Below are 144,179 nucleotides of genomic sequence, written 5' to 3'. Positions count from 1 at the left end.
GCAGACAGACAGACAGACAGGCAGACAGGCAGGCAGACAGGCAGACAGGCAGACAGACAGGCAGGCAGGCAGGCAGACAGACAGACAGACAGGCAGACAGGCAGGCAGGCAGACAGGCAGACAGACAGACAGGCAGACAGGCAGGCAGGCAGACAGGCAGACAGACAGACAGGCAGGCAGACAGGCAGGCAGGCAGACAGGCAGACAGACAGACAGGCAGGCAGGCAGGCAGGCAGGCAGACAGGCAGACAGACAGGCAGGCAGGCAGAATTTAATTTAACAAAATTTGAAATTAATTTACATTTATTAGTAATTTAAATAAAAATGCATTTAAATATTTAAATAATATATTTTTTAATTTATATTTCAAATAAATATATTTTTAAATTATAAATGCAATTTAATCATCTTTATGAATGAAGTGACTGACATAAGCATGACAAACAGGCAAAGAATGGTTAATGGTTATGGACACTTGACAAAACCTTGACATGCAAGTTTCTTATTTTCCCCTTTGTTTCTATTCAGTCAAGGCAGATCTGACTTGAAGCAAACAGGAACATTTTGGCAGACTGGGAAATGACAATCATCTGGCTTCACAATTCTTATTTCTGAAGGGAATTGTGCAGTGTTTATTATAAATGATTTATCTATGAAAATTGTTATTATTGTTTTTTAATTCAAGGGCCTAAAAGCTAACAACAATAATAACTAAATATATATTTTAAGTATATTTATGTATTTTAAATGTACAGTTAATTGAATTACATTTATTAATGTTAACAAAATAAAATAATTTAAATGTAATATAAATATAAATTAGTGATGGCCGAAATGTGATTCATTTAAGTTTTAAAGAAAAATCTTAAATGTTTATTTTTTTTTTTTAAATGATAAAAAATTATATTGATAAAAATGTTAACAAAACCTAGATATATAGATTAAAAAAATATTAAAATGTAGAATTGGATCGTATCAAAAAAGTAGATTCTTGTCACTCTAAAATCATTTGTCTTTTTTGAGAAGCCATTTTACTCAGATATAAGTCATAATAGAGAAGAAATAATTGCATTTCCTACAGACTTTAAATTCGTCTCACTAAAACATCACAATAAGCATGCATGAGAGCATCTGAGACATGCACATCCATGCCACCCTAAAATAACACTCAGTATTCCTGTTTTGTGTCCACGTTCCTGTCATTCAGAACCAAACGGTAATGAAGGTGGCAGCTCGTCATGCACCAGTGAAAGAAAAGGAGAAACTGGATCCAAATTCACAAGAACATGTTGCAATCTCCTGATCTCTTGTCTTTACAAGCCCGGTCCACTTAGCAGCATGTTTTGGAAATGCAGCAGGTGGTGAAGGTTCTCCGAGGGGCTTCACCTGCACACAGAGACATCTAAACATCAGGCTGAATGGAAGAAAGGAAGCCGAGGATGTGTTTCCTGATCGGCACAAAGACCACGAGAGGCCACCGGAGAAAGACAAGACAATGGGACATGTCAAACAGACCACCAAAGTCTAAACATATTGGGGGGAATTCACTGACAACAATTAAATTTATCCTGAAATGAATGGCAACAGAATCATTTAAATAAATGCATCTAGAACTTGATTTCACCCAAAATGAACATTTGCTTAACATGAACTCAGGCCGAGTTTGGTTCGTCATCAGATTTGGAGAAATGTAGCATTGCATCAGTGTCTCAGCAATGGATGCTCTGCAGTGAATGGGTGCCGTCAGAATGAGAGTCAGCTGATAAAAACATCACAATAATCCACACCACTCCAGTCCATCAGTTAACATCTGGAGAAGATAAAAGCTGAAACAAATCCTTCAAGACTTCAAACTGTTACTAACTAAAATAGCCCTCTGTTCATAATAATGCTTTCTCCAGTGAAAGAGTCAACTCGTCCAAATCAGGAAAGAAATCTCCACAGATCAAACGTTTTACTCTCTAAGTCAAAACAGCTCTAGACAAACATGTGGCTGGTTTTTGATGTGAGAGACAACAGAAGATGGACTTTTTTCACTGGAGAAAGCGTTATTATGGATTATGGACTCACATTTTAGCCAAAAGCAGCAAATTGAAGTTAAAAACACCTCAATGGTGGATTTGTTTCTTACAAACATGCACCTTTTGTCTTCTCCAGATGTTAACTGATGGACTGGAGTGATGTGGATTATTGTGATGTTTTAATCAGCTGTTTGGACTCTCATTCTGACGGCACCCATTCACTGCAGAGCAAATAATGTAATGCAAATCTGAAGAAGAAACAAACTCATCTACATCTTGGATGATCTGAGGGTGAGGACATGTCCACATCATTTTCATTTTTAGGTGATCTATTCCTTTAAACTCTAATTGTTTTGCACTGGAATACCGCATGCTAAAATATTAGATCTGCTGCTGCAATGACATTAACAATTGCATGGGTAAAAGAGTTCCCTTCATGGACATTATTAAGACAAATTTAGTCAAAGCACCATGAAAACACATTTATGGATATCAATGCACACAGTGGAGTCTAACTTTAGTTACAGTATCTAGATACAGAAAGATAAAAAGCCGTTTGCTCGTCGTCCAGAGGAAACTTTTTGAGACTGTGCTCCTGTGGAAGCAATATATTAAGCTTGCTTTTCTCATAAAAATGGAGGAAGAAAACTAAATCTGTGATAAAGACACTTTTGATGTCTGTCTGATGTCTTGCCAAGCCTGCTCGCTTTGCCAAAGTCTACATGTAAGCTGTAAAGTTTGATAAAGACTTTTGGCAACGATGCAGCAACTCTTTTAGAAAACACTCATAAGGAGAACAGAGAACAGCAATAATAAATCAGCATTAAAAAGTGTGGTTTTAATGAAACATATACTGTATATACTACACGTTTTCAGTCAGTAAAACTGGTGGGAGTGCTCAAAAATGGAGTTTAAAAATAAACCTACACCGAGAAACATTTAATGAAGAAAAAGTGTGACAAAGAGCCTATAAAGATGTTTACAATGTTTCCAATAAATACTGTTCTTTCGAACTTTCTATTCATCAACGAATCCTGAAAAATAAAATATACCACAAAAATATGAAGCAGCACAACTGTTTTCAACATTGATAATCAGAGATGTTCATATTAGAATGATTTCTGAAGGATCACGTAACACTGAAGACTGGAGTAATGATGCTGAAAATGCAGCTTTGATCACAGAAATAAATTACATTTTTACAATATATTCACATAGAAAACAGCTATTTGAAACTGGAATAATATTTCAAAATATTAACTGTTTTTACTGTATTTTTTATCAAATGAAGGCAGCCTAAATGAGAATCTTACTGATGCCAAACTGGCATATAAAAGTCCTCTCTATCACTCAAATCAGCATCAATCAAATCCCCAGAAGTCCAGACCAAACAACAAAGACCGTTGAAGTCAACAATTCAGCACACAGACATGAAGAAGGATCGTCTTCTGTGGTTGTGTGTCTCAACTGAGAGATTACGAGCCCTAAACAAAACAGCATAAAGGGCACGGAGCTCCAGACCAGATGTAGACTCTAAACAAAAGAGCCATGATGGGGTTGGTAGGGAGTGTGGGGGTCGAAGGTCGGGGCAAAGGGAAAGGTAAGAGTGTCCAGGGCTTCAGGATCTACAGAAAACCACATTTTACACAAACTGAGATCCTCCAGTTCAAAATGAGACCACATTGAAAATATTGGATTTTGTAACATTTAAATCTGTAAGCACATTTTAGGGCTTCAATTTTTTTAGAAAAGTTATTATGTTATAATAACCTTTTTTTGTTATTTTTAGCCTTTTCCTTTATTTTGGATTGTAATGTTACCTGCTTTCAAGAGAATATTGTAAAATATTGTAAAAAGTTTTCAATTTAGCACATTTCTGACTATTAAATGATGTATATTATTTATATTATGTATGGTGCAGTTTGAAGACCATGTTGAAAATATGTTGAGTTTTTTGTTAAACATTTAAACCTGTAAATAAGCAAGTTTTAGGATATTAAAAAATGTAAAACAAATGAAGATATATTAGAAAATAATAAGAAAAGAAAAATATATTTAAAATACTTTTTTTATTATTATTTCTTCATTTTTTTGTGTTATATTTAGTTTCTTATGTAGCTTTTGTGAACATTTTAATCACTTTTATGTAAAGCACTTTGGATTCTTCTTTTTTTTTTGGACTGAAATGTGACCTGCTTTTGTGGGATTTCAACATGTAAGACATGCTGAATCTGAGAAAGAAAGCATTTTTCCCCTTTCTGTTGGAGAACTTTGCTGTTAGAACGCAAGAACTCATAAATTTTTCAAGCAAGCTGCCACATTTCCAGACCAAACGTGTGAAGTCCCAGATGTTGTACACACGGATCCGGAGCAGCGGGCACATGCTCAGGTAAGAAAGTCTGTTTCACTGATTAAAAGGCTGTTTAGCAAAAGTAAATGAACCCCATCCGGACCCCATCCATCGGTCTGTGTGATTACGTGCTTGATCCTCTAATAGTCACCGTATGCTTCAAACACACAGGGCCTCAAGTGCAAAGACACAAGCGGGACAGGAAGCTGGGTTTACTGTGACTTCCTGCCCTGAAGGTGTGTCATTAATCTTGACCTGAATTGAGCGTGTACATATGTGCACGTTCACAGCAATAATACAGAGACGTGTACATTGTTCATATAATTTTCTTTCCTTATTGAGGGACATACTTGGTCTGGCAGTTTAATCAGACAATATTTGACCATTTTAAAATTATTGTCAATGGCTGTGGTTATCGACCAACAACCTTGTAAAAGATTATATAAATTTAAAAATCAGGAAAATTCTCCTAATTACTTTGTGTTGACCTCACTGAAAATATGGGATTTTATAACATTTACACCTGCAAACTAGATTTAAAAAATGTTTGTCAAGACTAACTTTGATGTTGGCTTGAGAAAGCCTCACCAGAAAGTCTGAAGTAGTTTTAAAACTTGAAGTTTGAACGTTTTTAAGGCCATACAGCCTATCAGATAAATGGACAGACAGGTTGCTAGGGTGTTGCTATGCAGTTATTATGTTTTCTGGGAGGTTGTTAAGGTGTTGCTATGCAGTTGCTAGGGTGTTCTGGGTGGTTGCTAGGGTGTTGCTATGGCATTCAACGTGGTTGCTACTAGAAGGCTGCTAAGGTGTTGCTATGCAGTTGCTAGGATGTTCTGGGTGGTTGCTAAGGTGTTTTGGATCAGTTATTAAGTATTCTGGGTGGTTGCTAGGAGGTTGCTAAGGTGTTGGTATGGTATTCTACATGGTTGCTATGCATTTGCTAGGATGTTGCCTTGCATTTGGTAGGGTATTTATATGTTATTCTGCATAGTTGCTTGGATGTTACATGGTTGTTAGGGTATTCTGGATGGTTACTAGGGTGTTGCTATGCATTTTCCAAGGAGTTCTGGATGGTTGCTGGTTGCTATGCTGTTCTTGGTGGTTTCTAGGGTGTTGCAATGTGGTTGCTGGGTTGTTGTTGGATGGTTTCTCGAGTGTTGCTATGCAGTTCCTAGGATATTCTGGGTAGTTGCTAGGAAGTTGGTAAGGTGTTACTATGCAGTTGCTAGGGTGTTCTGGGGGTTGCTAGGATGTTGTTATGTGGTATTCTGGGTGGTTTCTAGAGTATTGCTATGCAGTTGCTATTCTATTCTGGGAGGTTGCTAGGATGTTGCTATGTAGTTGCTAGGTTGTTCTTGAATGGTTGCTCGAGTGTTGCTATGCAGTTACTAGGGTATTCTGAGTGGTTGATAGGAGGTTGGTAAGGTGTTACTATGTAGTCGCTAAGGCATTCTTGATGGCTGCTATGCTATTCTGGATGGTTACTATGGTGTTGCTATGTGGTTGCTAAGTTCTTCTTTGATGGTTGCTCGAGTGTTACTATGCAGTCGCTAAGGCATTCTGGATGGTTGTTATGCTATTCTGGGTGGTTACTATGGTGTTGCTATGTGGTTGCTAAGCTCTTCTTTGATGGTTTCTCGAGTGTTTCTATGCATTTACCAGGGTATTCTGAGTGGTTGCTGGGAGGTTGGTAAGGTGTTACTATGCCGTTCCTAAGGCATTCCGGATGGTTGCTATGCTGTTCTAGGTGGTTAATATGGTGTTAATATGAGGTTGCTAGGTTGTTCTTGGATGGTTTCTAGAGTGTTGCTATGTAGCTGTTGGAACATATTATCACATAGCTACCACGTTTCTTCCATTTCAGCTCAAGATACTCTTTGGATCATCAGGTTTTGTTTATGTGGTTTTGTTCCATTAAATCAAAACATACACAAACAATGAAGATAGGGATGTAACGATTCACTAAACTCACGATTCGATTCAATTCACAATTTTGAGTTCACGATTCGATATTTTATTATTATTTTTTTACAAAATGAGATTTAAGACAAATTATAAGTTAAATGTGTCCTTTTATTATTGCTTGGACAAAATGCAGCACGTTTCTTTGTGAAATTGAAACATAATACTATAATAATATACTAATATAGCACTTGCATATTATTGCTCTTTTGTTGGTTTTAATTGCTTCTATTCTCCTCATTTGTAAGTCGCTTTGGATAAAAGCCTCTGCTAAATAACAAAATGTAAATATAATGTAAATGTAAAAAAAAAAAAAAAAATGAATTTAAATTTTATAACAAGCTCCAAATCAAATAAATAAGTAACACAAATAAAAGAAATCTCTTCACATAAACAAAATAAGGCTTTGTCTGTGCTCTTTCCATTTAAAATTAGAGGCAACCACTGCATTTTAATCACAATCCGAACAAAGATGCTGCATTCATGCAACATGAGCAGTTTTTAATCTAAATTAGATTTGTATAATTTCGAAATTTGAAGCAAAAACAGAATGGTCTGGCTTCAATTTTGTGAAACTACTGTATACATAAAAAAAATATCTGAATGAAACAGCAGACGAGCTGAATGAGAGATGGTCCTCACTGCAGAACACAAGATCCAGGGGGTGTGGTTTTGATTTGAATCGTCACATATATGAATCGATTTTCATCCGGCTCGTGGTTAATCATTACATCCCTAGATGAAGACATTCTCAAATTCATGTTCATTTGAGAAAAAAAAAAAGCCAAGTGCTCTAAATGACAGGAAAAAAATAACATTTCACTCACAGTCTCAGACATTTGGACCTGACTCTATAAACTGCATTATAATTGCCTAATTGGCACCTTGTTCCCTTCCAGGAACTTCGAGCTACGTCCGAAGACGCTATGGGAACGCCATCAGCGTAACCGGCGCTCTGAATATTTTATACAACAGTCTAATGGATGGGCGAGGCGTCACGGGCGGGGTGACGTCACGACCAGGAAGTTATATAAGCACGTGCGGCGGAGCCGGCATCAGCTTTCTGTCATTCAGCAAGCGCTCTGTGTGTTGTCAGTCTGATTTTGTGTCTTGTGAGTCTTATTTAGTGTTGTCTGTCCTAAAAAGATGCCTAAAGCAAAGGCCAAGACAATGGGCGATCCCAGATCGCGTTTCAGGTTGTGTGTCAGTCCCTGCCCTCGCTACATCACGAGTGGGGACACACACAACCTGTGCGTGGTCTGCCTGGGTGCGGAGCATGCGGCGTCGGCTCTCGAGGGAGCCGATTGCCCGCACTGTGAGCGGCTCTCGCTGCGCACACTCCGCACCCGGAGGGCTCTCTTCGAGGAGGGAGCCTTCGTGAGCGTCCCGCGCGGTGCTGGTCCCGCTGCTGCCGAGGCAGAGCGGCGGCTGCACTCGTGGGGCTCACAGGCTGATCTGGCTGGCGAGAGTGAGACGGGCATGTCCCTATCTCCTCCCGTATCCGCCAGATCTGGCGTCCCGTCTCTCGGGGAAGCAGTTCCTTCCCCCCGAGATGAGGACTCAGCGCTTCGTCTCTCTTCCTCCGAGGAGGTTGACGCGACGAGCGTTGACGATGTTTCGCCGCCTCTCTGGTCCTGGAACAGGAAGTCAACACTTTGCTGAAAAAGGAAGCCATAGAGTTGGTTCCACCTCACGAAGTGTACACCGGCTTCTACAGCCGATACTTCATTGTTCCGAAGAGGGACGGAGGGCTGAGGCCCATACTGGACTTGCGTCTCTTGAACCTCTCAGTCAGACCGCTGAAGTTCAAGATGCTCACGGTCAAGCAGATTGTATCTCAAATCAGGTCCGAGGACTGGTTTGTTACGATAGACCTCAAAGACGCCTATTTCCATGTGTCCATCCTTCCCTCTCACAGGAAGTTCCTGAGGTTCGCTTTCGGGGGCAAAGCGTACCAATATCGGGTTCTTCCCTTCGGCCTAGCACTCTCACCCCGCACTTTCACCAAGTGTGTAGATGCGGTCCTGGTCCCGTTGCGACTGCAAGGCATCCGCATACTAAACTACATCGACGATTGGTTGATCCTTGCTCAATCAGAGCAGTTGGCAGCTCGGCATCGAGATGTCGTTCTTGCCCACATGAAAGATTTGGGGTTAAGACTAAACGCCAAAAAGAGTGTGCTTTCTCCAGCTCAGAGAACCACTTATCTAGGCGTGGTGTGGGATTCGACCACGATGCAGGCTCGTTTGACCCCTGCTCGGATCGAGTCGATCCTCACGGCAGTCAGGAGAGTGCGAGAAGGCCAGCCATTCACTGTCAAGCAGTTTCAGAGGCTGCTTGGGCTCATGGCAGCTGCGTCCAGCGTGATTCCTTCTGGCCTGCTGTACATGAGGCCCCTACAGTGGTGGCTCAAGACCAGGGGGGTCTCTCTGAGGGGAAACTCGCTCCGCGCTGTCAAGGTATCACGGCGCTGCGTCCGTGCCTTAGACATGTGGAGGAATCCTTGGTTCTTGTCCCAGGGCCCGGTGTTGGGAGCTCCTTGTCGCCGCGTCTCGCTAGCGACGGACGCTTCCCTCACCGGTTGGGGTGCGGTCATGAGTGGCCACCCTGCCCGCGGTCTGTGGAGTGGTCACCACCTGACGTGGCATATCAACTGGCTAGAGATCCTAGCTGTGTTCCGTGCTCTCAAGCACTTCCTCCCAGACCTGAGAGATCGCCACGTGCTGGTCCGCACCGACAGCACGGCAGTGGTCTCTTACATCAACCACCAAGGAGGTCTGCGATCGCGCCCCTTGTACAAGCTGGCACACCAGATCCTTGTGTGGTCCCAGGGCAAGCTCCTATCATTGAGAGCTGTGCACATTCCTGGGTATCTCAACATCGGAGCAGACGTCCTGTCGAGACAGGGGCCGAGGCCCGGGGAATGGATGCTTCACCCCCAGGTGGTGAAGCAGATTTGGAAGGTTTTTGGCCAAGCACAGGTGGACCTCTTTGCGACTCGAGAGTCGGCGCAATGTCCCCTTTGGTTCTCTCTAGCTCCTCCAGCGCCTCTGGGACTGGACGCTATGGTACAGACCTGGCCGAGGCTTCGTCTGTACGCCTTCCCCCCGATCGCTCTGCTCCCGGGAGTTTTGGCGAGAGTGCGCCGGGACGCGGTAAGCCTACTGTTAGTAGCGCCGTTCTGGCCGGGCCGAGTATGGTTCTCGGATCTGATTTCCCTCCTCGACGGCACCCCGTGGCCAGTACCGATCAGGAGCGATCTCCTCTCACAGGCCGGGGGCACCCTTGTGCACCCCCGCCCGGAGTGCTGGAGGCTGTGGGTGTGGCCCCTGAGGGGGCACAACTCATAGCTTCCGGTCTGGCAACCGAGGTTGTCGAGACTATCCTCCAATCCAGAGCTCCCTCTACGAGGAAACTGTACGCCTTGAAGTGGAAACTCTTCACTTCATGGTGCGGAGACCGCCAGCTCGACCCAGTCAACTGCCCGATCCGCGCAGTTCTGGAGTTCCTGCAGGCCCGCTTTTCCGCAGGGTTAACCCACTCCACTATTAAGGTCTACGTGGCAGCTATCTCGTCGTACCACGCCCTTATCAGTGGCCAGTCAGTGGGCAGACACCCCCTGGTTACACGTTTCCTCCGCGGTGCGCTGAGGCTGAGGCCGCCTGTACGACCCCGTGTCCCCACGTGGGACCTGGCCGTGGTACTAGAGGCTCTGGGCAGAGCACCCTTCGAGCCTCTCGGGGAGATAACTGATAGACTCCTCACGATTAAGACCGTCTTTCTGCTGGCTATCACCTCTCTGAGGAGGGTGAGTGACCTTCAGGCCCTATCTGTGGCCCCTTCGCATATCGACTTTGCGCCCGGTTCGGCGAAAGTCTTCCTCTACCCCCGTGCGGGGTACATACCGAAGGTTCTGACGGTCGTACCACAGCCGGTCGTACTCCAGGCCTTCTGTCCTCCTCCCTTCAGGGAGCCCGACCAGGAAAGGCACAACTGTGTGTGTCCAGTGCGAGCACTGGACGCATACATCCACAGAGCTGCCCTGTGGAGAAAAACGGACCAATTGCTCGTGTGCTTTGGTCCGCCTAAGAGGGGTCTTCCAGCTTCGAAGCCCACTCTTAGCAGGTGGATAGTGGATGCCATCAATCTGGCGTACGAGACCTCTGACCTTCCCCCGCCGTTGGGAGTCAGAGCACACTCGACCCGAGGTGTGGCGGCCTCCAAGGCCTTCTGGGCAGGTGTCCCCATGCAAGACATCTGCAACGCTGCTGGGTGGTCCACGCCCCTGACATTCGTCAGGTTTTACAACCTCGACATCAGAGCCACTCCAGGCTCCTCCGTCCTTTCAGCCTGACACCAGGCAGGGACTTGTCAGTCTGGCGGCGTTGGTATTGCGTTCCCATAGCGTCTTCGGACGTAGCTCGAAGTTCCTGGAAGGGAACGTACCAGGTTACGTATGTAACCCAGGTTCCCTGAAGGGAACGAGAGCTACGTCCCGAGCCACACTTCCGGCATCCCTGCCAGCGCTTGCTTCATGACTTGAAGCTGATGCCGGCTCCGCCGCACGTGCTTATATAACTTCCTGGTCGTGACGTCACCCCGCCCGTGACGCCTCGCCCATCCATTAGACTGTTGTATAAAATATTCAGAGCGCCGGTTACGCTGATGGCGTTCCCATAGCGTCTTCGGACGTAGCTCTCGTTCCCTTCAGGGAACCTGGGTTACATACGTAACCTGGTACGTTCTCTAGATATCAGTTTTTCTATCAGCCATTGAAAATCTCATATTGGTTGACCGCTAATCTCATCACAAATTACCTTTTGAGAAATAACAAGAAAACAGAGTCCAGTACCATTTTATCAGCTGATCATGAACACACAGACACTGGGCCCCTCAGTCCAAAACAAACATAATTCTGAAAGGACTACGTGATCACGACAGAGTCTAAGAGATTAGCACTACTCGATAATAAGAGACCAAACAGCTGTCTGGCACCGCAAATTACACGAGGATTTCGTCACCTGCTGTGTACGACTGACGTTAAATAGATTATTCAATCCGTTGGGGAGGCGAAGCCAGCGATGGCGTCAAACAGGTCAGGGCCCTTGGCACCCCACACACACGGTGGCCAGCAGGATGTCTGGTTTCCAGGGTCCCCCGGGTTTAGGCCAAGGGTCAGTGGTATCAGCACCAGGGTTAAATGGTGTTGGGTTTCTTCTTACAGATGTACTGCAGAGAAACCGGACCTCGGAACAACGATAGGTGCTGTACAATGGCATATGCACTTTGACCATCAGCAGTCTACGGTACTGTTATCATTGAGATACTATTAGAGCTTTTCCTTTTAATATTTTGAATTTTTTATTTTTTATTTTATTTTAAGTTTCAGTTAGCAATTTAGTAATTTTGTTTTGTATTCTGTCATTTAAAAAAAAAATTATATAGTTTTTATTCATTTTTATTTCAGTTTCACTTTTAGTTATTTTTGTACATCAAGTTAAAGGTTCACCCCATAAATGAACCCTCAGACCACTCAAGATGTAGTTGAGTTGGTTTCTTACATTTACATTTAGTCATTTAGCAGATGCTTTTATCCAAAGCAGCTTACAAATGAGGACAATAGAAGCAATCGAAACCAACAAAAGAGCAATAATATGAAAATGCTGTGATAAGTCTCAGATAGCCTAATGCAGTACAAATAGCAAGTTTGTTTTATAATAAATAAAAAGAAGCAAGTCGAAAGAATAGAAAAATAATTGAGAATGTTAGTGTAAGAGGATATTTTTTCATGAAAAGAAAAGATGATAGAATAAAAAATAGTAGTGTTAGAGGCTATATAATCCACAAACGATTCACATGACTCCAGTTCATCTATTAACATCTTGTGAAGCCAGATCTGTAGTCCTCTATCCATAATATTGCTTCCTCCAGTGAAAAATTCATCAGGTCTGAATCAGGAGAAAAATCTGCACAGATCAAGCACAGTCCAAAACAATTCTAAACAAATATGTGGGTGGATTTTGACGTGAGAGACAACAGGAGATGGACGTTTTCACTGGATTATGGACTCGTATTTTGTCCAAGGTTTAAAGTTAAAACATTTTAATAATGGATTTGTTTCTTACAAACACGCAGCTTTTGGGTGAAGTTAAGGTGTTAGTCCATCAGTTAAGATGTTAACTGATGGACTGGAGTGGTGTGGATTACTTGTGGATTATTGTGATGTTTTTATCAGCTGTTTGGACTCTCATTCTGACGGCACCCATTCACTGCAGAGCATCCATTGGTGAGCAAGTGATGTAATGATACATTTCCCCAAATCTGATGAAGAAACAAACTCAGCTACATCTTTGATGGCCTGAGGGTGATTACATTTTAATTTCTGGGTCACCAATTCCTGTGAACTAGAATCATGTTAAAAATCAAATCAAAAAAATTATGTTTTTATATTTTATTTGAAGTAACAAGACATTTTCATGGTTTCAGTTTTAGTTAACTTTAATGACCATGGAATGCAGTTAATGCTTCATTAAAAATAAATAATGAAACTAAATGCATCCATGCACTGAGTCTCTCTGACGTGTCTCCAGACCAAACCCCTGATTTCCTGACGATCCCCCGCAGGGCCCTCATTGTACCGTCATCACAACAACATTATGGAGCCAAGGTTCACCAAACATTGAATACTAATCTAATCTTAATGCTCTCTTCATTACTGCGTGAATAACAGACTCAGACGTAGACGGTAAATCAGCGCTGAGCTCATGAGGCTTTCTGAGTAATGTTTTCTGGTAGAGGAGCCGTTGCTGATAGCTTATCATGGTTATCCATTTATTCAGTTATCTATTCACCATACAGACTTGCAGCTTGAAGGAGTGAAATTTGTGCGAAACCAAAAAAGATCAGTCTATATTTAGATGATTAGATGCACATTGCTGAGTGTAATTTCATTGATTCTCCTATTAAATTTCCCCATGACTGCATGCTGACAAAATCACAGAAGCCAAAAAACAAACCCCTCCACCACACAATCTTAAGATTTAAGATATTTTGCATTAATATACAGTATGCACATACAGACATGGACAGTGATTCTGAAAATCACAGTTCAAATGTCTGAATGTCATTTTTTTAGACCTACATTCACTTTTATTTATCAGTTTTACTCAATTAGTTTAATCAAAATGTTTTTGGTGATTTTTAGTTGATACATAAAGTCTGTTCTTATCAAGTTCTAGCATATCTGTGTGAGTTTGAGAGAAAATGACTATATTCACTAAAAAGCAACAAAACACCACAAACACAAAGCAACGCAGTTTTGTGGTTATTTAACTCTAGATCTTTTGTTTTGGTGTTTCAAATCTAACAAACGTCTTTTGTGAAATGTACTGCATGAAATGTGATATATTTCCTTCAAAAAGATGCCAAAATATGTTCTTAAAATGTTTTTTAACGTTCCCATTAAGAAAACTGATTGTTCAAAAGTCCCTGGTTTATTTTTAAAGAACATTAAGGGAACATTCCGTTTGATCATTTTGCAAACATTATGGGAACGTTACTTTTGAACGTTCTCTGAACATTGTGAAAAAGGTCCATGAACAACCAAAGAAACGTTTTTGCGATTTTGAGAACGTTATTAATAAGTAGATAACTTTGAACGAACGTTCTATTAATGTAACCGGAAGAACGTTAGCCAAAGTTCTGAGAACGTTCCCTGCTGGCTAGATTCTCCTCAAACTAGGTTCATAATTGAATTTAGTGTTTGCATATTTCTAAAAAGCTTTAGAGGCTATTTAAAGACAGGATCCATATTGAACTGAATCTTTTTTCAGGGCAATAATGCTGGAAATGCTCAGAAACATTTCACTACTTAAACGTTCATGTCTCTATTGAACGCGACTTTTAAAAACAAACCCACCCTGAGAAATGTCTCAAATGAAAACTGGTCTCTGGCTTGATATTTTGTAACCTAATGCAATGCCCATGCATGTCGCAGATAAACAGATATAGGCTAAATCTACCTGTTTAAACATTGATGTCTCGAGCATTTTGGTCTGTAGTGCAGGTCCTCCCCCTGCAGTCGTGTTTGTGGAGGGCTCAGTTTACACTCATGCCTGCCCGCCCACAGTAGAGGGATGTTCCCGGTGCTCCTCCGGCACTCAGATCACAAACCACTGGACCAGTGACATTACCGGAGCTTCCACTCGACACACGGTAAGAGCAAACCGAGCACTAGTGATTCATATCCGATCACATAATGTTCATTCAGCGACTTTATTTATTTATTTGCGTCTCTGTAAACCGAAGTCGCGTCATTTATTTAGTAGAATTCGTCTTGTCATGTGTGAACAAAAACTGTTCATTCAATATAAACTGTCACTGATCTTAGTAAAATATTTTATCATCGTATTAAAAAAATTTTAATCGAATTTTAAGTTCAGTTTAAGGACTTGCGTATGCATCGGAGATTTATCATTTAGTTTTCTTTAAGCTAAATAATTTATATCACTGCAGCTTTTAGTTAGGTTTATGTGGATATGCTACTATTTTGGGGCAAAGTACAAATTGTAAGTTTTATGTGTTTTTTATATATATATATAAGAGCGGTAGCCTAAATGGATAAGGTGAGTTTTTTTTTTTTTTTTTTTCTAAATGAGAAATAGCCATACAGAAACTGTTTTGAAACTGCATGAATGGAGTAATGTTTTGGTGCTTTAATAAATGTGCATAGAACATGGGTACATTTTACATTAGGCTACATTATAATAATTTATTTTATTTATTTATTTTTCTGTGTGAATATAGTGTCTGTACAACCCTCTTTAGTCTGGATGATCATTTTATTTATTTAAAACTGAGTTTTTGAAGATTTAAATCATATTGTTAAAGGTACAGTGCGCGATTCTTGCGCCTCTAGCGGAACCAAACCGAATTGCAATAATAATGACTGGTTGATTCTGAATTCCCATAAATTGCTCAATTAAACGAAGAACTTACTAGGATGCACCAAATCCCTCCTACAGTTCAGTTAGGATGCTGACTTAAAAGTCAGCAGCCTATGCAAGCAGTATTGACCAAAACACTACATTTTCAGAGCAGAAATGGTTGATGCACTATGTATGACCTCTATTCTCGTTTACACTAGACTAGTTTATTACCTGATGTTTACACAGTGCTATGGTGGTAAATGGTTGGGTTGGCGTTGCAGGAAAAGATTTAAACAAAAGGGCAGACTCCAAGTAAAGGAAAGTGAGGTGACCACATGTGTTTTTGTAAATGCCAGATACAGTTGCCTAATAAAAATTCCACTAAGACAAACAGGCACAGTTTTACTACTAATTAAGTCTTTTCTAAATTTGTATGGATTTACAGTATTAAGTTTCTGGAGTTATGTGTAAATGGAAGGGTAATGCTCACAACCCTCCCCCACTAAAGACCTCACTTAGGTTAGGTGGCAAAGCATGCACTAACTTTCCACAAAGTCAGCAGTATTAACCACTGAGAACCAGTCTAAACACTCAAAAACTAGACCAAACGCAGAGATTTCACCTGTCCTTGAACCATAAGTGAGGTCTCTTCATACTGGTGTATTGTCTACCAAACCCCAAAATAGGATAAACACGTGTCTGTGGCGGTGTCATCTCTCTGAAGCGCCGATGCATGTGAAATGTAAACATCAGTATGATGCTCCTCTGCAGCCTTTCCTGTCATTGTGCATGTACATTGAGGTCTAATATCTACTGGCAAACTATAATAAAATCTTTGAAGTATTGCTGAATGCATTAGATCCAGATTATGAACCCATATATGGCCAGACGTTCCCTCCAAAAGTTACTAGAATGCTGCATCTCTCATCTGAGCTGCTTTGAGATGAATAAATGTGAAAGGACTTATATCAGCACTGGGGCGGACACTAAAAACACACGAGAAAAGCCCACGGGCTGCATGCAGTGACCTTTGTCAGTTTGTATGCGAGCGGCTGAAGGGATGCCCATGCCGCTCTGAAAGTGAACCCTATGTAGGGAACACGCTTCTCACTATCATCTCGGTGTGACCACATCAGTCTCAAGTGTTTTTATGCATCCGGGGCGGAAAACCAACAGCTGTTTTCTTTTATTAAAGCCCAAATGTTGCTCTTCTTTCAGCCGTGTATTTTCTCCTTGAGTGCAATCACGTAAACAATCATTTCCCCCAAAGAAATCATCACAGTGCTAATGTGTGGCTGCGTGTTAACAGCTCGGGTTACTAATTAGAGGCCGAAGGTTCCTCAAAGTAGTGACATGCATGTCGCTCCCTATGTAGTCCTCTTGTCTTTTTCCCTTCATGATTTATTTACTCACTGCACTATTAATATTTAATGGACAAATCCTGATGCTGTGATGCTCACGGGACGCCTGACAGCTGTGGGAGCAGGTCGCTGATAGTCACACGTCCCGTTAATTGTCCTAGGCTTGTCTAGGTAGTGCTGCTGTCCTGCCAGCTCGGATCAGACCTCGCATTGCTGCCCGGATCTCTCGTGGCACATGAGGGGCCTGTAGACATTGTTCTGACAGGGCCGGTAAGCAGTGATCTTTCCCTTTGCTGGGGTGGTGGGGGCGTCGAGGGGAGATTACGGGCTATTTCTGTGGCACTTTGGGCCTGTTTGCGACCAACGAGCCAGACTAGCAGCTAATGAGAGAGGACAGCTGACAGGTTCAGTGGAGGCTGTGAAGCAAGAGGAAATGGCAGGGAATCACGTGGCATATTTTAGGCAGAAAGTGAGTGATCGAGAGTCTGGCTTTCACTTTATTTTTGAGTTCAGCAATAGATAGGAATAATTCTTTCCAAAATGTAACTTTTGTCAATGTTTACTCACCAATCTGAGATATGAAAGAGCAATATGTGAGCAACAAATGCTTCCTTTAAATAGAGAAAATCCTGATAGAATAGATCATTATTGCTTCTATTTGAATATTTACATTTATTAGTTTAGCAGGCACTTTTATCCCGAGCAAATATAAATGCAAGCAATTTATCTTAATTAAAATGAAAAATGTAAATTCATCTTAATTAAAATTAGTAATATATATATTTGTATTAATAATATTTTTTTTTCATAGATATTTATTTATTTATTTAATTTTATTGTTTTTAACCAGGAAGTAAATAGAACAAAAATATGCTATAAAATAAAAACAAAACAAAAATAAATTTTTATATATATATATATATATATATATATACGCAAAACAAAAATACAGTTATATAAAACTACAATACAAAAAACTAAAATAAATTTGATATATTATATACAAAACATAAAAAGACAGTTAACCTGTATGTATATATATATATATATATATATATATAGGTTATAATAGTTTTTTTTTTTACATTTTCATATTGACATACAGAAAGAAACTATTTATTACATATATTTAACTCATTTAAATATTTGATATTAATAATTATTTAACCTAAGGTACGTATAATATAAATATAATACAAATAATATTAATAAATTATTAGAATTTATATATTACTACTACTACTAGTAATGATAATAATTTATTATAAATTAATAAATAAAAAAAGGTTAAATGACAATAAAAAAACTTTCTCCCTTTCTATATATTTATATTGATTTGTTAAGTGTTTTTGTGTGGCAGTTAGATTCAGCACACTGGATAATCAATGCAATATTGCTGATAGTGTTTTTGTGTTTGCTGTCGTAGAGTGAAAACTTGTGCCACATGATATTTGATGGTTTGATGTTAGACAGGATGACTGGAGGGGTCAGGCATTCCTCCCCCATCATCCCATCACCCCCGACCCCTTCCACAAGTCACGTTTGTTTGTACCCTTGCCGTTAACACTTGAGTCTGCGGTGACCTTACATGAGCCTGGCACATCATACTAACAGCCGGACCACAGCAGCTTTATCAGAGGGAACTAGAGGTTGGTTACTGTGTTGACTGGTCAGGCTCCAGAGGAATAAACTGAGCTACTTTATCACTTGTGTTCCCTGAGAGCAGATTATGGCAATCAAGTTAAGATTTAACCTTCCAAATGATCCGTAATGTAATCTGATCAGCGTTTGAGCAGCTCTTTCTACACACTTGCTCTTTGCTTTAGGCAGTTCATAAAACTCAGTTTTGTGGATTCTTAAAAGGCTGCATGTAGATCAGACTACTTCTCCTTCACATGCCCAGAATATATTAAATTAGTATTTCACGTCAGAGGCCTTTTATTAGGCAACGTTTTCATATACCAAACATTTGTTATGGGCACAGTAAATAGGCCGAACTCCCTGTGCAAACTTTATATGCATAATAAAATCAGGCAGATTTAAAGTTCTGCAATGTGAACATCTTGGATTCAGAAATTAATAATTTAGACAATATCCAGCAGCAGTTCAACCTGGATCGTTTCTAGTAAGACAAAGTTCCATACTGCGTAATGTCAAGGCTTATTCTAGCCACAAACTGCTCACTTAGACAAAGATGAGCATGCATAGGCTAGATATATGTATATCAAATACATATTCACAAGCACATATGCATTAGTCCTCAGGAACAGATTTTCTAAAGCTCATTCTGGCACCTTGCCTTTCCTGTCATTGCACGCACAAATCTTGTGCATTTGCTCAGGAAAAGCAAGACGTTTCCATGCCCCTTTGTGTTTTTCCCGTACTATAATAGACGTGCACAACTTCTCAAGGCAACTCCTTCACTTCCTGCCTGAACTTTCCGGCTCTCGTGCGTGGATTAGGTGGCGATGCCAGGTCCACATTCATAGGAGGATATTTTGTTTTACTCTGGTGAAATTTATAGCTCTTTATCAGGCCTTTGCAGCATGAAAAAAAAAAAGAAAAAAAGAACCAAAGCAGTTTATGACGTAACTAATGGAAAAGTAGGGTAAAGTCCACTGATGTGATGTGTGAACGCCTTAACACTACATCTTAACCCTGTACAGCCTGAAATAAATGGAACAACAGGCAGAGCATTTTTGAATCAGAGCAGATTCTTGAAACTTTAGATAAAATATAAATAAAATCTTTACAAAACATGCATGTGTTTTTATATCATATTTGATTTATCAAGCTGTTATGGCTCATATAGTAATGATATAGTGAGAATATGGATTTAAAGCTTAATGGTTAATTGATAGGTCATTACGCCATCTTTTGTTGTTGTTGTTGCTGTTTTGGACACATTTGCATTTTAACCACAAATTTACATTTATTCGTTTAGCAGATGCTTATATACTTCAACAATATTCATAGTATACAATGCTAGATTTATTAGATATGTGATGTGATCTGGTGAATGCCACATAGAAATCTTCTTCAAAAATAAAATAAAACAAATAATTTAAGTTTAGTAATAATTATCTTATATAAATTATAAATAATTATGTAAAATAATATATATATTTTGTTAAAATCAACATAAAAACAAATACACATTCTTACAATTGAACTACAAATGTACTTTCATTTAAATTTTTGGACAATATTTGCACTATATAATTATAATATACGACTTTTTGTCCTCATTTTCTTTTTGCACAATGTAATTTCTTGTTTTATTTCTTTGGCTTTCGAGATGAAATATGTTCCTGATCGCTTTCTGAGACTCACCTGACCACATGCATTTCTCATAACCTGCAAATTTGGTTTAAATAATCAAATCACAAATGTCCCAGACCCCATTTACACCTGCATTCATCACTGGCTGACTGTGATCAGATCAGCGATGTTGTTAATAGCAGGTGTAAATGGTGCCCATTTGTCTGCAGTGGACGCCCATCAAGTCACCAAAGTCTCCGGCTCACATTTGTCACGTTTGAATGACAATAGACGCCCACCGGGTCAGTTAAGTGTCCACCTCATAATTTGGAGAGGGTTTAGGGGGGTCTGTCATGTTTTAAAGAGGTCCCATGTGACCCGTAGGCCTATCATACATCAACTGCATAATGGCACTCAGGAGCTGTCTATGCTCAGGAGATCTATGCTACCTCTGCCTTTGTGTCAGTAGAGTGTGTGTGTGTGTGTGTCTGTTGAGTTTTATTGTCATGTGTTTTCTTTCTCTCTGTTTTTTTTACTAATGAGCCGCAGCATTCAGTCCAGCCTCTTATCTCCACATCCAGAGGCCTCTATTGTCTGCGCCGATAAATAATGCAGGAGCTGGTCTGTGATGGACGTCCTGAGCCTTTTGTAGTTTTATATCGGAGTCCAACACGGGACCTTTTAATGTAATTAGGCTGCTCAGACTGGGTGGGACAGACACGTTCTGCACTGTTTGCGGGTGCTTTTAATTAGAAGCGTTAAAGTTTTATCAACTGGATGCAATAACTTTCAGTTTAAATTTATGGCACAGACTATAAATAATGTTTTATTGTCTGGAACTATTACATTATTCCAAAACATTCTAATGGAATGGAATATTTGGAATATTTAACCATTTTAAATTCCTAAATTAAATTTTCTTTTAGACAAAAAAAGTTGTATTAAAAAGTTCTACATAGTATTATTATTGTCTAAAACAAGGAGTGAATAATTTATATGAATGTAAATAAATAATTGTATACTATATATAAAATAATAACATAATTATATATAAAATAAGTTATTTGTATTAATTTTATTTATTATTATTAATTAATGAATTCATATTAATTAAATTATATACAACTAAATCATTTATATTATTATTAAAGTCTAATTTAATTAATTATTAAAAAAAAAAAATGTTTTTCAGTTGAGTAAAAGATCAAGGAAACCCACTTTTAAAAAGAAGATTTATTTAAAGTTTAATAAATGCGCGATGTTTCAAAATCGCTGAGTAATCATATTAAATAATTGTGATCTCAATAAAATAAAATAAAAAAATTATTATCGAGCAGCCCTATCATGAACGTCATTTAAGGTTTAGTGTCCCAGTAAATGTTGCCCGAAAAAAAAAATAATTAAATAACATGCTGTGCCTGTAACTTTTAAACCTTATAGGCAGTTTATTTCCGTATTATAACATATTTCAGGATATTCAACCATAAATGAGGCCTTTATAATTAGTAAAATGGGTTAAGACTGTCTTGTTTTGGTCGTGTTGCTACTTTGCGTGAAGTCTTCAGTAGATCATGGCTTTAGATGCAGCTTGACAGAAAACATCTGTTTTTTCTCTGACCTTGTTGGACGGCTGTTTTGGCCTCCCCTGCAGGCAGACGGTCTGCCCACCAACTTCACTGAGATGCAAAGACATACCAGCATGAAAGCCAGCGAGATGAGAGGAGGCTGGATTAGCAGGGGTTAATTACAAGCCATCGAGAGCCGCTGTTATTACGGGGCAGTTCAGCCCTCACAAGAGAGAGGAGCACAGGCGACGTTTCATGTCAGTAATTTGCCTCTTTAGAGCCAATGAGAGTAATACAGCCCATAGCAAAAGAGCAAATGCTCTGGGTGATGCTGTGAACGTGTGAAACAACTGTACGGTGATGTGGGACTGTAATGTTTTGAGATGTTTCTGTGGATCAGAAAGGTTCCCTTTTAAAAAATCTTTAAATCAACTTAGTTTATTTCCATATTTTTAGTGTAGTCTTATGAGCTTGCATGGGTTAAATATCCAATTCACGAACATAAGTTGATTGATGTGGTTCTTTTGAATGAATCAGTTGAACCGATTCAGACTGAATCAATCACATGAGTCATCTGTGTGAATCAGTCAGACTACTCATTTCTTTAATGAATCATCTGTGATGACTCACTGAATCGCATACAGTTTATAGTACATATCCGCAAGAGAATTTTGTCATAATAAATGGCTTATTTCATTTTATTTTAATGTTTAGAAAGTAAGCCCCTGTTTTGGGGAAATTGGTTCCCTCTCGCTTCAAAAACAAACTCCTGAAGGAAACTTTGTGAATGTGAAGAAGTAAATTTACCAGTGTCTTATACTATCAGTCGGTAAAAGAGATGCGAGCATGTTTTAATTCAAGCCTCTGCTTGGCTATTATTAGCCCTGTTTCTGTCCTAAACACGGGGATCCAGCATTCAAATAGCTTTCACGCCGGTTAGGAAAGATATATATTAGTGAGGTAATGCATTTACAAGCCAATAATAGCCTTAAGTGCATAGTGATGTAGACAAGGCTAATAATAGTGTGCTAATTATGAAACATACTACCGTGTCGTAGTTTGTGCAACATATTTTGATTGCATTAACCTGACGGGTTATCCTGATGACTGCGGTAGATATTGGCCTATGGTGCTGGAAATGTAACTAATATTCACAAAGTATCTCTAATTCTCTTGTAACTTGTATGAGTGGGTTTTAATAGTGTTTTAATAATTTCTCTGATTTAAACTTAAATGGCAAGAACAGAGTTAGTTTCATTTATTGCCTGTAAAAAATATCTGTTTTAATGAATCAATTCAAAGCTTTGTCACTCAAACATGTTTACGGTTGACCCTACATGGCTTTATTAATGTATTATAATGTTTTAGTAAAAATGTAGAATGGTAAATATTTGTATTATTATGCATTGCAAATAATAAGATTGTTCTGTCTTTAGAAGTTTTTTTTTCTTTTACAAAATTTCGAGTCTATCTGGCTGGTTCATCTAATAAAAACAGTTAATATATATCTGCAATATCATCAAACCAAAAGGCTGAAAAATAAAAGGCTGTTTTAGCAGTACTGCTTAGCCCAACTGGCTAAACAAGTGGTGTTTTCAGAGATCTGACCCCCTGTTGCTCACTTCTTTTCTGAAAGTCCCTAAATTCAGATCCATCTCATGCTGAACACCTGTTCAGAATTCTTTCCCGGAACTTTCCCAAACAATGGCTGCTTTTCCCGGACTGTCTGACATCTGGAAAATGTTGCAGTTCTCCTTTTGACTGGATTTATAGCAAAGGGCTTCAGAGGGGGTCGAGGTACTTGAGAGGTGCTGTAGTTGCACGGTAGAAAGTCATCTTAAATAAGTGCATGAGGTTTATTTTATGTTAAGGATTTTTTTCTCCTTCAGATTTGTCTTTGCAGTTGATTTTTTTTTTCCACTTTAAGTCTGACTATTGACAAAAGTAGAGCTTGCAATTTAGCAACACACACCTGTTTTTAGTTGCAGCAAACAACTGCTCGTCATAGTGAAACTGGCAAACAAATAACAGTTCTGCGGTTATTCCCATTTACTAGGTCACAGGAACATATTCACTTGAAAATGCTGTGTATTGTCTTTTTGTCCTGCAAGAGAGTACAAAAATAGCACATTGATGCGTCATGTTTCGAATGTCTTCCTTTTCAGAATCAACCATGCAGTCAAAATTGTTTTAAGCTAGAATTCTGGCTTTGCAATCGTATTCTTTGAGTTGTTAGTGCTATTCTAAATGCACTAAAACCACAGAGAATCTTAAAAACCACTGCAGTGTGTTCAAAATTAAATGCAGCAAATGGTCCTACGTCTTAAAGGAAATGTTTTTTATAAGCTGATTTTGGGGTCTCTAAAATATGGACGCAGTCATGCATTATTTAGCAAAGCCCTCAAGGAATGCAAATGTGGCATGCGGGTTAAGCTAATGCTGATGGTGAAGGCCATTACCTCTGCAGTCTGAATGCACATGGTCACAGTTTCCCTTAATAGACTTTCTAAATGCATCTGAGGGTAAATGGGAAAAATTCCATGTGTAACATTCAGCGTCAATCCAGACTATGTCATGTATTATGCATATTCATTCAAAGCTAAAATGCACAAAATTTGTGCAGGACAGCACATTTGCACGAGTGAACTGTTATTTAGGACTAGTTCAATAGGCGAGCGCTGTGAAGTCGACTCAGTCCATGAATAAGCTAATGGCATTGCCTGTGGTCCCAGACATGAATTTCTGCCAACTCCATCGGCTCACAAAATGCTACAGGGACTTCTGTTCACACTGCCATATGGCTTACGCCTTGGGAGAACGGCTCTCTCTTGAGAAATGCTAAAAAGGTCTTAACTTTGTCTCTGCCGTTTTTGTTTTCACAGGGCTCCAGGTATAGAAGGAGAAGGACAGGACCTCTGTCTATCAAACTCTGAAGTGCCCCGGTGAAAGCTGTATAGGTCAACCCAACCGTAACGCCACAGGACAATAGGAGCCCAACCCAGAGACGGCTATCAAAAAGCAAATAATCAAGCTCATTAGCTCTCTTCCCCCAATACGACCTTCTCTGAAAAGATCAACAGAAGAAAGCAACTAAACGAGGAGGAAAAAAGGCACTGGCAGCTATTTCTGATGCTCTGTGGTGAAGAGAACATCTCATTTGGGATTTAAGGATTGCGGAAAAAGGATTTCCTCATGCCCTGCCCGTTTATCCCAATGCCTGTATAAATATTGCATGGAGATATCGAATCGTGCCGTTTCCAAAAGCGCCCAGGTAAAGAGACTAATTATAGCAAATCCCAACAGCCAGTCTGTTGCTTAAACCTGTCAGATTCTCAGAATGCCTAAAAATCTATATTCATAGGGGTCCTATAATTGGATCCCTAAATTTCAGAGAAACGTCAGATCTTGAAGAAGCATCAAACCAGTGGTTTCATCTCCAGAGAGTTTCCTTGTCTTTTTTTGGGCAAGGCAGCTGCTTTGCCCTTTTTATTTGGATGCATTTTTCCAGAACTCCAAAATGAAGCCCTTAACTCCCATTGGTTCACCTTCTCCGCTGCGGCTCCTAAACAAGGGGCCCGATTACCTGCGCAGACAGATGGATGCCGGAAGCAGGGGTCATTCCATCAGTGCCGTAGAGCGACTGGAAGCCGACAAGGCAAAGTACGTCAAGAGTCAACAGGTCATCAACACAAAGCAGGAGCCTGTGTTAGTTCCCTGTGCGACCCCTCCACCGGTACCCCGTCACAACTTCACAGTGTCCACTCCTTCAACGCCCGTTCTCCCACCTCGAAATCAAACGGTGCCTTTCTCTGCACCGCTGTTCTTGCGGGATGAAAATGAAGACGACTCCAGGAAAGAGAACTGTCGGAACGAAACCGATGTGGAAACCAAGAATCGCAACAATTCAAACAAGCCTCCCGTACCTTCTCCAAGAACTCCGACCATTGCTCCATTAGTTGCTCCGCATAGTGCGCCAATAATGCGCAGGAGCAACGGCAAGCGCATGCTGCGTCCAGACTCCCTGGTTATTTACAGACAAAAGAAAGAGTGCAAGAGTCCTAGCAGAGGGGGAGAAAATGCCAATGGCAACTTAGAGGTCAAGGGATACAGCTTCGTACGACGGCTCTTCCAGGGATCTATGCGCGAAAAGAGCGGTGGGAATGAGGCTCACAAAATGGTGATAAATGAGGAGAAGGCTTCTTCCTCTCGAGACGGGGATTCGCGAATGTCTTGGTCCAATGATAAAGACACTGTCGACGGCGGGAATGAGACTAGACGATCGAGCAAATCCGAGCGAGAGCACTCAATGCAAAACGACAACACTGGATTTCAGGAGAAGCAATCAAAGAACTGCAGGATCAACAGTTTACCAAACTGTACAGGGAACACCAACAATAATGACATGGACCCATGGAAGCCAGTCGTTCCTCACATGCGATCTGATTTGAAACGCTCCAAGTCAGAATTGCAGCTATGTTGTTCGCTAGCCATGTCTGAGCAGGAACGCTTCTTCGACTACTGTGGATTGGACCTGGATATGGTAGAAAGGCTCGGACCGGAGAACTTTCTAAACGGGGCAAGTTCAATCGACACGCTCTCGCTGCTACTGAGGAGCGTCGGAGGCGGCGGCTCGGAGCCCAGTGAGTTTTCCCGACACTCCGGTGAAGGGCTTTTCCAGGAGGAGATTGCCGAGCAGATCCCTACAGGTGTGTCCATTATCGAGAGAAATGCTCGGGTCATAAAGTGGCTCTACGGTTGCAGGAACGCAGCCCAGGAGGGTCCTAAAGAGTCTACTGTTTGATTATCACGGTAACTAAACCCGAGCCTTTCTGGAGCCGTGTTCCAATCTGGAAAACTATGCTGTATTTATTTCACATGAGAAATTGTATTTAAGAGATTTGTTTGGCTTTTCACAGCCAGTACGAGGACATTCATGTTATTTTGTGTAAGTCACATACGAAGCAGCAAACCGACACTTCCTTTCATGACCACAGTGGCTTTGTCGAAATCGCCCCTATACCCTCATTCACTATTCCCAACAATAGTTTACTAACATAGTCCACTCGAACTATGAGCGAATTTGGATACTGAATGTGGCTGTGGACTCTTCTGACGAGACTCGGAAATTAATTTGCCGCATTTCTCACATTGCATGGATACTCTGTATTATTACGGTGCGTTATGGGATTGAATGAGTGCACTCAATAATGTCCATTACGGTTTCAGACTAGTGCACTATATAGTGTAGAGGGCGATTATGATGTATGTTTAGCGATGTCATCTCCTGTTCTCTGTACATGTAAAGAGTCATGAGTCCGTCCTGTTACTTCTGTTCAGAAACGAGTGTTATTTGTTGAGCATAACTTAAAGAACGTGTCATCCGATAAATAATTTAACATTGAAAACCACTAAGCTTTTTCTCTGGGGCTGGGAAACCGATGCATGAGTGTTAAATGAACCATGTGTACCTCATTTCCCAACTGTCCCAGTTTAGTTTGTGTGTTGCCTTTTTTCCTTAAACGCAGGCGTTGGAACAAACACACAGAGGACCCCTGTGGGGATATTAATGCACTGAATTGGAGAAAGAGACGGAGTGAGAGCTATATGTACTGCTATGAAACGTATTTTTAACATTGAGACTGAGTGTATGCAAAGAAAAATGCAGGGCCTTAAAAACAACCTTATTTTAAGTTTAATTAACTTATGCCAAAGAAATGTGCTGTGTACTGATGTACAATATGTTCCAAACCCTATCGAGCCTCGTTGAGAGAATGACATTAACGGAGTTTGATATTAGCATGTTGCTAAGCTAATAACTTGGGAAATACTGAGTTAAACTGCATGTTTTTATTAATATTTTTACAGTACAGAACTAAATATATTCAGTGTTGGGAAGGTTACTTTGTAAATGTACTTTGGTTACAGATTACAATTTACCCTATGTAAAATGTATTAAGTAGCGTAACTATTTCAATTACTTTATCAGTGTAACTGATTACATTTGATTACTTTGAGTATTTTTCTAAATGTCTAATGAACGTTTTCAACTGTTAATCATTTTGAAACATTTAAAGGCAGGGTTAACCTTACAGTAGTAGGCCTACTCAACACTGTTTACTGTCAGACTGTCAAAATCCTTCTTCACTAGAATTAAGATGATAATAATTTAATTTTAAAGCACAGCCACCACAAAATCTGACTTGAGATTGCTCTGAGGTTAAATACAGATTTAAAATTGTAACAAGAAACCATTTAATAGCTATGAAACTGTTTTTGAAATCAAATCTTTGCATATAGCTATGACAGGAAACACTAGAATTCATATATATTCACATATATATAAACCTAAATAGGAAATAAAACAGATTTCAAATAAGCATGTGTCCTAAACTCCAGAAGCATTGGTGTCTCATTTTAGAGCAGTCAATGCATTTTGGGAAATAAATCAATCAAATCTGTATGTGTGTGAAAATATTCCTATGTAACCTGCTTTGTAATGGTTACCAAGTAACTGTAATTGAATTACACTTTTTTTTTCTCAGTAACTGTAACAGGTTACATTTCTTTTCTAATTAAATTATGTAATTTCTTTACATGTAACTAGTAACTCCCCAACACAGAATATATTTATATTTTTATCCATCTTTTATATTTTTTCCCTGTGCATTTTAGAACTGCCTTTTCTGTAAGGGATGCATGCTGTGCAAATTAGATTTTGGCCAAAACTCTATTGTACAAGGCTAAACAGCAAATATTAATTTCTGAAGGGGACCAAAGGTAAAAGTTTAAGAATTGATAAACCAATACTCTTGGTAGCTGCTCATTAGGGTTTGGAACAGCTATTAATTTGTCCAAACTGTCTTTTACCAATACCTACAACATGAAAATTGCTCAATTTCATTACCACATTTGTGAAACTGCATCTATGGGTGTTACTTTGATTACTGTGAGGTTAAATTGCGGTTTTTGGAAAATTTGTCCTCAACACAAATTACAGTTCCTGTGGTGAAGCATTCTTCCGAATGCACTTGATCATGCTGTTTCTGTGTTTAACTCACAAAAGCGTTTAGCAAAGTAGAGGAAGACGTAACAGCGAGAGACCTGCTGGGCGGATACACACTCCCAGTGTGGGAGACGCTGATGTGTTTTCATATTGAAGGAGACCTTTGAAAGCTCCTCCCATCTGAACGCATCAATCAGACACTGATTCTCCTTTGTCGTAATGAATCGCCCCGGTCAGAGGCATTAATCAGGCTCTATAATACCACTGATAAATGAAGCAAAGGTCCGCTGCGGCATGCACAGGTCAGACTGCGGCCTGCAGAGAAACAACTGTGATCATTCCTTTCATACTTTTTCACCCCCAATGTCCAAGATGCATTCAGTTTTCAAGAGCACCTGAAATCTCTCTCTTGCATGTTTACAGTCTATCTGTATATGTTTCTACAAAGAAGAATTTAGTTTTCAACCCAAAGAGATATTACAGAGAAAGTCCTAATAAAATCCTATTTCTAAACAACTGTATGCATTTGTGTTTTGTGTCAATATAATCATATAGCTGTATGTTTTTGAGTGCATGCAAAGAAAACTGTGTTTGCTGCTTAATATTTTTGTGGAAACCATGATACATTCAAAAGTTTGAAATGGGTTTAAAAAATAATACTTTTATTCAGCAAGGACACATAATATGAATAAAAAGTGACAGTAAAGACATTTCTAATAATACAAAAGATTTCTAATTCAAATAATTACTGTCCTTTTGAACTTTCTATTCCTCAAAGAATCCTGAAAAATAAAATGTATCACAGTTTCCACAAAAATATGAAGCAGCAAAACTGTTTCAACAAGATAGTAATCAGAAATGTTTCTTGAGCAGGAAATCAGTATATTAGAATGATTTCTGAAGGATCATGTGACACTGAAGACTGGAGTAATGATGCTGAAAATTCAGCTTTGATCACAGAAATAAATTACATTTTATGACATAATGACATAGAAAACAGTTATTTTAACTTGTAATATTATTTCACAATATTACTGTTTTTACTGTATTTTTATTCAAATAAATGCAGCCTTGGTGAGCATATGAATGAAAAAAAATCACTGGAAATTTCTCTTTCTCTATAAATGTATTATTATTATTATTTAAATTCTTACCAGTAATCATTGCCATCTGCTCAGGTGTGTCATATTTCCCAAACCAGATAAGTGTTGAAGGTGTGGAAACACTATAGATGATGTCACTGGAAATAAAAATGATTGCATGGCCCAACTGTGTAACGCTATAAATCAAAATACTGCTGCATGCCGGCACAGAGCTGATGATTACACACTAGTCAGTCTCAGATTTCTTTCTTAAGTTGTTAGAAAACGCACACAACTCAGTTGCTAAATAAATTTGGTGCAAAATGGGAAACAACATACTTTTGAACAGCTCCTCATCTGATTGCTGGCTGAGTCTCAGTGAAGTGAAATCCTGCCATTTTCTTGTCTCATTTCAACACACAGCTCATTTCTCACTGAAGCTCAAGTGCCTGTTACACTGAAAGCATGCACACAACATGGAAAGCACTTCAGTCAAACGCACCAATGCACCTCATCCACATGAAAAATCATCCACTTTTAAACCCATTTTACATAATGTGACATATTTCCAAGTGAAACAGTATATTCAGTGTGGGACTTGATTTTATCGAATGGGATTTGATTGGTCAAAAGCAGACATTACATACCAGAATGGATTCAGGTGTTTGGAAGGGATGGGTTCAGAACGTAATATTTATGAGATGGTTCATTTTTTAAATGGAGATAATTATTCTGAAGTTTTGTTAATATTATTATTTACTTATTTATTATTATCATTACTAGGAAAAATTACGCAAGTAGACTGTGTACATTAAGTCCAGAAAATAAAAATGAATACCTCTAATATTATTTTGCATGGACGCATTAAATTGATTAAAAGTGTCAGTAAAGACATTAGTATTTTAAATGCATGTGGTTCTTTTAAACTTTTTAATCATGAAAGAGTGATGAAAAGGTATGTAGAACTCTATAATCTAATGATTTTTAGCAATAACATTTATTTTTTCCAATTTAAAGCTAATGATACATACGTACAAGTTATGCTAAATTGATGAGTATAAAATAACTTTATTATTATTATTATCATTTTACAAAAGATTTCTATTTCAAGTAAATGCTTTTCTTGAACTTTCTTCATCTGTGAATCCTGAAAAATAAATAATAATAATGAGAAATGTTTCTTGAGCAGTAAATCAGCATATAAGAATGATTTCTGAAGGATCATGTGACACTGAAGACTGGAGCAATGATGCTGAAAATACAGCTTTGATCACAGGAATAAATTACATTTTACTATATATTCACATATAAAACAGTTATTTTAAACTGTAATAATATTTGGCTTTATTACAGTGTGAAAAGAAAACTGTGTAAAGAACTGATGATCCTATTTTGTCGGGCTGCTCAGGTTACCCTCTTCCTCTCCAGCTCTCTCTCTCTCTTTAGACACATAAACAGCAGTTCTCTTCCTAACGCTGTGGCCGGGTGTGACATCCTGTTTTCGGTCCTGTCTTCACACGTTTGCTTATCAAACAGCTCCTCTCCTCCCACAGCTGCTCCGGGGTGGACGGGCCCACAGATCATGTTTGCAAACCTTGTCTTGGTCTGACCCTACTTTATCTCCAAGTGTGATGTCAGTGATGTCAGGATTCGCAAATTTAGCAACAACAGACTGACTCAACCCTGCTTTCTAGATACTGGAATGTGCATATATAAAAGTAGATAATATAACAAAACAATCTTTCCACAGCAGTGATCATCCACTATTTCAATGTTAGTTCATAAGCATTTTCTAATCTATTTTAATTTTAAATTACAACATGCTGTGAGATGAATCACATTACATTTACAGCGTGATTGTATATATTTATATATATATATAATATTAAATAAATATAGCAAACAAAAAAACATAACACTAAAAACTGGAGTATTGCCTGAAATAAATTAATAATAGTTTTATATATTGCATCTATTAATATATTTTATTAGTTTATATTTTTATATTTTCTTTTTTCATTAAAATTTTAGTTTGTCATTTTATGTTTTATATGGTTTTAGTCATTTTTATTTCAGTTTTAATTTTTATTACATTAAGTTACTAAATAAAAACTAGTTTACTATATTAAAAATGAGAAATGTTCCCATGGCAACTAGCTGAAATTAAACAGGTGTAAGTTTTTGTGTGTGTGTGTATTTTTGTTTATTTCAAGAAACAAAAGTGCTAATTAACTATTAACTATAATAACCCAAATATATATTTATATTTTTTACAATTAACTACATATCCTATAAAGCATTGCAAATAATGGAATAAAATCACAAATTGTAGTGCGATACAAAACTATTAAATATCATTGCTTAGAAGTAGCAATATATTTGATGTTTATTGAAAAACTATTCAAATATAAACAAATCAGTGACTTGTGGCTTCTACAGAATTCGATTTGAAGCGTTTCTTTGCCAAAAATCTATTTTTACTTTAATATTAATCAAGAAAATGAAATATATGAACATATGGTTTATCTTGCAACTTCACACAGTTTGTTTTGCTCAAATATGCTCATAATCAACTTCCTGATGAAGAACTAATGAAGAGTAAAGAGGTATACAATTATTTATAAGCAGGAGAAAGCAAAGGCAGAAGAAAACATCTAAAAGAACTACAGTATGGGAAAATATAGCATTTCCTGAAGGAAACAGCAAAAGAGCAGTGCTGACGTTCTGGGTAAGTTTAGGTTTGTGTCTGATGCAGGGTTTTGTGGGTGGTCTTGTAAGCACCGTAAAAGCACAATTATACAGTCTTAGCAGAAAAAGAGCACTACACACATCTGAACTCTGTCTGAAAAGCCTTCTAGGTTCGCAAAGACAAAGCGTGCCAACATTTCCAGTCTCATTGTGCCACGGTTGTATAATGAGACTCTGTTCACAATCGCCCTCGTGCACCGTGAGGGATTGTGCATCGGGGTTGTGAAGTGTGGCAAATCTGGCCTAATTCTTCTGGCCCAGCAGCTCCCATACGCCAGAGCCGTGCATGAGTCAGAATGATCTGTCCCTCCATCGGCATAAACAGGCGGGATGGAGGAGAACGTGTCCTGGAAGAGACCTAAAACAATTCAAATGAAAATAATGCATGATAATGGTGTTGCAGGAAGGCTGGGGAAGAAAAAAACCCTACCCTAAACAGAATTGCAACAGGAAGAAATATAGACATGCACCTGCAAAAGAAGCAGTCTAAGCCTAAAAATAGACGTTTTATAGAAAAAAACATCCTCAGACGGGAACCAAGAGTGACATTTGTTTTTTTATATTACAATATAATAACGACTTTCCCAACATAATATTGACTTTCCTCAGATTTGAGACCTTAATAAATGATAATGCTTTCTACTATTTAAACAAAAATCTTTTGAAAATCTCTCCTGCTCACTAAGGCTGCATTTATTTGATTAAAAAACAGTAAAAATAGAAATATTCAAAATAATTGTTTTCTATGTAAATATATTGTAAAATGTAATTTATTTCTGTGATCTGCAGCTGTATTTTCAGCATCATTACTCCAGTCTTCAGTGTCACATGATCCTTCAGAAATCATTCTAATATACTGATTTGCTGCTCAAGAGACTTTTATTATTTTCGATGTTGAAAACAGTTATGCTGCTTTATATTTCTGTGGAAACTGTGATACATTTTGAGTAGAAAATTCAAAAGAACAGCATTTATTTTAAATTAAACATCATTTACTGTAACAAAAGTATTGACATTAAAAATGCCAGTATAAAATATTAGTATAAAAATAAGTTCCTAATATCATAGCAATCTTTGCACGTGTGCGAAAGCTTCGTGACTTACTTCGATGGGCTTTGGAAACCTAAAACTCTTGGGGGTTTCTGGGAGGGTCTGTTTCGGTGCTTCACAAAAAGCGTCCGGGTGCAGGAGAAGATCCGATGGCAGCAGAAGGTCATAAATCAGAGGACAGGCCTTTTCACTCCAGTCTCTGAGGCGTAACCTCACTTCTGTGGGGTCAGAGAGAGAGAGAAGCTCCTGACGCTGCTCTGTGGGAACATGGCATGTGAATTACGGCTCTTTTTAATGACCTCCTGACATCAGCACAGACCTGAGAATGAAGGTCAGAAAGTGGTTGGTGGAAAATCACAGGATAACCTGACCAAAGTTGTATACTTTATGTTTTATGGTTCCCTATATCATGTTTTTGGACAATATGTAAAAAAAAAAAAAAAAAAGATGATTATTTATAATTAATTTTATATATATATATATATATATATATATATATATATATATATATATATATATATATATATATAATTTTTTTCTATTTTAAGTTTTGCAACTCACAATGTAAAATATTTGGACAATATGCCAAATGAAATATGTGAATAAAAAGTTTATTTTATTTATTTGTTGATTTTGCATGACATATTTAGCCCTTTGATTTACTGTAGCAAATTTGTTTTTGTTTTTTTATATAAAATATATACAAACTAGTGCCGTCAAAGAATTAATCGCATCCAAAATAAGTTTTTGTGTATTTATACAGTATATACATAATAATACATACAGTACACACATATATTATGTAAACAAAAACTTTTATTTTGGATTCGATTAATCGCGATTAATCCTTTGACAGCACTAATACGAACAATATGTTTATTTAAATATATAACCAATGGCTTCTTAAAAACATATTTTATTTCACATTTTTTAATTACATATATTATTAATTATTGACTATTTACATACTGCTTGCGAAAAACCACAGGAAAACCTGAAAAAAGCTATTTTTTCCTATTACAATTTACAGCTCCAAATATAACTGCAAGCACTAAAAATATAATAATAATAATAATTCTAAATATTATCATAAAATAGTATTATAATAATAATTATTATTATTAAGTCACCTTTAGTCAAAGGACACTTCTACAGTTGTAACATATCAGTAAGACACATTTATAACATGCTGCAGAGGCACAAACACCAGAAGGACCAACAAAAGCAGTAATGGCATCGGCATAAGTTTAAAGAGTTTCGCGAGGAAAGCCAGACTTTGATGTTATGGGGGGGTAAAAGGCCTCAGGAGTAACGTGATGCTTAACGTCTCTGTACAAACGGCCCATTGCAATCTAGTTAAAGTTTGTGTATAAGTCCTGCATGCAAATCAACAAGTTGATTCTGTTACAAATAAATCCATCATATTACTGTGTTCCATGTTTTGTGTAAATCAATATCCTTGATTATAAAAAAGATTGGTTTCTGCAACCATGCATATGAATGCGCAGGTCTGCAATGGAGCGTTTGCCGTCTGTGGAGATTTACAGATTCCAGTGAAGTGGTCGAATTACACTGTAGCAAACCAGCAGGAACATCAGGCCAACAGCTGTGCCATGTTCAATGCACTATACCTTTACTGAACCATGAACACATTATTTCAAAAGTCATGCCTTCATCTTTTCCAGACTACTTCATGTCAGATTAGATTTTTTTCCCCTTAAAGCATATGTGCAAATGTTTCATCTATAATGATGGTGATACACTTCCATTCAAATGTTTGGGGTCAGCAAGACATTTTTATGTTTTTGAAATTTGAAAGTCTCTTCTGCTCACCAAGGCTGCAATTATTTGATCAAAAATACAGTAATATTGTGAAAAATTGTTACATTCCATATTGTTAATTCTATGTGTATATATGTTCAAATGTAATTTATTTCTGTGATCAATGCTGTATTTTCAGCATTATTCCTCCAGTCTTCAGTGTCACATGATCCTTCAGAAATCATTCTTATATGCTGATTTGCTGCTCAAGAAACATTTCTGATTATTATCAACATTGAAAACAGTTGTGCTGCTGAATATTTCTGTGGAAACTGTGATGCATTTTACTTTTCACAATTCATTGATGAATAGAAAGTTCAAAAGAACAGCATATATTTAATGCAACCTTCTATGAATAAAAGTTTTAATATAAATAAAAGTATTATTTTATTATTATTATTTTAGTTTTTTTTTTTTTACTGTATTGGATATTTTTCATGCAAAAACATTTATTTCATCAGAATAAATTTAGGATGCAACATTTATTATTATTATCAATGTTGAAACCAGTTGTGCTGCTTCATATTTTTGTGGAAACTGTCATGCATTTTTCTTCATCTATCTATCTATCTATCTATCTATCTATCTATCTATCTATCTATCTATCTATCTATCTATCTATCTATCTATCTATCTATCTATCTATCTATCTATCTATCTATCTATCTATCTATCTATCTATCTATCTACACACAGCCATATTGGATCAAAAAGTGGTATCATAAGTGGTATTACCCACCCAGAGTCTGATGAGCTTGATTATAAAGCACTACACAGTGATGGGCAGCTGGATTTCCATCTAATTTATGTCTGCTTGTCCTTCTCCCTGTAATTGTGAACCGTTTTTATGGAGGAAGAGTCAACAGTGCCGTTCCCACAGTCTAGAGCCGGTCACGCTGGGCTTTAAGGGTATTTCTCCCGGATCAGGTACTTCTGGAAAGGTTAAATCAGATGGACAGGAGATTGGGGAAATTAGCCCGTTTAGCTCCAAGACCTGGAAAAAGTCCATATGTTTTCCATGGGAAAGACCATCTGTGTTTGTTTGTGTGCACATGTGTAGCCCTGCTTGCACTCACGGCGTCTGTAGCGCTCCAATGAGAGAAGACACAGCAAAGACTCGCTGGGGTGTGACCTCACCTCGCCCACAGTTTTTGGGGTGAGCTGTTCTGTATTTAACCCTGGCCAGCGTGACACAGTCGTACTGTACGTCCCTCCAACAGCGCAGAGCTTCAAACAAACTCCTGCAACATGCTTTATCACCATCAGAACACGTTTATGACTGTATTATGGAGTGGCCATGATGAATAGATAGATTTACAATAGATAGAATAGATTTGGGCCACGATGAATGAGATTTTACCTTCCATCTGTGGCAGCTATAGGTGACTGACTCCTGCAGGTGCTCTTCAAAAGGTCCATTTGCCCTGTATAAAGAGACACACATCAGCTGTATTATTGAGACTAGTGAGCTGCCGAGGTAGGCAGTATTTTAAGACATCACAAATAAAAGCACATACATAAAGGTAGGCAGCATAATTTTGTCAACTTTTAAGAAACATCATTTTGAAAAATCACACCCAGGACAATGCATATTTTCATTGAATTATGATTTGCAGATTCATTTCTTAGGATTCTTAAATGAATAAAAACAGAATTTATTTGAAATAGAAATATTTTATAACAATATAAAAGTGTATACTGTCACTTTTGATCAATTTCTTACATCTTTGATGAATAAAATATAATAATTTATTCTAATAATTTTTTTTATTTTTTTTTAATCATACTGACTACAAGCTAGTGTTCTTATTACAAGAGGGGTTTTATTTATTTAGCATGACAATTTGTGCATATAGTATAAGCTTAAAAGTGGAATAAAGTATACAAATTAAATGACTGATTAAAAAAATAATAACATAGATTATTTGAGTGCAGCCTATTTGTAAGCTTTAGGTTTTGTAAATTTTTCAGCAGTCTGAGTAAGATTTCATTACTTGCAACCAATTTCCTGTACAGAAATGAGGCTTTGGGTTTTTCATCATTTGGAAATTAATTTTACGAAGATTCATAGTTTGCAAAACACACCTTAGTCTATATGGAAATATACTGTATGCTCATGACTGTGTATGTCTGAGAACCAGCTGTCTTAACACTCACAAGCCCAATTTAAACAACTTGCAAAATAATACTTTAAATGTATTACTACTACTACTAACAACAACAACAACAATAAAAGGATAGTTTGGCAAGAAAATACTTTTGAAATGAAACTTGAAGCAGCATGCTAGTGGTACAAAGCCAGAAAAACAAAACTTAAAGATCTTCTTCATGGAAGGTTTGGTTTAAATTAAATTTTAAGCAAAAGTGTGAGAAAACAGATCAATGCATGATTAAACTATATCCAAATCATTCAGAACTGAATTACAAATGGATTCAGACTCAATAATGAACCAGTTTGAACTTGTAAGCCACATTTCCACTTCAAATTAAACACTTAAGTTCAATTGCTGCCTTAAATTTTTTACCAAAATCTGAGAAATCATCAATGCATTTGGTATCTAAGGGTTAATCATTTAAAATGAGCCGCATTTGAACAGATAAACCTGAGCTGTGTGTATTACTTCAGGGTCAGTTACCCTGAGGAAAAAAACACCACAAACACTTAAGAGCTCAATGACAATCATATCAGCCACATTGAAAAAAGACCTGTTATCTCAATCTAATCTGTCTACAAGCCAAACAACAGACTGCTGTCACCTGAAGCCTTTCAGAGAGCCTCTAAACACACAGGGTGTGTGAACACCTGGACATAAATAGCTAATTATGCTAATTTCTGATGAGCATATCAGCCAAAAGAGTGACCTGTGTGAACTGCCTTCTAACTTTCTGAATAAACATCCTGAGGTGATTTTCATATCAAAGCATCACAAGTATTCAAATACATGCAGGCTGGTACCTCACACCAGAAATAGAGATATGGGAGCTCAAGTCCAGAGGAATTTCACGATGAACTCTGTTTATAATGACTTGTTGCTGACAGGCCAGACGGGAGGGAATGTTTGACCCTGAGCAGATCACGCTAGGTGAAAATAGAGGCAGATAGTAGAGATCGTCCCTCTGTTTAATGGCTTCTAGTACCAGACACTGCCAAGTATAGTGTATATAAACATGACAAAGTTTTCTTTTAATCCTGTCTAGAACGGCTATCCGTCTACCGATGCAGGATTTAACCGGACGATCACTTGCCCTCCTTTTAAGATCAATTTTAAAATTTATAAAATGGTAAATGAATACAAATGTTAATGTTATGTTCAAGTTAATATTATGTGATGTAGCCTGGTGTAGTTGTTGTCAATATAGAGTGTTTTGCTCTGATTTGCCAAACATTGTGTTTCGTTCCTGAATGATTCATTCGAACAAACCGGATGAGTCAATGAAGACACTTCGATCAGCTGTTTTGAATGAATGTATGAATGAATCAATGAATGAATCAATCAATGGCTTACTCATTATGAGTGAGAAAATGGTTGAAAATTCAGTTCCTGAGTGAACTATACAAATATTTCAGACTGAATCCCAAAATGATTCCGACACGATTTGAACTGAAAAACAAACAGTTTCGGATCAAATCGTGAACATTTAAAGGGATAGTTCACCCCCAAATGAAAATTTTGTCATTAATTACTCACCCTCATGTTGTTCAAAACCCATAAGACCTTCGTTCGTCTTCGGAACACAAATTAAGATATTTTTGATGAAATCCGAGAGCTTTCTTACCCTCCATAGACAGCAACGCTACAAAAATAACTTTATTCAACAATTCTTCTCCTTCAGTCGTGTGGTGTTGCTGACGGAGAATAATAGTGGAATACGTGATTTGGAGGAGAATTGCTTTATTTTTGTTTTCTTTGCACACAAAACGTATTCTCATAGCTTCGTAAAATTCCGTTTGTCACATGGACTACTTTACCGATGTCCTTACTACGTTTAAGGACCTGGGAACATTGGGTGAGTTTTCCAAAAGCATCGTTAGCTAACTATGGTCGTGAGTTCCATTGAACTCTATTGCTATCGACGGAACTTGTGACCACAGCAGCTTTTAAGAAAAGCCCCAGGTTTGACCAAATCGTTGGAAAATAATGGATTCATTAGAATAATTTATTCATTCATTTTTTTTTTCAAATTCTGAAGAAAAAAAAACAGACACATGACTTAGCCTTGGATATTATCGTGAAATATTATAAAATAGCGATAGGTTTTTGGCATCGACAGGTACCTGACAGGTTTGGTATCTTATTTAAAGTATCTTTTCATGGTACTTTAATCAATCTATTTTATATTTATTAAAACAAACTTTATAGCATTATTTATGCAACTGTTGGGGCATCTCTTAGCAGCCTTAAACAGGCCAAATACATCTAAATGCCACTTCCGATGCAGATTCTGTGCCACTTCTGGAGTGCAAAGATGCATTTTGTTGATATTGACTTCATTTGACTGGTATTATCCCTATAGTAATAGCCATATCACCCTGCAGCCCAAGACCGGTTGCCCACTGAAGCTAAGCAGGGCTGAGCCTGGTCAGTACCTGGATGGGAGACCTCCGGTGAAAACTAGGTTGCTGTTGGAAGAGGTGTTAGTGAGGCCAGCAGGGGGTACTCATCCTGTGGTCTGTGTGGGTCCTAACACCCCGGTATAGTGACGGGGACACTATACTGTAAAAAGCCCCGTCTTTCGGATGAGACGTTAAACCGAGGTCCTGACTCTCTGTGGTCACTAAAAATCCCATGGCACTTCTCGTAAAGAGTAGGGGTGTAACCCCGGTGTCCTGGCCAAATTCCCTCCACTGGCCCTTATCAATCATGGCCTCCTAGTAATCCCCATCCACTTGATTGGCTCTATGACTCTCTCCTCTCCACCTGTAGCTGGTGTGTGGTGAGCGCACTGGCGCCGTTGTACTGTGGCTGCCGTCGCATCATCCAAGTGGACGCTGCACACTGGTGGTGGTTGAGGAGAGACCCCCACATGATTGTAAAGCGCTTTGGGTGTACGGCAATACACAATAAATGCACTATATAAATGCATCATTCATTCATTCATAGTATATTATTCTTCAAATTGCATTTAATGATTAAATGTAAGAATTAACTTTACAGATCGGAAATACATATACTAAGGTTAGAAAATTGGCCCTTTTAAAGGTTAAAACATATGTCCATTAAAATCAATTTATTGTCCCATAATGGAAAAGTTTGTTTCTGTCAGTGGTTTAGGATTCTGTTAAATGTCCTGTCACTATCGTGCTACTAGGTCTCATTTGGACTCTGGATGGGCCTTAGAGGATTGTAGAGAACCGGGGGAAGGGGATTTTAAGCTATATTGGCAGCACGGGTGCAAAGTAAAGACAACATCCCAAACAGCTGTAGAAACAGTAAACGGACACCAGCGTGGATTTGCAGCAGTGGGGAGAGGGTCAAAGACATACTCGCATCCTGAAATACAATAAACAAACACACAACAAGCTTTATCACAGCCAATATGTCAGAAAACTGACTAACAGTTCCAATAACTGCTTCCTACAACAAAACTATGGTCATGTTAAGGCAAGTTGACATATCAGCAGTTAAATTGCATGTGCAAAAAAACAGGTCATAGAAGACAGGTTACACTAAAGTTCATTATAGCACCCCTTCAGACAATGCTGAGAACGCAACACAATTCAGAACAAAATATTGATGATGCATAAATGTTATAGCTCAATGCATATGTTCCAGTGCTATTTATTTATATGCTATTATAGTGTTTATTAATATTTTGAATTAGGTTTTATTTTTTATATTTTCAGTTTTTAATTTTCATTTTTAATGTGCTTTTTATTCATTTTTTAAAGTGTCATTTTAATCAGGTTTTTTATGTCTTATTAGATTTATTTTTTATTTCAGTTTTAATTTTAGTACTTCAACTTAAATTAGTTTAGTTAGTTGCCAAGGCAACATTTCTCTCTTTAAAAAAAAAAAAAAAGAATTTCATAAAATATAATTGTATCATATTAATTACTGTTTAATTAATTATTTTTCTTATTTAATTTTAAATGTGTTTTGTATTAATGAATTAATTTCATACACGTTTCAGGCCTCTGTACATGCAGTATGTAAGAGCACATACATCAATATTCATGTTCATGAGCAATGCATCAATAACAAAATCAATATTGATTTGCGAATGAGTGTCAAAGGAAAAATTCTCATCTCCCGTGATTCCCATTTGCTTCCTCCCTTTATGTAGTTTATGTCCTCATAGTATTAAAATTTGCATAAAATTCATTACATTCATTACAATGCATTACATTTCCAGTATTGTAATATAAATAAAATAATTTTATTTATTTGCATAAACTCATCACAACAAATAACATATGAATAACATAATATATATTTTTTTCTGCATTACAAATTTGAAGAACTGTTAATATAATGCCAAATGCAAAACTATGGTCTTAAAAATGTTAAAAAGAAACATGATACTGCAAAAAAAAAAAAATGTTTTATTTATATAAATAAATATAGTACAACAAATAAAATTTGAATATTATAGAAATGTGTTTGCATTACAGATGTGCATAATTGTCATTAAAATATTTTCAACATACAAAAATACTGTCCTAAAATATGTTAAATAAAATTATCCATACACACAATTCTAAAAATTACTCTAATACAATATACTACAGTATTGATCCCACTGATGTCTTTTTTGAACATCTCAATTTATTTTTGATTCATGGGAAAGTGCTATCCATAAGCCCTTCCAGGCCTTTTCACTTTCCCAACACTTTGGTTCTGTTCTAAAATTTCTTTAAGCATTATACGCTTGTATATTACGCGGGGGGATGAAAGAACTGGTAATCTCTAGAAATCTGTGAACAAGCAGAAAAGTAACAGCGAGTTTCTCAGGAAGCGGCTCCTGTGGCCTGCAGGCTAGGCTGCATAAATAATCAGCACATTTTCTTCCCACGTTCAACTATTCTCCAAAATCACAGGTTTTTCTCTACACCTCATGTGAAAGGACAGCCACTAAAGTGTAACCTGCATGTTTAGTCCAGTTGCTAGACTGCAAAGCTTTTACTGAGACATCAAACGGTAACAAATGGGCAATTGTGCCACATCAGAGAAGAAACGCAGGTGAGGAGGTCAACACTTCCCTGACATTTGTTCACTGTAGTCTTCTGGAGTAATTGCATTTGTGTCTGTATCATGGGAAATTACACCTGGCCTCAGGCGGCTCTGTGTTTGTAAGGTGAAATGGCACATGCATGTGTTCGTGTGGCTGTGTTCAGACACAGATCTTCCAGATGGACCTGTTGCCTCCACAGACCCTCGCAGACGAGCCCATGTCACCCACAGGTGCTGGCAGCCATGTCTGTCTGCAGCGCAGGACGGCTTTACGTGAGGATGACTAAAGTCTGGGCTGAGCTGGTATGTGTTTTATTATGCTTGTCTTATAATTTAACTCGAGGTGATGTTCCTCACAAAAGGCCGAGACATCAACAAACTCTAGGCTGGAAGAAAAGGAAATGCAGAAAGATCTCAGATCTCATTTTTAAAAAGAAAAGCATTTAATATAAAATCAAAAAATAAGAAATTAATATTTTGCATAAATATAAAAAATAAATAGATTTACCTGTTATTATTATTATTATTATTAGTAATAATAATAATAACAATAATAATGTTTAATTTGTGCCTTTCCAGAACTCAAGGACAAGACATTTTATTTATTTATTTATTTATTTATTTATTTATTTATTTTACATTGTGAGATTTTTTTTGCATGACATTTTTTTGTAATTTGCATTGTTCTTAATACTAAATAAAAAATAAATCTGCATTACATTCCCATTAGTGTGATACATCATTACAGAAAAAGTACTGTAATACAAACAAAATTATTTTTGTTACTACAACATAGTACAACAAATAAAATTGAAATAATATTATAGGATTTTCTGCATTACAGGTATGTATTATTGTTATACAAATAATGTTGAAATATGGCACTAAATATTGTTCAAAAATGTTCTTTTCAAAAGGTTTATCCTGAAAAAAAAGATACTAAAATGTACTATATTTTTATTTATCTGCATAAATATAGTACAACAAATTACATTTTTATAATATATTATAGGATTTGTTTTGCACTACAGATACAAATGATTGTCATAAAAATTATGTAAAAAATATGGCCCTAAATTATGTTCAAAATTTAATTTTCAGATACTACATAAAAATTACTATGATACATATTATATATATATCTGCATAAATGTGCAACACAAAATAGCAATATGTTATAGGATTTATTTATTTATTATTATTATTTATTTATTTTGCATTACAGATGTGTGTAATTGTCAAAATGCAAAAAATATGGTCCTAAAATATGTTCAGAATTTCTTCTTTTTTTTACGAGATCTATCTATAAACATGATACTCGCTTGATTACAGTTCAAAAATGCAGTGCAGTCTATATAGAATAATAGATTATTTAAATTTTCCGTTCTATTTTATGCAATAAAAAAACTGAATTCATGAAATAATTGAAAAAAAAATCTGTTGTCTGAAGCATTTATTAAAGACACAAAATGCTAAATTTTAAGTGATACCATAAGCACGGGCAGCATTTGGACAATTGCAGTAAAACAGAGTCAATACATCCAAACTCATATCACTTCTGTTCCCATTAGCATTATCTGTCTGCTGTAATGAGTTATTGTTGCAGGGCTGTAACCACTTCTCACAACACCTGTATGAGAAAAACATACCTGCAGGACATAAACTATGTAAGCGAAGCGACCAAATCCTGCACGGAGCCATATGTTATGACAGGCTTAGAGAGGGTTATATTACTGTGAGCCAATAAAAACAGCAGCTCCAGTCTGTCTCAAGGATCTGAGCAGTCTAGCAAAGACAATAGTTGACCTCTAATGGAGTTATGAACCACGGTTTCCACCAAAATAATAGCTGTTTATTGTTTGGACAATAAAACTGCGGTAACAAACGTGAAATTAGCTAAAGCTGTCATGAATAAAACCAATTGATAAAACTATTCTGTTTACTTACCTTATTGTTTGAAGGAAATCTGGATTTAAGTAGGAAGGAAGGTGGTCAAAATGCAAAATGGCTATCAATTTGCAAGCTTGTGCAGATTATAAACATTTTGCTTTGGTACAATATGCTGCTGCTTCTAACTTCATGAGGTTCTTTTGAACCTGTTCTATTGAATCGTCTGGTTCGTGGTAAACCTTGTGAGAAGAATATGAACAAAATACAGGTGCATCTCAAAAAATTAGAATATCGTGAAAAAGTTCCATTTTTCTTGTAACTTATTTCAAAAAGTGAAACTTTCATACATTTTAGATTCATTGCATGTAAAGTAAAACATTTCAAAAGTTTTTTTGTTTTAATTTTGATGATTAGAGCTTACAGCTCATGAAAGTCAAAAATCAGTATCTCAAAATATTAGAATATTTACATTTGAGTTTCAATTAATGACCATCCCTACAGTATAAATTCCAGGTATCTCTTGTTCTTTGAAAACACAATAATGGAGAAGACTGCTGACTTGGCAATGATCCAGAAGACAATCAGTGACACCCTCCACAAAGAGGGTAAGTCACAGAGGGTCATTACTGAAAGCTGTGGCTGTTTACAGAGTGCTGTATCAAAGCATATTAAATGCAAAGTTGACTGGAAGGAAGAATTTGGGTAGGAAAAGGTGCACAAGCAACAGGGATGCTGATTTCATTTTCCAGCAGGACTTGGCACCTGCCCACACTGCCAAAGGTACCAAAAGTTGGTTCAATGACCATGGTGTTACTCTGCTTGATTGGCCAGCAAACTCGCCTGACCTGAACCCCATAGAGAATCTATGGGATATTGTCAAGAGGAAGATGAGAGACACCAGACCCAACAATGCAGATGACCTGAAGGCCGCTATCAAAGCAACCTGGGCTTCCATACCACCTCAGCAGTGTCTCAGGCTGATTGCCTCCATGCCACGCCGCATTGATGCAGTAATTCATGCAAAAGGAGCCCCTACCAAGTATTGAGTGCATGGAAATGAACATACTTTTCAGAAGCCTGACAATTTTGTTTAAAATATCCTTTTTTTTATTTATCCTATGTAATATTCTAATTTTCTGAGACACTGAATTTTGGGTTTTCATTATCTGTAAGCCATAATCATCAAAATTTCAAGAAATAAAGGCTTGAAATATTTCACTCTATGTGTAATGAATCTATATAATATATGGGTTTCACTTTCTGAAATGAGTGACAAAAATATTCACCTTTTTCACGATATTCTAAGTTTTTTAGATCTACCTGTATGCCTTCTTGTACAATAAAGCAACTAGCTTTAGTGATGCTCGGTTCGTGAACAAATTGTTCTTTTGAAGCGGTTCTTTAAAGTAAACAGTGGATGAGCCAATTCACCAAATCGGACTGAATTGAATCAGTTCGCGACTCGAGTCAGCATTGATCCACAAGTTACTCAATTAAAAAAATGGCAGACAGTAACTCTGACAATTAGCCAATAAGTTCATATCACAAAAGCATCACATATATTTATGATAATTTAGTAGTAAAATCCACAATGATAGGTCAAGGTCAAAACAGCTGTAAAATGCAAAATGGCTATAAATTTAAGATCCTGTATTATTTATGGACCATCTCAGCAACAAGCTTCATGATGTTCGGTTCCTGAATGAACCGATTCTTTTTAGTGCTGAAATAGGCCTAAAGTCGTTTTCTAAGTTTCAATCTACTAAACTTTGGACGTTCCTGACAGTAACGTCAACACAGAAAAAGCCAATATCCCAGAGTCCATATTACATATTACTTCCCATCACCTAGTTTGCTGATAAGTCATGTTGAAATGGCATTTTGGTGTTGTTTGTTATAGCCTGCACTGACACCTGCTGACACCTTCACTATTGGCAATAGCAGGGAAACTCATTATAACCCCTCAAACTTTATTAACATCAAAGCAGGAAAACTCATCATTCGATGTGACTTTTGACAACAGAGCAAACTGTGAACAAAGACAGAGAGACTCAATGACAGCAGACACAAAGCACCTTCGAGACATTGCATAAACACTTACATTAGACTTCAAGACTTGAGAGAACATAATGAAGCAGACAGCACACTGCATAAACTACACCAGACACATATTCTGTAAACTTCCACCCTTTAAAATAAATCAAATAAAATAGTAAATTAAACATACCCCAACTTTATCAATTGCATTTCTAAATATACAATACATAAAAAGTATTGTACATGATATACACTATATAAAACAGCAAAATCATACTACTTTTTTCTTGGTGAGATTGTTTCTCTGGGGTTTTCAGAACGCATTTAATCTTAATGTTTACTGGGCTAATTATTATTGCACTTAATCGTCAATTATTTATACCTGATGAAATAAATCAATGAAAATAATAAATCATCATGACATCATTCACTTCTAGATTACTTGGCTAGGCTGATTGCCAGGTCATTGCTAGGGTGTTTAGGATAGTTGCTAAGGTATTTTGCTGGTTGTTAGGGTGTTGCTAAATATTTATTTAAATATTTATGGACTAGAACTTTTTTTTCTTGAGTTGTATGAAACTTTTCATCTAATTCCCTGTCTTTTTTAAAGTGTGTAATTTATGCAGAACCATATGGAACTACAAAAATAATGATGATTCAGTATTTGAGCACTAAGAATGGTTGCTAGGGTGTTGCTATGCTGTTCTGGCTGGTTGCGTGGGTATTTCTAGGCAGTGTTACTAAAACTAACCTTCTTTCTAAGAAACTATTTTCACTTGACAAAAAGAAAATAGTCATTATTTTATTTTAATGATAATTTTTGACAAATATTCTCGGGTTAGAACTTTTTCCATTGAGCTATATAAACTTTTTATCTATATATTAATACTTGATTCTCATACTTCCCTGATTTTTTAGGTGAAGTGTGTAATTTCTTCTGCACCAAATGGAATTGCAAAAATAATGATCTTTTTTAAATCACCTTTACTGAACAGATGTTTCCCATAAACAGCATTTCCCACATGAATGGTAACCAGTTCAAGCCCAGAGAGGCCACAGTGTGGGTCACGGTCGATGCTTTTAAACGGGTTTGGTGAAATGCGATCGCCGTACATCTGTGTGATAAGGCTCATATGAAGCACTGTGGCCCCTGTGGTCTGAACTGTGATAACCTGCTCTCTCTGTTGGCTAGTTACTCTTGGCCATGCTTTTGGTCTTCAGCTCAGCCAGTTTGCTGGTGACAAAGTTCCACTTGAAGGCCGGTGTGTCTTCACTCTCTTCTCCGAGCGTGGCGTATTTGGAGAAGCTGTTTCCTGAGCCGCCGTCGCCCGCCTCGGCCTCCTGCCCGACCTGGTTTTCTCCATCTTCTGCTCTCGCCCCGCTCTCGCTGTACACCTCCTCACTGCCCTCGCCTCCTGCCTCCGTGACTTCCGCTTGCCTCATCGCAGCCGCTTGGTGCCACTTAGTCGCAAAGTTATCCCAGAATCCAGTGCTGCGCTTGTTGGGTCGAGGAGGCTCTTCGGGCTTCACTGCCAGTGGACTGGAAAGACGATAAAGGCAACTTGGAATTAAATTGATTTTGATCTACTAAATGTTTTTGCAAGAAACATGTTCAATACTGTTAAAAAATTTGGGGTAAGTAATATATATGTATATACACACACACACACACACACACACACACTGTAGATACTGTATATATTATTTATCCGGCAAGAATGCATTAAATTGATCAAAAGTGACAGTATACTACATTTATACTACAAAAGTCTTCGATTTCAAATAAATGCTGTTCTTCAGATTGTTTTATTCATCAAAGAATTTGTTTTTGCAAGAAATATATTCAGTAATGTTCAAAAATGTGGGGTTAGTAATATATTTTTAAGTTTTATTCAGCAAGGATGCATTAAATTTATCAAAGTGAGGGTAAAGACATTTATAATGTTACACAAAATTTATATTTCAAATAAAGGTTGTTCTTTTAAACTTTTTATTCATCAAAGAATCCTGAAAAATAAAATATATCACAGATTCCACAAAAAAAATTCAGCTGCACAACTGTGTTCAACATTGATAATAACCAGAAATGTTTCTTGAGCAGTAAATCAGCATATTAGAATGATTTCTGAAGATCATGTGACACTGAAGACTGGAGTAATGATGCTGAAAATACAGCTGCAGATCACAGAAATCAAATTACAGTTTATAATTTATTCAAAGCAAAAACAGATATTTGACTTTGTAATGATATTTAATTATATTTTAACATCACACAAATGACATAAAATACAACAAGTAACACAATCACCCTTCCTCACACTCAAATCCCAGTATTTAAAATTCTAACGGCAGCTGGCACAGATGACATTTGATACATATTTTTTCCTTGCTTGAGGTTGCCTAAAAAAGGCTTATATACACTTACAAATGTAAATATATTAAGGTAATGACTGATCATTTTCCGCTCCTAACAGTGTGAAATGGTACTTATATATTTCCTGTCTGCTGCAAGGAGTTGTAATATAGAACAATCAGTGATAAAACATTTAGTCAACATGCTTTCCCAATAGAAAAATGAACTAAATGCATCACAACACTCACTGATCTGCTGCCGGCTGATTGTCTGCCTCCAGAAGTTGGTGTTCATCATCCTTGGTGAATAGAGACGAAACACTTTTCCAACCTTTAGCTCCGGCTCCCTGCATCTGAGCAATGAACACAAGACCAACAAACATCAGTATGTCTAAATGTTAAACTGACATGAAATTTCAAGCAGTTTCAGCAGTGGCCTGTATGACATTTTATAATTGATCCAAAAAACTGTATAAGTTTTTTGTTAAACATTTGTGGATATATTTACTAGCCCTACAGTTTGCAGTGTTTTTTTTTCTTTTCTTTCCAAAGCTAACATTTAATAAAATAATTATTAATAATATTTATTTTCCAGGTTTACTCTCTTGGCCAGCTGTGTCATTGCACTGGGTCCTTCATCAGACTGGATAGGCGTAATATCTTCAGCAGCATCAGTGACCTTCACAGACAAACATTCAAAGAGAAAGTTATAATGATAAGTGAGCTACAGAAGGAGAAATTGTATTACAATATTTGTACACTGAAAAATTTGAAAGTAAAAAAATAAGTTGTATCTCCACTAAATCTAAAAAACATTGATTTGTAAAAAAAAAAAAAAAAAAAAAAAATTTTAAGCTTACATATGATGTGATGAAACTGAGCATTTTGTCTCCCTCATGTGGTTTGTAGTGAAACTACATCAAGGTAATTTAAACGTGAGTGTGAATGGAGTGAAACAGTTTTCAGACAAATAAGTTTATACAAATACTATTATCAGAGCAGCACCATAGGCCTATTTAATTTCTGATGGGAATGAAAATGAGGCTGTGAGGGACTGAAGTACAGTGTATTCAATGAATTGTAGGCCTACTGTTGTTTAATAACATGCAGACTATTCAGCTGCAATGGCATTTAAAAAAAATCGCTTTGTAGAGTTCATGTCTAGTTAAAGTTAGGCTATATTCAGAAAGACGTTTCATACTAGGGGTGTTTACCCGTCACTGTTTTCAACTAAAAACGGAAAACGTATGCATTTTAGACTTTCATTTATACAACAACTGCGTTTTGGGCAAACTTCTGAGAACGGGTTTCAAAGTTCAAGTTTTCTTTTTTTGGGGAGGGGGGTAGTTGGACACACGCATGCAGTGTTTATCTAGAATATGCTGCAGTAATCTGTTGGCATTGCTGTGTTGTAGCAGGCTGTGGAAACTATGCAAGTTCACTGGTAAGCGAGAGGTCACACAGACAGCCCAGAACTGTGGGGAATCCCCCAACAAGACCAACACACCCTAGTGTATGCTATCCGTCTCAAATCAATCGCTGGAATGCCATCCTATTCCTATCACTCCTGTAGATCCAGTTACAGGCCTTTGAAAAGTGGGTCAAGATTTCCCTTGATCAGATACATGAAAGAATATTTAAAAAAAAATGTAATGCATCCTGACACTCAGAATTGCATTCATTAGGTTTTTAAAAACACATGCTCAAGGAAAAGTGTCCCTCAGTCCTTAGTCACCCCAGCCAAAAATGTGAACTTTAAAGTTTCAGATGAGAATTCTACTGTTAAACCTTAAGTTTTTCAACTGATATGGCACTCAATGCACTTTGATTCAAACATTTTGTGATATTATTTCTAAGGGTACACTCTTAACAATAAAGGTCCCAAAAGGGTGTTTTTGCAGTGATGCCATCTGAAGAACCATTTTTGAGAACATTTAAAAAATGTAAAGGAACTTTTCTGCATTTGAAAGATTCCATGGATGGTATTGGGTGGTGATGGCGAAGTGGATAAGACACATGCCTTTGGTGTGAGAGACCCGGGTTCGAATCCACTGTGATACACCAATGTGTCCCTGAGCAAGACACTTAACCCCTTGTTGCTCCAGAGGCGTGCGACCTCTGACATATATAGCAATTGTAAGTCGCTTTGGATAAAAGCGTCAGCTAAATGAATAAATGTAAATGTATTCTTCATAGAACCATACCAATAAAGAACCTTCATTTTTAAGAGTGTAAAGTTAGGAGAAACTCTTAAATACTGATAGCATGCATGCATTATCATTATAGCCCAGATCCTAGACTGATATAATGGTCAGGCAGAATAAATTGTATTGCATATGAATTAAAATTGTATTATGTAATACTGCCATTTTATCCACCACCAGAAACCCTGCCTTTCTAGATATCGGGATCGTCATTTGTCAATGAAAAACTCATATTAGTCTGTGGAAGTATTTGCCATCGTATAGTAGTTGAAATTTAGTATTTAGTTGTTCTTTCCTCATTTAAATGATTGGAGTACTTAAAAGATTGCTCTCTCGTTGCAAACAGTTATTTAAAGAATTGCCGAATAAACACACTCAAATATAGGCCTAAATGTAATATTTATGCATGTATTATGCAAATTTCCATCTGTTTTAAATACACAATTAACAGGTTTATATATTTATCAACACTAAATCCAGTTAGTTTCAATCTCATACATTAAGTAACTCATTTTAACTAACTGTATATTGCACAACTATTTTAACAACACTCATACTTTTAAACTTTTTTTCACTTTTAAAATTTAAATTTTACTTTTCTACTCAACAGATTTATTCGTTTTTTTTTTAAATATGACTATTTAATTAAAACCAAATAGATGCAAATAGTTAATGCTGTGATTTTTTTTTTGTGATATCTTACCTGTTTATTTAAAACAAATATGCATCACAATTAATTTATTAGTTCGTTAAATCTCTGTAATGCATATGGATGGAAATGTTGTTAGCAAAAATATCAAATAGATAATTCTTATAGGCCTCAATATTTTTTCAAATGCATGTTCACCCATATCTGCCCATGTTGACTGTTTAGTGTTGTTCTCGGGTTCAGTGGATTTACCTCTTCCACCGTGTCTTCCTCCATGTCCGGGTTGAGGGTCTGCATGACCTTACTCTTATAGACTTTCCACAGGGGATTCATGACGGACACCTTCTAAAGATCCTCAGATGTGTGCAAAATTCATAAAACAGTCCAAGGTATCTCTACGCCACCATCAACAAACTCCCAGCCTTAGTTTAGATCTCAGTCTTTAACAATACTCCTGTTCCATCAGTAAGAGACAGTCAGTTTTCAGTGCAAAATGAAAACCAGCTTCTCCTCATTGTCTTGCCGACACTTTATATGAAAAGAAAAACTTGGGCTGCTGGTCAAGTCCTTGAATTCAGTGTGAAGTAGATGAAAGAGGCAGTTTCAGCGGTAAAACACACACACTGTGACACGGCTCAAAAGCCCAGCATCGGTTACCTGGAAACAGGTGTTGGTTTCCTACTGAATATTTCAAGCAGCTCCGCTAATAGTTGAGCTTCATTGTTGGGTGCTTTAAGAAGAGCAGGCCGTGTAACATTAACCCCGCAGAATCAACATATACAGATGCAATGTTTCAATGGCCAGCAAGGTCAGATCTTCATAGTGATGTATTATGATATTATTATTTAAAGTATGCCATAATTGTTTTCTGAAAACACCAAAATAGGTGTGGCTAATGGCTTTTTTTTTTTTTTTTTTTGTAATGGCATTTTAAATGATCAATTTCTTTCATTAATTGAAATGAAACTGAAATATAAACATTAGATGAAAAACTCGAAAACTGCCAACGAACTGTTATAAATATTTTAAGTTGAAGTTCTTAATTATAATATATTTAAAAGTCCTGAATAGAAATATTAAAATATTTGTAGCTGATAAAAATTACAAAAGCATGCACATAAAATTAAAATTAAAACAGAAAATATAAAAAAATGTAATTAACAAATCCCATGATAGTATATAAATAATACTAAAATAACTGATTGTCAATGGTAATACTTTTTGAATTTTTTATTACTGTAATAAAATTGTTTTATTTGAATCATCATAAATTAAAGGCAGAATACCAAATGATAGCATCATATATAAATATCAAACAATTTAAATAAAATAACAAATATCTTTGTTTTTCACTTTACAGTAAAGAAAATTTGAGGTGAATTATGACTATTTTAATGCAAAAAAATCCTAATGGTCCTAAAATATATATATATTTCCTTTATGCAATATATCTGTATCTATATAGACTGTGTTAATGTTTCTATGGTGAAATTTGACCTGGCCATGTTTTAGTGCGATTCATTGGTTTTTATTTGGAAATTATAAAAAACACAAAAAACAAGAACATAACTGAGAAAGTCTGAAATGATTACAGCAATAGCAGCAGCGATGGCAACGAGCAGTGTTTAAAGTTGACTCTGCACCTCTGTGTGCTTTCACTAATGTGCTTTCATAGAGGCCTGTGCATGTAAGTCACAGAATCCAGCTAATCGAATGATATTGTTTGTTGTGTAATTTCACCAGACACATTAGTTTCCTGTTAACCTGATCTGAAGTTGCCAGTGCAATATATGGAGACAGACATTATTAAAAATGCATGAGGTGTCACTTACCTTTGGAACATCTGTGGTGGTTGCTTTATACTGGAGGATGATTTAGAGCTTACTAGTATTTATAGATGTATAGCCTTTACATTTATTGACATATAACATCAAGATAAGCCTGCAGCTCAAGTCTCAAACCATTTCACTGCCATTATGTGACTTCATCATTTTCTTTAAATGCAAGCCAGATTCTGAAACCAGTAGGTTGCAACTTTTAAGCTGCGTGAGTTAGAAACCCTGTATTTTAGAAAGACGGACCTGGAAGATCTCTCAGCGCTCTTGGTGTGCTGCATTGAGTTTCACTGGTTTCCATTATTCAGAGGACTCTGGCACAGCTATTCATGCCTGGGAACCAAATCCTCCTCCTGTCGCAACCAGATCAGCCAATCAGAACAACAGCCCCGAAATGACTACAGGTGAACATACAATAATCAAATGATCGGCATGCAAACTTTCATTTGCTTGTTGTTACAAACCAGTTTGACTAATTTAAATGAATAGTTCACCCAAAAATGAACATTTGCTGAAAAGTTGCCCTCGCCCTCAGGCCAACCAAAATGTAGATCAGTTTGTTTCTTCAGCAGATCACCAATAAATCCTCTGCAGTGAATGGGTGCCGTCAGAATGAGAGTCCAAAGAACTGATCAAATCTTCAGAAGTAATCAACATAACTCCAGTCCATCAATTAAAATCTCGTGGAATGAAAAGCTGCATGTTTGTACAAACAAATCCATAATTACAAGGTTTTTTAACTTCTGAAGAGTCCCTAATCCATATTATTGTTTCCTCCAGTGAAAAAGTGGAGAGAAATATATACAGATGAAGCCGTTTACAAGCCAAAACAGCTCTAACCAAATATGTGTGTGGTTTTTGATGTGAAAGACAACAGGAGATGAACTTTTTCACTGGAAGAAGCCTTATTATGGATTATGGACTTGTATTTTAGCCTGAAACAACGTTAACTGATGGACTGGAGTGGTGTGGATTATTCTCATTCTGACGGCACCCATTCACTGCAGAGGATCCATTGCTGAGCAGGTGATGCAATGCAACATTTCTGCAAATCTGATGAAGAAACAAACTCAACTACATCTTGGATGGCCTGAGGGTAAACACATTTTCAGCAAATTCTCCTTTTTTGGTGAACTATTCCTTTAAATTAATCATTCACCCAAACATGACAATAATGTCATTAAAATAGTTTATGGGTTATGTGTGGGTTGTTTTGTACAGTCGTGAACAATCCTTTAACATACAATGAAGTCATTTAGTAAATTTTCCAACTGGGGTGTGTGGAAACTAATGTCATTGCCCTACAGTTTGCAGGTGGGGCCCTAGAAACCCATGAGACGGCATGAGTTTACAAAAACATCTCACTGACAGAATTGAGCATGATTTAAGCAGAAACAACATGTTTAAAGCTCTGCATACATCAAAAGAATTACATCTGACAGACCTGACATCATATTATGCCCGTTTATGTCATCCGCTAAAACTTTCCAATCTGTTGAGTTCACCAAGGAGCTAAAGAGAGCGCCACGACTGAAGAAGGCCTATAATAGGGGTTTTGTGACAAAACCTAAAACCTTATCAAAGAATGTTTTAAGTCAAAATTTCAACTATTTGACTTCATATCAAAGCTACTGGCACAAATCCTGTCAAGCGTGGTAATGACAGCATCATGTTAACACACCTATGTGAACTTATAGTAGCACCCACAATGACTCAACTGTTTATTTGGTTTCATTTGATTTATTTTACCTTTATTTAAACAAGTAACTTCAGAACACGACTCTAATGTACAATGACGCCCTGGCTGAGAATGCTGTGGGAAAAGCCTCTTTAACTTGATAAATTAATATTTGTGAATAAAACAATGCGTTAGTGGAAAAAAGCAATACATGCAAATTATAAACCTTCAATATTTAATTACAATTTCTGTTCTGTACTTTTTTTGTGTGTGTGTGGTATAATGAGCAGCTGCCTGGCTAATCTTCATTATTTCAAGTTATTTATATTTTATTACCTTTCTGGGTAAAATAACAGTGCTACTCGATTTTTATCTGACATAAAAAGACATTTGAATCAATAACGAGAGTCGGATCACAGAAATCATACTGCGATAGCATTCCTTGTTATTTACTTTGCTGTGCTAAATACATGATTATGGTTAGTTGCATTATTACATTTTTTTATAATTTTTTTTTACTTGCTGTCTGTGACCCATCAGATGTAAAAAGTAGTAAAAATATACAGAAAAAGATTCAAAATATTAATAAATCCTATAATAGTATATAAATAACACTAAATTAACTCTGATTCTCAATGGTAATCCTTTTTAGACTTTTTAATTACTTTAATGAAATAGTTTTATTTTAATGAACATAAATTAAACTGATATCATGATATGTAAATATTAAACAATTTAAATAAAATATCATAAATGTCTTTTTTCACTTTACAGTAAATATAATTAATATGAAGGTCACATTACTGTCCTGAAAACCTTTTACCCTGCCTTTAATATTAGTTTTTTTTTGTTTGTTTTACTAATATTAAAAGACCCTTTATCTATAGATTGTATTGTTTTATTCTCTTCCTAAACATACACTTGCTAGACCAGTATATAAAGATTATTACATCTATAACCTCACAAAAAAAGTCAAATAAAAAAAAAATGATTTGTCAGTTTTTACACAAATTTATCTTGCAATAATTTACACCAACATTTTGCCCCTAATAATGGTCTTGTTTGTTTACTTCAAATATCAGTGAAGAGCTTCACATGTGACTTGTGTACAGAATATTTAAGTGTGCATAATTTCTAATCAAGCTTTAAGTCAATTGTCAGATCATACAAAATGTGTGAAAATACTAACCGTTTTTTTTTATCTATGCGGAAAAAAAAGAGCCAGTCAATAAAATGAACACTACACCGGCTGTAACAGTGAGGTTGAGCTATAGGCAATATCTAAATGAGTAAAGCATCACACTAATTGTTGGTTTTGTCAGTGTCAGATGTGTATAAATTTATCAATAAAAGAAACAAGAAATTAATTACAGGGCTTATAGTCTCAGGCTGGATTTGGATTAAAGCCTGGGCAGGTTTATAGGGTGAGGCATTGTTTATTGGAAAGACACCCATAACAGACAATTCAGTCACCTCAGGCACACGGGAAAACTGCTGATTATTCTAGTTACAGCTTTCGTTGAACGCTTTTTGTTAGAGGTACTTTTATGTCTGTCATTTAATAGAACCAGCAGATTTGAGATATTTGTGTGCAACGATGAAGAAGATAATACTGTTATTTAAACTACTGCTATTTCTTACTCAGCTTGTGAAAATGGAGCGCTTGACTTCAGCAAACACACAGTTTTCTCTCAACCTCTTCAAGAAGATCAGTGAAGGAAACGCATGAGGAAATGTGTTCTACTCTCCGATCAGCATCTCCTCGGCTCTGGCCATGGTGTCTCTCGGAGCAAAAGGAAACACAGCGGCGCAGATGTTTAAGGTGATCTCACATTTATACATTTTTTATGGTCAGTTGTTTTTCCTTTAATCTATACAAGACTGAAGTGAAAGCTGCATTCTGCATTCATTCGATGGAATTAAAGGAATTCTCAGTTTAGTCATATCTGAATGCTGCCTTTTTGTGGCAGCATTCAGATATGACTAAATGCTCAATCTGTGTCTTTTCAGTTGAATACATAACAGTAGTGGAGTAAATCAAGATGTTGTTTGATGCACTATTTTAAACTAAACCTGGTGCCCCGTATGTGTTGAGTCTCGCCAACCGCCTCTACGGAGAGCAATCATACCAGTTTGTTGAGGTAAGACTCAAAGCAAGTAATTCAATATCCTGGAAATGTTCTCAAAACTAATTTAATTTGTATCCCAATCGGTTTGCTCTGTTACAGAAATTCCTTAATGATGCAAAAAAATACTATGAAGCCGGACTGGAGGAGGTGGATTTTCAAATGAAATCAGAAGCTGCTCGTGTCAACATAAACAAATGGGTGGAGAAAAACACTCAAGGTGTAGACCAGCAATTACAATTTTATTCTTAGCTATTTCATGTTTTTGGCAGCACTAGGTACAGCAGAAATGGCAATATTTGGCTACATGGGCTCTTGAGTTGAGCTATATAGTTATTTTAAAGACTTAAATTTTAAGATTTTATTTGGACAAAAGCGTCTGCTAAATGACAAAAGTAAAAAAGTAAAGAGTGTAAAGACCATCGACTCTACCGTGCGACTCCACCGGGCAGGGACACCGGCAAGGGATAGTAGTAGCTTTTTATTTAATTTTTTCATTGATATGTTTATTATTGAAATGTTGTTGTTATATGCATGTGTTAATTTTATTTAATTTCTTTATTTTCTTAAATATGTGGGTAGATAGTATTTATAGAGTTGTAACTTTTTAGTTTTAGTTACTTTTTCTTATTTGTAAGTCGCTTTGGACAAAAGCGTCTGCTAAATGACAAAAGTAAAAAAAGTAAGTAAAGTAAGTAAAGAAGATTCAAAGATCAAACCAACCAGTCCAGTTCAAATCAATGCTCAAAGTGACCAATGTACATTTGTATTTTAGGGAAGATCAAGGACTTGCTTCCACAGGGATCCATCGATGCAATGACGAAACTGGTCTTGGTGAACGCCATTTACTTCAAGGGGAACTGGGAGAAGAAATTTCCAAAGGACGCCACCAGAGATGGACAGTTTAAACTGAACAAGGTGAGATTTCACCTTCTTATTTTCTTTTTGAAATACAGTAATTTAAGTTGCTCGTGCAGTAACAGTCATGAAATATGAGGAGTTGTGACGTGTTTCCATTGATGTTCTCCAGAATCGAACAAAACCAGTGAAGATGATGCAACAGAAGGCACAGTTTCCTCTGACCTTCATCCCAGAGTTGGACAGTCAGGTTCTGGAGTTGCCGTATGTCGGGAAGAATCTCAGTATGTTGATCATTCTTCCTAATGAGATTGAAGATGAAACCACTGGCCTTCAGAAGGTGAGACAGCAGAGATTATACTCCTGAAAATAAAGGTTCCAAAAGGGGGTTTTCGCTGCGAAGCCATAAAAGAACCATCTTGGGTTCCCCAAAGAACAGTTCAGTGAACAGTTTCATTCTTTCTTAGTGTGAAGAACGTTTTAATAATCTAAAGAACCTTGTGGAATGAAAAGGTTCCATGGATGTTTAAGGTTCTTCACTGAACCATTAATGCAAATATCCAGAGAGTATGTCGTTTGTTGTTTCATTGAATGTTAACAGCAAATACATGTGCAGAGTTCTTAGTATTCATGTGGTTTTAAACATATTCATACTATTTTTATGTCTTATCCAGCTTGAAAAGGCACTGACCTACGAGAAGCTCATGGAGTGGACCAAACCCAGCATGATGCGTCAACAAGAAGTTCAAGTATCTCTGCCCAGATTCAAGATGGAGGAAACCTATGACATGAAGAGTCTTCTGATCAGCATGGGAATGGAGGATGTGTTTGATGGGCAGAAGGTGAATCTTTCAGGCATGTCGCCCAACAATGACCTGGTGGTTTCGAAGGTGATTCATAAAGCCTTTGTTGAAGTAAACGAGGAAGGAACCGAAGCGGCTGGAGCCACCGGTGTCATCATCGGCATTCGTTCATTTGCACTGATGTTTATTGCAGACCATCCGTTCCTTTTCTTCATCCGTCATAATCCCTCCAACAGCATTCTGTTTTATGGACGCTTCTGTTCTCCTTGAAGATGGCAATGATGAAGTGATGATTCTAATTGTGTGTGTTCCTCTGATAAATAAAGTCTATTAAATAACTGAAAAACTAAATAATTAACATTGTCTGTTTGCATTTACTTTCACAGCACTAACTCTTGAGTTCTGACACAGCACAGGCAACAGAATTAAAAACAAAATAGGAGATAGATAGAGAGAGAGAGAGAGAGAGAGAGATAATACATTGGCTAAAACTGGTGTTTAAATGTGTGTGTGTGTGTGTGTGGGGGGGGGGGGGGTCATGAATAATAATTTCTCCAATGTGAAAGGCTTATTGTCATTATTGAATTTATTGTCAATAAGGGTGGTAGAGCCCTCTTCTGCTGAACAGATGCATACAGATGGTGCAGAACCTTGGGTTGCATGTCTATTGTGGTAGCTTTGAAAGAAAAATAAAAAGCTAAATAAAGCCTCCATGAAATAATGACTTTAATGGCCACTGCAGTAGCATCATAAGGTTTGATCTCAATTCACCGGCATAATTACATATAATTATTCGGCTGTATTTATATTACATAATTATATCACATGTATCCACAACATATGACCTGTTTTAGGCAACCAAACATCTGACAAGCACACATAGTAAAAACTACACAGATCACAATTACTACATGAAGTGTTAATAACTAACTACACATCATACATGAACCTACATTTCACTGCTGGTTATACCCTGTATAATTGTGTATGTGACAAATAAAAACTCTTGAACATCATTTAGAAAAGCAGCTTGGGGTGTGTGGCGATGAGGATTATTATTATTTAATTTAGTTTTTATTATGTTTTCTAGAAAGTTTCACAGCGACACCTACTTCCAACCTTCATCAGCTAATCCGTTATTGGTTCATACACGCATTATGACTCAATATGTTTAATGCAATTATGATTTATCTTTCTTGTATTATACACTCGGATTTGTTTTTTTAAATGAATGAATAATTTAAGTAGATAAATGCATCAATTGATATAAGAGTTTTATTTTTTTACAGGAAGGCTGGACTTGGATTAAAAAAGCAATTTGGGGTGTGTGGTGATAAGGATTATAATTTCATTTTGTTTTTAATAAATGTTCTAAAAAGTTTCACAGTGACACCTGCTTAAAACCTTTATCAGATAATCTGTTATTGGTTCATACACACATTATGATTAAGAACGACTCAATATGTTTAATACAATTATGATTTATATTTCTTGTATTCGGGTTTTATTTCTTCACCTACACACTCTGATTTGATTTTTGAAATGAAGAATGAATCATTTAAGTAGATTAATGCATCAGTTAATCTTAGAATTGTTTTATTTTTTTACAGGGAGGCTGGACATGGATTAAAAACTAGCTTTATTAGACTGACACCCTTAACAGTCCATTCATTCAACAGACACACTGGGAAACTTCTTCATTTCTTTTGATTATTCCAGGTAATGCTTTTACTGAACTCTGCTCATTAAAGATACTTTTCTGAAATTAATTTCTGTGTATATCTACACAGTAACATAATTTATACATTAAAACAGATCTAATAGAACTAAGAGCTTGTGTTAATGATGCAGAAGATCTGTCCACCTTCAAATCTGCTGTTATTTAAACTACTGCTATTTCTTGCACAGCTTGTGAAAATGGAGCGCTTGTCTGCAGCAAACACACGATTCTCTCTAAACCTGTTCAAGAAGATCAGTGAAGGAAACGCATCAAAAAATGTGTTCTACTCTCCGATCAGCATCTCCTCGGCTCTGGCCATGGTGTCGCTCGGAGCAAAAGGAAACACAGCGGCGCAGATATTTCAGGTGATCTCACGCTTGTGCATTTTTATGGTCAGCTGTTCATAATTTAATTTAGCAGTTCTTTATTGGCATCTGTGGTTCCATGGAGAACCATTTCCATGGAAAAATAAAAATGGTTCTTTTAAGAACTGAAAGGTTCTTTGGGGAACCAAAAAAATGCTTGTATTGCATCTCTGCAAAAAAAAAAAAAAATGGATGTTGAAGTTATCAATCGAGTGAAGTTATCTTTTTGTTTTACCACAATAATGCTGTGTAGGTCCTCAGCTTTACCAATCCCCCCACACACAGCGGGACTCTAGCTCTTAATGTTTCAGCTGACCAAATTCATTCCAGCTTCAACAAGCTCATGAGTGAACTGAACAAACCAGGAGCCCCGTATGCGTTGAGTCTTGCTAACCGCCTCTATGGAGACCAATCCTACCAGTTTGTTGAGGTAAGACTCAAACCAAATTATTTGTAACTCTAATTTCATTTGTATCTCAGTTGATTTGCTCTGATACAGAAATTTCTCAATGATGCAAAAAAATACTATGAAGCCGGACTGGAGAAGGTGGACTTCAAGAAGAATTCAGAGGCTGCACGTGTCAACATCAACAAATGGGTGGAGAAAAAAACACAAGGTGAAAACCAGCATGAACATAATTAGAATTTTACATGTAGTCTACACTGCTTATGTTTTTCAGCACCTTGACACCTTGGAGGTTCTCCAGAAATATTTTTTTAAAGCCATATTTGGCTTCGTGTGTTCTTAAATTGAGCTACATAGCTCTTTGGCAATTAAGGTTCTGATACTTTCAGTAGTTTTGTTCACAGTGTAATACCACGCAACACTGAATAAAACATTGACTTTATATTTTATAAGTTTACAATTCTATTAGAACGACGTCAGGAGCTTTGAGACAGATGCTTTAATAGTGTCGCTTTAAATCAATGCTCAGAGTGAAAAATGTCCATTTGAATTTCAGAGAAGATCAAGGACTTGCTTCCACAGGGATCCATCGGTGAGATGACGAAACTGGTCTTGGTGAACGCCATCTACTTCAAGGGGAACTGGGAGGAGAAATTCCCAAAGGAAGCCACCAGAGATGGACAGTTTAAGCTGAACAAGGTGAGATTTCATGCTCTTTTTTGAAATATTCTTAACAGTCATGAAATATGAGGACTTGCGACATCTTTCTATTAATCTCTTGATGCTTTGCAGACTCAAACTAAACCAGTGAAGATGATGCAACAGAAGTCAAAGTTTCCTCTGACCTTCATCCCGGAGATGAACAGTCAGGTTCTGGAGCTGCCGTATGTCGGGAAGAATCTCAGTATGTTGATCATCCTTCCTAATGAGATTCAAGACCAAACCACTGGCCTTCAGAAGGTGAGACAGCAGAGATTATATGGTGCATTTTTTCATTATTTGGAATTGCTGGTTGCATGCATAAACATAAATCGCTGAAGAGTTACTGTCTGCATGACTTGCATTTTTTATATATTTTTGAATAATAATAATAAACTTTATTTTATAAAGCGCAGTTTCTCAAAGCGCTGGACAACAATAAAAAACAAAACAAAATCAATAAGCAAATGCAAGTTTAAAAAAAATGTATTAAGTTCAACTTTAAAACCATCACAAGTCTGAACTCCCCTAAGTTCAAGAAGCAGAGAATTCCAAAGGACAGGGGCATAGAACGAGAAAGCCTTGTCACCCATAGATCTTAGTAGTGTTTGAGGAACAACCAACAAGTTTGACTGAAAGGAGCGCAATCTACGACTAGGAGTGTATGGATGCAACAATTCTGTAAGGTAATGAGGAATAATATGACTGCCAATCCTAGTCCTAGTTAAATATTTAATTTTGTAAATATTGCAGTTTATTATGTGTAGATTTAGAAGCTCCGGCTAAAAGAGCGTTACAATAGTCTAACCGTGAGACGACAAAGGAATTTACCAGCATTTCCACGACTGTGAAATTTAACATAGGGGTCGCAATCTTGCGATATTTCTGAGGTTGAAAAAAGAGGTTTTAACAGTGCTCTGGACAAAAGAATCAAAAGACAGATTAGCATCAAAAATAACTCCAAGGTCCCTCACTCAACTCTGGACTTCCAAAACAGAGCCACCCAGAGTCAAGGATAGATGGTCGGCTTTAGAAATTTGATGACGAGAACCTATAAGCATAACTTCAGTTTTATCACCGTTCAAGCACAATACATTATTATCCATCCATGTTTTAATCTCAGTAATGCAGTCAGACAAATAAGCAACGTCAAGGCGCTCATGAGGATTTTAATGGATATAAATCTGCGCAGCTCTTATATCAAGAAGAATAAGAACAGATGTTGCACCAGAGTCAGAAGCCATCAACAAATCATTGGTGACCTTGACCAAGGCAGTCTCCGTACTGTGAAATTTACGCTCAAGTAATTTTGCCAAAAACGTGAGATTTGAAATAGGCCGAAAGTTATTGAAATCGTCTAGTGCAACGTTTTCTTTTTTAGGTACAGGGGTTACAGCAGCAATCTTTAATGCTCCTAGAACAACCCCAGTCTGTAAGGAATCATTTATAATGAGAACAGCAGGACACAAAACATCAAAGCAAGATTTAAAAAAGCTAGTGGGAATAGGGTCAAGCAAGGAAGAGGTAGATTTCATGCTAGATACCTCCCATTTAAGAGTCTCAGTATCGAGTTGAGGAAAGTTAATAAGAGAAACACCAGTGAACTCAGGTGAACAGTGACATGTGGTAGTAGAAACAGGTGAAACAGAAATTTGTTTACGAACATGATCAACTTTTAAATTGAAAAATTGAAGAAATTAATGACATAACTGCTGAGAAACAGGCATGGTAGAAACAGCATCAACTTGAAGCAGGCAATTTATAGTTTGAAACAAATGTCTCGGGTTTCCTTGGTTGTTTTCAATAGTCTGAGAAAAATAAGAAGATCTTGCAGAATGCTCTGTAATCACCCAGAAGATCCTTCCAAGCTAGATAGTAAACATTCAAGCCAGTGAGACGCCATTTACGCTCCATTTTCCAACAGACAGCCTTCTTAGTGCGCAGATTGTCATTATACCATGGAGCAGAACGAGCAAAAGTTAGCAATAAGAGTATTATTCAGCTGTGAAACTTTCTCGTCCAACGATGTTAAATGCAAATCACCTAGAATGGAAATGACAGAATTCGAAAAAGCAGTTTGATCAATAGATTTCCACTTCCGGAATGTTACAGTTCGAGGGGTACGCACACTTGGTCGATGCAATTCCAAATCAAAGAAGACAGCTGAATGGTCCGACAGACCAATGTCAACAGATGATAACTGAGATACAAATGAGCCATTTGTAAGCACAAGGTCCAGTGCATGACCTTTGCAATGTGTCGGACTTGTTACCAATTGCAAAAAGTTAAAACAGTCCAGTAATGATAGAAATTCCTTTGCCATTGCAGAGTCACTTTGGTCCACATGAATATTAAAGTCCCCCACAATAAGGATTCTATGGAACTTCGGGGTCAGCATTGTCAAAAAGTCAGCTAAATCAGACATAAAAGCTGCATGAAACTTAATTTTGGGTGGTTTGTAGACAGTAGCAATGATTGTAGAAGTAGAGCCAGAGACACTTAAGACCAAGCACTCAAATGTTGAGAAATGATTACAGCACTGATGTTGAACTGCCAGTTGTAGACAGCGATAATACCACCACCTCTACCAGATGACCTCGGGAGGTTTAAAGTTCCAAAACCAGGAGTAGTGATCTGATTAAACAGTAAATCTCCTTTATACCACGTTTCAGTTAAAAACAGAAAGTCCAAGTTTTTATCAGAGACTATATCAGCTAAATGCAGCGCCTTATTATTCATAAGAGTTCATAAGAGTCTTTAGGTAAACGATAAGAAAACCGTTTTAAGCTCAAAAGTTGGCGTGCAGTGTACCTTAGGTCCATAGTCTTTAAGTCCATGTAAACTGCTGATCCAGATTGAATCCCTGAAGCACACCGTGAGCTCAATGTCACAAGATCCACATGCACAGCCGGTCCAGTTGATTCTCCTTTGCACGCCACGAGTTAATCCAAGTGGAGTGCAAAAATAAAAGCAACAATCCAAAGTATATGAAATGGCACAACCACATCGCAGCCGGAGAGTGGAGGAGAAAATAGATAAATAAAATAAACAATAAAATAATATAGGCAAACAGGGACGGTAAGAGGAGTGGCAGCCAAATGCGCCAGCGTTCCCTCAGCAGCACCGGAATTGAAATTAACAAGCCTCTCTTATTATCCAGCTTGAAAAGGCACTGACCTACGAGAAGCTCATGGAGTGGACCAAACCCAGCATGATGCGTCAAGAGGAAGTTCAAGTATCTCTGCCCAAATTTAAGATGGCAGAAACCTACGAGATGGTGAAGTCTCTGAGTAGCATGGGAATGGAGGATGTGTTTGATGGGCAGAAGGTGAATCTTTCAGGCATGTCACCCAACAACGACCTGGTGGTGTCGGGGGTGATTCATAAAGCCTTTGTTGAAGTAAATGAGGAAGGAACCGAAGCAGCTGCAGCCACCGGCATCATCATCTCAACAACCTCAATGCCATTACCCCCGAAAACCTTTATTGCAGACCATCCTTTCCTTTTCTTCATCCGTCATAATGCCTCCAATAGCATTCTGTTTTATGGACGCTTCTGTTCTCCTTGAAGATAGTAAAGATGCAGTGATAATATGAAGTGTTTGCATTTCTCTGATAAATAAAGGCTCTAGCAAATAATGGAGTGAAATTTTTTCTATGCATTTTTTTTACAGCACTGAGTTCTGATACAAAACATACTACAGAATGGAAAAAATAAAAGATGCAATAGTCATGTCAATGCATTTTGTGTGAAAAAAATGGCTGCTTGTTGTAAATACCAACCACTGCAAATAGCAAATGGATCAAAACCCCATTGCACTATAATAAAATTATGACTTAACAAAAACACATTAGGCTACAATAAATAAATATGAGATGAATAAAACTGTATTTAGCATGTTTTTAACATATTGCCTATACTGTACAGTATACAGCAATCACAACTTTTCCCAAATGTTATTTTATGTTTGTTTTTATAAGTGGATCTTTACTATTCCTAATCAGGCTTACTATTTTGCATTTTAGGCTCACTTTGAGCAAAATATAAGTGCTTTCTTAAGATGTTGAAAATGTAAATATTAAATCGCTCCATATATATATATAAAGTAAAGTCGTGACGTATTGTCAAGTATGGTTACCCATACTCGAAATTGGTGCTCTGCGTTTAACCCATCCAAGTGCACACACACAGCAGTGAGTAGTGAACAAATGCACACACACACACACCCGGAGCAGTGGGCAGCCATGCTGCGGCACCCGGGGAGCAGTTGGGGGTTCGGTGCCTTGCTCAAGGGCACCTCAGTCGTGGTATTGTTTCATACAACATTATTTTCAGCTTCATATTTGGTATATAGTACAGTCATCTGTAAATATTTTTACTTTCTCAGGGGCTTTTTCATATATTTTCTCAAAGTGACAACATACAGAGCCCATGAATAAAAAATACTGACTTTTACATGCACACAATAAACTTTTTTGTGCCTTCGAGAAACTATTCACATGGGCATGGGAACTTTTATATAACCTATTTCCTTTGTGCATCACTGCCATCTTACTATGAATATAACAAGAGCATGGGTGCACATGAATTAAGAGATCTATTTGCTCAAAATGTGGCTTTTCTTATGGTAATACCTATAATATCAAGGCCTAATGTCCAATTTAACACATCCTCTGTGTTGGCGAAGAAAAACCATGACACAAAATGAGCTTATGGCATAATAAAGCTGTGTGCATTGTCCTGTTTGCACAGTTCAATGGTCTATAAAAAGCAAGGCAAGTTTATTTATATAGCACATTTCATACACAATGGTAATTCAAAGTGCTTTGCATAAAAGGAATTAAAATAATCATAAAAAATCACAACAATAAAAACAAGGAATTTAAAGAAAAGGTAGAATTTATAGAAAATGATTACACATAAAATGCAGTGCAATCAGTTCAGACATAGTGCAGTGCTTATTCAGTAAATGCACAGCTAAGCAGATGAGTTTTGAGTCTGGTAAAAAGACTGGTACTGTAAAAATGTGTTCAAATTTTGGCTTTCGTTAGGGAAATATGTCATATTTCAAGACGGTCTCTTTAATGCATACTCTGTGGCGGGCAAGAACCCACACCACAAAATGGGCTGATGGCACAATAGGTGGCTCAGTGTGCATCGTCCTATATAAGTTTAATGGTTTTTCATGTGCACATAAAAGTCTGTATATATACAGTAGTTATTGAAATTGCTATCGAAACAGTCAGCTTTCTGAGAAGCATGCTTAGGACAACATAGCCTGAAAAATAAGTTTTTTTGATGCTATTTGAGCATAAGAAAATATTTATCAGACGGTGCTTGTCAGATTTCATTGATGATTTCAAATATGGAATTTAATCGTAATCTTAGTGAACAGTTTTATAGAAAATGACGTTTCCCCATTCAAAGAGACATGTACTTGCATGACTGCAATTAAATGTTATGAAATGTCTTTTGGCACAGAAAAGAAACAGTTGCAATAAAAGGATATGTTTTTTGCCAAAAGCTGATTTCTAGCAATGTGTCAATTTTTTTTATTAATCATTTGTTGGTAAAGGGTGAGATTAGTGTGATTTGTGTCAAAGAGGCAGGTGTGGCTCGCAAGCCATTGGTTCCTGAATGCTGTGCTAATCTGTTATTGGGTTGCACAGACATCAGGATTAAGAATGATAAATAGTGAATGATACAATTTAGATTTATTGTTCCTTCGTTTATTTGACTTTTATGATAGGAGTGAAATGAAGAATGAATCATTCAGTTTACGTTTGATGGCGTTCCAAGAGGATAAATATAACTATATAGAAACATTGATTTATATTTTACAGGAAGGTTGGACTTGCATAAATAGATTAGGGCAAGGCTTCATTTAGAAAGACACTCATAACGATTGATTCATTCGCCTCAGACACGCTGGGAAACTTCACCATTTCTGCTGATTATTCCAGGTAATGCTTTTGCTGAATTCTGTTTGTTAGAGGTACTTTTCTACATGCAGTTTAGATGGTATCCTGCACAATAAAATTATTTATTGATGTCATTTAAACTACTGCTATTTCTTGCACAGCTTGAAAAAATGGAGCGCTTGACTTCAGCAAACACACAATTTTCTCTCAACCTCTTCAAGAAGATCGGTGGAGGAAACGCATCAGGAAATGTGTTCTACTCTCCGATCAGCATCTCCTCGGCTCTGGCCATGGTGTCGCTCGGAGCAAAAGGAAACACAGCGGCGCAGATGTTTAAGGTGATCTCACACTTAAATATTTTTATGGCCAGTCGTTCATAATTGAAAATGCATTTTATACAACAATGCTGTGTAGGTTTTGGGCTTTAACAATCCTGCCGAACCCAATGCCGCAACACCAGCTCCTCATCAACAAGCCCAGAAGCCCCAGATGCCCTGCGGCGTCAAGGGTCAACATGAACCATCAATGACGCAACAAACCCAGAAGTTTGAGATACCTGCCGAACTCAAGGTTCAGAATAAGCATTTACATGAAACGCTAACCTAATGACTTTATGATTGCAATGTTTTTTCTATAGTGGTGCATATAGCCTTGGAGATTAAATGTGATATTGTTGATGCAAACAGAAATGTCCTACTCAAGCAGTACAAACTGAGGACCAAATCCATTCCAGTTTCAATAAACTCATGAGTGAACTGAACAAACCAGGAGTCCCGTATGTGTTGAGTCTCGCCAACCGCCTCTACGGAGACCAATCCTACCAGTTTGTGGAGGTAAGACTCGAAGCAAATAATTCAAGGTGCTGGAAATGATCTCTTATTCAATCGGTTTGCTCTGTTACAGAAATTCCTTAATGATGCAAAAAGATACTATGAAGCCGGACTGGAGAAGGTGGACTTCAAGAAGAAATCAGAGGCTGCACGTGTCGACATCAACAAATGGGTGGAGAAAAAAACACAAGGTGAAAACCAGCATGAACTTGATTTGAATTTAAAAGTTACTCTGCAAATAGGCCCGTGTTTGAGTTGAGCTACCTATCTAACAAAAATAAGTTTTATGTTAACATTTTGAAAACATTACTAAAGACCATATATTTTTTAACAAATGCTCTATTAATGTATGTTCATAACTTTGAGACAAGCTTGCCAGAACATGCTGAGAATATTCCCTGTTAGCTCTTTAGAGTTTAAAGTTCTGAAATACTTTCAGTGATTTTGTTAGTTGGATTACATTAAGCAACATTTTTGGCCATTAAATTTACATTTCTGTAAGAATTTAGTCATGAGCTTTGAGACAGATGCTTTAATAGTATTTTTGGTGATTCATTTGTGTTCTTCATATGTGAACCAGTTCAAACCAATGCCTAAACTGGAAAATGTCCATTTCGATTTCAGAGAAGATCAAGGACTTGCTTCCACAGGGATCCATCGATGCGATGACGAAACTGGTCTTGGTGAATGCCATCTACTTCAAGGGGAACTGGGAGAAGAAATTCCCAAAGGAAGCCACCAGAGATGGACAGTTTAAACTGAACAAGGTGAGATTTCTTGCTCTCTTTTGAAATATTTTGAACAGTCACGAAATATGAGGACATGTTTCTATTGATCTATTGATGCTTGGCAGACTCAAACTAAACCAGTGAAGATGATGAATAAAGAATCAAAGTTTCCTCTGACCTTCATCCCAGAGTTGGACAGTCAGGTTCTGGAGCTGCCGTATGTCGGGAAGAATCTCAGTATGTTGATCATTCTTCCTAACAAGATTCAAGACGAAGCCACTGGTCTTCAGAAGGTGAGACAGCACAGGTTCTGCTATATGGTGTTTTTATTATGTAGAATTGCGTAACCTTATAAATCCTACATCAAGGCATCTAAATGACAAAAAAGCTTTGCTTAAAAAACTGCTGCACACAAACTACCACATACCTTCTGTCGTCAGACTAATATATTTTTAACAAAATATAATAAAAATTATAAAAGGCCTTGTAATTAAAAAAGCCTGAAGAGCCATAAAAGCCTGAAGTGTCAAATATGATATTCAATAATAATAAGAAAAAGTCTAAAATATTATTTCTGAATTTGTATGGTTAGTGCTGGATAAATCTAAGTAATAGAAGAGTTGTAGTCAAGTTACTATTTTCATGACTTTTGTATAATTCTATTCTATATTGTCTTCTTGAAACGGTTTATCTGATCCCAAAAATGATCACTTCAATGATGCTGTACAAACAGACCACACTTCATATTAACAGTCACATGACTCTCTTATTATCCAGCTTGAAAAGGCACTGACCTACGAGAAGCTCATGGAGTGGACCAAACCCAGCATGATGCATCAACAAGAAGTTCAAGTATCTCTGCCCAGATTTAAGATGGAGCAAACCTATGACATGAAGAGTCTTCTGATCAGCATGGGAATGGAGGATGTGTTTGATGGGCAGAAGGTGAATCTTTCCGGCATGTCGCCCAACAACGATCTGGTGGTGACGAAGGTGATTCATAAAGCCTTTGTTGAAGTAAACGAGGAAGGAACCGAAGCGGCTGGAGCCACCGGCATTGTCATCTCAGCAATGTCAATGCCTTTACCCCCCAAAACCTTTATTGCAGACCATCCTTTCCTTTTCTTCATCCGTCATAATGCCTCCAATAGCATTCTGTTTTATGGACGCTTTTGCTCTCCTTGAAGATTGTAAAGATGCAGTGATCATTCTAGTTGAATGTGTTCCTCTGATAAATAAAGGCTCTATTAAACAACTGACTGAACTTGAGTGTATAAATAGTATATATAAAGTATATAAATCATTGAGTACTTTAACAGCACAGAGTTCTTATACAAATCAGGCTACAGAATGGGAAAATATCTGTGTTTTTTTTGTGGAAATAATCTGTTCAACATTTTTATGCTATTAATAGTTTACTTTACATAAGGAAAATGATCTAAAACTCCCCAATCATTTAGGTTATATAACGAATTTATTGATATTGATGCATGTCTCTTGTGGTAGAGTTGAAGAAAAAATAAAGTCTTTAGCAAAAAAAAAAAAAAAAATCTTAATTCTTAATTCTTAAATGGCCACTGTAGTAGCATCTCAAATCTTTGGCATATTTATATACAGTAATGGGCTATATTTATTTCTGATTATATCACATGAAAAAGGACTTTTTTTATATAAAACCAAAAATATGACATGCCCAAACAGTCAAAACTACACAGATTGTTTAGAAAAGCAGTTGTACTTGAGGTTTATTATTTTATTATTTAGAACTTTTTAAAAGGTTCTGCAGACACGCCTACTTCCACCCTCATCAGCTGATCCGTTATTGACTTGCACAGACATTATCATTAAACATGACTAATTATAATTAACACAATTAATGATTAATCTTTCTAGCATTCAGCTTTTGTTACTTCACCTACACACTCCTTATTTACTGTAAAGAAAAAGTGAAATAAAGAGTGAATCACTCAATTTAAGTATATCAATTAATATAGCAAACAATGATTTGTATTTTACAGGAAAGCTGGACTTGGATTAAAGGCTTTAGCTGTTTTAGGGCGAGACATCATTTATAAGACTGACATCCGTAACTGTAAATTCATTCGACACAGACACACTGAGAAACTTCATCATTTCTGCTGATTATTCCAGGTAATGTTTTTCCTGAACTCATGTAGTTTTCTGTATATGGAATGTAGATGGTATATTTATAAGAATTAAATCAGATCTAATAGAACTAACTTGTTTTAATGATGAAGAACATCTGCTGTTATTTAAACAACATCTATTTCTTGCTCAGCTTGTGAAAATGGAGCGCTTGTCTGCAGCAAACACACGATTCTCTCTCAATCTGTTCAAGAAGATCAGCGGAGAAAACAAATCAGGAAATGTGTTCTACTCTCCGATCAGCGTCTCCTCGGCTCTGGCCATGGTGTCGCTCGGAGCAAAAGGAAACACAGCGGCGCAGATGTTTAAGGTGATCTCACATTTATGACTTAAGCTCTTTTTGTGGCCAGTTGTTCAGAATATATATAATATATACAATATATAACTCAGCAAAAACGTAATATCATCCAATATTCTAATGCTTTTTCCATCAAATTACTTATGTGTAAATATTTGTATGAACATAGAAAGATTCAACAACTGAGACATAAAAGGAACAAATTTCACAGACATTTGGTGAACAAAAATGGAATAATGAGTTCTAGAGCGATGGTCAATATCAAAAGTAGCAGTCAGTCAGTATGTGGTGTGTCCACTGGCTGCTTTAATACTACAGTGCATCTCATCTTAATGAACTGAGAAAGATTTGGCAGTACATTTATTTATTTATTTATTTATCTGAGCAGTGAATTTACAATAGATGTTGAAATTATCAGAATAGTTGTCTTTATCAATTCTACCTCAACAACACTGTGTAGGTCTTGAGCTTTAACAATCCTCCAAAACCTGGCGCCGCGACTCCAGCTCCTAATGTTTCAGCCGACCAAATTCATTCCAGCTTCAACAAGCTCATGAGTGAACTGAAGAAACCAGGAGTCCCGTACGCATTGAGTCTTGCTAACCGGCTCTACGGAGAGCAATCCTACCAGTTTGTTGAGGTAAGACTCAAATGAAATAATTCAAGGTTTGCTCATGGTATTAAACGACAAGGTTTAGGAAATATTCACCCTATGTTACAGAAATTCCTTAATGATGCACAAAGATACTATGAAGCCGGACTGGAGGAGGTGGACTTCAAGAAGAAATCAGAGGCTGCACGTCTCAACATCAACAAATGGGTGGAGAAAAACACTCAAGGTAAAAAAAACAGCATGAATTTTATCTGAATTTTAAACTTATTCACCAAATAATTATTATTTTATGTTTTTTGCTGCATCTTAGGTACAGCAACATATGTTTCTTGAGTTCAGCTATTAAAGAATCTGTCTCAAAGCTCACGACACAGTTCTAATAAAAATATAAATGTAATGGCTAAACAAAAAGTGCATTAAAGTCACTGTTTAATTTAGTTTAATGTTGCTATTTGATTTTTAGAGAAGATCAAGGACTTGTTGAAACCGTCAAGTGTCCGTGACACAACAAAACTGGTCTTGGTGAACGCCATCTACTTCAAGGGGAACTGGGAGAAGAAATTCCCAAAGCAAGCCACCAGAGATGAACAGTTTAAACTGAACAAGGTGAGATTTCAAGCTCTTTTTTTTTTTTTTTTTATATTCCTAACAGTCATGAAATATGAGGATTTGTGACATATTTCTATTAATCTCTTAATGCTTTGCAGACTCAAACTAAACCAGTGAAGATGATGCAACAGAAGTCAAAGTTTCCTCTGACCTTCATCCCAGAGTTGGACAGTCAGGTTCTGGAGCTGCCGTATGTCGGGAAGAATCTCAGTATGTTGATCATCCTTCCTAATGAGATTCAAGACCAAACCACTGGCCTTCAGAAGGTGAGACAGCAGAGATTTATGGCTGGTTAATGAGGCATTAAATATGTGTCTTTGAAAAGTCGGTATGGCTGTATGCATTATTAAAGTATTTTTAAATGAAAAACAAATAGACACACATTAACACAACTCTCTTATTATCCAGCTTGAAAAGGCACTGACCTACGAGAAGCTCATGGAGTGGACCAAACCCAGCATGATGCGTCAACAAGAAGTTGAAGTATCTCTGCCCAGATTTAAGATGGAGCAAACCTATGACATGAAGAGTCTTCTGATCAGCATGGGAATGGAGGATGTGTTTGATGGGCAGAAGGTGAATCTTTCAGGCATGTCGCCCAACAACGACCTGATGCTGTCGGGGGTGATTCATAAAGCCTTTGTTGAAGTAAACGAGGAAGGAACCGAAGCGGCTGCAGCCACCGCCACTGTCGGTTTTACAGCCTCAATGCAAGAAACCTTTATTGCAGACCATCCGTTCCTTTTCTTCATCCGTCATAATCCTTCCAACAGCATTCTGTTTTTTGGACGCTTCTGTTCTCCTTAAATATGGTAATGATGGAGTGATTAATGGAGTGAAAATTCTAGTTCCACATGTTCCTCTAATAAATAAAGGCTCTAGTAAATAATTGAGTGTTATTTCGGCATACTTTCACAGCACTGATTCTTGAGTTTCATTACAAAACAGAAAATTTTAAACAAAATTGGAAAATATCTATATATTTTTTTATAAAACTTTTCAACATATTCTTTTTTCAATTACACTAGTAGGTTCTACTTTACATAAGCAAAATGTACAAATCCCAAACCATTCTTCTACAAATTTGTGTGACGAATTTAAAACATTTGTGCATTTATGGAGCAAAAGCAATTTTTCAAAGAGCCAACAATATTCATAATATACAATAGCAGGTTAATCAGACAATTAGATTAAGAAGCAAGCTAGAGAAGAGGACAAATGCAGAGAAGAAACAGAAAATATAAACATATGCTGCATCACAGTTTGTAGATCCGTGCTTGACATGTTAGAGAAAATATAGGCCTATAAAATTACACAAACCAATAAAATATCAATATAATAAACTGTGCAACAAACAGTTATCTTAAGGAGCAAAAAGTATTAAGCTATGCAGTTAAATCTCAAAATAATTAATGTCAAACAGAGCTGTGTGGGGGTAAATGAAACTTGATGTGCTATGACATCACAGTTGTGTTGCATTATGGTATATGGCACTCAGTAGACTCGCTCGCTCTGTCATAATTAAGGGGATGATGGTCTGTCAGTATAAACATCCCTTGTTTATATTCCCAAGTTCGTGAGTTTGTATATCTAAAAGTTAAATGGAATTCACCCTCTGTTGACTAATATTTCATTTCACAACCCATGAACTACAAACATGAATAAAAAGGGTTAAAAACTACAAACAACATGGCGGATGTGCGAAACTGGCTTTAAGACCTAGAGCGGTTTAGATAAAGAGGTTTGAGTGATTAATAATATCTAACTTTTGACGGTTATATAAGGTTTTGGTTTTGGATAGTATGACTCAAGTGCTACTACATCCTTCTAAAGGATGAAAGTCCAGAAAGTCTGAGAAGCACTCACAAGCCCAGGTGACAGCTAGAGCCTCCTTTTCGATTTGCACATATTTCCGTTCTGTGTTTGTGAGTGCTCTTCATGCATAAGCTATGGGTTTAAGCTGTTTGTCACCTTGAATTTGTAGCAACACAGCTCCCAGACCATATGATGATGCATCTGCTGAGACAACTGTGGGTGCTTTCAGGTCATACAGAGCTAGCGGTGTACTTAAATCTTGTTTAATGTTCTCAAAAGCCCTCTGTTGCGGCTCTCTCCATGCCCACATATTCTTATGCTGCAGGAGATCTCTCTAAGGCTGCCCTAGTGAAAAAAAGTATACTTTATTGTATTTGTAATAGATTCCCTGTTTTAATAGTACATTGCAAATATAATAATAACAAAAAATGTACTATTTTTAAATATACATAAAGTATATTAGCAGCATACTTTTGACTATTTTCAAAATACAACTTTTAACACACTTTAAAATAATTGTAATTTAGTATATTTTCTAAAAAAACATATTTTACAAAAATATGCTTGAATTTAAATTTCTGTACATTTTTTATAAGTATATTTATTTGCATTTTACTTAAATATATTTTATGAATATTTTTTAACTGTGTGCTGATAATGATCTTTGTAACAATGCATTGAAAGTGTACTTTCAGAGTACATTATTAAATAACCTGTAGTTGTACATTTTTGAGTCATTTTTAAGTTTACTTCTTCATGCTTGGAATTTACTTAATTACTTGGGCATACATTGCTTTCAGAAAGTAAAGAATAAAATAAACCAATAAAGTGAATGCATTATAAAGTGTACAGTCAAGTAAACACTGTCTATATTGCAAGGCCAAAAACTGAAGTTCATGCACTCTGCATTAATATTATATCACTGTATTATTATAACATCCTTATAAATTGTATGGAGAAATAAAGCTGAAAAACAACAATTAGCATTGATATCTGTATAAAGCTGCAGAAGTAGTTCCCCAGGAGTTAGTTTTTTGTCTCTTTCAATATTGTTTGGAAGTGGAATGACATACAGTTTGTCCTTAGACCTAATAATTACACATTTCCATTTGAGTGATTGTGGATGGACAGCAAATACATTATGAGACAATATGTAAATGTTCAGGATATATTTAGCTGAACATCTCTAAAATGAATCTCTTACACACACACTCTTTAGTGGAAGCAGAAGATGCCCATCCTCACACTTGAAAGCCATCAGGGTCATAATTTCCATCACTTATTAATTCATTTCCATCACTCATCTCCTTTTAAGAGTCATGTTATTACAAGAATGATAAAGAACACTGCTCACTGAAGAAAAGATTTTTGATGCTGTTCACTTTATTTAAACAATTCCTTTTGATTTATCATCATATATCAGGTTTCCTGTTCAAACATGACTGCATTGAACAGACTTGAAACAAGCGTTTTCTTTTACTTACTTATTAAATGATGTTTTTGGAGAAAATATGTTTATAGAGTATAGGGCTGTAGGTTATTATAAATAATTAAAAGCTAAACAAATAAATACATAAACAATAGTAAATATATTTAATATTTACTATTTCACTGGAGAGAAAAAAAATTCATTGAATTTGCTACATTTGTTTAAAGAAAGTGGTTGCAATCCATTTATTTTAGCTACATTGAAATAAACGAATTTAGTTGACTAACTTTCAACATTTTTATTTAAATGTAGCTAAAATAAATGGATTGCAACCACTTATCTTAAGAAATATAATTTTTTCATTGTACATACATTTTTCATATTACGCCTACATTACGCCTTTTTAATGTAATAACTTTTACTTGGGCTATGGCAAAATATATATTTTTAGTGTTTCCTAAAAAGATTCAAAACCCGCGGCTGTGACGTCACCCGTCCAATCACAGCTGAGCTTCATTCAAACTCAAAACTTTGAAAAGGTAAGCATTTCATATATATATATATATATATATATATATAGCGCGCACACCGCGCTCCCTTACCAAGTGTCCTGCTCGCCAATGTCCAGTCGCTGGATAACAAACTCGATGACCTCAGGGCAAGAGTCAGGTTCCAGAGGGACATTCGGGACTGCAACCTTCTCTGCTTCACCGAGACATGGCTGAACCCAGCGGTACCAGACCACGCCATCCAGCCGGCCGAGTTCTTCTCGGTTTACCGCATGGACAGAACGCTGGACTCGGGGAAGACTAGGGGAGGTGGAGTATGTCTGATGGTGAACAAACACTGGTGTGACGGCGCGAGCATTGTTCCCCTCTCACGCTCCTGCACACCGAATCTTGAACTTCTGACCATCAAATGTCGCCCTTTTTATCTCCCTCGGGAATTTAGCTCGGTCATCGTCAGTGCCGTTTATATTCCACCTCAAGCGGACACGGACACTGCGATATGGGATTTACATGAAACACTACACCTTCACCAGACACAGCACCGGGACGCCGCATTCATTGTTTTGGGAGATTTCAACAGTGCCAACCTCAAGCGTGCACTGCCGAACTTCCATCAGCACATCAGCTGCCCCACCAGGGGCGAAAGGACATTAGATCACTGTTACACCCCATACAAGAACAGCTACAAGGCACAGTCACAACCACCGTTTGGGAAATCGGACCACGCCGCCATCTTCCTCATGCCTGTTTACAAACAGAGGCTGAAACAGGAAGCCCCGGTGCAGAGGGAGGTCCAACGCTGGACGGACCAATCGGTGGCCGCTCTGCAGGACGCGCTAGATGACGCAGACTGGGACATGTTCCGGCGCAGCTCTGATGACGTCAGCTTGTTTACGGAAGCGGTTGTGGGATTTATAGAGAAACTAATGGATGATACGGTGCAGAAAACCATCATCAGGACGTTTCCCAACCAGAAGCCGTGGGTGGATAAAACCATCCGCGACGCCCTGAGATCCCGCTCCGCTGCCTACAACACAGGGCTCATCACCGGGAACATGGATGATTACAAGGCTGCATCTTACAGCGTGCGCAGATCGGTGAAGGAGGCGAAGCAGCGCTACGGGAGGAAACTAGAGTCGCAATTCCAACATGGCGACTCTAGGAGCCTGTGGCAGGGACTTAGAACCATCACGGACTATAAAACACCACCCTCCAGATCGGGGAATGCGGACGCCTCTCTGGCTGACGAGCTGAACACTTTTTATGCTCGCTTCGAGGCTGCAGCTAATCACGCTAACGGCGCTAGCAGTGCTAGCTGCATGCACGCTGAGGAAGCCGGTGAGGACAACGTATTCACCATCACGGAGCATGACGTGAGGAGGGCATTCAAGAGAGTGAACATCAGGAAGGCAGCAGGACCAGATGGCATCACAGGTCGGGTTCTGACGGCCTGCGCTGACCAGCTAGCACCGGTGTTCACCGAGATCTTCAACCTCTCCCTGGAACAGTCCATAGTCCCCTCATGCTTTAAGCAGTCCACCATTGTTCCTGTCCCCAAGAAACCGCAGCCCACCTGCCTAAACGACTATCGCCCTGTAGCCCTCACATCAGTGGTGATGAAGTGCTTTGAGAGACTGGTCAGAGACTTCATCATTGCATCACTACCAGACACACTGGATCCACTACAGTTTGCATACAGACATAACCGCTCCACGGAGGATGCCATCTCACACCTCCTCCACACCACAACAAGTCACCTGGACTGCAGAAAAGGGAATTATGTAAAAATGCTGTTTGTGGACTACAGTTCAGCGTTTAACACCATAATTCCCTCCACACTCACCTCCAAGTTGGAGGTCCTTGGTCTCAGCACATCCTTGTGCCAATGGATCTCCAGCTTCCTGAAGGACAGACAGCAAGCCGTACGGATGGGTAAACACACCTCATCCTCCATCACCCTAAGCACTGGAGCCCCTCAAGGTTGTGTTCTGAGCCCCCTGCTGTACTCACTGTACACTTATGACTGTGTGGCCACTTCCAACTCCACCACCATCATTAAGTTTGCTGATGACACTGTTGTGTTGGGCCTGATCTCAGACAACGACGAGACGGCCTACATACAGGAGATTAAGAACCTGGAGAGTTGGTGCCAGGTGAATAGTCTACACCTGAACATCAGCAAAACTAAGGAGCTGATAGTGGACTTCAGTACGAAGCAGGAGCGGTCGTACCAGCCGATCACGATCAGCGGGACTCCAGTGGAGAGAGTGGACAGCTTCAGATACCTGGGTGTTCACATCACGCAGGACTTGACTTGGTCCTGTCATACCAGCACCCTGGTGAAGAAGGCCAGGCAGCGTCTGTACCATCTGAGACGCTTAAAGGACTTTAGACTTCCCTCTCGGGTGCTTAAGACCTTTTACACCTGCACCATCGAGAGCGTCCTGACGGGCAGCATCACTTCCTGGTTCGGGAACTGCACTATGCAGGACAGACGAGCCCTCCAGAGGGTGGTGCGTTCAGCGGAACGTACCATTCACACCGAGCTCCCTAACCTGCAGGACATCTACAGCAAGCGGTGCCTGACCAGGGCCAGGAAGATAGTGAAGGACCTCAGCCATCCCAACAATGGACTCTTTTCTCTGCTGCGTTCAGGGAGACGCTTCCGCTCCATGAAGGCGAACACAGAGAGAATGAGGAGGAGCTTCTTCCCGCAGGCCATTCGGAGTCTAAACCACTCTCCACTCTAATCACATCACCCCACACTTCCACTTTGCACATTTTTCAAGTACAATCTGCACTAATTTGTAGAAGGTACGGAAGGATAAATGAGTGGGACTTACATACCATTTGTCTTGTCTTTAGTATCCTTTTACTCACTTATACACTTTACTGCACTGCACAGCACAGCACACGGACACTTTATCACTGACATACACTTTACTTTTTATAGAATCTATATAGAATCATATTCTATTTTTTATTCTCATATCTATTTGTTATTTTATTTTATTGCTAGTTTATTCTGTATATATGGTTACTGTACTTTTTCTATTTGTATTTTTGTAAACTTGAGGTTTTTCTAATTTTGTTGGACAATTTGTTGGACAGTCGTACAATACATTTCACTACATGTCGTACTACGTATGTATATGTATGTGACAAATAAAATTTGAATTTGAATTTGAATTTAATATACAGTAAATATAATTTAGGCCTACTTGTTACTTTGTGGTTTAAAAAGTGTGTTAATGTTTATACTGTAGTGCATTTGTTCATTGTTAATATATATTTATATTAAAGTATTTGGTAATTTTATAATTAAAGCCTTTTTAATGTTTTTAAATGGTTGTTTTTGTGTTTCACTGCTGAATTACATTTAGCAGGTTCTGGGCCACATTTGGCCCGGGGACCAAGCCGAGTCTCAGCCAGATCTGGCTTAAAGTATTAGAAGTCACTCTAAAGTATGCGGGCCAGATCTGGGCCACGTCAATAAATAGGAGTCATTTTACAGGGTGTGGGCCGCATCTGGGCCAGAGGAAATAGTTTGAGTCGGTTTTTAGTGTGTGGGCCAGTTTTGGGCCGGGGACCCAGCCAGAATTGGGCCAGAAGTGACGCAAGGTTGTGGCCCATATGTGGGCCAGACAAATTTTGCTATCTGGGTATATACACATCTAACTTCTCCTAGTTAGATGAAATACATCATTTAATTCCTCAAAATTAAATTCAGAAAGACAACCAGACGAGGAAACACGGTCTGATATGAAAAGGATTCATAATAAGAATGACGCAACACGCTCTCACTCAAAGGGGAAGAACCGCACCACGGTTAAACACTGCAGCTTTACAAAGCTCATCGACATCCTTCACGTCCACCTCCTCAGAGGAAGACAAGCGGAGCATCGAGCCCTCTCTCTGGGGGAAGAAATCGCGGGGCGGGCGCTGGATCTGATGGGAGAGGAGGAAGATCCCTCCACCTGATCCATGTGCGATTCCCACAGCCGCCGCTCCGCCTTTTTTTCTCGTTCTTCCGCAGAAGCAGGACCGGCGCCGCGAGAAACACTAGTGAAAGCTCACTCCTCAAAGAGAGCCTTCTGAGAGAAAGCAGACGCAGTGACAAACACTCAGTTTTACAGGAAGGTTGGGTTTAGTTTAGAGACTGGTTTTCTTCAGGGCCAGACAGAAGAGAATTCATTCATCTCCAACACACGGGAAACCTCTTCACTTCAGCTGAATACTCCAGGTAAAGCTTTTAATGCACTTCTCTGTTTGTTTGAAGTACTTTTATATAGTTTATAATCTAATAGAACCAACAAATTAGTATATTTCAGATCTGTATGTGACCCTCAAACTACTGTTCTGATGTTAGAAATCTGATGACATATGAGACATAAAGCATCCATGTTTGTTGACAAACGTGAGGTTTACACAGGAAATGACAACTACTGTTTGGAATTATCACTTTATTTGTTATACTGATTATGCATCTCTCTTATTTCTTGCTCAGGTTGTTAAAAATGGAGCCTTTGTCTGCAGCAAACACACAGTTCTCTCTAAACCTGTTCAAGAAGATCAGTGATGGAAACCAATCAGGAAATGTGTTCTACTCTCCGATCAGCATCTCCTCGGCTCTGGCCATGGTGTCTCTCGGAGCAAAAGGAAACACAGCTGCGCAGATGTTTAAGGTGATCTCACACAATCTGAATTTCTGCATCTACTTCTACTGAGAGAGAGTGAAGAGAAAGTGAATAGAGACAGAGGGAGAAGACCAGGAAGCCTTTTGCACAAAAGATTTTTAAAGGAACAGCTCACCCAGAAATGAACACTGGTTATTATTTACTCGTCCTCACTACACTGTTGCAGCTTGTGCTTTATATTCCAAATATGCTCTATATATGCAGTTATAGATTATTGTTCAGAACATTAATCTATTACTGAAGAACATCTATGTATAATGGTTTCCAAACAGGAAATTCAGGCATTATAGCCTACAAAGAAAAGATGACAGATATTTCCACCTTTATATATTTAATCAGTGGCCTGAGGGAACATCATCCGTTTCTTGTAGTGCATTTTAAACTTTCTAAAGTGTAAGCCTAAGAAACTGATTCACAATAGATGTTATCAGAAAAGTAAGATTATCTTTATTAACCCTCATAGTCATATTGACATGGAGAGGATTTTATTTTCTCCAAAAATGCAAGTTAATATTATCACATCGGACTAAAATGTACTGACTTTGCTCTCACAGGCCGGTTATTGCAGAATAAAGCCCGACAGGCATTTGAGGTTATAACTTTTAAGATTATGATTATTTATAAGACAACGAACACCATATTAAATCTACTTTTACATTTATAATGCACTATATATCTTGACATTATTTAAGATCTGCATTGTATCTTACTACATCTTGTAAGTGGTTAGGTGTGGAGTGTTATTTGAGTGTTCCCTGTGAGGCTAATATTAATTTTGATGTGAGCTAGTTAATTTCAGGTGAATAAAGAAATGCAATGTTTATGTTAGGTTATATTTTATTTTGATGGTCCCCTTAGTCTATTGACTGTGAGCAACTTTGCAATGCATGTCAACTAACACTCATTAGAGAATTAGTAGGCTTAGGTTAAGGTTAGTGTGGAATGTTGACGTACTTGCAAAGTTACTTATAGTCAGTTTTTCTGTTAGGGAACCATCAAAATAAAGTGTTAGCATATATTTAGCAGATATACTACTAATACTCCGATGACTGCTAGTTGACGTAGTTGCAGAGTTACTTAACAACAGCTGTCTAAAGGGTACCTTCAAAATAATCAAACTGATATTAAAGTAAAAATAGTTCAAAGCAAATGTGCCATATTACACATTCATCTGATCTGATATCTGATCTTATGTCTGTTTAAGAAAAAAAATATTATTATATTATTTTTATTATAACTATACTTATAAGTGGTCATTGATGGCTTTAATCACCATTGATCATTTTTAGTGGTCATGGGGCAGCCATGGCTTAATGGTTAGGGTTAGAGAGTCTCACTTGTAACCCGAAGGTTGTTGCAAGGTTGTGGGTTCGAGTCTCAGGTCCAGCAGGAATTGTAGGTGGGGGGAGTGAATGTCCAGTGCTCTCTCCACCCTCAATACCACGACTGAGGTGAGACCCTTGAGCAAGGCACCGAACCCCCAACTGCTCCCCGGGCGCCACAGCATTGGCTGCCCACTGCTCTGTGTGTGTGTGTGTGTGTGTGCGTGTGAGTGCGTGCGTGCATGTGTGTGTGTGTGTGTGTGCACTTAGGTGGGTTAAATGCTGGGCACAAATTCCAAGTATGGGACACCATACTTGGCCACACGTCACATCCTTTCCTTCATAACATGGGCTTCATAGAAAGTGTTACAGAATATTTTATTAGCCAACCAAATGCAAAGCTTCGACGAAGAAAAAATGTTCCCAGCAAGCCAAATGCAGTTACCTGGATGAGCGTGTGTTATTACTTTTTACCGTTAGTTATCAGGGAATTAATGCTGCATTCACTCCATATCATAACTACTGTAATTCTGAGATGACAACACGTGACGTTCTACTTGGATCTGTTCACACTCTTGGACTCAGACATGGAACTATCGCACTATCAATGCCTAAACATAGCGCCTAATGTGGTCAGGTGGTCATAGCTCTCAGAAAACTCCCAGTTCACAAGTTGTAATAACGAGTTCTACGAAGACCTGAATGCTTTTAACAAGTTGGTATCTTGTAATTACGGTAATTATAAAATGGCCTGAAGGCACCTTCGGAATGTGGTAACTGACCAATCAGAATCGCGCATTCCACAAATTTCATAAATGTTTTGATCATTTTGCGGGGGTTTTTTGTGATTTATTTTTTACCCTACCTTGTTACACTTCCCAATAAAAAATGACAGACAAAAACTGCTTTTATATTTCACAACATGTTATATTATTACCAAATATTGGATTCAATATTTTTATCGACTTGTTTTCTTTCAATTAGTAGAGGTTTTGTATTTCTTAAAAAAAAAACCTGAGGTGCATGAGCTCAGATCAACAAGACGACCAATCAATCAGTTCCAAAAACAAAACCTGTGCTAATTAAATGACAAGTTGACAAAAAGATTTTTAAAAAGATTGAATCCATGATTTGGTGATAATACAGCATAATGAAATGAGCCCCGTATGTGCTGAGTCTCGCCAACCGCCTCTACGGAGAGCAATCCTACCAGTTTGTTGAGGTAAGACTCAAAGCAAATAATTCCAGGTTTGTTCATGGTATTAAAGGACAGGGTTCTGGAAATGCTCTCTAATTCAATCGGTTTGCTCTGTTACAGAAATTCCTTAATGATGCAAAAAGATACTATGAAGCCAGACTGGAGGAGGTGGACTTCAAGAAGAAATCAGAGGCTGCACGGGTCGACATCAACAAATGGGTGGAGAAAAACACTCAAGGTGAAAACCAGCATTATCGTAATTTAAAGTTATTCTAGTCTACACTCTTACAAACAAATATTTTTAATAAATGAATGGTTATTTATAGAGCTTAAGGTTTAGTTGCTTTAGATTGGCTCTTTGGAGGATAAAAATGTGGAAATGTGAAGCTCTTCATAGTTGTTTGGAACAGTGTTATTTTTGCATCTTTGAGATCCTATTATAGTTCTTATTAATATTTTAAATTAAAATATATTTTTTAAATATTTTAATTTTGGTTAAAGTTTTAGTAATTTTGTTGTATTTTTAACAACTAGCTGAAATAAAATATTTAAGTAATTTTTTTATATTTTATTTCCGTTAATTTCATTTTAAGTAACGGCCTTTTTACTGGTTTTGCTTTTACTTAATTATACTAAAATTATGCACTAATTAATTAATTAAAATTGATGGTTATTTGTAAAGATTTAAGATTTTTATTATAAGTAGATCTTGAGTTGCTCTATTCTCTTTGAAGAATAATAAAATGTATATGTAATATGAATTTATATGAATAAAAATTGTTGCTGTATTGCACGTATTGAATTTAATGTGAATTCATAATTTAGGGAAGATCAAGCACTTGCTTCCACAGGAATCCATCGATTCGATGACGAGACTGGTCTTGGTGAATGTCATCTACTTCAAGGGGAACTGGGAGAAGAAATTCCCAAAGGAAGCCACCAGAGATGGACAGTTTAAGCTGAACAAGGTGAGATTACATCTCCTTGTTGATTTAACGTAATGAAATGAAATCTGAGGAGTTTTGATGTCTTTCCATTGATGCTTGGCAGACTCAAACTAAACCAGTGAAGATGACGCATCAAACAACAGAGTTTCCTCTGGCCTTCATCCCAGAGTTGGACAGTCAGGTTCTAGAGCTGCCGTATGTCGGGAAAAATCTCAGTATGTTGATCCTTCTTCCTAAAGAGATTCAAGATGAAACCACTGGCCTTCAGAAGGTGAGACACCACAGGTTCTGCTCCCAAAAGTGGTATTTTGCAGCAAAGCCAAAGAAAATTCATATTGGATTCCCTAAAGAACCTTTCAGAGAACTGTTCTTAAAAGAAAAAAGGAAACTTGGAATGAAAAGGTTCCATGAATGTTAAAGGTTCTTCACTGAACCATCAATGAAAATATCCAGAGTGTATTTGGTTTGTTGTTTCATTGTACAAATGTGTAACAGGACATTGGTAACAGCACTTTTTGCTAAAGAAAGTGTTACACTTTATATTAAGTAGACAATTCCTATGGATTTACCATGTAATTACTCTGATGTTACACAGCAGCGGCCAGTAAGTTAGGCTTTACATATAAATTGTGGTTGGTGTCCAGAATGTTAGACTTTATATTAAGTGGACAGTTCCTGAGGAGTTACCATGTAAATACACTGGTATTAAGTGGAGCTCCAACTCCAGATCCAACTCCTCCCACTTTACATATCCCTAAACCTACCCATCTCCACCCCTTGGATCACCCCCTGTTCCAATTACTGTTGTTACAAAATGTAGGTGTACAGGTGCATCTCAATAAATTAGAATGTCATGGAAAAGTTCATTTATTTCAGTAATTCAACTCAAATTGTGAAACTCGTGTACTAAATAAATTCAGTGCACACAGACTGAAGTAGTTTAAGTCTTTGGTTCTTTTAATTGTGATGATTTAGGCTCACATTTAACAAAAACCCATCAATTCATCTCAACAAATTAGAATACTTAATAAGACCAATAAAAAAAAAAAAAAAAATTGTGAATTGTTGGCCTTCTGGAAAGTAAGAACAATTACTTACATTTCACTGCTGGTTATACTCTGTATAATTGTGAATGTGACGAATAAAAATCTTGAATCCTTGAAAAAAAAAGTATGTTCATTTACTGTATATGTACTCAATACTTGGTAGGGGCTCCTTTTGCTTTAATTACTGCCTCAATGCTGAGGTGGTATGGAAGCCCAGGTTACTTTGATAGCGGCCTTCAGGTCATCTGCATTGTTGGGTCTGGTGTCTCTCATCTTCCTCTTGATAATACCCCGTAGATTCTCTGTGGGGTTCAGGTCAGGCGAGTTTGCTGGCCAATCAAGCACAGTAACACCATGGTCATTGAACCAGCTTTTGGTACCTTTGGCAGTGTGGGCAGGTGCCAAGTCCTGCTGGAAAATGAAATCAGCATCTCCATAAAGCTTTTCAGCAGAAGGAAGGATGAAGTGCTCTAAAATGTCCTGGTAGATGGCTGCGTTGACTGTGGACTTCAGAAAACACAGTGGACCAACACCAGCAGATGACATGGCAGCCCAAATCATCACAGACTGTGGAAACTTCACACTGGACTTCAAGCAACATGGATTCTGTGCCTCTCCACTCTTCCTCCAGACTCTGACCCCTTGATTTCCAAATGAAATGCAAAATTTACTTTCATCTGAAAAGAGGACTTTGGACCACTGAGCAACAGTCCAGTTCATTTTCTCCACAGCTCAGGTAAGATGCTTCTGATGTTGTCTCTGGTTCAGAAGTGGCTTGGTAGTCCTTTTCCTGAAGACGTCTGAGCGTGGAGACTCTTGATGCACTGACTCCAGCTTCAGTCCACTCCTTGTGAAGCTCTCCCAAGTGTTTGAATCAGCTTTGCTTGACAGTATTCTCAAGCTTGCGGTCATCCCTGTTGCTTGTGCACCTTTTCCTACCCAAATTCTTCCTTCCAGTCAACTTTGCATTTAATATGCTTTGATACAGCACTCTGTAAACAGCCACACCTTTTCAGTAATGACCCTCTGTGACTTACCCTCTTTGTGGAGGGCGTCAATGTTCATCTTCTGGATCATTGCCAAGTCAGCAGTCTTCTCCATTGTTGTGGTTTCAAAGAATGAAATGGTCATTAATTGACACTCAAATGTAAATATTCTAATATTTTGAGATACTGATTTTTGACTTTCATGAGCTGTAAGCTCTAATCATCAAAATTAAAACAAAAAACTTTTGAAATGTTTTACTTTACATGCAATGAATCTAAAATATATTAGTTTCACTTTTTGAAATAACTTACAAGATGACATTTCATGACATTTATTGATTTATTGAGATGCTCCTGTATATTTCCTGTTACACGAGTACCTAGTGAAATTAAAAAAGTGTTGTTACCAATGTCCTGTTACACATTTGTACTTGCACACACCATTCTGAGGGTTGTTACATGTGTGTAGTTACAGAAGTATTACAGCTGTAGATACTATGTAACAATGTGTACGTACACTGTGGTTACATACTACATCTAGTTACTATGTAAGTACACAGGTATTAGGGACACTTAATATAAAGTGGGGCCGACATTTTAAAGGGTGCTGGGACAGGATTTCTTCAGTGCAGTATGTGGACACCTAAAACTTGTGGAAAGGGAATGCTTTGGGCTTATGTTTTGACATCAGTGTGGCAGTTATGTAAGTTATGTTTAATAAATAACTATTTCCTAATGAGACACTAAGATATAATAGATAATTTTGTTAAAATTCTTTGAGCCTAGTTAATTTGTGTTCATGTTTTTCATAGGTTTAGTTGGAACTGCTTAAGCCTCTTGCAAAACAGATTAAAAATAAGCCTGTAAATATTAATTGTCACGGTGCATACAGCAGGGAGGAACAAGGAACGTGCAGACGAGGACGTAACCTCAAATCATAGGCTTTAATGACGACATCAAGGCAGGGCCAGGCAGGACAAGACCTCGGACCCCTCGGCCCGGCCCCTACAGCCGGATCTCCCCCCACCCTCTCCATATTTCCCTGGGGAAGTTAGGGGTATCAGGAGCCCTCCGGGGCTAGACACACTGTACAGGACATGACAGTACAGTCCACAAAGGACTAAACACACAGGAACAGGACTGGAAAGGACAACCCACAGGAACATGAAGCCCTCCTGGGCAAGCCAGGAAGCGGAGGCTTCTACTGGGCATGACATGAATCAGGGGCCCTCACAGGGTCCCTCAGCAACCACCTCCACTTCCGCAATAATGGGGCAGGCGGCTCCTCTAGTCATGGCCGAGGAGGCCATTTTCAGCCGCCTGCCCTCAACGAGTCTCCGTGGACAAGACAAACATGAGGATTAAAATGTTCCTGTGGGCACGACAAGACAAAACCGGCACTCCTGGCCGGAACAAGGAAACAGCGGCGGCCAGCGGGTCTGGAGTAAGCGGCTGGCTTGGGATCGGATAACTCCTGCAATGGGCGGGCTGGAGGGCTCGCGGCCAGCGGACTAGTGATGGGTCGTTCTTGAACGATTCGTTCATTTTGAACAAATCTTTAATGTGACTCGGGAAGAACAAGTCATCTCGGGGAGTGATTCGTTCAGTCGCGCATGCGTATTGCACAACATTCTATGGGTCCTGTACTGGAATTAGTTCACCTCCCAAGTCTCGGGTTTGAGTCATTCGTTCTTCAAACTTATGGGGCTGTCACGTGATGAACGAACGACTTGTCAAATAAGAGGTGGTGTGCAAATCATAGAGTAAAGACCCAGGTAAACAATGAATTAATATTTTCTGTTTCTTATAGCATTATAGTTTTGTATTGTTTGTAGTGTGATAAACGTTTGCATAAGTAGTAGCTAGATGTATTTGGAAAGTAACACGTAACATTTGAATTATATTTTGCTAAAATGAACGAAATGACTCGAAAAAAGATTTGTTAATTTTGCTGAACGAAACTCAAAAATCTGAGTCGGTAAAATGATCCGAACTTCCCATCACTACAGCGGACTCGCGGCACTCGCGGTGATCTCGCTGAACTCCCACGCCGACTTGCAGTGGGCTATGGCGGGATCACGAGTGGCGACTTCCTTGCCGCGGGACAGACAAACACAGGAACAAAATAAAAACTAGAAAAAATGAAAAAAACAAAACGGAGTGAAGGGGCGCCGCTTACTGTTAGGTCTGGTCTTCTGTCATGGTGCACACACGAGGAGGAAACAGGAACACGCAGACGAGGATGTAAACTCAAATATATGTCTTTAATGAAGACATCAAGACATGGCAGGACAAGGCAAGGCAGTCAGAGACAGGAACACCAGGAGTAATGAGTAGGCCAGCCGACATTACACTGAACAGACAGGACTATAAATACACAGGACAATCATGGATAATTAGACAAACACGGCTGGACAAGAATTAACTAATAATCACATCAGACAAGGACAGGAAACAAACCAAATATGGAAACAAGAGGCGGGAACACATGATACACACAACAGAGGACTGACATTAATATATGGTAATTAATATAATGGCAAATTAATATAAATGGTAATTAAATCATACTCTAAAATGTAAAATGGTGTTTTATTTCACAGCAAATACAAAACTCATTTACTAATAATTGCATGCATTATTTGTGCTTATATGCACTTTGCATGGATAATTTACATTGGATTCACAGATGCATGTAATCTTCACCTCATTCTTGTGTTAAAGTTGCCATGAAATCAAAACAGACAATTTGTATTTTTTATGAAGTGTTGCAGTGTTTATTATTAATGATTTATGCCTTTAAAGGAATAGTTCGCACAATAATGAACATTTGCTGAAAATGTAGTCACCTTACATTTATTCATTTAGCTGACGCTTTTATCCAAAGCGACTTACAACTGCTATATATGTCAGAGGTCGCACGCCTCTGGAGCAACTAGGGGTTGAGTGTCTTGCTCAAGGACACATTGGTGTCTCACAGTGGATTCGAACCCGGGTCTCTCACACCAAAGGCATGTGTCTTATCCACTGCGCCATCACCACTCCCCTTCCACTCACCACTCACCACTCACCTTCAGGCCTTCCAAGATGGAGATGAGTTTGTTTCTTCATCAGATTTGGAGAAATGTGTCACTCCATCAGTGTCTCAGCAATGGATGCTCTGCAGTGAATGGGTGCCGTCAGAATGAGAGTCAGCTGATAAAAACATCACAATAATCCACAAGTAATCCACACCACTCCAGTTCGTCAGTTAATGTCTTGAGAAGACAAAGACTGTGTTTGTGAGAAAAAACTCTATCATTAAGATGTTTTTAAATTTAAACCATCTCTTCCAGATAAAATACGAGTCCTCTATCCATAATAACGCTCCTGTGGAAAAGTAATCTGGTCTTAATCAGGAGAGAAATGTGCACAGATAAAGCACTGTTTACAAGCCAAAACAGTCCAAAGTAGCTCTAAGTCATAGTGTTTCACGTATGCACACATTGTAAAGAGATTTTACTTGAGGCCTACGTTTACTGCATTTAAATGTATTCATAATCTACGTTGTAATGCATAATACACTCACCTAAAGGATTATTAGGAACACCATACTAATACTGTGTTTGACCCCCTTTTGCCTTCAGAACTGCCTTAATTCTACGTGGCATTGATTCAACAAGGTGCTGAAAGCATTCTTTAGAAATGTTGGCCCATATTGATAAGATAGCATCTTGCAGTTGATGGAGATTTGTGGGATGCACATCCAGGGCACGAAGCTCCCGTTCCACCACATCCCAAAGATGCTCTATTGGGTTGAGATCTGGTGACTGTGGGGGCCATTTTAGTACAGTGAACTCATTGTCATGTTCAAGAAACCAATTTGAAATGATTCAAGCTTTGTGACATGGTGCATTATCCTGCTGGAAGTAGCCATCAGAGGATGGGTACATGGTGGTCATAAAGGGATGGACATGGTCAGAAACAATGCTCAGGTAGGCCGTGGCATTTAAACGATGCCCAATTGGCACTAAGGGGCCTAAAGTGTGCCAAGAAAACATCCCCCACACCATTACACCACCACCACCAGCCTGCACAGTGGTAACAAGGCATGATGGATCCATGTTCTCATTCTGTTTACGCCAAATTCTGACTCTACCATCTGAATGTCTCAACAGAAATCGAGACTCATCAGACCAGGCAACATTTTTCCAGTCTTCAACCGTCCAATTTTGGTGAGCTTGTGCAAATTGTAGCCTCTTTTTCCTATTTGTAGTGGAGATGAGTGGTACCCGGTGGGGTCTTCTGCTGTTGTAGCCCATCCACCTCAAGGTTGTGCGTGTTGTGGCTTCACAAATGCTTTGCTGCATACCTCGATTGTAACGAGTGGTTATTTCAGTCAAAGTTGCTCTTCTATCAGCTTGAATCAGTCGGCCAATTCTCCTCTTACCTCTAGCATCAACAAGGCATTTTCGCCCACAGGACTGCCGCATACTGGATATTTTTCCCTTTTCACACCATTCTTTGTAAACCCTAGAAATGGTTGTGCGTGAAAATCCCAGTAATTGAGCAGATTGTGAAATACTCAGAGCGGCCCGTCTGGCACCAACAACCATGCCACGCTAAAAATTGCTTAAATCACCTTTCTTTCCCATTCTGACATTCAGTTTGGAGTTCAGGAGATTGTCTTGACCAGGACCACACCCCTAAATGCATTGAAGCAACTGCCATATGATTGGTTGATTAGATAATTGCATTAATGAAAAATTGAACAGGTGTTCCTAATAATCCTTTAGGTGAGTGTATATTGTCATAAATAATTGGGTAACACTTTATTTTAAGAAACAATTCTCCCTATTAACAACTTGATTATGAGCAAATAATTGTATAGTAAAGACCTGTAGTATTTTCTTTAGGGTCAAATAAATATTTTGCAACTTCTATTGGAGCAATGTGACCCTCTTTTCAAAAGCTGTAGAACTGGAAGGTTTGTCATTGAAGAATCCCATAGAATACAGTGATGGTAGATATTCAACATCTAGAATATATATTTCTACATTAAAGACTTGTAATATGTTCTTTAGGGTCAAATACATATTTTGTAACTTGTAACATAACTTGTTTTAGAATGTATGACCCTCTTTTGGAAAGCTATTGAAATGAATGGTGTGCCATTGAAGAACCCTTTTGAATACAGTGATGGTACAAATTAAAGGGTCAAATAAAGATTTTAGAACTTGCACTAGCACTGGGTCCCTCTTTCAAAAGCTATTGAACTGGATGATACCAGTTATTGAGCTGGATGAAACCCATAAAACACGGTGATGGTACAAACTGAATATATGTGAGGCACAAATTATTTATAAACCACGTTGAAGCAAGTTTTGCCACTAATTTTTTAAGTGTTACCCTAAATAAACATCCTGTTTGCGGTCATGCTTTCTGAATACTTGTCAGTAATCTGATGAATTCAGTACTATGGACAGTGACATTTCTGCAGGAATGTAAACATCAATCAATGCACATGAATTGTGATATTGTGAGAGTTTAATATTGACCAAAGACGTCATATAACAGGTAAACAAAGGTTTAGCCATTATTTTAATTTAATACCTGTAGAACACTGTTATACACTTAAAAGCAGAAAAACAGAGGTGAATAAAACAGCAAGGCATGCTGCAGTATGTTCTGTAGGGTCCAGACAAGATGTCCCAACTTGCTTTAAAGCAGTCGACGCATGCTTTCATAACCTATTGAAATAAATCATATGTCATTGTTACCAAATTACAGTTCATGTACATGTTCATTCTTTTTAATTTCCTAAACATCTTTTCAAACACCATCATTAATGCAATTTTTATTGTTGCTAAAGGAAAATCTATAGCATTAGAAAACATAATGTAAGGGATATTTGCTGGTACATCTGTAGTTGGCTAAAATGTAGTTGACGGTTTGCACACAATGAAAAAAATACAACCCTATGTTGTTTACCGCATACGTTATACTTTATCGCAGTGACGTAATAACGGGTTATAAAAGCGAAAGCGCAACTAAATCTGTCATTCATCCGCGTCCCTCTGCTGTGTCCTGTAAGTCTGCTGTCCATTTTCATTAACTATCCACAGATATGTAGATTGTTCTAGTCATGGCGAATATGTGTGTGTGTGTGTGTGTGTACTGGTTGTTGTGGTTTACAGGGACACACATTTGTTTAATGGGTATGACAGAGGTATTACAATTTTATATATATATATATATATTTTTTTTTTTTTTATTATTATTATAATTTTTTTTTTTTATCTAAAAATGCCTGTAGTTTCCTGTAAGGGGTATGGTTAGGGGTTAGTGTAGGGCAATAGCACATATAGTCTGTACAGTATAAAAACCACTGAGCCTATGGAGAGTCCCCGGAAAACACAAATACCAACATGGGTGTGTGTGTGTGTGTGTGTGAAGGTTTGTATTCTGAGGTTCCTTCATATGGGTGCTCTTTGAAGGCACTGTTTTTTTTTTTTTTTGTTTTTTTTTTTTTTTTTCTTTCTTTTAGCCAGCCTGTAAAACGACTGCGGTTAAACAGTGAAACCAGGCGCTCTTGGTGAAATCACAGTTATCTATTTGTGGTTAATCTAGCCGCACATAAATTTAAGGGGCGCGGCTTTTAGATGGCGTCAAAATTTGGACAAAACAGCGCAACCCCATAAAACGTAGCGCGCAAAGACTGATTTAACTTATACTCGACACGTCCGCAAGTTCGCTTGTGCAATGTTTCTTGGTCCAGTAAAGAGACAGTTTTGAAGCAAACTGATTTTTATTCTATTTTTCAGGACGGGAACTGGAGCAGCTGCAACAGTTTCACTTCTGATCCGTGATCTACACACATCTACCGGTAAGTGTAACACTACTGAGACCTAGTGGTTAGTTTTAGTACTGGCAGATACATTCTATCACTACATCCCCTTTCCAAATGTAAAGAACAAGCTATTCCAAGTAATTATGTAAACTTGTAGATTGAATAACCATTATACAAACACTGTACCAATTATAAGACTTAATACTGCAAATTACAGTCTGAAGAATTATTTACATTGAGCAGTAAATCAACAGAGTGCATTTACTCTTTTTTTAAAACTCAAATACTTACATTATGCTTAAACATTTACAGGTTAAGTCTATCAGGGGGCTTTACTGTGCATTTAGATATTTTCAGTACAAGTGAATGCATGTCTTCAGCTGGTTCCTTGTCATCCAGTAGCTACTGGAAGCGTTAGATATGTTTTGGTGATACTGTAGTCTGTGTCCTCTGTAGAATTATCCACTAGCACTGTCTCTTTTGTTTTCAACAGACTCTTCTGATTTCTCCTCAGGATTTGACCATCCTCTGTCCTGACAGTGTAAGATCTCAGGTTCACCTCCTCCAAGATTGTGGCTCTTTTAGACTAGGTACTGCAATCTTCAAGTCTTACGGTGTCATTATTGGAGAGTGGTTCTAATCCTTTTGTCACTTGTCATAATTTGCCTTTTGTCACTGTTTCAGGTGCTGTTTTTTCCTCTTTAGGTTTTTGTTCTTTTTTTGGTGTTGCTCAACAAGGAAGTGTGGCTCGTAGTCTGCGTCACACCATGTTCTAGTGGCGAAGACGGTAATTCAGCAGAGCTAAATAAGGATCCGATCGCTTTCTTGAATAGTCAGGGGCGGACTTAGTCATTCGGGGCCCCAACACAATAACTATATTCTCTTTTATGCCAAGCTATAACAATTTACCCCTTCACAACTTAAGTAAATAATTAGTCAACCGCAGGGGCGTTGCATCTGGGTTTGCAGGGTATGCAGGTGCATATGGGCCCGGGCAGATTGGGGGCACGCCGAGCCAAGGGAGAACTTTTAATTGAAACAAGGGAACGAATATAGAGCCCTGGACCTTGTCCAACAGCTTATCGGAATTCTCCGCTCAAGCCCTTCCTTGTCTTTTTTCTCTCTCTCTCTTCCCCATTACACAGCTGCTGTTGCAAAGTGGTTATATTGCGTTTCGTTTCTTTATTAAATTAGTTTAGAAACATGATTGGAACATTTTATGTTTGTTAAATTCAGGTTTTTTTTTTTGTTGTTGTTGTGTTTTTTTTTATTAGCAAGTGGCCAGTGCAAGACAGTGAGTTAAGCAAATGTTTGATCAGTTTAACCTTCTCAAATAAACACAATTTGAGACATCAAAGCTTCATGCATTTCACAATATAAATGTAAAAAATTAAGATAAATGTGTGATAAATATCCAATCGTTTGTGCGAAAAGTGGAAGCTGAAGCATGCTTTGAAGGGCATGGAGGCGCTAGTGTGATCACTTGCATTTCTTTTTCAACAAAAACTTTTTTTTAAATAAAGAAAACAAACAGGATGGCTTTCAGCAGTCTCGATCTTGAACAGGAACGCTTCACAAAAACTGAACCGAAACTCAGTAAATACTTGCCTCACTGACATGATAAATATATTTATAGAATGCTATAAATTACTAGCCTACTTTAAAATGAAATAATTAAAATTAAAAAATTAAAAACTCTTTCATTATGTGCATTTCTTTCTAAATGCGCGTCCATTGAGGAGATATGTGGAGTCAGGATCATCAGCTTCATATTTTTGTTTTGTTTTGTTTTTTGGGCCACTGTGCCAAGATTGAGTTTGCACGTGTATAGCCTACAGCGACCTTTTAGTGTCACTAAGTAAACGCTCAAAATACATTATTTGGGTAACACTTTACAATAATTAACTAACACTTTAATACATTAAGTAACATTAACTAATGGAACCTTATTGTAAAATGTCTTTGTAATGTTCAATTATTTGTTATTATAGCATATACGTTCACAATAACACTTCAATTAAACAGAAAAGCAAGCAGGTGCATGCATCCATTATATGACTCCATTATATGGATCCATTATCCATTATAAGCATCCATTATATGATTCTGGTGCCAGGCCTGCATCCATTATATGACTCCGCGCTGGCGCGCATTGGAAAAGCACACAAGCGACTCATTTTGAAACATCAAGACAAATAAAATCAAGACACAAAACATGATACTTTCTTCTCTGATGTTAATATATTCGTTCTGTGACAGTCTTATTGGTTAAGTCCGCCCCTGTGAGTAGTAACTTCACAATGTGTATTCTTTTCTCTGCTTTTCCATTCATCTGTGGATATAATGGGCTCGATGTCACATGTTGAAACCCATACTCCTCAGCAAATTTCTGGAAGTCTTTGCTACTGTAGCATGGGCCATTATTGCTGCAAAACCACCTGTGGCATGCCGGGTCTCGCAAAGATGGACTTCATATGTGTTACCACACCTGCAGCAGATGTACTGGGAAGCAACGCAATCTCTGGATAGTTAGCAAGTATTTCTGTCCATCCAGGAAAAATAAATCAGTCCCAAATTTCTGCCATGGTGCATCTAGTGGATCATTGACAATCATTAGCTCCTTATGTTGCTTATGCTTTAAACAAATATCGCAGGTTGACACAGGTTGAAGAGTTTCCCTCTTCAAACACCAGCCTCGAAATAGGACTTCATTAATTAATTTATGAGAAAGCCTGGAAACTCAGACTCTACTCCGCTTTGTCAATAACTGGCTTTGCACTTTATATTTGTTTGTCTGCCTGGGGTGCTACATCTGGGAGCCTCCCTGTTCAAACACCAGCCTCGAAGTAGGCCTTCATCAATTAATTAACGAAGGTTAAAATCTCCTTTCATTATTTGCTCCCAATAACAACCAGATAGCTTAGGAACAAGCGTGCTCCCAATAGCAACCAGATAGCTTAGGAACAAACGTGCTCCCAATAGCAACCAGATATGTGGCACATTAGGAGTATTTCACTGAAAATGAGTAAATGAGTCTAGCAAAACGGAAAGCCTTAGAAAGCATTTTGCCAATAGTCTGAGAGCATAAAGGAACTTAGCTGAGCTTCCTGAGACATTCAGAGATGAATGAGAGAAAAACATAGCCAGCTGGGATGTGGAGCTTGTTTCTTAATCTTTCTTTATGTGGGGAGTGAAGATCCCGTCTAACTAGTTTTTAAGTCAGTCTTATAACTCATGGAGTCCATATCAATAAAAGCAATGCGTGAAGCAATGCTAGTTCAGAATCAGGCACTTATGCTCGCCAGAGTGATCTCTCCCGGTTTAATGCACGTTACAACAGCTTGTGCGGGGCAGTGCCTATTACATCAGTAAAAATTATATTTAGACATGTTAATGCAGCGACAAGCATGTTGCCAGTAACACAGATTACCGCACATTGCCAACTAAATGAGCCTAAGCAATGTGGATAGCCTTAGCAACACGCATGATGCCAATTACTGAGAGTCCAAAAAATATAGTTCCGCAAAACGCTGGATTGTATGAACGCTCTCTGCACTGTACTTTAGAGAAGAGTGTAACTGCAACATGTAACTTGACTAACATTATCAGAAACAGTGCATGTGGTGTTTGCATGTTTAAAAAAGATTCACGCCTGAGGGGTGCTGGTGAGCATACAATGGAGTAAGACGTGTAAAACTTAGCTCCAGTCTGGCTTCCAGGAATTCGTAGAGGAGATATAGAGTGTAAAATTTCGCTCTATGCAGATGACTTATTATTGTATTTATCAGATTCATTGCCAGGTCTGCATAAATTACTGAACATGTTGGAAAGATCTCTTTCAATTCGATTCCTTTTAAAGTTACCACAAAAAAAAAATAATATTTAGGAATCTGGGCTACACATAATTACAAGGACCTCTATAAAGCTAACTTCATGCCCTTGATAGAAAGTCTGTAACAGGATATCAAACGTTTTGGATCTGCTGCCTCTTTCTCTAAGTGGATGAATGTATTGTCCAAGTTTCTTTATTTGTTTCAAAATCTTCCTATTTTTTTTGACCAAATACTTTTTTAACTCCATAGATAAACTCATATCAGCATTCATCTAGAATAACAAAAACCCTCGGATTCGGAAAAGTATATTACAAATGCCTCGCACTTTAGGTGGCATGGCACTTCCTAATTTTATGTTTTATTATTGGGCGGCTAGAGGACTGACTTACTGGATGAGGGATAGCGACAGCCCTGATGCCTTTAAGTGGCTTAGTTTGGAAAGTATCTCCTGCAAACATGTCTCCCTATCCTCTTTAAAGTGCTCTGAACTTCCAATGAATGAACCTACCTCACGCTATTCTTCTAACCCTATGGTCACACAGTCCCTAAAAATTTGGAATCAATTTAGAAAATCATTTGCCCTCCGCAGTCTCTCTTTACATGCCCCTTTAAGTAAAAACCATATGTTCACCCCTTCAATATTGGACAAAGCCTTTGATATTTGGGTTAAGAGTGGGATTTATATATTACAAGACCTTTTTAAAGATAATACTTTTGCATCATTTGATGAAGTGGTTAACAGATTTAAGATTCAAAGGTCCCATTTCTTTAGATATCTGCAAGTACAAAGTTTTTTGACTTCACATACTGATTTTTTTCCCTCATATCCCCCTACATCTCTATTTGATTCTATTTTCAAAGTAGGAAAACATTCAAAACAAATCATAGGCAAAATGTATAATCTCCTCAATCAGCACAATCTGGAAAATTTAGATTACTTAAAAAAATCAATGGGAGGAGGATTTGAATGAACAAATTTCAGAGACAATTTGACAGAAAATTATTAAACAGATCTATTCATCATCAGTATGTTAACGACATGTGGTTGTGCAATTCAAGGTGGTACACCGGCTCCACTGGTCGAAGGTTAAGCTATCTAAATTCCGACCTGAGCTAGACCCTATTTGTGACAGATGTAGGCAGGCTCCTGCAACCCTCTTACATATGTTCTGGACATGCCCGAGTTTGTATAACTTTTGGAAATTGATTTTTAATACATTTTCGGAAATAATGGGTTTGCCAATAGACCCATCTCCTTTCATTGCTATATTTGGTGTTACAGCACAAAGCATGCGCTTAAGTAGCCTAGCTATAACTGTAAAATGTTAGCCTTTTGCACACTACTTGCCAGAAGGTTAATATTGCTTAAATGGAAAGACCCCTTTCCCCCTACTTTCCTCCACTGAATTAGAGAGATCATGCAATGTCTTAAACTGGAAAAAATAAGGCAAGGCAATTTATTTGTAAAACACCATTAAAAACAACAGTTGGTTGACCAATGTGCTGTACAGCTTTTAAAGAGAGAGAAAGAAAATGCATAAAGACATCTAATCACACAACATTACATGACAAAATATCACTAAATAAAAACCTACAAAAAAGCCAAAGAAAAAAGATGGGTTTTCAAAAGAGATTTGAAGGACCCCAGTGTGGAAGCTGCTCTAATATTTAACAGCAAACTGTTCCAAAGTCTCGGAGCCATCACTGAAAAAGCACGATCGCCCCATAGTTTAATACAAGTAGGGAATACAATCCCAAAATATGTATACTGTGTTTTTTCTTTGTTTTTGTTTTTTCTCTTTTCCTCCTGTCTTCTTTGTACAATGTAATTGATACTTTGTCTGATGGGTAAAGGGTTGGGTTGGGATATGTTGGTGTAATTTTGTTATTTTTTTGCATATTATAAAATCTTAGACAGACCTTGTTCAAAAAAAAAAAAGTTTGCTGCTCACTTAAGTGAACGGAACATGACATAAATCACAAAAAATTGTGTAATTTTTCACCCCAAAGTAAAACTCGTCTTACCCTAATTTGCAAGCTGGCCTCCGGCTCGTGTCAGTGGTCTGCCGCGCATTGTGTATGAAATGTGCTATTAAATAAACTTGCCTTGCAGCAGAAATTCTCCGTCTTTGTTGAAGGTGTATGGCTGTCCATTCCCAGCCAACACATCCATGTGGGGCCCATAGGTGTTACAATTGGGCTGATATCTGGGGCCCTCCTGGGCTAACCAACTGGGACTCCGCTAATTTTGTCCTCAGTTTCCATGGTGGCCCTACATGGGTTAACCCAGATGGGCTGATGATGTGCTCCATTTAAGGCCCATATGGATTAACCGGGAAGCTCCCATTTGGTGCCTACATGAGTCTACCTACATGGGTTAGTGATGGGACCCAGCTAGGTCTTATGTAGGTCTCTTATGGGCCATAACAGGTATTCACATGGGCAAACATTTGTCTGCTTGGGTTACCTTATTTTACAGTAAACCCCTAAACACAAACATTACATTAAATCCACTAAAATGCTAAAGGTATTCAATAAACAAATCAGTACAGTAGTTCATGCTTTTAAGCAAAGTTTATTGAGAATAATTTAAACATGACTATCATAACTTTTACATTTACAACTTTATAAAACCTAAGTATCTTAAAGTTAAAGTGAAGCTCCTGACAAACATTTGGCATAACTTGTATCGTTTGTATATTCATATCTGAAAACTCTAAAATACATTTCACAAACAAACAAACCAACAGTGCAGCTCTCACAACGGCCCTTTGAAAAGACAACAAATAATCAACCACTGCCACTTTTTCAGTTAAAACAGATGTTTCTTGTCTTTTTAAAGACTGTATTTCCATGTAAAAATCAAGAATATCTTAAGACTTACCTATCTTGCTCTCCACTACGTGACTTCACAGAACAGTTTCCTCCCGTCACCGATTAACCCCTTTGACACTGACTTTTCTGCCTCTTTTCTGGTAATTTGCTTTGTAAGAGATTTTTTTTCAAGCTTCCTGTAAAACAGAGCAAAGTTAGATTCAATTCCTTATTTAAGCCCTTGCAATAATTAAGCAGTCATCTCCATTTTTACATTTTTTTTCAGGAAATACAATAATGGTATTGTTACGGATCTGCCTATCTTTCACCAGTCAGTTTCACCCACGCACCTGTTTCCACCTGTCACTAATTACGCACACCTGCTCCTCATCATGTCCCTCGTTACCTCCTCCTATAAAGCCACACACCACCCAACACTTGATGTCCGGTCTCGTTCGTGAGAAGAGGATTTCCACCGCTCACCCAAAGCCTTTGCACCATTGCTGCTAAGCTACTTACCTATCTCTGTGTATACTTCCCTGTTCCCAGGATCCTGTTCTGAGTCTGCTCCAAGATCTCCGTGTTCTTGTCCCAAAGCCTGTGGTGTGTGTGGTGTGGGTGTGTGGCCGCCGATCGTCTCTGGATCCCCCGTGGAACCCTGCAAGTAGAAGATCAAGAGAACCACAGTCAATTCCCTGATTGCCAGCTCCGGGTTCTGGCTTCATCACCACTGCTTACCTCTCTTTCCTTCGGTAGTTCAATAAACATACCTGAACCTGCTAACTGCTTGTGTCCTCCGTTCTGTAACAGAAGACCGGACCTACACCGAAAACTAATGGAGGAACGAGTCCTCCCCTAGTAACGACGGCAGCCCACCTTCCTTGGTGATCCCGCAAGCCCGTAAGGGGGTTTCTACCAGCGCTGGCCTGAGATCGAAGGTACGAGATCCTGCTTTTGTGTCTGTTCGATCAGCATTGAAGTCTGTCTCCCGTCCCCTGTGCTCAGCTCCCAGAACAGACCCAGTCCTTAGCCCAGAACCTAAGACTGCCGCTGCCCCAAGCCAGCCGCCGCTCGCCACGAAATTTGCGTCACCAGCCGCGGCAAACCCAAGCTCGCCGCCGTTCGCGACCAACCCTGACCCGCTACCGAGGATGAGGTTTGAGTTAGCCTCTATAAACGTGGTTCCCACAGAGGAGGACAATCTTAGTGGAGGTGGCGTTCAATTTATTTTCCAGAGGGGCAGGTGTGTGGAGGAATTTCTTGCCTCCAGTTATCAGGCCCGCTGCAGTGACCTCACTCTAATGGAGGGTTTTAGAGTAGGACTGGATGAAGAAATTCTAATGGCTATGCCCCATGGAGATCCCAACTGGTCTTTGGCTCAGTACCTGAACGTGGCCTTACAGATTGCTGGGTCATCCCTTTTAGTTGGCGACATGGAGGACGTGCCTTCTCCAGATAACAGCACACCAGCCACTCCGCTTTCCAGCCCACCCGAGTTCCCGCTGGTCCCGTCCAGCTCTCCTTCGTCTCCGCTGGTCCTATCCAGCTCTGCGCCTCCAAGAATCCGCTCCTCCAGAGCGCCCTCAAGTGCCCGTTCCTCCAGAGCGCCCCCTAGAGCCCCGCTCCCTCTGAGCATCCCACAGAGCCCGCTCCTCCGGTGAGACCCCTTATGGGGAACATTCCCAAAGAAATTTGGGGGGGGGGGGGGCCATATAGCCTCAGCCACAAAGGATCCAGATCCACCATGGCCATCCGAGGACCCTGATCCGCCATGGCCTCCCGAGTCTCCAGTCCTGCCAGGGCCTCCCAAGGCCCCTAATCCGCCATGGCCTCCCGAGGCCCCTGATCCACCATGGACTACCGAGTCTCCAGATCCGCCATGGCCTCCCGAATCTCCAGTCCTGCCAGGGCCTCCCAAGGCCCCTGATCCACCATGGACTCCCGAGTCTCCTGACCCGCCATGGCCATCCGAGCTCCCCGATCCACCGTGGCTGTCCAAGCTGCCCAAACTACCATGCCTCCCTGAATCTCCCTATCCACCACGGCTCCCCGAGTCGTCCGATCCGCCAGGGCTCCCCGAGTCGCCCGATCTGCCGTGGCCGTCCGAGCTCCCCGATCCGCCATGGCCTCCCGAGGCCCCTGATCCACCATGGACTACCGAGTCTCCAGATCCGCCATGGCCTCCCGAATCTCCAGTCCTGCCAGGGCCTCCCAAGGCCCCTGATCCACCATGGACTCCCGAGTCTCCTGACCCGCCATGGCCATCCGAGCTCCCCGATCCACCGTGGCTGTCCGAGCTCCCCGATCCGCCATGGCTCCCAGAGTCTCTCGATCCACCATGTCCTCCAGTCCCACCATGGCTTCCCGAATCTCCTGTTCCGCCATGGCTCCCCGAGTCCCTGGTTCCACCCTGGAGACTTCCCTTGTGTCCCTGCCCTACACCGACCTCCAGGGCGCCCACCCCCACTCCCCGATTGTAATTATTATGGTGCGGGACGCACCTTCCGGGAGGGGGAGGTAATGTTACGGATCTGCCTATCTTTCACCAGTCACGTTACCCACGCACCTGTTTCCACCTGTCACTAATTACGCACACCTGCTCCTCATGTCCCTCGTTACCTCCTCCTATAAAGCCACACACCACCCAACACTTGATGTCCGGTCTCGTTCGTGAGAAGAGGACTTCCACCGCTCACCCAAAGCCTTTGCACCATTGCTGCTAAGCTACTTGCCTATCTCTGTGTATACTTCCTTGTTCCCAGGATCCTGTTCTGAGTCTGCTCCAAGATCTCCGTGTTCTTGTCCCAAAGCCTGTGGTGTGGGTGTGTGGCCGCCGATCGTCTCTGGATCCCCCGTGAAACCCTGCAAGTAGAAGATCAAGAGAACCACAGTCAATTCCCTGATTGCCAGCTCCGGGTTCTGGCTTCATCACCACTGCTTACCTCTCTTCCCTTCGGTAGTTCAATAAACATACCTGAACCTGCTAACTGCTTGTGTCCTCCGTTCTGTAACAGGTATCGGATATAATATTCTATCATAAACAAATGATTTCTGTGTAAACAAGGACACAGAGCAAAATGTAAAGGCATAGTTCACACAAAAATTAAATGCCTCATTTAATCACAAATGTAAAAATCTGTCCATCTGAAATTCTTTTAAACAATTATAATTTTTATCAGGCAAATATAGGTCCTTTTCATTGGCATTACAGTGAAATAACTGAACAAACATAAGAGCTTGATAAAAATGTTTTTAGAAGAGAATTTCAGGCAGTTTTTGCATCTGATGTCTTCATTTATTCTTATTTTAGTATCACTTCACTTGTATTAGTGTACACTCTAAAAAATGCTGGGTTAAATACAACCAAGTGCTGGGTAAATATTGGACAGAACACATGCTGGGTTGTTTAACCCAACCTTCTGAGCAGTAACCCCACCACTGGGTCTAAACAACCCAATCGCTGGGTTGTATTTAACCCAGCATTTTTTTTAGAATGTACTTGTCTTTAATAAAGTTTGAATTTTATTATAAACTGAGTTTTGTAATCGCTACACCACAAATTAACAGTTACTTATCACTAAAATAAGCAGTACATCTGGTCCATATTCTCATAATTTGGGGTATTGTTTGTCCAAGTATGGACAATTATTTGCATACAATCAAACTCCTTTGATTCCACTGATTTATGAAGAACAAACTCAACCGAATAACCTCTGTTTGCACATGAATGTTATAAATAATCCAACAGCAAGTAAACATACCTCATACAACCTCAAACAGTTTGAGCCCCCCCTGAAACTCGCTTTCCATGCGTAACTACAGAGCTATGCTGCATTGCAACCCATATATTACTCCATGAGTAATATATATAAAAAAAAAACACAATTCATATGGAACACTCCTATAATTCCTATGCAGTTGCCTCTGTAACAGATATTTTACACTTGTACAACAATTGTGTTGCCTGTGGTACAAAAACATTCTGCACCCGTAGCAGAAAAGCTACAGGACTGTGAAACTGTCTTAGGCCACCATTATATTTATTGTTTTAGAAATGGTATAATGACTATATCATTTTATTATAATACAACCAAAAAACCTTTACCGTTCAGGCCTGTGAACCTGATAATGATCATGTTAGAACATACCTCCTGTTTCTGGAAGGTGGGGTTTGCCAATTTCTGCTCCACTGCATTAACATACGAGACCTTCCAATTACTTTCTGTAAGAATAATGCTTTATTACTTAAAAAAAAAAAAAAAAAAAAAACTAATTCTAATTTAGGCAATTTGTATGATTTGTAATAACAGTAATGCAGATTTATATAAGGCAGAAACTCCTCTTTGCATGATAAATATTAAATATTGTATTTTATGTATTGTTAAACATACAACAGACTTGTTGTTTACTCTTCAAATCGAGATCTGCCCCAGGCTAATATACACTAATGTTAGCTTCTCTGCTATTTTAGCCATTTGACCTCATCATTGTAATCTTCCTGTATCGTGAGCACACAGCCCGGTGCCAAACTTTGCAGTTTAAGTATGAGCTTTTTTAGTGTCTTTTACTTTTAGAGGACGTAGGAAACACCAAGACGTACAGCATTATCGTTTAGACATTGGCGCCAGAAATAAGAGGAAAAATATGGCACGATCGGAGTATGATGTCTAAAATAAAACGAGACAATAATCCAAACTATGTTTCGGTTAACATTGTGGTTGGTAAACAATATAATTACATTTTCAGTTTTAAAAATTTAAATTCTTACCTTGGATACACTGAAGACAAACTTCTTCTCCAAAAAATTAGCGAGTAGTAATAGTACTACTATTAGTAGGCGGCTGCAGTGAGGGGAGGAGTGAAAAAAGTGCAGGCAAGCCGGACACTTCCTGAATCTCGTTGTGTTGTTGGACTGCAAACGTCAGCAATGGAAGAGATCGTGTTCGCGTTCTTTATCGCACTTTGTGGATGCCTTTTATAATCAAAGCCATAATGAGAAATGAGGAGCACACAGATGCTGCACTAAATTTACACTGTTATCCCTAATTATGGGTTAAACATTTCAGAGTGGGATATGGCACATGCTGATTAACCTAATTATGTGTATCCTACTTAAGGGACAGTTTACCCCCCCAAAAAAAAATCTTTGGGTGAACTATCCCTTTTTTACATGAAACATATTCCATATAAATATATTACACAATTGTTTATCACCTTAATGTAAATTTGAATTTCATGTTTAATGATTAGGAAAAGTGTGTACAGCAAATTATTATTCAAAATTAAAATGAAACAAAAACACATTTTAAATTAAGAAATTAGCATGCATGTGTGGGCTTTGTTTACTGCACTCCTGAAATAAGACATACCCAGATAAAGATATCAGATAAAAACACACAAACATGAGGCCTAATTGCAAAACCGTCACATTAGATGTAGCCTATGCATGCATGTATTGATGGATTGACTCATTTATTTAATGGAATAATGTTGTACAAAAATGTAAATGTACAAAATTAACACCAGCATACAATACATAAAGAGAAAATTACAACAAACAGGACTTCAAACCAAGAAAATAAAAATAAAAGGGTAAATAAATAAAGCACATGTCCTAATTACTAATAAATTACTATAGAAAAAGTAAATAGTATTAGGCTATAGCTAATGGACTTTTTAGGATTAAGGGGAAAAAATACCAGCTGACATTCGCAGCCAATGAGCATTAAGCTGTGTCGTCAGCAAGTCGTTTCCCATGATGCTTTTGATCAGCGCAGTTGGTGGAGAGCAACTGCGCTCGACCGCAGAATCCGTCTATGTGGTTTCACATTCCTAGACATCTATTTAAAAAAGTATGAGGGCTTGATTTTCTTTTGCAATGTGATTTTGAGGTGACCAAAATTCCTGTTAAATTATCAAACTTCCACAAACAAATTCTCCAATATTGGAAAATGATATTTACCCATAACTTTTCTCCACATGGATCCACCTTATGGAACAATAGGGTCATTATTATCAACAGAAAATCATTGTTCAGGTATGATTGGTTTGAAAATGGCGTTGTGTTTGTGAATGATATTATAGATGATAATGGTAACTTCTTTGAATATAAAGCTTTCTTAGACAAATATAATTTAAAATGTACGAATAGAGAATACAGCAAGATCTGTAAAGCAATACCTGTACCATTATTACAGTTAATTCAAAGCACATTGTTATATTCAATAGTAAGACCCTTACCAACTTTACCAAATTTAGTTATTAATGACTGTAGTTTAGTTGACTATAAATGTAATAATAAATATATTAATGGTGTTTTGAAATCTAAATAGTTTTTTGATTATAACAGAGGATTGTGTGTACAGGTTCCGAATATGGTTGCATTGTCCATAGAAAAAACACATTTTAAATTCATCAAATGGCCCATTTCCCCAAAACTCAAAGAGACTCACTTTAAAATAATTTATAAGATATATCCGGTTGCTGATTTTCTTAGAAAAAGATTCAAATTTGTTGTAGACCCCTGTGTTTTTTGTGAGATGGCTGATGAGACTCTGGAACACATGTTCTTCTTTTGCCCCGTGGTCAATAGTTTTTGGTCCGAGTTACATAATTGGCTGTCACTTAAGATTGATAATATCCCTAACCTCACCTTGTCACACATCCTCTTTTATATGGATAATGTAGATTCATCAGTATCAGATTTAGTCAATATGATTATTCTTATGGGTAAATATCATATTCATTGCTGTAAGTGGAGATGTTCTAAGCCTTCCTTTGTTTGGTTTATAAATGATTTTAAATTGTTTTTTACCTCACTGAAAAAGATCAAATCTACTAAAATTGCAAGGAAAATGTGTAGTGACATATCTAGGAAACTACTGTTTTGATTAATCTCCCCTTGTGTGTGTGTGCAGCTCCAAATGGTAATTTTCTTTTCTTTAGCCTTTTTGCCTGTGACTTGTCTATTTTGAAGTAGCTCCCCCTTGTTCTTTTGTTTTCTGCTTGGTTAGTACTGTTTGTATAGTGACAACATTTGTATATTGATATGTGTATTCTCTTTCCCCTACGAGAGTTTTGTATGTTGTTGTTTTTGTCAAAAAAAAAAAAAAAAAGACGCAGAATCCGACACGTGCGCCTTGCGCTCGCGAGAGATTTTTGACATACGTCAGCATGACATCAGAGCAAGGCGGACCGCCCTCGGACACATTTCTAACCGGCATGCATCTCGCGCTGATCACCGGTGATCGGTTCTGCGCAGATTTTGCTCATCTCAAACAAGCATTGGCAGAGAACTATCAACGATTAAAATCACCTTAATTTGCTTAATTTTCAACCGATTTGCAAGCCGTTTGGTTTATTATAAATGTCAGACATATTTATGATAGAACATAGATTAATTAATTATTTTACTTATATGATATAAGTAAAATAATTAATTAATCTATGTTCTATCATAAATATGTGATATATCATATACAATACAATACTTAGACACACCTACATAACTAATTAATTTGTTCTACAATGCACAAAACAATTACAAGGATGCTGATAGTGATATGAAAAAAACATGAATAATATGATGTATAAAATATAAATAAATAAATAATAGAGCAAAATTTAAATTAATAAAGGCACGAGTTAAACAAGCAAAGCGGGAAAAAAACAATTATGGACTTCCTGACCAACAGACCTCAGAATGTTAGGATGGGGAACCTAACATCTGCATCTAGGCAGAAATTAAATCATCATAAATCGTCCAAATCTCAAATGATTTTTCTTAGTTTTTTGGTTTGTTCCAACTGACAGACATGTAGCCTATTTATGATCGAGTCCAGAGAAAATTGAAGCTTTTGATATTAATCTACTTCAAAACTAGGTGTAAGTTTATTATTCTTCCACTTCAGTGAACTTAAAATTAACTATTGTTACTTACCTTAGCCTAGTCTACTGCACACAAAATGGGTACAATGGTGTGATATCCATACTTAAAAATACATTTTAATTAAAACATTTGAATTGTACTGGTTTATTTTGTACATCAGCAAGCCTGCAATACAATGACCCAGCGTAAAATGGTTATATAACACAAAAACAAACATAACGTGCGTACGTATAGTGTGAAAACATCTTTCAGTATTTACAACAGCTTATTAAATGATTAGGCTACAGTATATAACAGGTTAACCATTCTTTGAAAACATCCAGTTCATGAAAATATCTACTGCAGCACAAAAGTCCGGCATCTTCAGAGTTGATCTGAATGCTGGGAAACTTTGGCGCTTCCTTCAGATCCCCGACCCAAGATGGCGGCGATGTTGACGTATGCTTAGAGGCCCAAGGCGACATCTAGTCAGTATATATATCTATGGAGGCAAGGCTGCATCCCGCGGTAGTTTGATGTCGTGGGGGATGGGATCTCGCGAGAAACTCGCGTTGCAGCACAATTAAAGTGGCTGAATTTTATTTATTTTATTGTATTTTTTTGCTAAATGTCAGTGGAAAATTGGGTAGAAATGCATGAGTGTTGGAATCATAGACTGCAAAAAAGGAGGGGAATTTTTAGATTTTGATTAAATTAAGTAATCCAAGTGTCAAAACAAAAACAATTGTAAAGACACATATGTGCACTATAAATCCATGTAATCACCCTATATGGGATTAATTGTTTGCACTTGTATATTTGATAAAACAAATAGGATCCCATGTGTAGCCCATTTTGAGCCCATGCACACATTTCCCATTAATTACCCATCTGGGAACCACCTGGGTTCACCCATGTGGGTCCTAGCTGGGTCACCCAAGTGGGCCCCAGATAAAATGCCCATCTTGAGCCCATGCCCACTCTGTACCCCTGTAGCCCATGTGAAACCCATGTGGGCCCCACATTCATGTGTTTGCTGGGTTGCAATGCAGCATAGCTCTGTAGATGGTGTCTTGCTCGGGGCTTATAAACTTGTCACAGTCTTTCTAAATGGAACATGGTGCCGTTATATGTCACCCTGCCCCAAAAGCCCAGCATAGGAACTTGCTACTGTGAAACAATGTGATGCCTTTCTGGCTGTAAATGTCAAACAGATTACACAACGTGACACTCAAGTTTCTTTTTCATTTGAGGCTATAATTTTCAGAATCTTAATAGCTCCTAACTGTTTTTTTTTTCTAATTCCAGTTCCTCCATTTTCCTCTCCTACTATGAATGTGGCAGACGAACTGTGCGATGCGCTGTTCCATTGGATTGATCTTCAGAAGGAATGTGCAGATAATCTCATGGCTTTGGCCACCGAGCTGGAGAACATGAGGGAGAAGATGACTACAGGCCAGTTGGTGGGAAACACAGCAACTGTGCTTGGGTCTGCCGCCCTAGTTGGTTCAGGCATTGTAACATTTCTGACTGGAGGCCTGGCTGTACCCTTGTTGGTAGCGGCAGCTGGTATCACAGCCGGAGCAGGTACTGTAACTAGTGTTACATTTTCGCTTGTGGAGAAATGGAAATCCAGTAGTACAATGAAAAATGCAGAGATGACTGCTGATCGAACCAAACATATTCAGAACGAGATTGAAAGTCTCCAGAAGAAACTCCAGGAGGAATGTGAGAGAAAAATAATGAGAGCATCATCCTCTGATGATGTGCATTGTGAAATCACAGCGAGAATCCTGAAATCCATGGCCAAACGGAGTGGTAGAGATCTGTCCCTCAGTGACCTAAGGCACCTCTTGAGAAGTGGTGGCATGGATACACAAAACAGATATCCTGGGTTTAATCTAGATGTTGAATTCTTCGAGAAAGTCGGTTGTTTGCTAGCAGTCCTTGGATTGTCTGCCACCCTCATAGTTTTGAAAACAGCAGCAACAAAGGGACAAAAATATATTGTTCCACTTGTTGTGACAGCTACTGAAGAAATGGCTTCTCTTTCACTGAAAACTGTGTTAAAGGGAACAGGCCAGGTATTTTTTCATAGATATAAACCACACACACACACATACATAAATATATATATACTGTATAAACAGTACAGTCACGGGGGGAAAAAGTACACCCTCCTTCAATTCAATTCAATGGCCAAAAGTATGTGAAAACATGACCATCACACCCATATGAAGGTCTGTCCCAAGCTCTTGCCACAAAGTAGGAAGCACACAATTGTAGAGAATGTCTTTGTATGCTGATTGCAATTTTCCTTCACTGGAACTAAGGGGCTCAAACTTGACAATGCTCTTGTGTACAAAATGATGTCCATTAAGACATGGTTTGCCAAGGATGGAGTGGAAGAAATTGAGTGGCATGCACAGAGCCCTGACTTCAATCTTTGGAACATTGTTGGGATAAAATGGAAGACTGATTGTGCCACAGGCCTTCTTGCCCATCCTCACTAATGCTTTTGTAGCTAAATGGACAAATCTCCACAGCTACATTCCAAAATATAGGGGAAAGTCTTTCCAAAGGAGTGGGTATTATTATAACAATAAAAATGGGTCAGAATGCTCAACAAGCACATATGGGTGTGATGTTTAGGTTTACACAATTTTCTGTATACAGTGCACAGCATAAATGAGTACACCCCCCTCTAAAACTTAACAAATTCAGCAATTACTCTTTACTTACAGTAGATGACATGTTAGGGTTCTTTGGAGATATAATGCTTCAACAAACCTGCTTAATCAAATACCAAAGAAGAATGTCAAAATTATTCAGCAAAATAAGATTTTCTTATCAAAGTTATAAAATGTTGTGTTGCAAAAATGAGTACACCCTCCTGAAAGTTACTAAATAAAACTTAAAAAAAAGGTTTAAGGCTAGTTTTGTTTAACAAACTTTTAAACTGTTAAAGACAAGTAATTTCCTGACAATTCAAAGTGTTATATAGCCCACTGAAGCATATTCAGACTTCATGCTGGCAGCAGTGGAACCACTTGGAAGAGAACCGCCAGGTGACTTATTTCTTAGCATAAAAGAGGACAATGGAACAAGAGGAATACCAAAGTATTGTTTTAAGTGTGAAAATATAGCATAAATAGCACCGACATACAACAACAATGGACTTGTGACAAGGCATCTGAAATAATCAGGTCTTCACTTTAAGTTTTCATTTAGTGATGAGCGATTTTTTGTTATAAAAAGAGCAGGAGAAATAACATGCAATAACAAGAAATAACAAGTGTCTCAGAGACAGCAAAAGCTATGAAGAGTATGATCAGCCTGCAGAAGTGACATGCATGGTTGTTGTCACCACTACAATTACCTACTGTAGCCAAAGCAAAATAAACTCATTTAAACTCTTCCAAGAGTTTACAAATATACTTTAAAAATACCCATATTTACAAAATACAGACTTCTGGGAATCCATACTCCGGTCTCAAAAGACCAAGTCAATCATTTCGGATCCAAAAGCATCCAAAATGTTCTGGTGTTGCTAGAGGAGGAGTACATTGAGAAGTTCTTGGTACCCACTGTGACGTTCAGTGGTAGTAAAGCTCTTATATAGGGATGTGATATAATAATATATTATGAAATTATTATAATATATATTATAATATTTTCTCACTGCTATGCCGATGACACTCAACTCTCATTCCATCCTGATGATCTGACGATAGCTGCTCTTTACCTTAATTCAGTTCTTCCGACCTTGCGTTCTGCGAGTGAACGATGCATTAACGATGTGCTATCCCAAAGAGGCACAAAATCACTTTCACAGACTTTTTCATTAACTGTTCCCTCCTGGTGGAATGACCTGCCCAACTCAATCAGAGCAGCTGAATCCTTACCAATTTTCAAGAAACAGCTAAAAACACATCTCCTCCATCTTTATTTGACCCTCTAACTCTAGCACTCTCTATTCTAATTCTATTTTATCTATCAGTCTTCTTTTTATAAAAAAAAAAAAAGTATTGCATATTTTTTCTCTAACTGCTAGTTTTTCTCTAAAAACTAACACAAGCTTTCTATCTATTCTATCTACTTGTTTCTTAACAACAACAACAAAAACACTAGGTTTCTTTTTTCTATATTCTTTCTACTTGTTTTTCTTAAAGCTGCAGTCTGTAACTTTTCTTGGTTAATCCAAAATCAATATTTAAGCAAGTACATAACCAGCCAGTGTTCAAAACTATCGCCTTACTTTAGCCCGATTCACAACGGTTAGTTTATAATAATATTTTCTAATTTGAGTGGTACGAGTAGGTTTTCGTGGAAATTTTAGCAAGGCACTGCATCATTACATCACATCTGTAAACATAAAGAAGTTGTCCCGGCTACTAGGCTATCACACGTGATGATCCTGCAGGTGGAGGATCGTTTATAGCCTTTTCTCACAGCAGCTGGAATAATTAAATGTCAAAAAATCATTTTGATGGCGGATTGTAATCCAGGAAGGATTATGTTTTTATGAAACACATGTGAATGAAATTAAATTATATTCCAGTTTTAAATGTGCTACTGATTACAGATAGCATGGGATTACACAAGATTTGTAATTTAAAGAAAACCAGTTCGAAGGGAGCATAATTTGCCTTTTGAGTTAAAAGAATTTCTTAATATGAAATTTGAATGGTGTGAAAATTAGAGATTAGACTCTACATAAATTTAAATGCACACGCTAATACACTCTATACTCATAGTCACGTAATTCTGATGTTGTTAACAATAATAATTTGAGAATAAAGTATAACAATAATAATAATTTGCAGGGTTTGATGTGATATCTTGTTACTTGTTCAGATGACAATATACGGTGAAAATTCTTATTTAGGTAATATATTCCAAGGCGTAGGCTAGAATCTGTGATTGTGAAGTACAGTAAATATTCACACCGGTGCGGTGACTTGACAGCTACACATTCACCTCAAAACATTAGATTAATCCGCACTGGAGGCGTGCTGGAGCACAGCCCACGCAAGAAGATAATTCCACACACAGCTGCAATTCCAGGTTTTAAACAGAGATGGCAACAAAAAGGCAAAACTTACGGACTACAGCTTTAAAAAAAATAAAAACATTGCTACGTGGTGATGCTACGTGGGGTGGTGATGGCGCAGTGGATAAGACACATGCCTTTGGTGTGAGAGACCTGGGTTCGAATCCACTGTGAGACACCAATGTGTCCCTGAGCAAGACACTTAACCCCTAGTTGTTCCAGAGGCGTGCAACCTCTGACATATATAGCAATTGTAAGTCGCTTTGGATAAAAGCGTCAGCTAAATGAATAAATGTAAATGCTACGTGCTACTTGTACTTGCTAACCAAGACTTGTCATAGTTATTGCTCTTTTGTTGGTTTTGGTTGCTTCTATTGTCCTCATTTGTAAGTCACTTTGGATAAAAGCATCTGCTAAATGACTAAATGTTATGTAATGGATGAATGCTGAAGGTGTGCTTTATCAATGCTTGTATGAATTCAGACATTACTGTGTGATGGAATACAAAAACTTGAAACAGAAAATGCTACCTTCCCCTTATTCCCTGCATTATTGGGCATTTTTTCAGCATGACAGTGAATATATTCATTCTCCCAAGGTGAAAATCCTTCAGTGGACACGTATTTCACTCAGTATTAATGCTCTTCAGCAGGTGTAGAGACGAGCTGAGCACACTCCCCATTAAAGACCAGAGCATTTAAGGAATTCGTCCTCCAGAAGTTAAACAGGACAGATGTGAAAATTTGTCATGACCTTGTACACTCAGTGCCAAGAGGGTCAGAGCAGTATACTTAAAGTTCTGGAAGACATACTAAGGACTGGAATATTATACATTTGGTGAATTAAATCTAGGGTGTACTCATTTCTGCAATCCTTCATTTAAACAAAATTAGCTAATTTGCTTATCTTACAGAAAGTATTGGCATATATTTTGTTGTTTTTATTAATTATATGTTTAATACATTTCAATGTTGCCATCTTTCCATGAACTATATTAGTGATCATTAAGAAAATACATATTTTATATTTATTCAGAGGGGGTGAACTCGTTTATGCTGTGCACTGTGTGTGTGTGTGTATATATCTTTGCAGGCTGCAGGAGGAATCTTTGGGCTGTTATTCGCAGTTCCTGATCTGGTCAATAACTGTCAAGAACTGATTGAAAACAAACATCAGACTGAAGCTAGCAAATCTCTGAAGACAAAAGCTAAGGAAATCTCTGAGGCTGTGATAAAATTACAAAATCAGTTGAAAGAATTAGAGTAAGTACATAAGTGTTTATCTTTTTATGTAAACAGATCTTGTATTTATGACTCGCTGCTAGATTTCATCACCTCTAAATTTATCTTTCAGAAAGATGCTCAAACAAATCCCTGAAATGGAGTGTCACATTGATTTGTCTCAGGAGATGTTTGGATCTCAAATATACACACGAGGCACCATTTTCATGGAGTATAAACAGACCGAAGAGCAGGACAGGAAGACACAGAAGTTTATTCTCCTATGCACAAAAAACATAGACGTAACTGAGCATGGTTCCACAGGTAAAGACGAATCAGGTGACAAGAAGAAAAAAAGACAGAAGGCGGCAGTTACTTCAACTGAAGACAGCAGAAGAACCTTAAACCTTAACCAGCAGAAGCAACCTGATCAGGAAAAATCACCAAACAAATCTAAAACAAATGTATTTGATTTCAGCCTTCCTACAATACTCATGACTAATGTACGTTCTCTTCCAAAAAAAATACAGGAGCTTAAAAAAATGTTGAAAAAACTGAAAAACATTGGTCTGATTTGCATCACGGAGACATGGTATAATGATAATTCTCCCGACCTTCACCAAGATGGATATCAGGTTGTCCGTGTTGATCGTGATGCATGGCTTACTGGGAGACGTAGAGGAGGGGGACTGATGATGCTTGTGAATAATGCCTGGGCGACTGTTGTGCAGGAGGAATTACTCTTGAATACTGAAGATTATGAGTTAATGGTTGTGTCCATTATACCACATGACCACACTGAGGGTGCTCCACCACTTACCTTCATCCAGGTGTATATCCCTCCGAAAGCTCGTAAGACTAAAGCTGCAAAGGACATCGCTGATATTTACGATGCTTTTAAGATTAAGTATCATGGTGGTCCCGTTTTCTTGTTGGGTGATTTCAACCATTGCAAAATGGACTTTTTGGGCCTGGAGCAATATGTCACATGCCCAACCAGAGAACAAAACATCCTGGATAAGTGCTATGGGAATGTGCAAGGAGCTTATAATTGTAAATGCAGATCCCCGCTTGGCTCATCAGACCACAATGTCATTTTTTTGATTCCTAAAGACAAGTCGGATGAAAGTGACCCTTCCAAAGATGAGAAGTGTAAGCATGAGAAAACCAAATCCAAAAAGAAATGAGAGGCTGCGCAACAGTTGTAGTTCTGTGTTGTTTTATGTAGCACCATCCCAGACAGCAACATAGTTTTGGCCCAGATCCAGCCTGCATGGATTTTACACAGGCCAGATATGGGCCGGATCTGGGCCAACACTGCTTGCTGTCTGGGATGGTACTGGAGGAACATTGTGTCATTTCACTGTGTACTGTACTAGTATATGATAGCTTGTTTTGTCCTATAGATGTAGGTCAACGTGATCTCATGATAATTCATATAAAACGTACATTTAGTTTCTTACAGGCACTAAAACGTACAATACTGACATATTTTAAGCATCTGAACGTACAAATACTTACGTATTTTCAGCATTTAAACGTACAAAGCTGATGACACCTAAAAATGAATCCTCATTAATATTGAAATCGCGGCATTATTATTTTTTTTATTGTTGTTGTTTTTAGCTGTCATATCAATGACCTTGTTTTTTAATTCCATTATTAAATGGTTTACTCGTTTACTTAATATGAAATGATAACATTTCGTTCTGTTCTGTGTGATTTCTTCTGCCAGCCCGTTTCCAAAAATAGGCCTACATAATGTTAAACAAGACTACACTTTAAACCCTTAAATAAATAACATTTCTGCAATCGTTTAACCTTTACTTGTCATGTAATATTTACTTTGTTTGTCAAAAGGCGTTTTCTCTGACATGCTGTGACTGACAATAGGACTAATGTTATAAAATAAACCAAAACGCAACATAATTATGAAATGAAACCATTTTATTTGTGCGCTGTAATCCAAATCTTCAGAATCCATACGACTTCAAGGAACAGACCAAATCCAAGCCTTTATTCAGCGATCTTCATCAGTGACCATAAACAGCGAGTCCAACAGCGTATTTATCTGTCTGTCTTGTTTTTCTTATACTGTGCAGAAATAGTTATGTTGAGAGGTAGGAGTGGGAATAGTGACTATAGTAATATTTAATTTTTTTTCTAATATGTATATTTTTTTTTATATACTTTTATATTCGCTATAAAATGGGTAGGTTTAGGGGTAGGTTAAGGGATCTAAAAATCTAAATTGCTTATTGATAAAATGATAAAAATGCATCGATATGAATATATTAATGATATAAAAGATACGTAAATATTTTACGTTTTTTAGCTGAAAATGCGTGGTGATTTGTACGTTTGTAAACGTTGAAATACGTCTAAATTATATACGTTTTTGCATCAATAAAAATGTACAAAAATGTATGTTTTGTGCTTGTAAATGTTACGTGTTAATACCTACGTATAAACAATGAGACCAGGCTGTGTAGGTGGCATCTAACTACTTTAAATTAACTTATTGAGTACAAAAAAGTCATTGAGAAAGAAGAAGAGAGGATAATAGTTTGAACTGGTCTAAATACTGGCACAACGAGGAACAACATGAGGAAAAACTTCTCTTTTGAATGAAGAAAATTAAGGAAACTGTTGCTTGATATGCTAAAAGCTATGTGACTTAAAAAAAAAAGAAATGCTATCACCTTGCTAGTAAGTCTACAATTTGAATCAAACAAATAGCTTTGCAACATATAGTAATGCTACTAAAAGATATTTGATCACTGAAGTTTACCATTATCACCAAAAATGTGTTGATTGCATTGAAAGGACCAGGACTTATCAAAACACAAAATGTGCATGGTGCAGTCTGGCTGTGAATAGTACCATTAATTATTCACTGAAGAGGAAAACAGAAGAGGATTCACAATCTCTTGGTTGATGAAAGTCAACCGAAGAATCCTCTGTGATCCAAGTGCAAGATAAACCCTGAGGCGAGGATGGAAACAGTTAATTCAAAGAAATGCCTTATATACTAAATCCTCAGGAAGTATGTTTCAGTGGGTTCACTGTAAACCATTCGCCTGCTTGAACTCTCTCAGTCTACTTTTATTTGATATTGATAAACACACACCAATTAGTATCTAACTTTGAGTGCAATCCTAATCATAAACTGTAGCCTATTACGTAAAACACTGAATGTATATATTTTACACTGTGTTAAGACTTCGGTAACACTCTAGTATGGACCAATTTACACTGTTAACTAGCTACCTATTAGCATGCATATTACTAGCATATTGACTGTTTATTAGTACTTATAAAGCACATATTCTGCATTACCATATTCTATATCCCTAATCCTACCCTATATCTAAACATAACAACTACCTTTCTAACTATTACCTATTAAGACTTCTTGTGGAACAGAGAGTAAAGTGTGTTTGCGTGTGTGTGTGTGTGTGTTTTGGGGGGGGGGGGGGGCAGTCTTTATGTAATCATGCATGCTACAGTAGGTAGTCTAATCATGTTAGGCCACAAGGCAATCAAAGAGGGTAAGTAACATCCTCAAATCTGTATAAAAGGACAAGTATATACAATAAATGTACTCAAAACATAAGAGTATCCTCTTCTTGTCCACTCACTATCCAGAAGGAAATATTTTCTTAGTGTTAGGAGTGGTTACGGGTAAGATCAATTCGAAGTACAACTGCTTGCTACAAAAAATAAAAGTTGTTTGGATATATGCACAGTTTAGTTTATTACTGTTATATGGTTATAATGTTATATAGGGTAGAGTGGGGGGAAACGCCCCCTTACTGTTTTTCCCAAAATAACCACAAGATAAAATCAGGTTATACTTTATTTTGATAGTCCACTTTAGACATTCTACTAACTACAGTATAAGTAACTTTGTATTAGAGACCTGCGCGGGACGGATTTTTCAGTCCTGCTCCCGCAGAAATATATCTCATCTGGTCCCGCTCCCGCCCGCAAAAGCCTGCATAAAAGTAATCTTTATAGATTTTTTTTTTTTCAGTGCATTGAAGAAATTTACAGGAAATGGTTCTGTAACATCCCCTAAGCTCCACAACATCCCAGCATCAACGCTCCAGATAAAATATTTGTTATTAAGGCTAAGCATCAACATTCACAAACTGTTATTTTGAACAGAAAAGCAAGCATGGACTGCTGCGTGCATGGTTTGGCACGGCAAAATGCGAGCAGCACTTCCTTTTTATCAGTAAAAGCTGACATCTTAGTGTACGGTTCATGGATCCATGTGCTCATTTCTGTGTGTGTGTGTGTGTGTGTGTGTGCATGTTTATGTGGTTTATGAGGACACAAATTTGTATAATGACATGGGTATGACAGAGGTATTACAATATGAAGGTGGTTTATGAGGACACTGCCTATGTCCCCGTAATTCAAAAGGCTTAAAAAACATACTAAATGGTGTTTTTTTGAAAATCTAAAAATGCACAAAGTCTCCTGTGAAGGCTAAGTTTAGGTGTAGGGTTGGTGTAGGGCAATAGCACACACAGTTTGTTCTGTATAAAAACCATGACGCCTATGGAGAGTCCCCATAAACCACAAAAACCAACATCTGTGTGTGTGTGTGTGTCTGTACCGTGACAGAACGATCTGACCATTATGGATCCAGCGAGTGCATCAGATTTAAGAGACTTTTTGTCTCACAGTAATTCACGTATTGATCGCCAACAGATGGCAGCTTCTAATCGCGCAGTTCAAGCCCTGGTCTCTCAAGTCATAGAGCTGACCACCCAGCTACAGCGTCTTCAGACTGAGTCTGTTCAGCAACTCACCCGTGTCAAATCCACCTGTGTCTTCTATCCCGGATCAGGCTGTTCGTTTCTCCGAACCCCGCCTTCCGCCTCCAGCCTTTTACTCTGGTGAGCCCCAGCAATGCCGCTCTTTCCTTGCCAAGTGTTCTCTATTCATCTCTCTCCAACCATCGTCGTTTCCTACTGAGGAATCGAAGATAGCCTTTGTCATAACGCTGCTCTCTGGACGGGCGGCTCTCTGGGGAACCACAGTTTGGGAACAGAAGCTTCCCTGCTGCACTTCCTTTCAGTCATTTTCGGAAGAGATCAGAAAAGTTTTTGATCGGGCGGTTTCGGGCAGAGAGGCGGCTCGTTTTCTGGCGGAGTTATGGCAGGGAGATCGGAGCGTCACAGATTACTCAATTGAATTCCGCACCCTGGCGGCGGAGTGCCGTTGGAATTTAGAAGCACAGTGGGATATGTTTTTACATGGACTGGCTGAATATATCAAGGACGAGATTTACTCACTGGAGCTGCCTACATCGCTGGATGGCTTAGTCAGTCTGACTATTCGGGTGGATACCAGAATGCAGCAGAGAGATCAGCGAGCGCGCCGAGCTCCGGCAGCCAATCATCTGTACCATCCTCCCGTCACCTCCTGTGACGCGGATGTCGTCTTCTCCGAATCGGAACCCATGCAGATGGGCAGATTCCGTCTTTCCCTGGAGGAGAAGCGTCGGCGGCGAGTTGAGGGTCTCTGCCTGTATTGCGGAGCTGCTGGACACATCGCAGCACAGTGTCCCGTAAAAGCCAGAACCCGTCAGTAGGTAAGGGGTTACTGACGGGTGGGGTCACATTGACTAAATCCTCTTTTGCTGCTACCCTCCTTTCTGTCAAGTGGTCCTCAGCCACCTATGACTGTCAGGCTTTAACTGACTCTGGTGCTGAGGGTAATTTTGTAGACTCTGATCTCGCTTATAGACTCAAACTTCCTGTGATTGCTCTCTCCCAGCCTATTGCTGTCCATGCTCTCAATGGTCTATCTCTTCCTTCCATCACTCACACCACAGGTCCAGTAAGACTCATCACTTCTGGCAATCACATTGAGAACATACATTTTTTTTTAACTGACGCTCCCGTTACTCCAGTAGTCCTTGGGCATCCCTGGCTTGTGCTTCATAACCCTCACTTTAATTGGAGTCAGAATTCTATTCTCTCTTGGAGTGATAGTTGCCATGCCTCTTGTTTGTTATCTGCCTGTCCTTCTGTGTCTTGTTCTGTGTTTCAGGATGAGCATATGGATCTGTCAAACGTGCCCAGCGAGTACCTTGACCTGAAGAGAGTGTTCAGTAAGTCTCGAGCTGCTTCTCTACCTCCGCATCGTCCCTATGACTGTGCAATAGATTTATTACCTGGTACGTCTCCGCCTAAAGGCAAACTTTATTCACTTTCTGCCCCAGAGAGGGAGGCCATGGAGAAATATATTTCTGATTCTCTAGCAGCCAAGATCATTCACCCTTCTTCTCCAGTTGTGAAAAAGAAAGATGGGTCCCTTCGTCCCTGTATCGAGGGCTGAACAACATCACGGTGAAGAATACTTATCCTTTACCGTTGATGTCTTCTGCCTTTGAGCGTCTGCAGGGGGCATCCTTTTTCACAAAATTGGACCTCCGCAGCGCTTATCATTTGGTTCGCATAAGGGAGGGGGATGAATGGAAGACTGCTTTTAATACCCCCAGGGGGCACTTTGAATATTGCTTTCTTCCTTTTGGGCTTTCCAACGCTCCCGCGGTCTTCCAGGCACTCATTAATGACGTGTTGAGAGATATGCTAGATCAGTTCATTTATGTCTACCTGAATGACATACTGATATTTTCTCACTCTCTCCAGGAACATGTTCACCACGTCAGGCGAGTGCTTCAGAGGCTGTTAGAGAATGGTCTTTATGTCAAGGCGGAGAAATGCGCTTTCCATGCACAGTCTGTCCCCTTTTTGGGTTACATTGTGTCGGTCGAGGGGATGCGCATGGATCCGGACAAGAGTCAGGCTGTGGTTGATTGGCCAACTCCAGATTCCCGTAAGGACCTGCAGAGGTTTCTTCAATTTTTACCGGCGTTTTATTCGCAATTTCAGCCAGCTAGCAACCCCTTTGACTGCCTTAACCTCCACCAAGATTCCGTTCAGGTGGTCCAGCGCAGCGGAGGGGACCACGACTTCGGATTCCAGACTAGGAAAAATTGGTGGCTGGTAACCTATACTACATTCGAACGGAGATAGGCCCGTAGATGACACTGGTAACGAATTGTGGGCGTACTCCACCATTGACAGTTGTTGGCTCCATGAGGAAGGATTCTTGGAGACCAGACATCGCAACGTTCTCTCCAAATCCTGGTTGGCTCTCTCAGTTTGACCATTGCTCTGGGGATGAAACCCTGAGGACAGACTAACAGTCGCCCCCAGTAATCTACAAAACTCTTGCCAAAATTTGGACACAAATTGAGGTCCTCTGTCGGAAACCACGTCCGTCGGGAGGCCATGTAACCGAAAGACGTGGTTAACGACTGTTAACGCTGTCTCCTTGGCTGAGGGTAATTTGGGCAAGGGAATAAAGTGAACCGCCTTCGAGAACCGGTCCACCACGGTCAAAACTACCGTGTTACCTGAGAGGGTGGGAGGGCGGTGACAAAATCTAGAGCGATATGGGACCAGGGTCTCGAAGGGATCGGCAGTGGTTGAAGGAGCCCATCTGGGAGTCTATTGGAAGTCTTACCAGTGGCACAAACTGAGCAAGCCAAAACAAAACTGTGAACATCGCAAGCCATGAGTGGCCACCAAAATCGTTGCTTGACTAAAGATGTAGTACGACTGACTCCTGGATGACAAGCCACATTGGAACAATGTCCCCACTGAATGACGTCGGACCGTAATCCCTCTGGCACAAATAACCGGTTCGGTGGGCAGCCGACCGGAGGCGTTACCCCTTGTAAGGCCGTCTTGACCTTCGATTCGACCTCCCATGTGAGTGTGGAGACAATTAGGGTCTCCGAAAAAATGCACTCGGGAGTAGACGGGCGATCGGAACGGTCAAAAATACGTGATAAAGAATCGGTTTGATGTTCTTGGAACCCGGGCGATACGAGAGAGTAAAGTCAAAACGTCCGAAAAAAAGTGCCCACCGAGCCTACCTGGAGTTCAATCTTTTAGCAGTTCTAATGTATTCCAAATTCTTATGATCGGTCCACACGATAAAAGGTACCCCCGACCCTTCTAACCAGTGACGCCATTCCTCCAATGCTAACTTGACTGCCAACAACTCTCGGTTACCAATGTCATAATTACTTTCGGCAGGAGACAAACGGTGAGACAAAAACGCGCGCGGATGCATTCTGTCGTCTGCCGGAGAATGCTGGGATAGCACTGTACCTACCCCCACCTCTGACGCGTCGACCTCCACCACGAACTGACGTGATGGATCAGGGGTAACTAAGATGGGGGCTGAAACGAAGCGGCCCTTCAGTTTGGCAAACGCAGCCTCAGCTGCGCTAGACCACCTGAACGTGGTTCTGGGGGAGGTCAAGGCGGTCAGAGGCGAGGCTAGTTGGCTGAAATTGCGAATGAACCGCCGGTAGAAATTGGCGAACCCCAGAAACCTCTGTAGGGCCTTACGGGAATCTGGACTTGGCCAATCCACCACAGCCTTAACCTTCTCAGGATCCATGCGCACTCCCTCAGACAACACAATGTACCCTAAGAAAGGAACAGACTGTGCGTGAAAAGCGCATTTCTCCGCCTTGACAAAAAGCCCATTCTCTAACAGCCTCTGAAGCACTCGTCGAACATGCTGCATGTGCTCCTGGAGAGAAGAAGAAAAAATCAATATGTCATCCAGGTAAACATATATGAATTGATCGACCATGTCTCGCAGCACGTCGTTGACGAGTGCCTGGAAGACTGCCGGGGAGTTGGACAGCCCGAAGGGCATGACCAAGTATTCAAAGTGCCCCCTGGGGGTGTTAAAGGCAGTCTTCCATTCATCCCCCTCCTAATGCGGACCAAATGATAAGCGTTACGTAAGTCCAGTTTAGTGAAGATTGATGCTCCCTGCAACCTCTCGAAGGCTGAGGACATCAGCGGCAAAGGATATGTATTCTTTACCGTGATGTTGTTCAGCCCCCGGTAGTCAATACAAGGTCGCAGGGATCCGTCCTTCTTCCCCACAAAAAAGAACCCCGCCCCCGCTGGAGAAGAGGAGGGACGGATGAACCCCGCTGTTAGAGAATCAGAAATATATTTCTCCATAGCCTCTCTCTCTGGAACAGAAAGTGAATATAACTTGCCCTTAGGCGGAGACGTACCTGGCAGTAACTCTATAGCACAGTCATAGGGACGATGCGGAGGGAGAGAAGCAGCACGAGACTTACTGAACACCTACTTCAGGTCGTGATACTCCATGGGAACGTTTGACCAATCCACTGCCTCCTCCTGAAACGTAGAAACAGAAACAGACGGACAAGCAGACACAAGACAGGACTCATAACATTTACTGCTCCACTCCGATACAGATTTCTGCTGTCAGTCGATCTTGGGATTGTGTTCTGTGAGCCAAGGGTGACCTAAAACAATGGGAGCGAGGGGGGAGTCCAGAATGTAGAAGGATATGGTTTCAGTGTGGTTGCCAGATACAATGAGTGTGATGGCTCCAGTGGTGAACGAAATGGTAGGAAGTGCTTGGCCATTGAGAGCGTGGACGGCGATGGTGCGAGTGAGGGGTAGAAGGGGAGCTTGAACCTTTAGTGCAAATGTGTAATCCATGAAGTTACCCTCAGCCCCAGAGTCGAGTAGTGCTTGACAGTCGTGAGTGTGGGCTGACCATCGTAGTCTTACCGGAAGGAGTGTAGATGTTGATGAGGTCTTCTCAGCGGAGATCCCACCCGACAGTAGCCTCAAACTTACTGCCGGGTTAGCCCCTTTTACCGGGCAGGTACCAGCAAAATGTCCCGCTGCGCCACAGTAAAGGCAAAGGCCCAGGGATCTCCGCCTCTCCTTCTCCTCCCGGGAAAGCCGAGCTCGCCCGACCTGCATGGGTTCGTGATCGTAGACGGGGCTGACCACGCCCCTGCCGCTGGCTCATAAATCCTGTGTTGCTGCAGGAACCCGAGCGGGTAATAGCCGACGCTCGACTCGAGAGATTCGGGAATCCACCCGAATAGCCAGTTCAATCAACCCGTTAAGAGAAGTCGGTAAGTCCAGGGTATAAATCTCTTTCTGGACGCGGTCAGCTAGCCCATGCAGGAACATATCCCACTGCGCCTCCTCGTTCCACTGACACTCTGCCGCCAGCGTCCGGAACTCGATGGAGTAATCTGACACCGAACCTTCCTCTTGTTTCAGATCCGCAAGGATCCGAGCCGCCTCTCTTCCCGTGACCACACGGTCAAAAACTCTCCTCATCTCGGCGGAGAGTGTCTGGAACGAGGCACAGCATGGATCTTGGTTCTCCCACACCGCTGTTCCCCATAGCGCCGCTCTCCCCGTCAGAAGCGCGAGCACGAACGCCACTCTGCTCTGTTCACAGGCAAAGGTCCTGGGTTGAAGAGAGAAGTGCATCGAACAGCGAGTTAGAAATGCTCTGCAAAAATTCGGCTCACCGTTGTACCGCTCGGGAGTGGGTAGGCGGGGCTCCGACAGGGAGACGTTCTCAGGTGGTATGAGGGGAGTTAGCGGTGTGGGTGGCGCAGTGGGAACTCGCGGATGTTGTAGTTGCTGGGTGAGCTCGGACACCTGCGCCACAAGAGCCTGAATGGCCCGACCCGAGTCCTTCATGCTTCCCTCCTGGGCATCCATCCGCGAAACGGTGGATCTGATGAATTCCTCCAGAGAGGAAGCGGATCCGCTTGCTGCTTCCATGCGTGGTCAGATCGTTCTGTAACGATATACGAGCCGGAAGCAAAGATGCAAGCGATAACACTTTAATTCGTCAGGATATACAAACTGAACAAAGTCTCTCGGGTGGGATGGTGACGCAGGGACAAGATGGACAGCGTGCTGGTGACGAGTGGTGATGGTGAATCCAGTGCAGGTGAACATCCAGATGAGACGAGAACCACGAAGACTCCAGACAGACGAAGACCAGGAACACTGTAGCAGATGGCACACGATGAACAACACGGAGGACATCAAACAACGATCTGACAATGAGAGGAGAGTGCGGTGAGGCTTTATAGGTGAGTGGATTGGCAGTAGCTGGTCCGGGGAATGAGATCAGCTGGCGCGCTGATGTGCGCTGAGCGGTAACGCCCACTCACATCCACACACACAGAGAACAACAATTACACGAGACATGAAGAAACCAGTGAATTCATGAACCGTGACAGTCGCCTCGGGGGGTTATTGTTCGTCTCCGCGTTCCGAAGAATCTCCAGAGGCCATGAAGGATTCCTGGATAAAGTGTCCTGAAACAGGTTGGTGTAGCGGTTTCCAATGTCCAAAAGCGTTTCTATGTTGTAGGTGATCAGTGCTGATGTAAAATGAGTAAAAAGAGAAAGTAAAAGTAAGTAAAAAAGTAAGTTAAAGCAAAATCTCAGAGGAGCGGCCCGAACGGCGTCCGAACACAGCGGCGCCATTTTGTTTGTTGTCAGATCGTTGTTGTTCATGTCCTGTCGTGCTCTCTGTCTGATCTTCCAGTTCCCCGAGTCAGTTTTGCCTGCTTGCTGTTTCTCGATTCCCTGGAGGGTGAGAACTGGTTCGAGTTTTTCCCTGCCTGTGCTGGAGATTCTTCACTGCCGGATTATTCTACACTTCCACTGTGACTGTGTTTTGGAGTTGTCTAATAAAGACTATCTTTTCACTCGCAATTGGATCTTGAGTTTCTGTACCATGACACTTAGTTAATCGCGATCTCATAAAGCTCTGTTATAACACAATGAACCTTTCACAATGACTACACTTTGTGTATTAAAATGAGACGATTCGTGGGCATGCACAATTGCAGCACTGCTGTGAGTGGATTCTAACTTAATAACCTCTGATTGGTCATTGCATTCCAGAAATCAACAGCTGAGTCTGTGATTGGCTACATTGCGGAACCCTTTAAACACGTGTTATAAATAGAAACTCTGCCTAGCTTGCTCATGTTAATCATTTTAATGTTAATATTATTTGTTCTTTTTGCTTTTGTGCAACAGATAAATAATTTATTTGTTTTATGCATTTTAATGTTTAGATCATTTCTATTTTGCGGGAGTCCCACGAAAAAGTTTATTCTCCCGTGTCCCGCACACACACACAAGTCTCTTCCCATCCGCGCTCGCTCATCAAGTGTTGTCCCGCGCCGCGCCCTGTTGCGTTGGGTCCCTATACTTGCAGTGCAGGTTGCTATACTTTGTAACTACATGTCAACTAATTCTCATTCATTTGTAACTACATGTCTACTAACTCTCAGAGTAGACTGTTAGCGTAGGTTTAGGGTTAGTAGAATAAGTTGACATACCTGAAAAGTTTCTCATAGTCAGTATGTTGTATGTTGTAGACCCATCAAAATAAAGTGTTAGAAGATATTAAGCAGACAGTCTACTAATACTCTAATGACTGCTAGTTCATGTGCAGTTGCAAAGTTACTTACTGTTAGTAGAATATCTAAAGTGGATTATCAAAATAAAGTGTTACCTAAAATCAAGATATATTTTTATTGTAACTATAGACTACGTTGACAAGAGTGATGTAGAAGTTTTCACGATGACATTTACACTGGTGATGTTCTGAAGAGAAAACAGATTTCACAGTAATTGATCTAATTTTCATCAGTGAGAAAAAAAGGTGTTTTAAAGTTTCACAGTTATATATGAAATCACCCATAGATAGGAAGTACGTGCTATTGAATAAAACATAATTATATTTTCAGAATGACATAATTTTTTATCTCAAACATAGTCAGTGGGTAAAATGTCCAGGGACAATGGGATATTACTGTAGTTATTTTGTTCTGAACACCAAATCCTTAATTTTCCATCTAATGTATTCTAACTAATTAGCTGAATAAAAATACTTGGATTTTATATTTTAAAAAAGCTAATTACATCAGGTAGCTAGTTAGCTAGACTGTTAGCATCAGGCTTCATAATTACAAAATTATTTTTAAAAATCAATCATCAATAATTATTATATAATAATAAATCAATAATTCATGTATTGATTATATTCTTTGGTACGGAATGGTACGGAGTTGCCATATGGCAACAATTAATTTGTACTTATTTCCTTGTTATTCTGAATAAAATACAATATATTGCAATATGGTAATTAAAAGGGCCGGCCTTAGGGTAGTCAATAATGTGCTGTTTTTAAGTAAAATTACATTTGTATGTTCATCCAAAACACTTTTCCCCCCTGTCACCCTCACATGGTGGGCACCAGTTGAAGTGCTCCAAATTGCTCTGTTAACCTAATTTCTGAACATTTCTTCTCAAGGGAGATTTTTTTGGATCATCTTTGATGAGTAAATTACATATTTTTATTCACAAATCAACATTGTCTAACATAGTTTTATTGTAAATTGAGAAAATTTCAATGTTGCCACATGGCAACACTGTACCACTATGGAAAAATAGGTATGTTGCCATATGGCAACGCTGTACTTCAATTCCATTATGGCAACGCTGAGTTTGATTGGGATTTTTTTATAGATAGTAACATCAATAATATGATTGCAATTATTTATTTATTTGAAGTGTTTGTTGTAGTATAATTATATTTATGTATGAATAAAAAAAATTATTTATTCTTTTCAGAAAATGAATACAGCAATATTTTATGGAAAGCGCAATAGGAAGTGTGCAGAGTTAGCTCTTCCATCTGTTGACAATGAGGATGAGTTAGCTTCCAGTGACCGTACACTGTAAAAAACAAAATGTCAAATTTATGGTAAAAAAAACACGCCAGCTGTGGTTGCCAGAATTTTACCAGAAAAAATATAGTAGCAACATGTTAGGTTTTAACTTACATTTACATTTAAATACCGTAATTTCAAGAACTGATATAATGCTAATATACCAACATATTGAAGTACTGAAATCTGTTCTGTACCTTTGTAACACACTAATAACCACAAAAAGCAGGTGGTGATGAGAAAGTCATTATTATGGAAACATTATTATGTTATTTAAAAACAACAACAACAACAAAACATCCTATTTGAAGTGTAACGCAGGGAATTCTGGGAATGTCAATTTACAGTTATTCACTGTAAATTATACATTCTTTTTCACTTCCAAAAACAGTATACTACCGTAAAATTGTATATTAATGTCCAATACAGTTTTTCACCGTATATAGTAGGGGAACTTACCGTTAACAATTAAACAGGTTTTTACTGATTGATGACTGATGTCATTTTTTACAGTGTAACAATGAGTGTGTGTGTGCATGTGTATATGTGTCTGTATGTGTATGGCAGATTTTGATAGAAATTAAGATGGGATGCATCAATATTTAAAAGATATGTGCATTTCAATTGAAAATAAAATCATAATTTAATAGAAAAACTACGTTTTTGACATTTTCCATTGTGGTACACTGTTGCCATATGGCAACGTTTTCCTAAATACCCCCCAAAACATTTTTTTTTTCAAAAATCTCTTTTAATATGTGTAATTGAAGCTATTTTATGTAATAAAATCTTATTTGAAAAAATATTTCATGGTTAAAACATAAGGCGTACCCATAGAGGGTTAAGGGGGGCATTTTCCCCCACTTTATATACAATTGTATACATATAATTAAAAACAAAATTATAATAATTTTGTTATCAAAAGTTTAATGTAAAATTTGGGACAATAATCAAACAGTTAACAACATAACTGTTATGTAGATGTAGAATATAAACGTAGTTTAGGTGCTACATAGCAAGTTTAGTTGTAATTTGTAACCAGAGAGGTTTTTATTTCCTTCAACTAGTGCAAAGTTGTTTGACAAACTGTGTGTAGATTACAAAGCTATCGTCTCCTCTTCTGAGTGTTTTAAATGACTTCTGTGGTACTGACAGAGTACCAATATGTCACAAAAAATAGTGTAACACAGCCGATTTGATGAGAGGCGAGCGGATCCAAGAGCAAGCTTTTATTTATAAACACAGGCAGGGTCGAAACATCAGTAAACAGGTATGGCAAGGGCATATCAAGAGCAATCCAAAAAACAGACAAAATCCAACGACCGGTAAACAATATCCCAATAGGCTAGGCAAGAGGAGTAATTCGAAAACACAAGCAATAATCCAGGCAGGAGCAAACAGAGTCCGAACGACAAGACGAAAGGATTAATCCGAAATTCACAGGCGAGAATCAGAACACGGGAAAACATCTCGGTTACGTATGTAACCCTGGTTCCCTGAATAGGGAATGAGATGCTGCGATGACGATCGCCTTGGGAACAATACCATCACGCCAATTTGATTGGCCCAATAGCGCTTGGCACCACCCCCCACGCAAATGTGCGTATGCTATATCCGTGTACCGCGCGCTATTTCGCCAGATTTCCGAATGACGAAGGAAGCGCTATCAAGGTTCAGAACGGCCCCGTATCGCAGCATCTTGTTCCCTATTCAGTGAACCAGGGTTACATACGTAACCGAGATGTTCCCTTTCATAGGTTCACTTCAATGCTGCGATGATGATCGCCTTGGGAACACTATACCATAACGCCTTACGTACCTTAGATAGCTGGAGACCGAGGAAAGCGTCTGCTCAAGCGGATAAGACCAGGAGCAGGAGCCAGGAGACCCCTTCAGAAAAGCTTGAGAAGAGGCCACTGCTCTTGTAGAATGAGCACATATTCCTAGAGGCGAAGTCAAACCACGCGCCTCATAGGCTATGGAGAAAGCTTCCACTATCCAATGTTACATTCGTTGTTTGGTGACAGCACAACCTCTGTTTTTATCACCCAAACACACAAACAGTTGGTCAGACCTACGCCACTGAGCTGTGCGGTCGACATAGGTCATCAGTGCTCTCACAGGACACAGACTCAGACTGTCTGACCCCGCATTAGCAGGGGAGAAAGCCTCTAAGACCACTTGTTAAACAAAATGAATTTGAAGTGACCTTAGGAACATAATCAGGCCTTGGTCGCAGTAAGACTTTAACCAGCCCTGGGGCAAAGTCCAAGCACAAGGGGCTGACGGAAAGAGCCTGCAGGTCCCCTACTCTTTTAAGGGAGGATAAGGCCACCTGGCCACCAGGTCTTGAGGGTCAGAAATTTTTCTGACATGGATTCTGACGGCTCAAAAGGATGGCCTGTCAGGCCTTCCAGAAAAAAAGTTTCCACTTGAAATTGTACAAGCATCTTGTAGAGGGGGCCCTAGAATTAATGATTGTATCAGTAATCTCAGCCAAGAGACCAGAACACATTAACTCATTCCGCTCAGGGGCCAAGCCCACAGCCTCCATAGCTCTGGCCGAGGGTGCCAAATCGTGCCCCGAGCTTGTGTCAACAGAACGCGTTTGAGGGGAACCTCCCAAGGAGGGCCCACTAACAGACTGGTCAGGTCCAAGAACCATGGCTGGGTAGGCCACCACGGGGCCACTAACAGCAGGTTCTCCACTCTGTCCGTAACACAGTCTCATCCCAACTCGTCACATATTGACGCTTGGTTTTTGCGTCACTTTTCGACGTGAAGGGAAGGTAATTTTTTTTAAATAGGAAACACTTAGCGTATATTAATCATTTTTAAATAAATTATGCCAGTACTTGCATCTGCCTCCTATATCTTGCGTTTTCTTCACAGATGGTAGGTTTAGGGGCAGGGGTTGGGTAAGTCACTATTTTGACTGTTTACATTCAAAAATCACACCTCTACATATATGCAATAATGCCAACCTTATTATGACGATAAAATTCCCAATAGCGCGTTAGCATATCGACGCCGAAAAATTACGCTTCCCTTCACGTCGAAAAGTGACGCTAAAGGGATACCTTGAGCGTCAAAAAGCGACGCCAAAACCAAAGCGTCAATATGTGACGACTTGGGATGAGACCGGGTTGCTGTCCGATCGAATTCTGGACAGAACTGTTGGAAGCAGCCGGATCGGAGGAAAAGCATACAGCCTGGTCCTGGGCCATTCGTGGTGGGGGGGACAGAGAAAACCAGAGCGGACAGTGTGTAGTCATGCTTGAAACAAACAAATCAACTTCTGCTCGACCGAACTTCTGCCATATGAGATTCACTACTCGAGAATGCAATCTCCATTCCCCGTTCTCCAGTCTCGAGAGTAGATCTGCTCCTGAGTTCAGGTGCCCTGGGACATGGAGTGCTCTGACCGATAGGAACCTGCTTTGAGCCCAAAGAAGGACACTCCTCGCCAATCTGCAAAGGGGGTGAGAACGTAATCCTCCATGACGATTCAGGTACAAAACTACTGTCATGTTGTCCGTCCTGACCAGTTCGTGACAGCCCTTCAGTTGTGGTAGGAACCGTTTGAGGGCTAGGAAGACAGCCAGTAGCTCCAAACGATTTATGTGCCAGCCTCGGTGCTCCTTTGTCCACACTCCGCTGACTGGGTATCCTTGATGGACTGTCACCCAGCACATAAGAGACGTGTCCGTCGTGATTGTTTTGCGACAGCAACACGTTCCTAGCTGGACTCCTTCTAGAAGGAACTGGGGTCTCATCCAGGGCTTTAGAGCTCGAATGCCTCTGCGTGTCACCGTTAATTCTGCGAAGCGGATGACAATGAGATGAGATGTCCAGTGCGGATCGCATCGCGGACTAAACAGAGTAAACGAGAGGTGGTGGATTTTGTTTCTACATCAACGAAAGTTAGTGTTTTGTTTAGTTTAGTTTAGTTTAGTTTGCACAAAGGTAAATATATACAATAAAAACACGATAAACAAACAAACAAAAAATATATAATACAATCCATATACTGTGCAGGGAGAGGCAGAAAACCCAAAGGGCTTATTTAGAGCCTCCACCTAAACAATGAAAAACAAATAAACTCATGAAACTAAATGAAGAGCTAGATTACAATAACAAATATAGAGATACAAATTCATTACAACATATGTCGAATAAAAAAAAGAAAGAAAAAAAACTGAATATATTCAAAATAAACCATCTATGGTACATAATATACAAGATAAATTATTACAAGCAGCATTTAAATGATCTTTTATTCTTCTTTTATAACATATTAAAGAGGAAATTTTTTTTGCTAGATGAGATAAATCATTCCACAATTTAACACCCCTAAATCTTATTGACCTCTACAAGTGAGAACTTTAGGGAAATGAAAATTTGAAAGTTGACAAGTTAAATAACAATGAACCTGAGAATTTACTTTAAAATACATTTAAAATTGCTCTGGAATGTAACCCTCACTTGAATATATCTTATACATAAAAACACATATTTGAAGAATATTAATATCATAAACGGTAAGAACCTGAAGTTTATGAAATAAAGAAGCAGATGAAGTATATTTGTTTGATTTGGTTGCAATGCTAACAAAATGCTTCTGAAGAACAAAAATTATTTGATGAGTAGTAGGAAAAGTACTCGCCCAAACAATATTACAATATGAAAGATACGGATAAATTAAACTATAATAAAGCATAAGACGACTTTTTATTATACCAGTAGATTTATGTATTTTTCTGCTCACGTAATCAGCTTGTTCTTTCCAACTCAAAGTGTCATCAATAAATACTCCCAAAACGTTTGTAGTTGACACTTGAGGCACCTCAATAGACTTCATAATAATTTTTTATAAATCCTTTGGGTATATTTTTTTACCACTAAAAATGATCAAACTTGATTTTATTATATTTAACGATAATTTGTTTAAATTAAACCAATTTGCATAAGCAAGTAAACCATTATTTGCATTCTTGATCAATTAATTAAAATTTGAGTGAGCGAGAACTAAGGTTGTATCATCAGCAAACATTACTGGAGCAAAAATATTTGAAACATTTGACAGGTCATTTATATAAATAAGAAATAGTAATGGTCCAATATGGACCCCTGAGGAACCCCACAGAGTAGACTTGCTTTGCTAGAATAGCAACCCTTATAACAAACAAACTGTAAAACCATATTTATGCAATTTATCCAATAAAATGTAATGATTAACTGTATGAAAAGCTTTTGACAAGTGTAAAAAATTACTACAAGCAAATTCTTGATTTTCCAGTGCAAGGGTAACCTTGTCAATCAGGTGAAGCAAAGCCATATAAGTAGAGTGGTTTTTTGATGCTTATAAAGAATAGAATTTGAGTCTAAGTGAGAAAGAATCCGCTTATATATTATTTTTTCTAAAATTTTTGAGAAACATGGCAAAATAGATATAGGTCTATAGTTGTTAAAACATTGTGGATCATATGCTTTAAACAGATAAATAATTTTAGCTATTTTTAAATCCTCTGGTACAATGTTTTCAAAGAAAGAGGAAAAATGTGAACAAGTGGCTGAAATATTGAACATTTCACTGTTTGACAAGAAATACAGAAATATTATCATGACCAGCTGAAGCTAATTTTAATTCATCAATAATTTCACTTATTTCCTGAATTTCAGGTGAGATAATAGGAAAGTTTCCTGATATTTAGTCCAGGGGTACACCATTACCAATAGGGATATTATTAGCTAATTTATGACCAACATTAACAAAAAATTCATAAATTGCATCTAGATGTCAAATGGATCATTAAAAGAATTTTTGCCATCCACAAAGTCTGAAGGTAATTCCGAGTTGGTCTTTTCTCTTTGCAGCAACTGTTTTATTAATTTCCATGTGGATTTAATATCATTTGAACGTTTCTTAAATTTTTCACCAAAGTATGTCTTTTTTGCTGATCTAATAGAATGGTTATATTTATTTCTGTAAGATTTATAAACACCATAGGTGAGAGGAGTGGGATTTAAAATATATTTTCTATAGAGTTTGTTGGGGCAGGCCTTTGATAAAATCGCTCGGCTGTGGCTGAAGTCAGTTGTAGTTCTTGTGTTTCTCTTTTTCTTCAGTTATTCTGCTTGTTAACAGCAGCTGTTCCTCACTAATGCTCAATCAGCACTTAATTAATCACATAACTATCTCATTAACTTTAACACAGTAACTTAACTTCAGTGTTACTTTAACACTATTTGGAGTAGGACCAAATACACTCTGAAGCAGTGTTGATTTAACACTGGGGATTTTACTGTGTATAAGGCCCTAAATGGTTTAGCTCCTGCGTACCTAACTCGTCTTCTACCACGCTACAATCCAACCCGCTCCCTAAGGTCGCAAAACTCTGGACTTTTGGTAGTACCTAGGATAGCAAAGTCCACTAAAGGAGGTAGAGCTTTTTCACATTTGGCTCCCAAACTCTGGAATAGCCTTCCTGATAACGTTCGGGGTTCAGACACACTCTCTCTGTTTAAATCTAGATTAAAGACACATCTCTTTAGCCAAGCATTCACATAATGCATCTTATAATCTTATATTGCAGTTATATCTGATCAAATGTACATTACTATTATTCTTTAGCTTGAGTTGAACAAATAATTTTCGCTTAGATGGAACAGCAGCTACGCTAATTATGTCTCTATTTGTTTCTCTGTTGATTAACATCCCGTGGTAACTAGGAATTACAGAAGCTTCAGTCTGGATCCAACCCTTAAATGATCTGAGATGACCGAACACCTGAGAAAAGATAATGCCAACCCCTCAGAGGACCTCAGAGGATGCCGACGCTCAGACAACATACAGAATTACCACATTTTGCCATAAGTTAAATATATTAAGGCTCTGCAATATATAAATATATTGTGGAAACTTAATTTCCTGTAGAGCTGCTTTGCAAAGATTTGAATCGTAAAAAGTGCAATACAAATAAACTTGAACTTGAACTCACAAGCAAGTCTCAAGTCAAATCCCAAGTCCTCAAAGAGTTAAAGTTAATGAGATAGTTAAGTGACTAATTAAATGACGATTGCGCATTAGTGATGAACACCTGCTGTTAACAAGTGGCATCACTGAAGAAAAGAGAAACACAAGAATTACAACTGACTTCTGCCAAAGCCATGGATGAAATCAATTGAAAAAAAAGACATTAAATCTCTCAAGAGCTGATTAAACTACTCCACAAACAACATCACCAGCTTCACGCATTACTAACCAGACTGATTTTATTTTATGTCTGGAGAATCTCTTATTGAGAATTAACAGAGGTTTAGATGATGGTTTACTGCTCAAGAAAAAAAAAAAAAAAAAAACACGATGCCATAATTGTAGTCAGTGTTTGCTTTAGTTTGTCTCTTGACCCTTTTAGCTTTCAACGTAATTTGCTTCTAAAGTAATTTCAATATTGTTTCAAATTAAACATTTGTGCATTGTTAAATCAGAAGCTTGAAGAAACAGATTAATAATTTTTTTCTGCTTGTAGCATTTCTGAGTGAACATCATGGAGTGGTCTTTCTCCTTGGTTTATTGGCTGACAATCAGCTACTACAGAACTGCGAAAAAAAGGTCCTATCCAACAAAAGCTACCGTAATGCTTCAGTAATAAATAAAGACCTTTACCAGCTCAGGCTTTTAGACATGTACACTGTTGTTTTTGTATACCGATATTAAGGATTAAAACATATGATTTACATCCATATTATCCAAAAGCAATCTATAATCACCAGATCTATAATTATCTCTCAGTTGAATGGATGTAGACAGGAGTCTCAGTTCCTTTCTCCCGGTGTCCGTCCTAACTCAGGCGAGTTTAGACCACTTGAAACTCGAAACAAGGTTTAATTCAGGTTCTGATAACTGGTTATTAATATTTAATCACTCAGAGAATGAATTTAAAAGTTTAACGAATCACCCATACAACGGTTTCGTTTTATTTAAAAACAATAACTCATAAGCAAATACAAAAAATAACAGCGAGTAGTCTTCACCACAGAATGTCAGCCTCGTACATCCGTTCTAAAAGCATTTTATAGTCTTGCATATCATTTGCATTAATCTCTTTCCAAAACCTTCTCTCTCGTCTCTGTCTGTGTCTGCCCCCTCCTCTCGTGCAGACAGGAAGCGTAACCTTTGCAATAGACACCACATCAAGACAGAGTCAAAAGGTCAGTAGAAAAGATTACAACATCTCTACCATTATCGTGGGAAGTCGTGGCCTAATGGTTAGAGAGTCGGACTCGTAATCCAAAGGTTGCGGGTTTGAGTCCATTGTAGGTGGGGGGAGTGAATGTCCAGCGCTCTCTCCACCCTCAATACCACGACTGAGGTGCCCTTGAGCAAGGCACCGAACCCCCAACTGCTCCCCGGGTGCTGCAGCATAAATGGCTGCCCCCTGCTCTGGGTGTATGTTCACGGTGTGTGTGTGTTCACTGCTGTGTGTGTGTGTGTGTTCACTGCTGTGTGTGTGCACGTTGGATGGGTTAAATGCAGAGCACGAATTCCGAGTATGGGTCACCATTCTTGGCAGTATGTCACTTCACTCACACTTCACTCCTATTGCTCGTGCCTATTGCTATTTTAAACTATTAAAATATTTGAAAATATTTGCTATTTGAAAATTGCAACACTTTGCACAACATATGCGGATTATGAATATATGTGTCTAAACCGCAACCTCACACCTCTGGCAGGTGCGAGCAACACCTTACGCTTCGGTTCAACTAGAAGTTCCATTCTGCACGCATGTTGCAAAATGCATCTCCTGGTTTTTAACCTTTTTGTTACAAAACAAGTAAAATAACCACATAGAAAACAAAACCACAAAGCAAACAATATCTGTGCTCTCAGAATATACAGCACATACTTCTTAATACAGCATTTTGACATTTATACTTCTGTAAGAGAGAATGTAGGGCACCTTGTCTCAAAAAAAAGATTTTTTATTGCCCCTCATAAAAATTCCATCCCCCCACCCATAACTGGACATCTGTTCGGACACCTGTTTGTACACACCCACCCGTCTAAGTGGCCATCTGGTTATCCACCCCAGTGATCTTAAGGAATTTATGACAATGTTTTTTTTTTTTTTGTGGGGGTGCCATTGTTATGTGCTTTAAACTTTAAATGATGAAATTGTGTTAAATGGGATAAACGGAAGTTTTTATTAAAGTGTTTTCACACACATATCAAGAAAAAACATCAAACATACGCCTAAAACGACTCTTTTTCCCTACAAGTCGAGACGTGCTAGTGTTGTTAAAACAGTTTTAGGAAAAACGTAGAAAATAAAATAAAAAGCATCTGACATGTTAGTTAAACAATACGGCAGTTTTTCTGTCATTACAATTTAAAACTAGTTAGTTTGACACCGTTAAATAAAAAGAAGAAGAGGTGAGCGCGTTCGTTCATCTATAACAAAATACATCTGACTCGTTAGTTAAAACAATAAGATACATGTCAAAATCTATAAATCAGATCCTTAAATTTAGAAATATTTCACTTACTCATAATTATCTTTTGCTGAATTTCTTTTGATAGTTTAACCCTGTTAACCCTAATTTCAGAACAGTGAAATATGGGAAAATGATCAGACAAGTCTGAACAGAACACACCAGATTTAATTCCTTGACTTAGAGAATTTGTTAAAATGTTATCAATTAAAGTTGCTTAAATTTTCTTTAACTCTTGTAGGTTTATGAATAAGAGGAAAATAATAACTAGAGTAAAGAATATTTAGGAAATCTGCTGTAGGGGTATCAAATTTCTTTTTTAGGAGATTTATGTTAAAATCACCCAAAATATAACAATATTTATGCACATTGTTTATCAAATCAAGTAAGTTGGCAAAAGTATCATTAAAATATTGAATATTGGAATCAGGTGCTCGGTAAATAACACCAACAATAATATTTCTTCCTCCATGACCAGTTGAGAGCTCAACAAATAAATGTTCCACATTAATTCTATCTGAATTTAAGTCAAGATCATCCCTAATTTTAAATTTATAATCTTCATGAATAAACAAATATACTCCACCTCCCAACAAGTTCTTTCTAACATAATGAACATGAATTTAAACATTTCTCTAGAGTTTTCATTTAACCATGTTTCAGATAAAGCAATAATAGAAAACTGATGTTTAAGTAAAGATAAATAATGAATAAAATTATCAGAATTCCTAGATAAACTTCTTATGTTCAAATGAAAAGTAGAAAAAAACATTAGAAGGCAAAGATCTACATAAATCATTAAACTGATTTTCAGTATAAAAACTACAAGAGTTTGAAGCATTCAATGATGAAAAATAATTTAAATCTGGGTCAACATCCAAGTTATAAGAATCAACTGTAGAAAGATCAAATGACTTAAAGGTCTCAGCTTCAAAAACAAATTTGTTGGAATCAATAATGTATATAAAGTTTATTAAAATGCAACAAATAACTAATAATAAATCTATTGAACCAAACTCTGAACACTTGCCTTCCTTTGTTTTGGTGGATTTTGGATAGGTGGATGAACAGTAAGTTTGTCGTATTTCAGATATGCAATGTCACCTCTTTCTCGGGCTGCCTTCATTGCTGGAAGTAATTCTCCCCTTCTTTGCCGGATGGTTCCAGGGAAGTCCTCGTTAACAAAAATGCCAGAGCCCTTTAAGTTCTTTGCTTTATCCAAAACTGCAAGTTTATCCTTCAATCGCAAAAATCTGACAACAATAGGTCAGGGCTTCACTGATGATACCACTGACTTCCCAACTCTATGAGCCCAATCCAACTCTATTTTCCGATGATCCAGCTGTAATTTTTCACTGAAGAGTTTTCTCACTTTTTCTTCAGATTCAGACACCTTTTCTCTTACAGACTCCTTAATGCCTTCCACAACAATATTTTGGTGTCTTGTCTGGCCTTCCAGATATTCTGTCTTGTCTGAAATTGTGATCAAACTTTTGCAGATTGTGTCCAGATCTGTCCTGGTTTCATTACAATTTGAAGACCATGTCTTACATGAGATTTTAAGATCATCAAGTTCTTTTTGAGTCATTTCTAGACTCACCTTAATATCATAAACTTGCTTTGACAGGTCATCAATCCTTCTGTTTGAGGAGTCAACAATGATTTGTACACAAGTTTTGAAACTTCTTTCTTGTTGTTTGAGCAAGGTTCTATAGAAGCCTTTTTGCTGTTCCAACAGTTCACCATGGTGACATATTCCTCAGTGCTGTTGTTTGTAGCCTTAGGTGGCATGGTTTGATCAACAAGGCCTATTAGGCCCAAAGATCTCCTAAAGCCAAAAACCTCCACAAAGTACCAATAAAATCCACAATTTTGCCATTTAACGTTGATTAGACTCTTCTTAACACAATCTTCAAAAGAAAAAATTTACTTTAGGTAGGATTCTTCAGATTCCAGTTTGATTGAAAACCTTACACAAGTTCAGAAAAACATAGTGGCAGCCATCTTGTCCTAGTCATGTGTGTTCAGATATAACAACACTGAAAAGGGTATGCTGTCCTAACTTAGAGCTACTCTTCATAAACTATAAACCTTTCTGAATGTGTAGGTGCCTCCAGACGCATGCGTTAGCTCCACGATGCAACAGCTGGCCAAACAAATAACTGAAATGGAGCTAAGGTACCCAGACTAAGCCAGAACAGCCAGGCACAAGAACAGTTTTTTTCGCACAGACTATATTTAGCCTCAACAATTAAACTTTCTAATTGTGCATAGTCAATCAGATCTGGCATATTTATACACAGAACCCAAAACCCACAGCATTGGCTGCCCACTGCTCTGTGTGTGTGTGTGTGCGTGTGAGTGCGTGCGTGCATGTGTGTGTGTGTGTGTGTGTGTGTGCACTTAGGTGGGTTAAATGCTGGGCACAAATTCCAAGCATGGGACACCATACTTGGCCACACGTCACATCCTTTCCTTCATAACATGGGCTTCATAGAAAGTGTTACAGAATATTTTATTAGCCAACCAAACGCAAAGCTTCCATGAAGAATTTTTTTTCCCAGCAAGCCAAATGCAGTTACCTGGATGAGCGTGTGTTATTACTTTTTACCGTTAGTTATCAGGGAATTAATGCTGCATTCACTCCCTATCATAACTACTGTAATTCTGAGATGACAACACGTGACGTTCTACTTGGATCTGTTCACACTCTTGGACTCAGACATGGAACTATCGCACTATCAATGCCTAAACATAGCGCCTAATGTGGTCAGGTGGTCATAGCTCTCAGAAAACTCCCAGTTCACAAGTTGTAATAACGAGTTCTACGAAGACCTGAATGCTTTTAACAAGTTGGTATCTTGTAATTACGGTAATTATAAAATGGCCTGAAGGCACCTTCGGAATGTGGTAACTGACCAATCAGAATCGCGCATTCCACAAATTTCATAAATGTTTTGATCATTTTTGCAGTTTTTTTGGTGATTTTTACCCTACCCAATAAAAAATGACAGACAAAAACTGCTTTTATATTTCACATCATGCTATATTATTACCAAATATTGGATTCAATATTTTTATGAGCCCAATATTTTAGGGTGCATGAGCTCAGATCAACAAGACGACCAATCAATCAGTTCCAAAAACAAAACCTGTGCTAATTAAAAGACAAGTTGACAAAAAGATTGAATCCATGATTTGGTGATAATACTGCATAATGAAATATTTACAAGCAATTTTACAAAGCCAGTAATTTCTGACTGTGAACACCAAAGGGATTTAATTCTACCATAATATCTATGTGTAGGTCCTGGGTTTTACCAATCCTGCTGAAAAAACAGAGGACCAAATTCATTCCAGCTTCAATAAGCTCATGAGTGAACTGAACAAACCAGGAGCCCCGTATGTGTTGAGTCTCGCCAACCGCCTCTACGGAGAGCAATCCTACCAGTTTGTTGAGGTAAGACTCAAACCAAATAATTCCAGGTTTGTTCGTGGTATTAAAGGACAGGGTTCTGGAAATGCTCTCTAATTCAATCGGTTTGCTCTGTTACAGAAATTCCTTAATGATGCAAAAAGATACTATGAAGCCGGACTGGAGGAGGTGGACTTCAAGATGAAATCAGAGGCTGCACGGGTCGACATCAACAAATGGGTGGAGAAAAACACTCAAGGTGAAAACCAGCATTATCGTAATTTAAAGTTATTCTAGTCTACACTCTTACAAACAAATATTTTTAATAAATGAATGGTTATTTATAGAGCTTAAGGTTTAGTTGCTTTAGATTGGCTCTTTGGAGGATAAAAATGTGGAAATGTGAAGCTCTTCATAGTTGTTTGGAACAGTGTTATTTTTGCATCTTTGAGATCCTATTATAGTTCTTATTAATATTTTAAATTGTGATAGTTTTAGTTATTTTGTTGTATTTTTAACAACTAGCTGAAATAAAATGTTTAAGGGATTTTTTTATATTTTATTAAAACTTTTTAAGTAATGACCTTTTTACTGGTTTTGCTTTTAGTTAATGATGATCAAATTAAACACCAATTAATTAAAATTGATGGTTATTTGTAAGATTTTAAGATTTTTTATTATATGTAGATCTTGAGTTGCTCTATTCTCTTTGGAGAATAATAAAAATTATTGATGTCTTGTACAGTGCCATGTATTGAATTTAATGTGAATTCATAATTTCAGAGAAGATCAAGGACTTGCTTCCACAGGGATCCATTGATTTGATGACGAAACTGGTCTTGGTGAACGCCATCTACTTCAAGGGGAACTGGGAAGAGAAATTCCCAAAGGAAGCCACCAGAGATGGACAGTTTAAGCTGAACAAGGTGAGATTTCATGCTTTTGTTAATTTAACGTAATGAAATTAAATCACTGTAAAAGTGATACGCTGACTTAACTTAAAAAAACTTTACTTTTCAACTTTACAATTCACTTAACTTATTTTTTAAAATTATTATTTACTTAATAATTTTAAGGCAACGGCTTTCCTCATCGATGTGTTTGTATGCTTGGCAGACTCAAACTAAACCAGTGAAGATGATGCATCAAACAGCAGAGTTTCCTCTGGCCTTCATCCCAGAGTTGGACAGTCAGGTTCTAGAGCTGCCGTATGTCGGGAGAAATCTCAGCATGTTAATCATCCTTCCTAATGAGATTCAAGACCAAACCACTGGCCTTCAGAAGGTGAGACACCACAGGTTCTGCTCCCAAAAGTGGTATTTTGCAGCGAAGCCAAAGGAAATTCATCTTGGGTTCCCTAAAGGACCTTTCATACCCCTTTTCCACCAAAGCAGTTCCAGTGCTGGTTCGGAGCCAGAGCCTAGTTTCAAACCGGTTCTTTGTTTTTCGACACCCAAAGCACCAGCTCCGAACCAGGAAAAGTGGTTCGTAAGTAGCACCAAAACATTGCTGGGCTAGAAGGAAGTACCGCTTGCGTCAATGGCTGGGGGCGGGGTTACCGTGACCAACAAGACGAATAGAAACTTTGGACCACCATATTTGAAATAGCAGCTAAACGCGAACACGTTTGATTCGCCGTGTTTGGATGCCGATGTAGGTTCGCAAAGCCATGAACATCAATAGCAACGCAATGTCCGCCGTTGTTGATAGTTTGTTTAGGCTTGTTGGGGATGGATCGGCGCTGCGCGGACCGTTCGGTGTGAGGCATCGGGGTGCTGCGGGAGTGACTGGAAAGCAGACGACTCTTTATCCTTTTGGATCGCTCTCGCGGTGCTTTAGTGTGTTGTGTGCCGATTGATCGATCGGTCTGCGTGGCGCTGATGCACCTCGAACAAGCCTGTTGTGCCGCGCTAGTGAACCGAAACATGAAACGTATTGTGACGTAAGACCTGGCTCTGTATTGGCTCTCTAGCCTGTGGAAAAGCAACCAGTTCTTAAAAGGCTCGCCAGTCGAACCAACTAAGAACCGGCAATAGCACTGGCTCTGAACTAGCACCTGGTTGGAAAGGGGGTATCAGAGAACTGTTCTTAAAAGAAACAAGGAAACAAGAAAAAAGGAAACTTGGAATGAAAAGAGTCCATGGATGTTAAAGGTTCTTCACTGAACCATCAATGAAAATATCCAGAGTGTATTTGGTTTGTTGTTTCATTGTATGTTGACTGCAAGCATACATGTGCAGTGTTCTTAGTATTCATGTTGGTTTCATTCATACCATTTTTATATCTTATCCAGCTTGAAAAGGCACTGACCTACGAGAAGCTCATGGAGTGGACCAAACCCAGCATGATGCGTCAACAAGAAGTTCAAGTATCTCTCCCCAAATTCAAGATGGAGGAAACCTATGACATGAAGAGTCTTCTGATCAGCATGGGAATGGAGGATGTGTTTGATGGGCAGAAGGTGAATCTTTCAGGCATGTCACCCAACAATGATCTGGTGGTTTCGAAGGTGATTCATAAAGCCTTTGTTGAAGTAAACGAGGAAGGAACCGAAGCAGCTGCTGCCACCGGTGTTGTCGTGATGGTAATGTGTCTGAGGATCCCGCAGGTCTTTAACGCAGACCGTCCGTTCCTCTTCTTCATCCGACACAATCCAACCAAGAGCATTCTGTTTTATGGACGCTTCTGTTCTCCGTGAGCAAGTCCTGTGCTTTGAGACCCTTCCAGCTGCCCTTACGAAAAAGAAGTTTATGCAAGTGTGCTATTAGTATACTTTTAAACTAAAAATAAGAAAGTATACTTTGTCTACTTTTTATGTACTTCTCAGAAATATACTTAAAATGGCATTTAAGTATTCTTGACTTATACTTTGAAAAATATATTTGAGCTATACTGTGCTCCTAGAATCAGTGTTTTCATTGTT

The 144,179-nt window shown here is 38.5% G+C and overlaps 8 protein-coding genes and 1 pseudogene across 10 annotated transcripts; 8 read left to right on the top strand and 1 right to left on the bottom strand.

Moving 5' to 3' along the window:
- The first annotated feature begins 14,502 nt into the window (after nt 1–14,502).
- LOC306877877 (protein FAM110D-like) lies at nt 14,503–28,963 on the top strand. Its single transcript, XM_079429890.1, has 2 exons — nt 14,503–14,550; nt 24,333–28,963. The coding sequence occupies exon 2, from the start codon at nt 24,968–24,970 to the stop codon at nt 26,249–26,251; it is 1,284 nt and encodes a 427-aa protein (XP_079286016.1). The 5' UTR covers nt 14,503–14,550; nt 24,333–24,967; the 3' UTR covers nt 26,252–28,963.
- An 18,478-nt stretch (nt 28,964–47,441) lies between these two features.
- Nucleotides 47,442–51,791, bottom strand: LOC306878588 (uncharacterized protein C1orf232-like; the record flags this gene model as incomplete). Its single annotated transcript, XM_079431010.1, has 4 exons — nt 47,442–47,793; nt 48,855–48,958; nt 49,207–49,284; nt 51,711–51,791. 4 exons carry the CDS (start codon nt 51,789–51,791, stop codon nt 47,442–47,444), a joined length of 615 nt encoding a protein of 204 aa, XP_079287136.1.
- A 4,834-nt stretch (nt 51,792–56,625) lies between these two features.
- On the top strand, nt 56,626–59,028 carry LOC306878216 (leukocyte elastase inhibitor-like; annotated as a pseudogene). The gene is made up of 6 exons: nt 56,626–56,828; nt 57,037–57,112; nt 57,200–57,317; nt 57,873–58,015; nt 58,128–58,295; nt 58,630–59,028. The product of its transcript is annotated as a leukocyte elastase inhibitor-like (transcript).
- Nucleotides 59,029–60,675: 1,647 nt separating this feature from the next.
- Nucleotides 60,676–65,516, top strand: LOC306878211 (leukocyte elastase inhibitor-like; the record flags this gene model as incomplete). Its single annotated transcript, XM_079430409.1, has 6 exons — nt 60,676–60,843; nt 61,097–61,273; nt 61,343–61,460; nt 61,806–61,948; nt 62,042–62,209; nt 65,109–65,516. 6 exons carry the CDS (start codon nt 60,676–60,678, stop codon nt 65,514–65,516), a joined length of 1,182 nt encoding a protein of 393 aa, XP_079286535.1.
- Nucleotides 65,517–68,039: 2,523 nt separating this feature from the next.
- LOC306878207 (leukocyte elastase inhibitor-like) lies at nt 68,040–70,612 on the top strand (the record flags this gene model as incomplete). 2 transcript variants are annotated; one of them, XM_079430404.1, is made up of 7 exons in its annotated part: nt 68,040–68,207; nt 68,284–68,439; nt 68,556–68,702; nt 68,773–68,890; nt 69,324–69,466; nt 69,553–69,720; nt 70,205–70,612. In XM_079430404.1, 7 exons carry the CDS (start codon nt 68,040–68,042, stop codon nt 70,610–70,612), a joined length of 1,308 nt encoding a protein of 435 aa, XP_079286530.1. The 2 variants fall into 2 exon arrangements, with proteins under 2 accessions (XP_079286530.1, XP_079286531.1); XM_079430405.1 differs by lacking the exon at nt 68,284–68,439.
- A 1,123-nt stretch (nt 70,613–71,735) lies between these two features.
- On the top strand, nt 71,736–73,920 carry LOC306878212 (leukocyte elastase inhibitor-like; the record flags this gene model as incomplete). The annotated part of the gene is made up of 6 exons (XM_079430410.1): nt 71,736–71,903; nt 72,352–72,531; nt 72,613–72,730; nt 72,968–73,110; nt 73,212–73,379; nt 73,522–73,920. The coding sequence occupies 6 exons, from the start codon at nt 71,736–71,738 to the stop codon at nt 73,918–73,920; spliced, it is 1,176 nt and encodes a 391-aa protein (XP_079286536.1).
- A 7,463-nt stretch (nt 73,921–81,383) lies between these two features.
- On the top strand, nt 81,384–143,954 carry LOC306878214 (leukocyte elastase inhibitor-like; the record flags this gene model as incomplete). The annotated part of the gene is made up of 6 exons (XM_079430412.1): nt 81,384–81,551; nt 141,149–141,301; nt 141,398–141,515; nt 142,040–142,182; nt 142,373–142,540; nt 143,550–143,954. The coding sequence occupies 6 exons, from the start codon at nt 81,384–81,386 to the stop codon at nt 143,952–143,954; spliced, it is 1,155 nt and encodes a 384-aa protein (XP_079286538.1).
- Nucleotides 82,858–87,880, top strand: LOC306878020 (leukocyte elastase inhibitor-like; the record flags this gene model as incomplete). Its single annotated transcript, XM_079430099.1, has 6 exons — nt 82,858–82,879; nt 84,046–84,107; nt 84,204–84,321; nt 84,909–85,051; nt 85,134–85,301; nt 87,875–87,880. The coding sequence occupies 6 exons, from the start codon at nt 82,858–82,860 to the stop codon at nt 87,878–87,880; spliced, it is 519 nt and encodes a 172-aa protein (XP_079286225.1).
- LOC306878215 (uncharacterized protein) lies at nt 114,118–116,376 on the top strand. Its single transcript, XM_079430413.1, has 2 exons — nt 114,118–114,720; nt 114,812–116,376. The coding sequence occupies exon 2, from the start codon at nt 114,816–114,818 to the stop codon at nt 115,863–115,865; it is 1,050 nt and encodes a 349-aa protein (XP_079286539.1). The 5' UTR covers nt 114,118–114,720; nt 114,812–114,815; the 3' UTR covers nt 115,866–116,376.
- Nucleotides 143,955–144,179: the final 225 nt, after the last annotated feature.

Source organism: Barbus barbus, assembly GCF_936440315.1.
Source record: "Barbus barbus genome assembly, chromosome: 12".
In the NCBI taxonomy this organism is placed as follows: Eukaryota; Metazoa; Chordata; class Actinopteri; order Cypriniformes; family Cyprinidae; genus Barbus; species Barbus barbus.
The sequence above is the reverse complement of the archived record's forward strand: the minus strand, read 5'-3'. Positions and strand labels throughout refer to the sequence as shown.

Bases quoted from the DNA above. Each gene is read 5' to 3' on its own strand.
- LOC306878215 (XM_079430413.1), top strand. From the start codon at position 114,816: ATGCTCAAACAAATCCCTGAAATGGAGTGTCACATTGATTTGTCTCAG.
- LOC306877877 (XM_079429890.1), top strand. From the start codon at position 24,968: ATGAAGCCCTTAACTCCCATTGGTTCACCTTCTCCGCTGCGGCTCCTA.